This window comes from Paramormyrops kingsleyae, chromosome 8, assembly GCF_048594095.1.
Source record: "Paramormyrops kingsleyae isolate MSU_618 chromosome 8, PKINGS_0.4, whole genome shotgun sequence".
NCBI classification, from domain to species: Eukaryota; Metazoa; Chordata; class Actinopteri; order Osteoglossiformes; family Mormyridae; genus Paramormyrops; species Paramormyrops kingsleyae.
The window spans coordinates 15,270,498-15,389,474 of NC_132804.1; the positions used below are offsets into that span (position 1 = coordinate 15,270,498).

The window sequence follows — 118,977 nt, forward strand, 5'->3', positions numbered from 1 at the left end:
TTAAGGTGCAGTGGTTTTGCAGGTGATGCCCATCTCAGAACAGAAAATGCTTCTTTATGAAGTACACAGCCCTGCACAAAGCCTAGTAGTTTAGCTCTGGATGGTTCATTCCACCCCCCCCCCCCCACCCCACCAAACACCCTGAGGTGGTGTGTTCCAGGTGCTATTTTACTAGTTAATACATCACAGTTAGTCAGTCTCACCTGTTTCTCCTGTTAGCCTGACCAAGTCACGCTGATCCAGGTCACACAATGGCCGTCCCCACTACACTAAACACTTCAAACACTCATGCTTTTATTCTGCTGAATTTGACTATCTCACTTTTTTTTGTTATTCTTAGGATGCACTATGGAGAGAGAGAATGAGAAATAGAGTTATTACCTGACAGGGGACAGAATAATCAGTGTCTTTGAATGACACGCATTGGTAGAAAGAGCTTTCTCGTTACAGGAAGTGAAGTTTAGCAAGGGAGTAGGGTGCCTCAGCACATGATATGATATATTTACCGGAACGACATTGGCAACAGTGATACCAGCGAGTCAAACAGTGACAGAGATCTTGGACCCCAACATGGTGTGAGGTCTGTGCAGTGGAGGTAACAGTGCTGGGTTACTGATACATAACCATACCTGGTGACTCACCCCCAATCTTCATGCTCTGATTTCCAACAATAGACCACAGTTCCTTGTCTCCTTGTAGCCTTTTCAGCCTGTTTTGCATTAACTTAAGAGGAGGTGAAGAATGGGGAATAGGCTGAGCACCCAGCCACGTACAGGTGGGTGACTCAAGCGGGACCCCCAGACCAAGGCATTAGAAGGCAAAAGATTTTTTTAAATATAGTTCAAATATAATTAGTTTCCTCCCAGCAGCATATGTGCATTATCATGGACAAATACTCTTAAATTCCATTATTTCACATTATCAATTTGTGATGATGACAGTTGTGAAGGTACTCATGGATACTGTCGAAGAAGGGTGTTAACCATAGAAGATAGCCTTTAGGAAAACAATTCACACAATAAGAATGCCTGCCACTACAAACCTTACTGAATGTGTTGTATAAATTGGCAGAAACATTCTCAATAGAACTGTAGCGATATTAAGAGTTGAGTTTAATGGATCGTCTTTTGCTTTCCCTTGATGTTTACTGCAGTGGGCTTTGCTCTGGTCTGCACCGGTCTTCATCATCCAGTAAAACCGGTGTATCTGAGTGTTTGGGTACATCTGGACCCCATCAGGCCCCTGGCAAGCTGACAGGAGGAGGAGTGGTGGAAGGTGCCAAAGAGAATAGAAGGGGGGGGGGGTGCAACAGCAATGTGGGCCAGCCCTGCCAAACTGCCCCCCTCCCCACCCCCCAGGGTTTACCTTTGCTAGGCAGGATCTCGTCCCTTATAGTGATTGATGCAGGCAAATGTAATGCAAGAAGCAGGTGTTTGGATAGTATTGTACACATAAACTACGGCCTACATCTGAATATGTCGTTACACGGTGACCTTGAAAAAGGTTCGCAGAATATTCCTTGTGAAACTTAACAGTGAACAAATTGCCTGTTGTCCATCAGACGGGACTTTTCCATTTTGAATGGGACGCCAGAGACTGTAAAGGACTGACCTTGTCCAAGTCTCTTTCCACTAACAGACTTACACTGACCAATCCCACAGCTTCTTTAAGACTTTCTGACATCCCATCCTGGGAGAGCATCGTCTTTTCCCCACATGAAAATGAGTTTGCACACCAATGCTATGTGCCATGTCTACTCACACTGAACCACCTAACCTTGTAGCCTACTGTATGTTTACATATTCTGACACTCGTCACCTTGTATAGTACAATCTCAGGTCTTAGACTTTAGCTATTATTTGAATGCAGTTCATTATGTGTGTGTGTGTGTGTGTGTGTGTGACCAAATATTCCCCACAATGTCATAAAAACCTGTTATTTTGATATTGTGAGGATCATTTTTCTGGTCTACACAAAGATCTGTGAATGTAATCAAAAAATGCCAAAAATCTCATACAGTGGTATGAACTCGAATTTAATCCGTTCAAATCTCCGGATCGGATACTAAAATGTTCGATTTGTGATCGAATTTTCCCCATAAGAAATAATGGAAAACCAATTAATTGGTTCCCGGCCCCAAAAAATTACACCTAAATATGTTTATTTAGCATTTAAACACAAAATGAACCGGAAAAAACAAGAGCATATGCTGTACTAAACACATCAAAGCACATTTATCCAAACAATGTGTCCTGCCCCAATCGTCCGCTCCTTCCGTGTGCCACGCCCCCTCATTAACCCCGTGTGGAATCCCTGTGTGATCAGCTGTTTCTGGTTGTTGTCATTAGTCCTCTGTATTTCGTCCGCGTTTCAGTTTGTTTCCCCAGTCCGGTCATTGTATTGTCCGTCTGCGTTTTGCCTGCCTTACCTGTAATTAAGCCCCGTATTCCCCGATACCCTGACTTCTGCGCCTTTGTCTCCGTTCTGTCCCCGCTCAGCACGACAATATTATTATAATTGAATGTATTAATGGTTTATTATTATTTTGGCATTATGACTCTTTATTCTGTGTCATTGTGTTCTGTATATAGTCTGATGCCGCTTATGACTATAGCAGGAACACCGAAATTTCCCTTCAGTTGATTAATAATGTTTGTCTTATCTTACGCTCCCTTACAGATCTGACTCCATCTTTACTATTATGCTGTATTACCCCTGTTATGATCCACATACCTGTTTCTTTAGCTGACATCACTTTCATCAGCCTTGCCCGCAGTTGTACTGATCATATCTATGCCAATTCAGCCCAACATTGGATGATTCTGTTATTTTTACAAACTCTAAATCTAGTACAACTCTATTAGCTTTATATTCCAGCTTGGACTCTACAAGCTTTTAGACCATGTTTTTCTAATCAGATCTAATGAAGGATGTTTTAGCATATTTTCCTGCTGCCCAAGCTCTTCCGCTGTAAACACAGGGACTGGCCCCTTTGAAAGGGGACCGATTTTATGGTGCAGTGTAACGTGATCCTACAAGTTGAAGATATTGGCTTTAGTTGTGTGGCTTTTATGGAACATAGAGGGAGGCCCCACCAGGTAGAAGCCCTAAAGTTTGTACTGGCTTGGAGCACTGTGAGAAGGCTCTCAATTAACTCAAAAAGGCTCAGTGCCTGTTAGCAATTCCTTTACCTAATTTATGCTGTTTAAGCTGTACATTCCAGAGCCATATTAGTTAGCTGATATAAATTTTAGATGCTGTTCGTTGCCAGATTAATAATGGTTTTGAGAGAGCAGACTGGCACTTCATGCGGTACCTGTGACAGTTACTATGCTGCTGTTCTTCTCGTCTTCGCTCTCTCCTGGTCAGGACTCCCATTCCCTGAACCTTAATCAGAAACCACAAGCCAAGCATTTTATCATGAACTTCAAACCTCCACGTGTCCAACTGACATCCAGATGCATTTGCTACTAAGCGCACATCCTGCGGCTAGCATCAAAGTCACAATACTGATCTGAGATGCTGAAGAACTTAAGGAAGGTCACAGTATGAATGCTTTCTGTTTTTATGTTATTTATCTACCTCTCGTTTTTTTATGTACTAATGATTTTTATTTGTGTTGAAGCTGATACCTTTATCCTGGACAGCTAGCAGCATGATATTTTACTGGCTGCAAGTTTATGCGACATGAAGCAGTTAGAGTTCTCGTACTTCGTTTTCATTTACATTTGGTTATTGAAACACTTGCGCAGAGCAGTAGATCAGCAGTTGACATTCATGTGGCCATGTATCAGTTTAACAGCTTGGTAACTTGATACTTTATGGCCTGTCCGTGAAGTGGCTCGGTTCCCACCCTTACCTGCTCAATTAGCCTCAGAGTGAGGGAGTCCTCATTACGGCCTGGGGTGCAACGTCACCCCCCCTCCCATAAAACAGGCCCGGAGCGCCGGGGGCTCCCGCTTAGTACAACACGCATTATTTATGTGGGTCTTTCGATGACATGGACCCGTCCTGCCTTCTCCGTCAAATGCACCCCCTCCCCTGTGGGAAAGTAGTCTGAGACACCAGGTTGTGTCCTGGTTTTATGGTTTTGTCCAGTAACACAGAACTTGAGTGAGACTTTGAAGGAACCTTGACTTTAACATGCCAAAGCTTTGAGATGGAAATTCCTCCCTATGAAGTTTTGAATGCTGAAGTGATATTGTCTCAGTGGACAGAAGCCGTGTGCCTAAGATGTTCATCTGCTTGACAGATGGAACTATATTTTGCTGTTAAACATGCAGTTGTGACAGTGATTTAACAATTTTAACTTATTCCAACTTTAACTTGATTATAACTTAATATTTCTAAGCATATAATTTCAGACATTCACCAACATGGGTATATTATTATTATTATTATTATTATTGTTGTTGTTGTTGTTGTTGTTGTTGTTGTTGCTGCTGCTGCTGCAGCTTGTTGTTAATTATTGTTTTTTAATATTATTGTTGTGGCTGTTATAAATGAATGTTTCTCATTTTCTAGTTTTGTGTGGGAAAAAGTTAGTTGACTTCTTAACGTCTTCAGAATGACACTGGCGGCTGTCTTGCCGCCTGTGATTAATTGACGCTTGTGTGAAATGTTTCTGCTCGTCTGCATGGCTCTTTTGCCCACGTCTGCTGCACCATGCTGACTGTCACACGGTTGTAATGAGCATCAGACACAGGGAGGAGCAGGAGCTGGCAGGAGTGGGTGTGCTTTGAGATGGGGCCTTGAAGTTGTGGCAGAGTGCAGGTCATAGGTTAAAGGTCACAGGTCACAGTTCCTCCTCTGGCATGCCGTTCTGGGCCCTGATCAATGGGGGAATAAAATATTCTCAAAGCATACAAGCACTGCAAATACTTATGGCTTTTGAGTCCTGCGTAGTGCTGGGTGATCGTTTTAGTCCTTGCATGTGCTCCCCTCAGTGGGTATGAATTTCACGCTCTTTCATGTGTGCAGTGCTCTGTTTCAGTGATTGCCCTGCACGGGGATCAGGGAGGCTTGGCCGCCCGTGTGTGTCCAGACACCTGTCTCCACTCAGCCAGCATGCCCACACCCTCCCCCATTCCAGGCACTACTACTAGTATTACTACTACTGCTAATAATAATTAATGACAGTAATAAATGGGTAGAAATTAAAAATAGGTTTGTGGATTTACTCCCCCCTGCCCCCCCCCCCACTCTGCATGTGCCATGCGGGTCTCCTGCAGCAGTCCAAAGACTTGCTGTTAGGTCAAGTGGCATTTTTCACTTTCTAAATTGCCCACAGTGTGCATGTGTCAGTGTGTGTCTGTGAGTGCTATGGCTGGCTGTTACGACAATACTATCGATAATCAGCGATATCAGACAGTGGTTGACCAATGATCATCGCCTTTGTTGGGGAAGAAGGCTTAGGCTACAAAGCAAAATAGAGATTTATGATGTGCCGTTCAGTTCAGCCTTCTCGTACACGTTTCTGTCACAGTTTACAAAAGACTATTGGTGTCGTTTTTTAATTTCTCATATGGTACCCAAAAGTATCAGTGTATGTAAACGTCAGTTACAAAGGTGGTACACGGCTAGGGCTTGCTGTAAGTTTGAGTGCCACTGCTATAAATCCTAAATTAATCTGGGCCAATGATCTATTGTGCAGTGTGTGTATGAGCGTGTGTGTGAATTATTTTTATATTACATTGTGTTATTTTGACATTGTGGGGATCAGGTTCTCACAAAGATCTGTCAATGCAATCCAAAAATGAAAAATGCCTGAAGTCTCATATTTTGTTTGGTTATTATGTTAAGGTTAGGGCTGGGGTAGGGGTTAAGATTGTCATGTTGGGATTAGAGTTTCCCCCTTTGAATTTTGGAGGATGGATGGATGGATGGAGAAGCCCCACAGTATATATATATATAAAAAATATTTTGCATCCCAATGTTTGTGATGTTTCTGGAGTGATGTGTACTGCATATAAGCACAACAGCACTGCCACTGAAAGGTGCTTAAACACATGGGTGATAAAGTTAGAAACCACTCAGAAAGTAGCACAAACTACCACAGACTAGCAGGCCACAGTGAGAGAGGCAGAGGAGGTTGGATTTTAAAATGAAATGGATTATGTTTTGTCGGGGGGTAGGAAAGCCTTTAACAGGCAGTGTAGACATGTGACATGCAGGTAAACTGAAAACACTCCCCTCTGACTGCCCTTTAAGAGAAGTTAACAAGTCCGACTCACTTTGGCTTGAATTAAAGTAACTAATGCATATGGCAAAACCGTTTCCACAAATTACCTTTCAATCTGTCATATGTTTCAAAGGCGGAATAAATCTTCTGAGCACTATGTGTTACATGTGTAATTAGTAAATCCGTTACAGATGTGCCGTGTTTGTTTGGCATTAGTGTAACGGGGGTGGTGGCTAAATCTGGGCTTCAGCAGTGGGCAGCCTGCCGCTTTTCTCTGCTCTCATGGACATTCTGCAGTCTTTTCTCCCCCAGCGTTTTGCGCATTGTTCCCTGACTGGCCTCTGCAAAGCAGGAGCAGCCAGCTGGCTCCCTAACCGCTACTTGTTCTGTTTCATAATACCACGGTGTCACAACTTGTACCCGCAAGGGAACTTCTGCCAGTCTGCACCCAGAACTTTTCTGATGGCTGCGTCCAGGACGCCGGCGCTGCTCTGCCCAGCAAAGACAACCGCTGCCAGAAAATTTGTGACGTACCCTTTCTGGAGCTATTTGCGGACTAACTTACCTTTTTTATTACTGACTAATCTGTGCTGGCAGTTGGTCCTCCGCCCATTTAACACTGCCTGGGCATGGGCTACAGATTGGAAATCTGTACCAGAACAAGCATTAGTCCTGAAAATGAGCATTAGCATTAATTATTTCATTAATTGCACTTATGATGATGTCATATTGCTATTTTACCATAGAAAAACAACCTGGAGAACAAGTTCTGTCTTGGTTCAAACAATGAATTAAATATTGTGAATGGGTGAAAAAATCCAGCTGGTCAGAATTTACAAGGTTAAGCTTAATTTCCCCGTTAACTTGACTTTAACTACTTTTTGGGAAGCTGCGTTGAAGATGCCACCTGTTTTATATTTCAGAGAAGAACCAATTCTAATGTTAAACTGATATTAATGAACTCTGATCAATGTATTAGAAAACAAATGGTATATGAATATTCCCAATACTTATGGAATGTTCTATGGAGACTTCATGGAGATATGGAGAATGGGGAGCTACAGAGGCCTGTTTTGCTAAGTGAGGGTAGGCCTACTGACCAAAGCCAAGATGAAGTGTTGTCTGGGCCAGACAACCCAGATGAATCCTGGGAAGTGAGCTCATAATTGACCAGCAGGTACTTGGTCACAGATGTTATTTGTTCAAATGTGCTAGGTTTCAGATTTAAACAGATACGGATTCCACTTCCCATACTGATCATTTTTCAAATGATGTTTTGGCCTGATTCAGATTAATCAACAATAAAATGACACTGTGGGTGACTGAAGGGATTATAGACTAGGCTGAGTTTTGTATAATAGGCCCTAGTTTATATGTCAGAATTTTGCATATCCAACTTGAAGTTTAAGTCATTTAGAGTAACTTCACAGCGGAACAGTACAAACATAATTGCCTTGAAAGTGCAGCCATGGCCACAGGCTGCGAACACAAAGGAAAGGGCCCATTCAGAGGGCCGACAAACAAACACAGGGGGCTTGAGCTTTGTTATCGAAAGCCCTCCTCCTCCCTCCGGGTGGGTTTTGTTCATCACTGGATCTCTGAATGTTTTCCTCTTTCATTCACCTCTGAAACAAAGGAGCGGCATTTCGGCTAATGACGCCCACCGAAACGGCGTGCTGACCCCCACGGGCGGATTTGGCGGAACCAAAAGAAGCCGGCGGGAGGCTGAGCTGCATGTTTTTCTTTTTAAGTCCCATGTGACAGTTGCCCAGGAGGTCAGTCTCGCTCCACGGGTGCTTCATCCTCTACGCCCCCCCACAGGTTCCTGACCTGCTGCCTCTGCTTCAAAAGGGGCACTTGGAAATGACTTGTGCTGGATTCCTCTGGGCTCATGAATATTTACACCTGCGAAACCAGGGAAAATATGAACCAGGAAGGAATGGCACCGGCAGGAGGAGGCAGCACCATGCCTACGACCAAAGATGAACACCAGGGGGCGCTGAGCACAGCTGCAGCCATGGCACCGGGCTTGACTTGTCGTTGGAAGCACACTTGTTTGTTATGAATAATGTTCTTTCACGATGGTCAGCAACATATCCGAATTAAATGTTTATTTGTGATCACTGCATAGATTTGTTAAATGTATGTATATACTTATATGAAGAGCCAAATTATGTTTAATAAATTATTTGGAAAATTATATAATTCAATTGTGTTTTATTTAGAGAGAATTTCCTTGTCTGTCCATATTTACCTGGACAAATTAAAACTTCATCTATCAAATCAAAGGTCGACCTCTTTGGGAAACTTTACCACTCCACCATTTTAATTTAATTTAAAATGAAAATCAGTCGAGCAGTGACTCCTGTACCGCACTGTTGTCAGCGTTTGTTTCCATCAGATGGTTACAGCATGATCTCCAGCGCAGAGCCTCCGTTCTGTTCACCGCGCATGTCAGCATTGTTCCCCCATTACAGCACCATGATCCCACTCATTATGTGCTCTTTGACTGGCAGTAGATTCTGAGCCTCAGTGCGATCTATAATCAGGCCAGCAGCTGCCATCATGCTGATGGGGGTCGGGCCATTTCACACTCCCCATAACTATTTGCATTTAATGAGAAAGAGAATTTGGAGATGCGGGAAACGGAGGTGGATGCATTCTGTCCCAACTAAATGCACACATGACAAAACAATGTACATCTGTAAAGCGAGAGGTTTAGAATTTACGTAACACTTTTTAATCCCAGAGATGGAGTCAGAAGAGTGATTCTGAGTATATAAGATAATATTCTGTACCATCAAAGAGTGTGAGCATGATATTCAACCCATCAAAGTTACTGTTGCTTGCAGGATTGTGTCTGTAACAATCCTGACAACATCCAAGTGGATGATATACTTTTTCCTTCAGTCTGAACACTTATAAACAGTAATGAAGGAATATAATATCTATATAAGTTTGGTTTTAAAAATCATTTGTTTTACTTGCCTGGCAAATGATTTATAGAGGTGACCCAGTGACCTACTCTTTCTGTCTAACAGAGTATAAATATTCGACGCATCCCTTCCGGAGACGGCCACAACAAATGAAAGATGCACAGTCTCCGTCCGTTAAGGAGGTCATATTGACCTGGACAGTCATCTGTTGTTTACTAATTAAAACATACAGAGACAATTAGCTAGAATGAATTATAGGAGTTAATCAGTGAGCATTGATTGGCTCTGACAAGAGCACGCTGTAGAGCGAGGTATTTAAAGGGAAATCTCACTAAATCTCTTTTGGGTGACCTCCTTAAAGACATTTTAAAGGAGATTAGAGAGGATTTTAAGACCGATTGCTTAGCCATGCTGAAAGCTTAACCGCCAGGAAATAGGGGTGTAAGTTTGTACAAACACTGCATTTGCTGGTGTCTGTGAGCTGAATATGCTATCGTTCAAGTGTTGATGTTAGTTGGTTTATTCTGATAAAATGTAATAGTATTACAATGCTGGATAGACATTCTCGTTGGTTTCTTGGTGGTAGGTAAAGCGTTATATCGATGTTATTCTGGCACCTGTGCTGACCTGAGCAAGTGATGTTTGTTAGAATCGAAGTAAAATGAAGAAACAAGGCTCTCAGTTGGGTCCATTAGCATATGTGACTTATATGATCCCAGAAGTTGAATCTCCTTTCAGTGGCTGTTTTGTACACAAGATGGGGTCCCACCCAATATTAGGCAGTGGATGTGGACCTGTCTTATTAGCATTTGTCCCATGCTTCTCTCTGCCTTTGGGTCCAGCAGCCTAATTGCTAATTGCGTTGATTGCAGTACCCCCTTGAAGTGGTAAATCCTTGGCTTAGCATGGGTGGCCCCTCTTAGCTTGCCAGGCTACACTGGGGCTCAGCTCCAGGCGTTTTCACTGATCCAAGCTGACTTGGCTATGAGATCGTGAGTATGATGCTGCTGAGGCGACATATCGCTTCCTCTCAGGCACTTTGAGGTGATACATCGCATGGTGTGAAGGTACTGGAAGTTTCCACTTCTTTAGCTGACTCTCACAGACTCCAATCAACTGAAGACTCAGGGGGGGTGTGGCTAACACGATTTCATTTCCATTTGACTGTACTGAATAATGAGGTGGCTACTATTTTAATCCTTTATTATTCTCTTGTTTTAATTCTCATCGTTGTGTGTGGAAGCTATAGGACCTTGTCAACCAGAGCTGGTATCCCCTATTTGACAAGGGTGTAGAAATTCTGCCCCCCCCCAATATAATTTTACATATAATTTTCATATTCAAGGTGCCCCTGTCAAGGGCAGGAGCTCTTGAACCTGCCAGAGTATCTATGTCTCTGACATCTCTGAGTATAGGGCCTCCTTTCTTGACAAGCCGGTGTTGAAAGAGGGGGACAGAAATCCTGGCCAGGGTCCCAGCAGGATAGGGCAGAGACTGAAGGAAGCTCTGTGGGCCCTTTTGGTGCATGACCCTCCATCCGGTGCAAGATGAGGGGGTTCGTAGTGTTTGGTTTCATCGTCACATGCCAGAGTTTATTTAGCATCAAGCAACAAGTTGTGTGGAAACCCAATCCCATTACAGGCGGCTGACCGGGCTTCTATCGCTTCCCCACGCGATCGGAGGCTTTCCCTGTCCCCCTCCCCGTGAGAAAGGGGGGGGGGGCACTGCTGACCCCGTCCCCGCTTCAGGTTTCGCAGAGCCGCTGTAAACACCAGTGGCATAACCTAGGCGCCCGTGTGAAGCTGTGAGAGGATCAGCGGCCATCCTCACGCGACGGATTGTCCAAACCAGCCAGCTGATGTGGGCACTCTGTGCGAGGGTCACCTTGCGGGACTCCTGTGCTTTACATTCTGTCCGCTTGCGGGTTGAGCATCAAAGCCCCAGCAGAGCGACTCGTTAATTAAGATGAAAGACAGTTAGCATCGATTTCATTATCTTCTTGAAGCACTTGCTCAGTGATTAGCTTCAGATCTCTTGCAGAGATTTCATATCTCGGTAAATTGTTGCTGTGGGCAGCATTGACTCAGATCCACGTCACAGAGGGTGGTGTATTACATAAGCCAGACGTAAAACATCTCACTCTTAGCACAGAACATGTTCATTCACTTACGAGGCCTATGATTTGGGGAATTTCTTTGCATTTGTACTGCTTAAAATGTGCCGAAATTTGAAGTCAAGTAAGTTTCTGCAAGAAGTGTTCCCCTTTGCATTTGAACCATTTGGATGAATATTTTAACAAGCAACATACAAGCAAATGTGAGGAAGAAACTGTAGTTCTGTTTATTACAGGGAAATCTGAGTATGACTGATTTATCCTAGTAGCACACATAAATTGTAAGCCTTCCCTCAACTGTAAGTTGCTTTGGATAAACGCTTCTAATAAATGTAAATTGAAATTGAAATTTTAAAGTATCACGTCAGAGCATTCTGGGATATAAAATGGGATTTCTATAAAGGTCATCAATTACTCTAAGCTGGTGAAAACACATCCTCCACGTGTGCTTTGTAGATTCCTGCCTTTTCTGGGTTTACTCCATCACATCTCACTGATATTTAGCCACTTCAAGATTTGCTGTTCATCAGTGGATCTGATTATATCCACCTCAGGGCCCTTTGGGTTGCTAAGGCTTGCAGGAGAGGTGCACACAAACCCAGAAGAGGGTCACGCACAGCCTTCCTGACCCAGGACAGGCAGGTATGTATAAAGAGGACGTTTGGCCTGACTGATGGGATCATTGATGCTCAGCCTAATTCTGCATACATGCCTTTGTAAGTGCTTCTGTCACTCTGAGAAGAGACACATCATGGTCCGACCTTTGTGGAGTGGGTGGATGTTCATCACATTAGAGAAGACGCACGCTTTCATGGAGAAGTGATTGTGTACAGCAGGGTCCGAGACCTATGCAAGTTTGTCTAAATGCCTGCTTTGTTTACCTTCTCCTTTGCATTTGAGACCTTTTTTTAAATCTCTTGTTACTATTTATTAAAAAATAAACTTTTTAGGAACTTTTGTGTACTCTGTAACGAATGTTGTGTAATATATACAGACAGCAAATTGGATAAAACATGTTTCGTGCATTGCAGTTGTATCACATAAACAAAAAATGTAACATTTTTACAATGTCATGGCAGAGATTTAGACCGTATCTAACGCCATTGCTCTACATGTAAACCTCAGCCGAATGCACTTTTAGCTAATCATGTCCTCTCCCAGCCTGTAATCATTTTCATTGCATGCTTAACCATGCAGACATGCATGAGTAAATGGTAAAGGACAATTTGGAATCAGTTTCTCTTTCAGTACTGACAGTAACTTCATTATTTGCGCTATACTCACGCTATCCCTGAAACACATGTCGGGGGAGGGGGGTGGTTTTAATGAATGTATCACTTGAACTGCATCCGCCATGGGCACATTTTGTGGACCCGAACCTGGTGGTGAGGGGTCCGGTTGTGGTCAGTGCGTGCATTCGCCATACACCTTATGGTACCACTCAGCAGGGCTGCGTGTGTCTTCTCTGGGCCGTAGTTCCAGGCAGGGGGAGCGACACCAGCTACCGCTACGATATAGCTATAAGTAATCATAACAAAAGCGCGGATATTATCTCCACTGCTGCCTCTTGAATCTCCCAGTGCCCAGATAAGCCCAGGCCCTTCACCAGACAGATTAATCTGCTAAACTGTCTGCCTGTAGCGTGTGTGCGCACTGAAATCTAACAGAGCCAAAACACTCCGGACATGCATAAGAGCCAAGTCTGAGGAGAAGGAGCTGACCAGAGGGGAACACTTACCCCTTGCAGGTCAGGATCTCATGTTCACTGATAAAGTAGGAACACTGACCAGCATGATGCAGGACTAATCACACATCTGAGAATGAAGAATGGAGATCTTATAATTTATCAGTGTGGGGAGACACATACAAATGAAGACTAGCTGGTTAAATCCTCAGTGCAAGGGCCTGTTTTAATATTACAGTTAGGATTTTTCTGTTTTATTTTTTTTTACTGGATTGTTTAAAAAGGATTGTTAAGAATGTGATCATTTGACTGACAAGAGTCTAATATACAGTGTTTAAACGTCTTAGGCAGTAAAAAGAAATGTGCGTGGCTATTTATCTGGGTAGTGAGTGTATATTTATTAAAAAAAAACAAACAAACAAACAAAAACACTATTTAACATTAAAACATACAAAAATGATCAGTAACACAATAAGAAATACCAGGGCAGGGTTCTCCAAAAAAGTTACTGGTATCTAGTTGGATGGTGAGATGAACACTGTTTTGATTTCCAAACCTTTCTTCAGGGGCACCTCAGCCATTCCATGTATTCGTTAAATTTACAGCTCTATTAATTAATTAACTTAATTAGTTAAATAAATCGATAAAGTATTGAGTAGCTTAACACAGTATGCTAGTGGTCAAGTAAGAAAAAAGCATGGGTGTATTGGACGGTTGCTGCAAATCCTGAGGTGACCTTGGGAGAGGCAAGGACTGGCATAATGTCATATTTTACACCAACATGAAGGTTATTGTAACATGATTTTCTTTGACTGCCTAAGACTTTTCCACAGTGCTGTACTTTTAACAAAATGCAAAATGAACCCCAAGAAAGACATTATCTTGAGGAAGAAAATCACAGCAGGGAAAGCGAGTGAAGTTTTTCACATTTTACATCCAGGAAAGTTGCATGCTCTACGGCCAGCCGTACTCCTGGTGTCCTGAGGCAGAGAAGCAGGGAAGGGCGGTCGGTTTCTATGCTGGAGTCCATGCATAAACAACACTGTCAGCATGAAAGACCCCGGGATGAAATAGCATCAGATATGTACGCACGATCCAAAAGCAATCGGGGGATCTAACTCAAATACCCCCATTCCCTCAGATGCACAACAAAGGCTTCCCAGCAGGTAATCGGAATGCCATGCGGGGAGACGGCAGAGGAGAGCCGAGAGCCGACCCACAGCCAGAGACAGCAGCTCTCTCCCAATTGTTTCAGAGACGTCTGTCTTTTGTCTGAAGTGGAGATATTATTGTGAGATGCACAAAGGAGGAAGGCGGACGGAACGCTCGAAGAAGATGACGGGGAGAAATTAGCAGGGAGATTTAGATAAGCCTACGTCGCCGCTATCGCTTTCTAATGCGATTTAGCGCGTAGATTGAACAAGCCCCATGGGAGGATGACTAAGACATGGAGGTAATTAAGGGGCAGGTCTGGTGTAAACAGAGCAGGTCTGAGGGGAACTTGCTGTTATTTGGTTGGAGGGTGGTTTTCACAACACGGAATGCAAAGGTGGCACCAAGGACATTGGCAAGGCTTTGTCTTCGGATATCTCTCACATTCAAGCAAAAAACCAAATTGTTTCAATTATTTCATGGATGTATTAAATCCAGTTTGAAAAGGTGAATTGTACTGAAATTCTTGAAGAAATAAATATGAAGTCTGCAACTGCTTCTACTTCACAATGCGCTCTGTTTTTCAATAGATGAGCCCGCTCCAGGCTAGATGGATGCCTGGTTATTTTCATTGTCATGTGGCCCAGCAATAACCTGACCCTCATTTCCTGAAAGGTGATCAAGTTAATCCCTTGGCAAACACACGTCAAACAGCTAAGAGTGAGATATTGTGTTTATATGCAGAAGATGTAGTGCTGATAAAATCATGGAGAATCATAGAAATCTTTTACTTCAGCACCTTGGACAGATCTGTGAAAGGTGATGTTGCTCTTTTTGGAAAAAAAATGTCATGGTATTGTAAGAAAAATATACATTCATGAAGAGTGAGCTGGCCTTGCATGGTATGGTCTGGCAGTTCCGGACTCTTTGTAAGGCATGACACACCATCCAAGCTCAACGTAGATCTTTGATGACTTTGGTGGGTCACACTACATCAGACTGACAATGGCTCAACAGTGCATGTCTGGAGAGAGGCAAGATGAGACAAACCCTTCTGACCTTTTCCCTATGCACCACCGACAGCATCCTGATGGGTAGAAACACCACAAGGTAATACTGAATCTCTGTATTGGACATTCTCTACAATATTCACACTCATATGACATATTTTGCCAGAAATAGACAATAAACAATTCAAAGAGTACATTTTAGAATATAATTCTTCATCTAAAAGTCTCACATGTTCAGCTTTTGGGTGCAAAGCCTAATAACACTCAACAGAGCAGATACAGTAGCAGGAGATGTTTATGCCATTTCTTGTGGTAGCGTTACTGTCTCTTCTTGGTCCCTTCAGCCATTTCTCAACCTATTCAAAAAAGGTGATTGAATTGTACTCCTGTAAATAGTGTGCATAAATGCATGAATCACAAATATATTTGATTATGGATGATAGCTGCTGGACTTAGGAAGTACGGAATCTTGTCTGTAACTATGGTCTAGTGATCCATCTGTTGGACATGAGGTTCTGAGAGTGGGATGATGGAGTCAGTCTGTTGGGTCATCTAACATGTGGATCCATTCTCTAGAGACAATGGTTGGCCAGTTGTCTGGATCCCGTTTATGGTCTGTTAGCTCAAGACCAGATGGCTCTGTGTAGAAGGCACCTGAATTAATAGATCATCAGCTAAGCACTATGTATCATATTGATAAATAGCCTACAGAGAAGCATTAGTTAACTAAATGCAAAATGTAATATCCCTGATGAACGTAATTATGACAGCAAAATAAAAGATAAGAGACAGAGGATACATGTAACTATGAGGGAGACCTGAGACAACACCAAAATCAGCCATGGAGCACATCTCCCGCTCAGAACATTTAACTATAGTAGAAACTAAGAAGTAGGTTTTTGTCCTCACCTTCATAAGGGATCTACAGGAAGAGAGTGTGTCTAAGTTCTGCAGATGGCAGATAGATTATTCCATAAAATGTTTAAAAGTTTGTTGCTAATTGTGGTTCAAATTTTTGGTACAACAAGGTCACGAAAATCTTCTGAACAACATAACTAGCCTGGAGTAGACGCAAGTCTGTTTGCGGCTCTAAGGGCGAGAAGTAGTGTTTCATATTCTGCTCCAAATTTGGTGGGTCTCCAGCATAGTAAGCAAAGTATGGGATGTCCATCTTAATGGACGGGGATGATCAGGACGTCCAAGCCTTTTAGATCATGTGTAGCATGGGGCCATAGCAGCTTGGAAGCATAGCATGACGGTAATGTAGCGAGGATTAATGAATGCATAGACAAACTGCCGTGCGTCATTAGAGGGACACAGAAGACTGTTTGGCGGGGGGGCATATCTGCTATCAGTGATAAGTCAGCCTGGTACCTGATATTATGAGTGAGACAAATGTGTAAGCAGATCATCTGCAATAATACAACAACAGGGTTGTGTTCCAGGTCCATGACGAGGAAAGCCAATGTCAAAAACTCAAGCTGGCGTAGGATCTTCCTCTGCAGGAAGTTGAGAGGGATTCACAGGCACAGAGCATGAAGCATACCTCTCATCAGGAGAACATGAAGCACCGAGCATCTTCCAGAATGTAACTTTGGTCTTTTCAGTGGTTCGTATCTAAGTGATAGTCAGTTTGATTTTGGAGGAAATCAAAAATAAAATGTATGAGATACTGACTTCACCTAGATTAAATGAGCCATGATGAACCAGCTATAAGAAAAACAAAGCAGGAGATAGCAGTCCTCTGTACTTCTTTTTGTACCAATAAAAGCTTTTTTTTCCAGGTAGTTTTTCACGGCTACTCTATAGCTAACTTACACAGTTAATACTATATCAAATAATCAGTCCATTACCATGAAGCAAATGGTAAGGATTTTTGGACTTTACAGCAATGCGATTTCCCCCCCACCATAACAAAACACAATTCCAGGCTGCTTGGAAGCTAACAGCAGAATGTCAGAAAAGTCCTGAGACCAGAACCCTTGGAGAAAAAAAAACGTTCTTTGTGTCGTTGCTCATGAAAGGATATTGTCATTTAAGTTTTCAAGTTGTGTTTCAGCAGCATTCTTTCTAAGCCAGCGACCGCAAGCAACACATGTGCTATGTTATCGTTGGAGTGATCACATCTGAAGCTGTTCCCTGAGCTTCCCACTTATTACTTGTGTCTGTATGTTGCATGTGTAGCACTCAAAATATTCGTGCCTGCGTTGGCTGCACATGCTATTGTTTTGAGTTGCGCTCACGCCTTACAGATAAGGGGACGGAGATAACATCTGGGGCCCTCTTCTCCTGGTCCCTCCCACACTCTCCTGGTTTGATGTGGTTTCTTAGCGTCAGATCGCAGAGATTAGCGATGTGCAATTAGCTGCGTGTCCCGCTGGCTGCGGTTTTGTACCATCATTTCAGCACTAAAAGCAAACAGGATGAGTGCGACCCTCATGACGCTGCAGACGTTGCGTCGCGTGACCTGTCTCCGTCCATCCCGCATGGGCCCAATGGATGACACAAGCGTCTGTCACAGTACAAAGTAACAGCACCATGCTATTCAACTCCAGGATGCACGGTTTCCTGCCAGTCTGTAACCTGACCAAATAACTGATTCAATCTTACCCCTTCAAAGCTCAGCTGACTATTCACAAGATTTAACCTCTATTTTCCATTTTGATATCATGTCAGTTGTAATTAAATGTGCATTATTTTGCCATTTTTATTATTCATTATATGGCAGCCCAGTGGCTCAGTGGGTAGCACCATGTGCGTGTGGAGTTTTACATGCATGTGCTCCCAGTGCTTGGATTTCCTCCCAATGTCCAAAAACATTTGATTAGTTGAAATGGTGTCTTTAAATTGCTCATAGTATGTGCCTGGTAATGGACTGACGTCCTGTCCAGGCTGCTCGCATGACTTGTGCACTGCACTTCCTCTGACAAGCCCCAGACTCTACAACCCTGCAGTGGATAAGCAGTAATGGAAGATGGATTATATCATTATTTTTGCTGCCGAAACAACATACTTTTGTGATTATCTCTTACATATTTCCTAGACATGAACACGATGTCCTTTGGTGCTTGATATACCTCTACCCCCAGCAGGCATTGTGACTTTAAGAACCATGACCAACGTAGGAATGAACCTTTTGCATACATGTGGTGTTAAAGCACACTTATGGTTTTGCTTATGGCTGACAGTGCAGGCTAATGCACATGGATAAAGCTCTGTGAAAAGAGGGCCGATACTGAGCCTCAAAGGTACTGCTTGTCTGCCTTTTAATTCCATACCTGGCTGCATGGTAGGACACAGTCTCCTGCATGCATGATTAGGGTGGGGGGGGCTGTTAGCTGATGCCGTTTTCTATTGTTTTTTTTTTGTAAAGCGGGGATCGCAATGTAAATATGCAGGTACATGCAGTTCTTCATTATGGTTATGTTAATGCTTCATTCCACTTAATCCCATTGAATTATCCCATAAACCCGACAGATTACCTGTATAACATTTGCTGTGGAGCCGTGCGTTTACTTTAACACATCGTCTCCATCCAAATGTGTGGGATATCTTTGTTCTAACTGGCGAGAGGTAAAACTCAGCAAATGTCTTCAACCACAGACCACCTAAATGATAACTCAGTGTGCCTTTCAGTATATCACGTTTCTTCAAAAATTCCACAAAATGAAAGGGAAGGAAAAAACGGCTTTGGAAGAAGTGGGCTGAGATCCTGCTGCAGATCACACAGAATGAAGCTGACGGCCATTGCTGTTGCTTAATGAAGCCAGGTCCAGAATTTCCTGTCCCTGCTTGGAGGTGTTTTGTTCCTGACCCTCGTTCATCATGAACATGAACAGGATCCAGTCAGGGCCTGTCATTTTGTATCATTTTATTGTGGTAATGGAAGTATTGGTATTGGTCCGCTAATGGAGTGACTGATCTGCATTTACCAAGACAGCACCAAAGTCCATGCTCCACAGTTCCACAATTTTATTAACGTTTTCTTAATTTGCTTGGCTAAATAATTTAGTCAGTTTTGCCTCAAGAAAATAAAAATCCATTTTCAGTTCTTAAATGAAGCTTGTGATTATCCATAGCAGGTTTCTGGGGTGAAAGGCAGGTTATACTCTGGTCAGAACAGTAAAATACTGCAGAGCACAAGTAGCCAAACACACATCATGCTCTGCTGCCAAACGGCCTCCTTTTTTAAACTTTATAATGATGTACCTTCTGGATATATACTTTCACATTTCTATACTTTCACATTTCTATACTTTCACATTTCACATGTCCACATAGTACAAGATGTACATTGTATGTAATTCTTTTTTTTGTTCTTATTTTCTCAGCTTTAATGAAGTTTTAAAGGGCATAGTGAGGCATGTAGACTGTTGTTCTTGATTTTGAGATTTGGAAAATGTTGCAAAGTCTGTAAATCCTACTCACTAAAAACAAATGGAATTTAGTTTCATTAAATGGTGCATTCCATCAGTTCTCCTTTTATGCTGGATGTATTATGATATTTTTCTAGCTGTATGATTTATTATTATTTAGTATTATTTTTGTCCATGACACTAACCATATATGTGTCACACGTTTATGTGTGTATATGTGTTTTTTCACATACGGTTATGGTTGTTTTACTTTAACATGCTAATAATTATTTTATTAGCCCATTTACAGGGTAAGTTTGCCCTTTTGTTATATTTCTCAGCTAATTAAAGGAGCCCTAACAATCCTGTTTGTGTGAAGACCCATTCCTTCAATGAACTTCCAGTAATGCAGGAACAACTAGGAATCCCAGTTCGGCCAAAAAGACTGGGTGCTCTTCTTTAAAATGCATGTGGCAGGAGTTGCCTGTAATTACAGGGAGCATGGTGTGAGAGGCTGAGACAGTTGGAGATACAGAAAAAAAATGCTTGAAAATGTAAATTGTATGTAATTAAATGGTTTTATTTGGTTTTTTCCCTCAATTTTAATGAAGATTAATCCTGCTTTGTGGGTAAAGGTGAAACTATCCTGCAAAACAGGGTAGCTTATTGGGTGCCTCGAAATTTATCTTTGGATTTTTACATTTATACCATTTTTGTTTCATTAGACTTAATAGCCTCAACAATACGTTGTTAAAGAGTTATGAAGTGTTGCTTGTGCACCGCTATGGCAGATGAGCAGTGTGGAATTGATAATGATGTATAGAGAGCTTGACATCTTCTCCTGGACAGAAATGAGAAAAGACCGTAGCTATGATTCATGCGAAACAACTGTAATGCATTTCTCATTTATTCTACATTTGGCCGGTTCACTGAAACAGAAAACCAGAGAAAATCAAAATGCTACAGCAAACCATTTTGCAGTCCATGGAAGCAGAACTGCAGCATTTAGTGTGAGAGGAGCAACACCAAATAAAGGAAAACAAAGGGACGGCTTCAATGCTGAACCGGGCACATGACCTAATCTCCACTCAGTGGGTCAATTTAACTTCCTTGGATCGACATCAATACAGAGTTCTGAAAATGCAGTAACTGCGCACCCTGTCTGTGCATCACCTCCATTCTCTTCGTTTCCATCAGTTGTGACATCATGTACAATCAGTCGATGACATGGTGGAGGGTGGGTGTGGGGATTCTTGCACCCTAATCACCAAGGTTACAGTTTTACGGCCTCCCATGTGGCGCGGCTTCAGACTGGGTGCGCCTGCAGATGTCTCTGTGTCCGCGCTGCCAGCTGGGATCCTGTCTCAGGGCAGCAGTGAATGGAGCTGCACTGCGACTTTGAACAAACGAGAATTTATCGAGCCCCTGGCTCAACTGCGGATTCCAGAGAACCCGAGGCCCTGACACGCCACGCTTTCATATAAATAAAGCTGCAGGGCATAGGGGTCCCAGCCAACATCTGGAATATGTTATGGCCCATGAACACAGCCAGGTCTGCGGCATTTGTGATACCACAAACCCCCCCACACCACACCCCCCACAAACAGCTCTGCTTCCCAACTGCCTTCCTCCTATTAGACCTGCGGTTTGACAAACTGCGAGACACACACACTAAGCCTTTGTAATGAGGATAGTACTCAGATCTAGGGCTATAACCTGAAACAGGTTATAGCCCTATTGCCCTATTGTTAAATACTGTTGTACTATAATTTAAAAAAAAGCTGAACTGCAAAGTGACACTGTAGTATTTTTGTAGAGGTATGATAGTATTATGTTTGTGCTGACACTAACCAAATATGTGTCACGCATGTGAGTTTATGTGCTTTTTTCTGATATGCATTTTTGGTTGTTTTACGTTACCATGCTAATAAATATTTTACTAGCCAATTGACAGGGTAAGTTTGCCTTTTTGATATGTTTATCAGCTAATTAAAGGACCCTTAACAATCCTGTTTGTGTGAAGACCAGTAATGCGGGAACAACTAGGAATCCCAGTTTGGCCATGAAGACTGTGCGATATGGGTGCTTTTCTTTAAAATGCATGTGGTAGGAGTTGCCCGTAATTACAGAAATAAATGCCTTAAGACCACAATCCCTCATACCTCAAGAAGGTCACTTTACAGTCACCTATTGCATAAGGCCAAAATCTAGATACCGTTGTGTTTCGTTTGAAGTTCCCCATGTCATCTGTTAATTCTTGTCTCCCCGCTAAATAACCCAAACCAACTGAGTGACAGCCTCTGCCTTTCCCTCTGAATGAATGGAAACATGGTTCATATCTACATGTTGGATGTAAACATCCATGACGTTTCCGAGACACTTTAGGCCAGACTGGAGATTGTGATCTAACAGCAGGCCTCAGGTCATGTGGGATGTCTGATTTGCATATTTCTGGACAGGATAGCAGTTGGCCAGTAGGGGGCACTTTTCCTGTGGGATTAATGGCGCCTGAAACACTTTTAACAGCAAAGACCTCAGCTAGCATTGGCGGAAAGAAGACTCTGAAACCCGCGATGGCTTTTAACGCTGTGTGCTGTCAGTCATTATGAACTAATTTCCCTAATGGCAACATATGAGTTAAACATGCCTGTCTAAACCCACCATAATTATTTAAAAAATATGTATTATGATTAGTTAAAACTTTCTTCCCCAGATTGTCTTCAAACTATCAGTGATGAAACAGCCACCTTAATGTCAGTCAGTTTTGGCAGTGGGCAGAGCATCAATAGGAGCCAATCAGCAGAAGAACTACAGTAGTGCATTTTTCGACATTAAGAGAGAAGAATTCCAGCCACCTGCTTCAACAGCTGGTAAAGGCAGGTCATTAGTTATAAGGATTTGACACAAAAGCAGATGTTGAGACCAACATTCTCTCCGGTGCATGACACCATTGGCAGGGCCAGACTGGTACCGCGTTCAGATATCCAGTGTTAGTTTGGATAGCATGGAGGGCTGAGGAGGCTAGAATGCAGGAGCATGGAGAACACAGCAAGAAGGGCCCTCTTCTCTGGTAGCGAAAGTTATTCTGACATTAATGGATCTGTTGCTTAATGAAGCCAGGTCCAGAATTTCCATTCCTGCTTGGAGGTGTTCAGTTCCTGACCCTTGTTCATCATGAACAAGACTGGGAAATTAGGTTTTTGTGTCATATTTTTATTTCACTCTTGTCATTTTTCCATTTTTTACACATAATGGAAGTTTTTTTGAAGGTGCCCTTATTCATTTAACAAAATCATAATCCTTTTTTTTATTCTGCTAAGCATTGTACTTTAATTATAATACTCCAGAGTAAATAAAGCGGTAACTCCGCTTCTGCACCGCGAGTTAAACTGTAAATAAGGCTGGCTTAATTGACAGGTGGAGGTGTAATTTAATTTCCGCCGGCACCCCTGTTTAATTTACAGGCAGCTTATGGCCGCGAAGCTGGTGAGTCGCCTGCTGTCTGCCTGCTTTCCGAGTGTGACTGAACACGCAGTTCCAGCTGTCCTCGGGGCGCTGTGGCTTTGACAGGCGTTTTAATGAGCGTGCTCAGTGCGGGTCAGGGCGTGGGAAAACGTGTCTCTGAGTACAAGCAGCAGGGAGCCCCCCTGCCCCCCCCATCCCACCATGTATCCAGGACTCCCAGACAGTAACAATGTGTTATTAATAACCCTTGGGGCTGGGGTGTGACCCTTCCTGGTCCGTGTGGCCTGGTAAATGTTTCCGGTGTGACACTTTGGTGGGGGGAGGGGTGCATAAGACCAATTCTGGAACAGGTGGATGTCATTTTTTAAAAGCAATGACAGCTGATGCAGCTGCGATTTACAAATCACTTGTTTTCACTGAGACCTTCAGTGCTTTGACTATAGGTGAATAACAAGGGAATGGACAGGTCTGTGTTTGCAAGTGACTGTGATGATCAGGTGTGTGTCTGTGACTGATGGCAGATATGCGTGAGTGACAGTTCTTATCAGGTCTGTGTCTGTAACTGATGACAGATGCTCATGAGTGACAGTGATCAGGTCTGTGTCTGTGACTGACGGCAAATGCCTGTGAATGACGCTGCTGATGAGGTCTGTGACTGTGACTGACGGTGGATGCTCATGAGTAACTGTGCTGATCAGGTCTGTGCCTGTGAGTGAAGGCAGATAGCTGTGAGTGACAATGTTGATCAGGTCTGTATCTGTGACTGACAGCAGATGCCTGTGAATGACGGTGCTGATCTGGTCTGTGCCTGTGACTGATGGCAGATTCTCATGAGAGATGTTGCTGATCAAGTCTGTGTCTGTGACTGCCGGGAGATGCCTTTGAGTAACAGTGTTCATCATGTCTGTGTCTGTGATTGACAGCAGATGCCTGTGAGTGACAGTACTGATCAGGTCTGTGTCTGTGACTAACACAGCAAATCTATAGGATGCATCTGCGGCTGGTCTATTCCACGCATCTTTCTGTTGATAAACATCACCACTACTGTCCAGAGGGCAGTGACCTTGCCAAGAACAGTGACATTTCAGACAAAAAATGAAAGGAATTTGGTGCATGAGGACTCATATATACCAAACCCTGTGAGTCTGCATCCCCATATGTTTACATCCCTCACATAAGTGATACAGCTGCACAATTTATAATTTCATGCTGATTTACATATATATTAAACCATTTTCATAGCTGGATAGTTACTGATCAGATACAGATCAGGTCCTCCTGTTATAACATTACTTTAACTGCTCCCTGGTTTCCCCATTTAAGTCTTTCAACTTTCCTTCTGTGTCATTTGGATTAAACTGCTCCTGCTTTTACATCTGTCATGCTTTCTGCCTAGACAAACAAACATTTCAAGGTTACCAGTATTTTAAATGCTAACTATCAAGACCTTTACTTGGTCATATAGTTAGTTTTACATGTTTGTTTGTGTTATCTGTGACATAGCATTTCAGGTCAAGTTACCCCCTTAAAAATGGCTTTTTTCCATGATAAAGTAGGTGTATAGTATATGTGTCGTGTGCTATGAGGCGAAATCAAATGTATGAGCTATGACGCACAAGCACAAGGCATCAGTATATGTGTATTGATGCCACTCACCCTTTTCGTACTATCTGGCTTCAGTTCACCATCTCCACCCGGGTTGCGAATTTTCTGCAAAATGTTTGTACGCATGGGCCAGAGTTTCCTAATGGATACGCACATTCTACCGTCAAGTTTGTTTCTATAGATCGTGACGTTTATGTGGGAAGTAGCGTACTCCTCTTTCAGGTCCCGTTTGTGCATAAATGAGACCCCAGAACTATAGTCAAGACCACCTTTGTTGAGTCCAAGACTAGGTCTAGTCAAGACCAATTCAAGACTGAGTCCAAAGAGGTTTGAGTCCATGGGTCACGGTGCTTGGTTTGTTTCAGTGGGGTTTTCTTCAGTGACACATGAGGTCACAGTGTTCGTTTTTTTTCAGTGAGTTTGTGGTTTTGTTCAGTGCCGAGTGAGGTCACAGCCGGTCAATTTGTTTCAGTGGGTGGTTCTGTTTAGTGCCACGTGGGGTCCCGGTGCATGGTGTTTCAGTGTGTTTGTGGTTTTGTTCAGTGCCGTGTGAGGACACAGTGTTCCGTTTGTTTCAATATGTTTGTGGTTTGTTTCAGTGTCTTTCTCATTTTGTTCAGTGTCATGTGAGGTCATGATGCTTGATGTTTCGATGTGTATGTGTTTCTGTTCTGTACTATGTAAGGTCAGGGTGGTCAGTTTGTTTCAGCATGTTTGTGTTTCTGTTTTGCGACATGTCAGATCATAATGTTCACAGAACCAGTGTGTGGCTCTGTTCAGTGCCATGTGGTCATGGTGCTTGGTGTTTCAGTGTGTTTGTGGTTTTTGTTCAGTGCCGTGTGAGGTCACAGTGCTCCGTTTGTTTGTGAGTTTGTGTTTTTTTCCGGTGCCATATGAGGTCATGCTGCTCAGTTTGATTCAGTAAGTTTGTATTTCTCTTCCATATTGTGTTAGGTCACGGTGCTCAGTGTGTTTCAGTGAGTCTGTGTTTTTGTTCTGTGCCAAATGCCTAAAAAGCATCTGTTCTGGCCCAGACAGAGACTTTCAGCCAGGGAACATGTCAGAACTGTAATTGATGGCCTTTTACAGTTAAGAGAAATCACCTCTTCAGCTCAAGAGGCAGTAAATTACAAGCCCCCGAGTAGCACTTGAAGTGAGGAAGTCAGCATGAGCAATGCGGTAGCCTAGGCCATGTACTTTGGCCTTTTTCCAAGAGGGTACCTCATGAGTTTACTGTGTATTACCAGCCACCTGTGCTGTGACTAATTTAATTTGGTTTCCTGCAGGAAGAGATGGACCTCCTACAAAAAAAAACATCCCTTGAGGAATCATAAAGCTGACATTCGCTCTCAGCTAATGAGCCCGACGTCCCTAATGCCTGCTGCCCTCTTCCTGGAAGGAGATGGTGAGTTGCGCAGTGAACATTCATAAGAGGAAGTTTGAAGTCATTGCTTAATGATTCCAGGAGGGGATTGTTGGCAATATTCACAGACAGTTATCTCAGCTACCTGTTACTTGGTGGTACAGTACTGTAGCGCTTGGCAGACTGAGGCATCGCAGCAGTGGAAAGGAGACGAGGCAAGACAATTTCAAATAAAGCGGCTCTTTAACTGGAGCCCTTAAAAGGAGCGCATAACAAGTAACAACCACAACTCTGATACAAATATCAGGGAAAAGCACGGAGGTCTGACACTGGACTGTAAGGCATGGGGACTATTTGCATATTGCACAGAAACACATGAGTAACTGGCACAGATCGGGGCACACACAGGTAAACACACTCGCATAAACCAAAAACACTGCACTATTTACAACAACAGTTACACACAGGGCTATTTACGTGCCTCGTGAGCATGCCGGGAAATGCTAATAGACTCCGCTATGCGGCGCCATCTCACCAGTGCTGCGCTACATTATGTGTGCATAAAATTCTAATAATAAAAAGTAAATCAGTGCTTGCATGATATGAGGGAGCTGGTGGTGCAGTCCACTGGGTACAACATGGCTCATTGTGTTCAGGACAGTGGTAACACAGCGCTGTTTTCTAAATTTTACTCCACAGTTTCGGACAGATGGTGCGAAAGAATCGCCAGGTCCTTCCAAGTACTTTGAGCTGTTCCTGACCCTCGACTGTGAGCTTGCTCTCGTGTTTCTGGGCTCTTCCAGGGGGCCCTTAGCCTCTGTTTCGACTCCCAAATCAAGGCTCCTTCTAAATAATTCACGCGGCAGCGTGCGGCCCCCGTGCAGCCTGCTCCTGCCTCTTACACTTCCATTTCATCAGCTATTCCTTTTTGTTCAGAACTTCAAGCCTCCCCGTTGATGGGGATCAAACAAGGCCCGTCTTCTGACCTCAAGCCTTAGAAATGTCCATGAGTTTTTGGAAGAGTAACACTTTTCAAAAAAAAAGTGAGGGGGATAATATTTTTGGGGCGGCATGGTGGTGCAGTGGTTAGCACTGTTGCCTCACACCTCTGGGGCCTGGGTTCGAGTCTCTGCCTGGGTAACATGTGTGTGGAGTTTGCATATTCTCCCCGTGTTGTCATGGAGTTTCCTCCAGGTACTCCGGTTTCCCCCCACAATCCAAAGACATGCTGAGGCTTATTGGCATTGCTAAATTGCCCTTAGGTGTGAATGGTGTGTGAGTGTGCCCTGCGATGGGCTGGCCCCCCGTCCAGAGTTGTTCCCTGCCTTGTGCTCATTGCTTCCAGGATAGGCTCCAGACCCCCCACAACCTGGATGGATCCATGGATGGATGGATGGAAAACATTTTAACATACTTATGAGTCATTGAAAGCGAGACCAGGGTTCCTTCCAGGTCATCGGTCACTCTCATACATGGAAGCTCTAATATATTTCTGTTATTGCCCCAGGTGTTACATGAACATTAACAGAATATCAACATCTTGCCATCCTTAAGATCCAATGCTTCATTAGATTTACGTGAATGTGGTTAAGTCCATGTGTTTTTGGAAGAGTAACACTTTTCAAAAAAAAAGTGAGGGGGATAATATTAATATTAATATATTAATATTAATATTGTTAATTCTTCTTCAAACCTTCTTTAAACCTTCTTCAAGATTATACCTGCCATTAATTTGCCAGTATATACTACAGTACATGCTACATTGTGCCATTATCTTAATGTGTTATTTTCTAACAATGAAAACACATTATTCTTTCCTCTTATAAAATGCCGCTTTGTTCCCAAGGGTGAATCACCCACTTTATTAGTGTAAAGGTGATTGGTGAAGTACACAAAACGATTATGTCACTGGTGACTTCGACACTGTTGGTAAAATGGTCGGTCATGAAGTGGACACTTAGTGAACAGAGCGTTGGTGAAGTGCGTGGTACTAATGACGAATGGAATGTGGTTATTGGTGAGATCGTTGGTGAAGTGACACTAAGTGAAAAGGTCAGCGGTGAAATGGACACTCTGAAAGGTCAGCAGTAATTGGACAGGAATGTCATTGGTGGAGAGGATGTCCTGTATGTGGCAAGATGTGCTTCATGGCTAAGGCGCAGTGGGGGGCTGAGGACTGACTGCATTCCGGTCTGAGCAGCTACGCATACCCCTCCTCCTCCTGATTATCAGAGTTGTTGGGGGGGGGGCTGCTTCACTCAGCATGGGGCTTTCACAGAGAAAGGCTACCTGGTCTTTATGTGGATGTGCAAATGTAGGACCATCCCATACTTGTGCTGAGACAAAGCCTGGGACATTGCAGCAAACAGTTTCCTCCTCATGAACTCTTCAGTGCCCTTATCATGCAAATAAACCAGAGGGGAGCTTTGGGGCTTTAACCTGGGATTAACCCTGAACCTATAGATCTGTCTGTCATAACCGTGGCTTAGCATCACAGATTGGCAAATCACTGTGCATGAGTGCTTGCGTGTGTGTGAGGCAGGGGAGAACATGTGGCTTTGTGTTTACTGAGCCGTAGTGAACTTGATTTGGGAGCGAAACTCCTGGAACTCCTGGAATATCCTGCTTTTTATGTCAACTAGGGTCAGAGTTCATGCAGTTTCACGACAAGATTGAATGAGTGAATGACCTCACCACTACGCTCAACGAGTAACACTAAACACACAAAACATTTTTTCTCTCTTTCTCTGAAGATTATTTTCACATCTTACACAAGCACAGTCATAATTTACTATTAAGTATTAAATGAGTATTGTTAAGTAGAACATTTTATTGTTGTGTGTAACTGTGTATGTATAGGACAGGGTCAGGGGCCTGTAACTGTGTGTGTATAGGACAGGGTCAGAGCCCTGTAACTCTGTGTGTATAGGACAGGGTCAGAGCCCTGTAACTGTGTGTGTATAGGACAGGGTCAGGGGCCTGTAACTGTGTGTGTATAGGACAGGGTCAGGGGCCTGTAACTGTGTGTATAGGACATGATCAGAGCCCTGTAACTGTGTGTATATAAGACATGATCAGAGCCCTGTAACTGTGTGTATATAGGACATGATCAGAGCCCTGTAACTGTGTGTGTATAGGACATGATCAGAGCCCTGTAACTGTGTGTGTATAGGACATGATCAGAGCCCTGTAACTGTGTGTATATAGGACATGATCAGAGCCCTGTAACTGTGTGTGTATAGGACATGATCAGAGCCCTGTAACTGTGTGTATATAGGACATGATCAGAGCCCTGTAACTGTGTGTGTATAGGACATGATCAGAGCCCTGTAACTGTGTGTATATAGGACATGATCAGAGCCCTGTAACTGTGTGTGTATAGGACATGATCAGAGCCCTGTAACTGTGTGTGTATAGGACATGATCAGAGCCCTGTAACTGTGTGTATATAGGACATGATCAGAGCCCTGTAACTGTGTGTGTATAGGACAGCGTCAGAGGCCTGTAACTGTGTATATAGGACAGGCTCAGGGGCCTGTAACTGTGTGTCTATAGGACATGATCAGAGCCCTGTAACTGTGTGTCTATAGGACATGATCAGAGCCCTGTAACTGTGTGTCTATAGGACATGATCAGAGCCCTGTAACTGTGTGTGTATAGGACAGCGTCAGAGGCCTGTATCTCTGACCCAGTTAAAATTATGTGATCCAAGCATGCTGAAAACATTAAACCTCTTTCTCATCATGCATTTTCATGCACAGTATCAGGTTTTGACTAAACCAGGTTCTCTAGTGATGCAATTATCTTGATTTTTGCTCTCCACTTTAATCAGAGTTAGTCTCAAAGATCCCCCTGATTTTGATGAAAATAAAAGCTGTTCATGGGCTTTTGCTGAATAAAAGAGGACAGTAAATACATAAAACATAGATCGCTTGCACCACTCTGCACATTAATCATGGAGTCAAGTACAAATTTCTCTTTAATGTTCTATGCAACTTAATACTAAGTAAACTATTTTAGTCTTTAGTGGTTTACCTAAAAATAATGTCATTATCACAATGAGATATCACTCTTTGTGATGATTTATAGCTTAAATGAATGAGGATTTTAATGGCCTCTAGTCCTCATTGTATAATGTTCTTGACGTGTGTTTTGTTTGCATAAGAATTCCCACAATGCACAGAGAGTACCCAGCACTATATGAACAGTCGCAGAGTTTCCAGCACTGACATTTTCACAAGCAGTCACAATGTCTCAGTTTCACTCCATCGCAGGTTTAAGATGCTGTTAAGATAGGTGCTGAATTTTTCAGCTCCCCTAAGAAGTCTGGTTGTGGTAACTAAGCACCATCCTTCCCTGTCGCTTTTTTCAACCCTTTCCCCGCTCATCCAGCCCTATTTCCCTGCTTCTGAAACTGTGAGGGGCTTGTGTCCATCCCCAGCAGGCAGCTGTCTTTGCAGTGATAATTAGAAAGTCCAGCCACCGACAGCTCCGCTTACCCTTCCCTGGTTGACTGAACACAGCCATTTTGGCTTGACCTCCTGCTTTCTCAGAGGTCAAAGGTCATAAGGTTTATAACGTTTCAACCCTTTAGTTTCAACATTTTGCCTATAAGTGTAGATGCTTACCTTTGCATTCTGGTGTGAGCTTTATTGTTCTTAACTCAGGGTCATGTAAAGCCATCTTTTGACTCTAATTTGTCTACCCCGAGCATATATATCATAAAGAAACAGCAGTTTTTTTTCTTATTTTAATGCTACCTTTTGGTAGTCTGTAGAGTGTAAGAAGTGTTTTATTTGTTTTTATTAGTGATTGTGCTATTCCCCGATGTCTGCTTTCAGAAATGCCTCTGTGTCTCTTCTCACTGGTTAATCCTGTCTTTCTCATGCTCACTCTCAGTAACTTTCAGAATTTTAAGTAACATGTCTCCACGGTAACCTGCTGTCCATGCCTCTGGATGGCTGCGAGGCTCTGCCCATTACTGTCATGGCATGGCAGTCTGCTGGCTTCTCCTAACTCAGCACTGCTCCTCATTTATTCACCGATCATGATTCATTTGAAGAAATAGATTAGGAATTCCCCCCATTCCCACCGTGACCTTATTCTGTAGGGTGTCCTCGGATAGTGGCAAAGCTACGCTCTTATGGTACAGATGAAGTCCCCAACAGAATTCTGCAAATGTTCTGTGCAGAGAGATGCTCATTTACTAACTAGGCCTGACTGAAATGCCTCCTGCTCTCCTGCAGGCCATGGAGGAAACTCACTCCGTTTTTTCTATTTATGTACGACTTGTGTTTTCAGCTCATACCACCAGTTCACCTGCCCCATTAAATTCTTTTCTTCCATTATTTTCCCTTCTTCACCTCCTGTTTCTTAGCAATCTGTCATCCTTCTATCTCGTTGAGCCCAATTCTACCTTTAAAAGCGAATTTACAAGTTTGGTCAATATGAAATCCCTCCAGTACCTGAATGTAGTTCAGGGTGACTTTTCATTTGCCAAAGAACCAGAAAAGTTTGTAAGTCTTATAAATGGGCCAAGGATAGGGGAGTGTGGGCATGAGCAGAATGCTCACTCTTTGGCAGGCTTAGCCGGCGATGAGACATGCTTTCCAGAGAGTGATGGTTCTTCATCCTGACTTGAGTTCTCTCCACGTCCTCGGCCTGAAAGGAGAACACACATTGACAATTTCCTGAACTAGATCTCGAGCACCATGTATCGGAAATAAAATCGTGGTGCACTGCTTTTCTGAATGTTAAACCGAAAGGATGAATGCAAATCCATCCATTCATCTTTTAAACAAAGCATGGTGAGGATCACCTGGAGTCCATCCCAGGCAATGGAGAGGACAGGGCTGCTGCAGAGTACACCCTGGATGGCTTGTCCATCTATGGCAGTGGACATGCACGTCCACACACTATGGACAATGTAGAGACACCAAGTAGCCTAACGTCATGGCTGTGGTTTGTGGGAGACAAACAGAGGGAACCACTCATGCCGTCATCTGTGTTCTTGACCTCAGTTTGTGCCCATCCTGCATTCTGTCAGGATCCTTATACCAGCTGCTGGGCCAGAGAGCACCAACTGGGAAGCTCCCAGTCTCCGCTTTTGGTGCTCTCATGTGGGGGAGCTGATGGATACACTGCCCTCAGCAGACTGACGCGTACCCCAACCCCCCCCCGCCCATTGCACTATGACCTAAGGCTTCCTTTTAATGAGAACTACTCCTCACTTCTCACCTTCAGTCTTTTTTGGCGTCACCATCTCCTGTTTCTCCAGACGTGTGTGTCTCTTTGGGTGTGTATGAGTGCGTCTCTGTGTGTGTGAGACATGTGGGCATTCAGGTGAGCTATTATAATGTATAGAATTTGTATGTGTGTGTATGTGTGTGTGGTTATATGTCCATGTATGACCCCGGCCTGTATGTGTGTTTTTGTGTCACAGTCTTGCAGTCTCTCCATGCGCTTGTCACCATTCACCTGGCATCTTCTTCTCATTAATATCTCCCATTACCAGCCCCCATTAGAGCCCTTAACCTGTAGTCCAGGACTGGGCTATTTATGAGGTCCTCCACACCCCACCAGGGCCGATAAGGCCCCTCAGGCGAGTTTCCTGAATCTCCTTAAAGGAGCAGCAGTGACAAGCTGCTGTCTGCACTATTTTTCAGAGCATACCTGTATCGACCATTACGGCAGCGCTAACCTTCACTGATTATGGGCCGGTGTTCAGGGGCGGAGGTCTCTCTCCCGGAGTCCTGAGCTCTGTCTGTGGTTGGATCTCATTAATGGGCCATTAAGAGCACCAGCAGTCTCCCCCGGTGATATAGAGCTGCGCTCTTGATGTGTTCTGACCTGAGGTGCTCATTAGAGACGCCGTACTGTCATTGCTGCCCTGAGCCAGTCTCTCACCACACTGGATCTTTCAACTGTGCTCTGCTTTTATTTATATTTTACATCTTATGGCCTTTACTGGTACTGGCTTAGTGAGTAGCTCTGCTGCCTGACCCCTTCAGGACTGGGGATTTGAATCTAACCACTGCTCTGTGTGTGTAGTTTGTATGTTGTCCCCATATTCTACAGGTTTCCTTCTGCAGTCCAGAGACATACAATAAACATTTGTTTTATGCTGCCAGGGAAAAGCCCCCACCTTCTACCCAAGACCGTTTGAAATAGGATAGAACTTCTGGCCTTGGTGGTTCACATTATGAGACATAGTTACCCTCTCCTTTGGGATAGTGGTCACCAGTTGAAGTTGAGTCTTCTGCTGCTTTTAAGGTGGAAGCTGATCTCTGTACTTCAGCAGACAGGCATGTGGGAGCTTGACGTAGAATTTTCTGGAAGATTATTTCCAACCCTTGAACTCCTGCATCTGCCAACACAGATGGATGAATTAGAATATACTTCCATCCCCCGGCATCCTGTGCTACCCTGGACAGCAATGGGGGCAATATCACTTTTACCACACTTTTCTCAATACCTCTCTTTTCCATTGTGACATGATGATGAATCATTCCTCCCAAATTAGTGCCAATGGGAAGGAACCTTGTAATCTTAGGCTGTAATATGGCACCGGCTATGTTTCCTGCTATACAAATAAAGGGGAAAACTTCCTATTTTTCTGTTGAGTGCATATATCAGTAGTTCTAGAAGTGTGGTCACAATAGCACATGATCCCAACCCACCTCAGGACAACAGCTTCCTTGGGTTATCACACATCCTGTTGCATGCGTCAATGGGTGCGTCCTGGCACTGTCCTAGGATGGGGTGAAATGTCATCTGCAAACATTTGCATCCCACCTGAGAGACTGAGGAACACAGCATCATTTTTAAAGGTCAGCAAAGCAATTTTAGGTCAACATTTCTTGTGTCTTTCTAGCTCAGATTTCATTGGCATCTGTCTGCTATGAAGCTGTAGGCATGTAGTATCTAACTTCAAAGGGTTTTCAGAACAGGGGTGCCATCAACAACTGCAACAATTGTGTTAAGATCAGTCTAGCACTAAATTTAAATTGTTGTGGCATTTAGAGGCATGTTCAGTAGTATTGGGAGATATTTCCAAAAGTAGCAAGAGGCATGGGGAATGATGTGTAGAAATGTTTTGTCAGGCTTGTGCAAACTAAGTCTAAATGTGTGTCTAATTCTTAAAAGGCCAAAGGCACATCAAAGAACCCCAGATCTATGACTGCACCCATCCTACCTCTGAAGATAGTAGCATGGGAGCCAGGTTCTCAGTGTATCTAATTAAGAGTGCGGATGTGGTAGCTGATCTCTGAATGTACTTGAGGGGGCCTTGGGGCAGGGCTGGTTACTAATCAGACATTGTCACGATATGGAGAGGACCTACGGGGAGCTGTGGGTTCACAGTGTATCAGACGGCACAGCTTGAGAACAGTCCAGATTAACAATGAAGAAGCTGCCTATTACAGAGGTGGAACCTTCTGACGTGGGTTTGGTACCACTGGCAATCATCTGTTCATTGTTGAATCCCAGCTGTTTAAACATCCCTAAGAGGTGTCCAGCAAGTTTGACATCATGTACAATTAGCACAATGCTAAATGTTCCCAACAAGCATAATGCTAAATGTTCCACATTAGCACAATGCTAAATGTTCCAGATGTTAAATTACATTGTCAAATGGAGGGTTTCCTCTGCTTAGGTTGGTTTGGGCTTGGTCAGTAAGGAGGGTAATATGAATGCTGCAGGCTTTGGGTGGGGGGGGAAGTTATCAAGCTGCTACCATAGTTACCAAAGGAAAGGAGGTTTTGCGAACTTAGTGAGAAGGAAACCTTTAGCTCCTTTCTCAGGACCCCTGTCTGATAAATCCTCACCTCTCCTTTACGTGACCGGCACCAATGTCATACAGGAAACTAGCCTCGAGCCACCAAAACCACACCCTACTAAAGCGCACACCCTTTCCTCCCAAGGCAGTTCCCATGGCAACCAGCCTTTTGTTTTACCAGTGAAATATGGATAGAAATACAACCAAAAAAATTCTCTGATCTATATTCACTGCCTTTCTGATAAGTTGCAAAATACTAAATTTGGGGAGCTCTTAACAATGAAATAAAACATATGCTTGCATAGTCATTTTCCATTTACTCACTGTAGCTCTGAAGGCACAAACTGCATTTGTGTCTTAGATATTCTAAATGCACGTGCATGTTTTTTTTTTTTGGAATATGTGTGTGTCACACTTTCTGCAGCTCTTAAATGGCAAACAGTGGATCCATTGTTCCTCATCATACAAGCTTTGACAAATCGCTGAACTTGCGACCTGTTTTGTGCGAAATTAAAGACCTGGTGTTGCTGTAAAAACAGAAACCTGACCTTGCTTTTCAGCTCTGCTCTCTTTCTCTTCTTTCTGTCTGCCTTTTTTGCTGTTACGCAGTGAGAATGTAATTCGGTACAGTGTCCTCATCAGGATCTTTGCATCCCTTTGGCAGGCTCTGGGCTGCAGCTACCAGGCTGCTGACAGTCATACAGTATTTTCTGATGACACTATGGCAGTGTTTCCCAATCCGGTCCTCAGGTACCCACAGCCAGTCCACGTTTTTGCTCCCTCCATGCTGCTGGGAGCTGGGAGGGAGCAAAAACATGGACTGTCTTTAGGTCCCCAAGGATCAGATTGGGAAACACTACTATATGGAATACCTTCATCCCCCTTCTGGCCTGGTCGATTCCCTAAAACATATTAAAATTACTAGGAGATAGTGAGGAGTATGAAAACACCGGGGAGTCCAAAGATTACACATCATCATATGAATAACAATGGAGTCCCCAAAGCAGACATTCATGTTTTAAAATGGATTTTAAAAGCCATCTGTACTGGTGATCAGCCTCCTACCATCCATCTTCCATAAATACTTGTCCAGTACAGCGTCATTTTGAGCCAGGAATCTATTCAAGAAAATACAAGGCTTACTCTGAATAGAGACAACAGTTCACCTGGCTGCCCATTTTAGGACTGTGAGAGCTAACTGGAGCACATAGAAAGGTAACATGTAAAGCTGACTAATGCCCAGACAGGGGCAGGATTCGCGCCCCTCAGGTGTGAACACGGTGGTAGCCACTGGGCCATCTTTTTTCTCAGCCTCTTGTAATCCACCCATCCGTTTTTTCTGTAACTGCTTGTCCTAATCAGGGTCACAGGAGATTCTGAGCTTATGACAGAAGCTACGGGCACCACGCAGGGAATAACCCAGGACAGGGCGCCAACCCATCACAGAGCACACTCACACACCATTCACTCACACACCATTCACTCACACACCATTCACTCACACAGGCATGCCTCTTTTAATGTACCGTACAATTTTGATGGCAGTTCTGGGCCATGATGTGCTCATCTGTTGGTGAGTTTCACTGCTGTCACTGAGGGACTGGACCGATACCCAGTGAGTGACAGAGTGGGGGGACATTCATACTTGGCCAGCAACGTAGCCATTGGCCAGAGCTGTCTGCATTCTCTACCGCTCAGATGAGACAGGGAAGAAAATTGGGTCAGAAACATGCACTAATATTGCCCTTTCCCCCCCTCTTAGGACAATCTCACATTCAAAAAAAGTTCAAGTATAAAGATGCAATGCTCACTTTTGGGTGAGGTGCCACCTAGCTTTGCTTTAAGTTAGCATCACTTTGTGTTTGTGCTGTATTTTTTTCCCCACATGAATATCAATATTTAAAGTTTTAATATTTCATTTCCCACCGAACATACGTCGCTTTCCTTTATCCAGAGAACCCACACTCATACAGAGATATGTCTGAAAGAGGGATTCCCACAGAATGTGAATAGCTTTAGGGTAGGGTTCTCCAGGTCAGGTCCCTGAGGGCAAGAATCCAACACAGATTGCATGTTTCCCTGCTCAAACACACAGGAAAATCTGTAGTCTCAATTGGATTCTGACCGTCCAGGATCAGAACTGGGAATCCCTGCACTATTGCTAGCATTAGGGACAGCCCTGCTGACAGTGAATTTATCTGCACTAACTGACTGCTCTGGTGTTACCTCCTAAGCCAGATGCAGACTGACTGTTACCGGATAGCCACTGGATCTGAGCGCTGCCCTCACTGCCTGGCTCATCCCACAAGGCACTGCACAAAAAGATCCACAAACGTCACAGACGGCTGAGCACCGAGGACAACACACTGTGACACCACAGACATCAGCATTCTCCCCCCACCCTCCCTGCCGGACCTGAACCATGAATAAAGGCACCTCTGGGGGGGGTAGGGGGGGGGGGACTTTCTCCGTCTCCAGGTCCTTCCTGCACATGACAGAGAATATAAAGCATTAGCATAACCTTCCACTGTTTTAGGGTAAACCTTTATTTCTCAGGAACTTAAAGTTTCTGTTTGAGTATAGCTCTTGCGAGGTCATGTTTCAAAGTCTCTTTTATGTATCTACCAACAGACTGAACACTCGAAAGGTGTATACCTCCTTCGTTTTGACCTGTTTCAATTAGTTCACAGTTTCATTCCATTAATATTGTTTTTGGTTTTTGTTAACATGAAGGTAGAAAACCTTGGGTAAAATGAACTCATACATAAAGTCATTTCGGACTGTTTGTTTAAAATATAACAATCCGTCTCCAGCATTCTCCTTGGCTGCTCGCTCAGCCTGAATAAAATGGATTCTTTCTCTTTTTATTTAATGTGTGAAACATGGATGGAAATCAAAGTCGTTTCCTCAAAATGTCTACAAGGTCTGATTTGAGGTGACTGCGGTTCTGTGGTCGGGGCTCTGGAACATATGCGAGGTGCTTTGGCCCAGCTGCCAACCACAACAGGAAGAGGCACAGGCTGGTTACACGTCGGAAATCAAAGTAGACTTGCTGGGCCATTACACATACATTACATTCATTGGTAAGATGCCAGTGAAAGGTCAGAATTGCACATCCATTCACTGCATTTTGATCACTGTAATGGTTGACCCCTGTCAAAGCATTTGGAAGCTGAGATGTCAAACATCCTGTGAAAGTGAAGCTGGCATCTCTTCCTTCTCTATCCCCTACAGGTCAGTAACACTGCCTTTATTTCTCCAGCAGAACTCAATGGAGTCAGAATTTCCATCTGACATATTTTTTGTGTTGTTAATGCCTGCTTTTATTTTTAATGCAGCTGTGAATATGGGGTTCAGGGTTCAGGTAGATGGCTCCTTGGCAGTTACTCTGGGTGGTACAGAGGACAGAACCGTGCGAGACAGGGTGGGGAATGGGAAGAGTAATTTTTCTTTTTCAGGATAGGAGTGGGGAAGGGTTTAACAAAAACACAGAGTACGACTGCAACAAATTATGGCCGTTTCAGCGCAGAAAGGGATGGGTGAACAGGTACACAGAACGCAAATAGGGCATCAGGCCATGGCCAGGCAGGGCTGGGCGTCGAGATCTGGGCGCGTTAACAGGAGGCGCGGAAGCGAAGAACTCATTTACACACAGTGTGGGATGAAGAGGATTGGGTGGGGAATGGAAACAAAGGAGCAAGGAAACCCCTACAGTTGCCTGACTCATCTCCCTGGACAGATAGGCAGTACACCCCCCCCCCCCCCCCATGCTCATTTATATTTGTTTTAGATTTATTAAATACAGTTTACAGAGAGCAGAAAGCCTAAGAAAGAGTTATGCCTGAGTTCCAGCTGTTCAGGCTGTATGTTGGTCCAGGGAGTGTCATGAAAGAGCCAGTTTGTACTTATGAAGACTAGTCAAATTGGGCTAGAGGGACTGTTTACACACACTGTGTCCGAGGGTAGGCAGAGCCCTGTCTGAGGCCAGCCACTCGATGTCCCCCGGGGCCGAGGTCTGCACTCCCCTCCAAGACCAAGCTGTCACGCTACATCCCCTTTCTGTTGGATGTCGGGAATCTCATATATATTTTGGTGGAACCTCAACTTCCCACCTGACTTCTCCCCGGTGTTTTCATACTCCTCACTATCTCCTAGTAAAAACGATTGAAGGATATGGAGAAGTTTGTTTTGATTGATTCCCTGTTTCCTTGGTACTAAGCAGTGAGATCCTACACCGCTCTTCTGAACGGAGAATGTGCGTAGGAAATATGCATTTACTCACCCATCTTCTCTTCCAGTTCGGCTAAACAAAGAGCTGCAATGTTCAAGGTGAGATGGTGCCAACTGCTGCATTATCTTCCCATTTAAATGCTAATGAGGCAGCCGGAGAAGCAGTGAGTAGCCAGAAAAGACTCACAGTGTCACACCGTGGGGTTACAGCTCTGCTATTGAGGCTGCGAGATGGATGCATTTCACCCATCAGAATCATAAGAGTGAACAGTGCTAATGGCCTCCTGTATTGGACCTCTGGCTGCGGTGTAGTACCAGGTGCTCCAGTGGCATCTGGATGGGAGGAGTCGCTGGATTCCCACAGATGGCATGATGATGCAGGGTAGGGCCAAGGCAAGAGCTATTCGTCCATATATTGTTGAGATGGGAGGGGGATTAAATGCCAAATATTCAGACTCACTCCCATCATTAAAATTGCTCTCAGTTGTATCCTCTGAGCTCTTGTCTATGTTTCTTTGACTTGTTCAATTCAGGACTCATGTGGTGTGACTATTAAAGCTTTTTAAAACCCAACAATCAACAAACAGTTTTTGGGATTTGGGGTAATTTTTTATTTGCTATAAAACTGTTGACGTGCAAGGTTTTGTGTTCTTTGCAGGTTTACGATGTAACAGTCTGTGGTGAACAAGGATACTACAATGAGAGAGTCTAACGGGGATTTAATTAAGTTCAGCTTCTAGCTGAGGTATATGATTCTGTAGTTGAATCACATATGAAACATCTGTTCACTAGAACATTGTCTTAACTATAAGGGTGTAGATGGCAGAAGTATGTGATTTGAATCCTGCCAAAGGGATTCTTTCTTTTCTGTGGAGGAATGGCATGCATTATGCTAGTCAAGTGTAAACAGTCAAGAGGGGGTGTCTTCATGGGACCATCTTATGAAAAGTGTGGGTGGAGAGCAACCATGAGGAAAAACTCTACCCAACCCCCAGTATTGACAGGAAAGGAGATATGGCAAGAAGATCAGCAGATCTGCTGCACTTCTGTTTGCCCGCACATGGAGCTTTCACACTGAAAAAGCACCAACTCTAGTGCTTTTAGGAAGCTTCACCATTTATAGTCATTGTAGCTTTTTGTCTAGGAGAAACTAGGGAAAATGTGACATTATTAAATTACATATATTACATATATGACTGTCTGGTTTATCCTGAGCTTTACTGTTATATCAATAAGTCAGCTATTGCACCGGCTGACAATAGAGGGAAAACAGGAGCAATGTCGTGGTGTCTTGTAGCAGCTTGAGTGTCCTGCACTTTCATTCCCACTTCCTGAATAGATAACATGTCAGACTGTGCCTGAAGAGGGTTAAGTCAGTCGGCCTTCATTAAAAGAGAACCCTGCCCTTTGACCTTTTTCAGGTTCTTCGAGAAGTGCTGTCAGGAGGTTTGGAATGGCTGCTGGGGATTTGGATTCACCGGAGCAGCAGATGAAAAGGAGGAGATTCTTTTCAGGCATGATTCAGCAGAGATCATTGTAAGACTGGACATGTTTTTACTTATATCATTTTAATTCACCTGATTGACCCTAAATAAAGGAAGGAGCAGAGGGGAGGGGAAATTTATCTCAGAGAAGGTCAAATGGTAAAGAAGTGCATAATTATGTTGCATCTTTTGAGTGTTTAGAGGAGGAGGCCACTACATTGAGGATGTCAGTGAGATTTGTAGCTGTTTAAGGAAACTATTGTATTGTCATTGTTTCTACTGCCTGAAAACATACTGCAGGTCAACAATATTAGAAAATGCTAGTAATTTAAATTGCCAAATGAATTAATGTTTTAAAGGATTTGATGTCTAGGTCAGTTGTAATTGTGTGACTTTCTCATAGCTATGTGATCACAGATCTCCCTGTAATCACGAGTTTAAAAAGGTGAAAAGGTTTCAGTGGTGTGTGACTCGCCTTTGAGAGCAGAACTGTGGAGCTGATCCTGTTATCCATGGTCAACTGGCAAATGCTGAATGGAAACATTGATTGATCATTCCTGCATTCTTTTTTGTTTTTTTCAAAAATCATCCTTTACATATGGACTGAGCAATTTACAGCACAATGATGACAACACAATAACCCAAATGAAAGGTTAATTTACATTAAACACATGACACCACCACTGACTGGCTTTCTAAGCAGAAACAAATGGGTCGGCAGAACCGTCCAGCATAACTCGGAGTGAAAGGAAAGAAAACGATCTGTCATCATGTAAGAGACAGAGTAAATCTAACAAGGGCACAATCAGCATCTTCCAGACACCAGCATTGTGTGAGTCTGAAAACACTCCCGACTTCCTGGACTGCTCCATTGATACCGTCTGTGGGGTGGATTTTAGATAGGCTCCCTGATCCTCTGGTCCTGCAAGGCTCATTTAAAGAGGCCCAGAACACCCCCCAATTCAGGTTCACCTGCACAGTCTACATCCCCTAGGCAGTTATCGACAGAACCATGGACACCTGGACAGATGTGCGCTGTCTTTGAATGGAGAGCACCAACTGCAGCTGCCGCGGTGCCGTATTCAGATGGTTATTTTCTGTTCGCTCTCCTTGCGCGCGTGGCAGATGGCTGACTGGGTGTGCTGCGTGGAAGATGGAAACAGCACAGCCAGCTGATTAAAAGCAAACAAACAGGGATGGTAAGCGAGAGAGAGAGAGAGAGAGAGAGAGAGAGAAGGAGGCAGACAAGATGAATAAAGGAGGGACAGCAGCCCAGTGAAGGGGATGAAGGCACAGAGAGCCATGAGCTGAGGGTGTAGTGCAGTGTTTCCCAGTCTGGTCCACAGGGACCCACAGACAGTTCACATTTTTGCTGGAAGCTGGGAGGGAGCAAAAACATGGGCCGTCTCTGGGTCCCTGAGGGCCGGGTTGGGAAACGCTGGTGTAGTGGATTGTGGGTGGGTTATGGTCAGAGGTGGAGATTTCAGGTCCACAGAGCACAAATCCAGACTAACATTTTGTTTCAACCAATCAGTTGAGTACTCTGTGACTCTTTATACTCAACTGGTTAGTTGAAATAAAATATTGGTCTGGATTTGTACTCTCTAGACCTGAAATCTCCACCTCTGATTATGGTATGAGGTTGTAGTGTGCAGTGGGGGTGGTGGTGGTGGGGTGTAGGGGAGGGGGGGGGGGTCACAGTGTATATCGTTGCAGTGGTTCGCGGGGTGCAAACACAACATGAAGAACAATCAGTTGAATCACAGCCTGTGAGACCCTGAACTCCAGCTTTCCTGGACCTCTCACTCTGCATGATTGGTTCTTCAAAGACCATGTGCTGTAATCAATGTCAGGTTTGTTTATTATCATCAGGATGGATTTTTCATCGGGATGGAAGAAATAAGTGTATCTCCATACTGAGCTTTGAAGGTAGAGAGTCCAAATGACCCAGTATGCTAAGTAATGCTATAGTGCACACTGTCATAGGTGATACCCCAATACCTTGTAGATGTTCCCCACAATGCAACATAAGCCCAGCCTAGTGCCCTTATATTGCCTTCACCTCTGTCAGATCTCAGTAGCCCAGCTGGAGCTGTTTGTGTTACTGTGTCAGGAGGAATCAGATTTGACTACCGGCAGAAGATGCAATCAAACGATAGAAGCACTACAATTACCATAAAACAAACAGATTCCATTATGTGATTTTAGTCTCGTTTCAGATTTGACATCATAATTTCATTGGAATTCATTGCAGTGGAAAGGGACACTTTGGAAACCAGGAATTGGCGTACACCCGCTTCAGGTTTTTAGTGATTCTAGATTCCAGTTGATTCCTAGTCCTGTGATGCTGACTTCTGCTGAAGGGTAGCTAAGAATATGTGCATTAAAGAATGGAGATGTTACCTCTGTCAGTCACTGACACACTGCACAGCACCTGATAGTATGGCATGCCCAGTGCCACCCTCTGGTGTGACGGGCAGCAAAGCCGTGCTGCAGTCCAGTCTCCAGTGTCTACATTAGGAATGACCAGTCACTCGTCCTGCCTTTAAATATGCTCACCACCCAGAAGAAGGAACTCACGGTCAAATAAAAACTTAGCAATTGATTTGTCATTTCAATCTCCTTCATTAATGAAATGCTTCTGACACATGCACATATTTATAACCATTTGTTTTACTATAGTAATTCAGATAGGGCACTTTTGTCAATGTTAACTGCATAATGTTACTCCAGGATGCTTTGACTTCAGACCTGTGCTAGTTAAGGTTCTGTGAATTGCCGCCCATCATCCGTTCCTGGGGAGTTCTACACCTGAAGGCTGTAGAAAGCAGGCATAGATTCCATCTTTAAAGGTAAGCTTTAACGCGCAAGACAACAGCTGTCAGAAACAACGTTTTTCTATCAGTTTAAGGCAGCCCCGCTAAAAAATGTTTTTTTTTTGTTCCCTGAAAAGGTTATTAATTCTGTACACACACATATAACTGGTGTACCGTGCTGTCTTCGCAGAATTACGCAATTGTTAATTTGAAAGATTTAATCTAATAAAATTCCTGAGCGGAAACGCAGAATTATTAATACTGCAGGTAGTCTGTCAAAAAACTTTAAATGTGTAAAAGGCATATGCAGGTTGACCCGGTATGAAGCCGTGTCCTTGGTATCCTGAGTGGGCTGCGGCTGATCGCCAAAGCAGCTCGGAAAACTTTATCTACATCGATATTTTAACCAAATAATTGTTAAAATTTTGTTCAAAACTTTAGTTAATCCAAAATGGTGTACATTGACGTAGACTATGTAAATATGTATTTTGCTCCATATTAAATCAGGGGGGAACATTTACACCTATATTTTGGTGATTTCTTGGATGCTGTATATTATTATTATTATGTTAAATTGTTTATTTTAAATCCTTCTTCAGAAGGTAGATAAAGTGAATAAGGTTCGTTTGGGCTTGTGGATTACCCGCGGGGGAATGTACTATATTTCAAAGTTCTGGAACTCCCTATAAAACTCATACTAATGCCGAAAATACGACTGAATCATTTTTCCGACTTGGAAGCTCATACATAAACGTCAATGACCTAATACTGATAAACTGCATAATCTGATTCATGTACAGTACGTTTCTTTAAGGTAGGGTAAAGACCGCCGTCCCCGCACTTTATATCCAAGATCAGTGCCGAACGCTTCTGAACGCCTAAATATTCCCGGGTGGGCGGGCCGGGGGCGGTGACAGTAAAGGTAACTCTCCGCCTCTGGGCGTGTCAAATGCAAATAAGGACATTGCATCCACCTGCCAGCTCATTTCTCCTGCAGTCAGAATCGCTTTTGTGCGCAGAGCTGTGCAGACCACCCTAAATATCCACATTGCTCCAAAAACCGAGGAATACTAATATGTCATCCGCTTGAAGGACTTGTCAGCACACCGGATTGTTTTGTCATCTGGCTTTTTAGCAAATAATTAAGCTGTGTTTGCTTATCTAGAAGTAACGAAAACGACCCACTAACGAGTTAGACCAGAAAGACCACGAACTCAGGTGCTTTGCAAGACAAGTACGCAGTTCAGCTCAGGAATTTTAAAGGATTTACATAAACTGCTGGAAAGAGACCGTAAAGAAGACTTCAGTGGATTCCGTTTGCTGCTTCCTAAATGACTTTTGTGACAGGAATCAAAGTTCTCATTGGTGGCCAGTAACAAGCAGGTAAGCACTGGTGATTTAAAGAGACACTAGTGACTGCATAACCGCGTTTTAACCGTAAGCTGCCAGTGCATTGAAACAAACAGTTTGATAACGGAAACCTCCATCTCTGCCTAGTGTGGTACACAGTTAGTTTTGACTGTTATATTGCAGTCGTAACTCGTAATGCGATTTAATTAAATATCATAATGTAATGCATTTTCTAGAAGAACGGCGTCATGTTTCTCTTAAAGCGTTTACTACTGTATTTTAACGCGTATACATATCTGTTGCGTTTAACTTTTAATTATAGCCCAAGCACAAGGCTTTATGACAGCATGGTTTCAGACAATGTCTGTGTGAGGCTGCGCATGTAAAGACGGAGGATCATATTCTGAACGTATGGGCTTCTTGTTCTGTGCGTCATTCATTTAAAATGTTTCAGCTATCCTGCATCATTCTTACTGTGCAAGCTAAATCAAACCAGATTGCTCGTCTTCTTGGCCTTCGAACTCAGTGTGCCATTCGCTGCACAAAAAGCCGAACAAGATGACAAAAGGCTTTAATATGATAGAAAGTCATTTAAGCCACAAAACTGCTCAGCAAAAATTATGCCTAACCGTTCATCAAGTTTTACTCTCAGAACAATTCGTAGTAGATGTTCTCTAACATAATTAAAATCAAATCTCGGTGTTAGAAATAATATATTTTTATTTTTGTTTCATTAAATGTACCATCTTTGCAATTTTACATGACCAAACTCTTTTAAATGGAACTACAAATTATTAAAATATTAGTTTAAAATATGCGTGTCAGCATTTCAGATCTGCTGACAGGGACAGGGGTCAAAGCGCAACTTTAGTGGGTTTCTATGAGAATTTGTCATTGGTTATTTTCTGTTGTTCTGAAATATTTTTAGGGGGAAAAAATAGTATTTCAAGCTACATATGTTTTAAGCCTACGTGTTTTCGCATTGCGTTAGTGTAATGTATTGGAGAAATGTATACAGAAATTAGTGGTTTAAGTGCCCACTTTGGGACGTAATAAAATGGTGCCAGTTGATTTTACGCAGATAAAGGTCCCAGCGAGGGACTTAGACTAAAAGCAGTTATTAAAAAGTAGGCGTTAAAGTGATCTTCCGCCCATAACCCATTTACAACGGCAGTTATGATGATGCAGATTTACTAGTTACCATAATTACTCTAAAAAGTCTAGTTTGGAAGGCATCCAGCAAATGAAGACAAACTCGTTTATAGCTTAAATTCTGAAAATTCTGTTTATAGCCTAACAGCAAATCCTATGTTGTTTAATCGCAAACTTTAATTGACAAAGCAGATATCTTCAGTAAAAGTAATAACGTTAAAATAGTGTTCTGTTGAAAGACCAATGCAAGCTACTAAAAATAATAGAATGATTACTTGAGGAAATGCACTGCATGTAGGATACTTTTTATTTTCTCAAGTCAATAAAATGACCTGCGCATAATATAAAATATCACAATATACAACATTGCGCATTCATGTTTATTTGAAACGTAGCCTAATTGTTTTGCACGTAGTTAAGTTACTATTCACATAAGTTATCCAACCAGCCTGAAGTACACTGTAAATATGGGAAGGTGTTGTGTGATCTTCATGCATAGGCTAATGTGTGCAATGTCCGTTCATGGGAGAAACACTGATTTGTCTTATAAATGAAAGAGTAAAGACGTCTTGTGTGGCTTTGTGAAGACGATGGAGCTCTGACTTTAAACAAATATCTGCACAATTAACTAATTGTGAACAAGCAAGTCTGGTTTAGGTTTGAACAGCTGGTTTCGTTTGCGGGTCTCCATGTGTCTGCCCTAGTTGATGCCACCCGGTGAAGCGTACTGGTGCCCACCTTCGCATTGCATTCTGCTTGAGGATTTTACAGGAAACGGCTGCTTTATTTTAAGTTTGATTTCACTGTTTTGAGACGGAGCTGAGGGAGCAGCGATGCGGGTCCCATTCCTGAATAGGTGGGAAGGAGAAAGTATAAACGGAGGTGACAGTGAGGGTCCTGCGGCGGAGTTCAGCAGTGCGACCCTGGCCGTCGCGGGCCGCTCTACGGGCCGAGGTTGATCTCTCGGGAATCGCTTTTTCATTCTTAAACCAAGAATCCTTTGCCTGAACACGGTTAAGCCTATTTCAAGTTTGTCTTTATCTCCAAATTACCCTGTCAAATTTCACTGAAGAAGAATGACTAGGACTTGCAAGCTGTAATAAATGACATGGTAGTCTTTGGTACTGTAAACATGAATTTATCGAAATTTACGGACTGTTATTCTTAGAAATGCTCTGGAGTGAGTAGGGTACGGAGTGAAACAGTTAACGTCATTGACAATTAATAGTTGTTTTGGTAGAAAATGCTGGCTGCCTTATTTTCTGAGTTTAACTCACTGAAAATTTCCATGACCAATTCCCTAAGTGTTAGTAACTTTCACATTACCAATTGCATTTCCATAAGCTTCCCAATAAGAGAAAAAAGAAGTGTGGGAGAATCCAGGTTGGCAAACGGTCTTAGTCACTTTTTGTTTTTGTTAGTCTTATCAAACTAGCAGAACGATTCCACCATCACGCAGATAATTTACTGTACTATAATTTACTACTATCTTGCAGGATTTATGTTCAGGTAGACATGAAGTTGTTGGTTTTGCCCTTCATGAAAAAGTGGCGATGAAGGTAATGGACAAAGTGGAGAACTTTGCCATGACAGACTGCAGAACCTCACAGTGGGAGGTGTGAGGTGTTCATATTACATGGGCAGCATATTGAGCAGAGTGGTTTCTCTCTTACGGGGTTGTTTATAACGCGAGACATGGAGTTGTTTCATGCCTTTACAGCAGACTATGTGTCATTGTACCATTCCTCAAAGCTCACAGCTCTGTGTCTCGGTGTGTTTGACCTGGAATGGCTGGAATTTAGGTATTGGTTGTGATGTGCAGGCTTTGAGCTTTGAGGTCTTGAGGCGGGCATGATGGTTTTGCATACAGGCGAGCAGTGCGACTCTTTGCTGTCTTCATTCTCTCCCTTGCAATCACTGTCCCATATGGCAGGTGACAGTCATAGTGTGACTGTGTTTGTGCACAAAATGCTGCCTTTTTTATTTTTAGTATTTGACTTGCATCAGACGGCTGTGAACAGAAACCGCTGGAAAATAATCCCCTTCATTCTGTGAATGGCGCATTCCCCATATGTGTAAGAGAAAATAGGGAAATGGAATAATCAATGGAGCTGGAATTGCTATATTTAGTTGACATGCACACAGATATTGGACACTGCATTTTATTCTAGATCACACGTTCTGTCACTTGTAGACCACACTATCTATGTCTATGATACTAGAGTATATTAACTCTATAGGGTATACTGTTAATCTCTATTCATCTCTATTTAGCCATCTGTTGTAGAACATGTTACCATCAGATGTATGGCACTATCAGTCTGTAGTAGAGTACATTATCTGTCCTGTAGATCTTGATGTCCATCTCCAGTACAGTTACAGTGAAGGTGGTGAGCTCTACGTTTCTTACATTATTTTCTGCATTTGTATGCACTGCCATGTTAGTTTAATTTGTTAAATAAGTAAATGGTGAATGTGCACATTTGGTTCACAGTTGGTTGTTACATGTTGTCCGTATATCTGCTGTCGTCGGTGTTGTGGCAAGAATGTTGTCTTCCCCTCCCTGCTCCAGTCACTGAGTCCCCTTGTTTCCTTGCAGACATCATTTCAGTGGCAGGAAGCAGATGACCATGCTGGTTGACAGTCTACAGTCGTTCTGGGTCATTCTGCCCCTCCTGGCGGTCTTGGTCATGAGTTCGCAAAGTGAGCCTATCTCCGCCCCTCGGGTTTTTCTGTCCTTCAAAGGTAAGCGATGTCTGAACATCTTGCTTTTTAATGTCGGTGTAGATGTGTCTGTCTTGTGTGGGTGTGTGCCTGAAATGGGGCTCAGGAGGGAATCCGTCTGGCTGTCTTCTGACTTGTTAAATGTGGCTCCTTTCCATCTCCACTGCCTCACTGTTGCTGCTCATCACCAAAGTGATTTCTTTATGATGATGCTTTTCTGCATTTCTGAAAAGTGTTTCTACTTAATGGACAGGAAGTTAAGAGAGGAGATGAAGACTCGTATTTCACTACAGTCTTTTCCTAGTTTGTTTCTCCATAAACATACTGGCAGGGAAATTTTCAGCAGCTGTTTTCACTCCAGAATAAAGTGTGCATTGTACTCAATAGGCTGGACAATAGGTTTACTGCTCAAGAAACTCGATGAAATTTTTAAGTATTATAGTCTGTACAGGAGGGAGGTCTACATGATTGATTTCTTTTCAGAATCATTATCTGTATGGGGAGTAATCCTCACATAAGTCCTGTGGGTTCTTCCACCCCAGTGGCTTTGGGGATGTGAACCTTTGGGGATGTGAACCTTTGGGGATGTGAACCTTTGGGGAGTGAACCTTTTGGCTTGGCTGTAAATTGAAATCATTTTGCCTGTGAGTGCTTGACCTCATACTTTAGAAGGACTGCATCAAGTGCCTCCCCCTGTCCAAACTTTGCCGGCTGTGTGTCGCTGGGCCTGACAGTGTACCGAATACGCAGGGATTAAAGAGAGCAAATTGCCTGGATTGGCAGAGCGGAGCGACGTATCCCAGGCCTGTCCCACCCTGGGATCAAACCTGTGATTAGCTGCCCGGGGAAGGGCCGTGAAGCTTCTGTTTGCTCTGCCCGCCATTCCCAGGAGTCAAAGCTGACTTAATTACGTGGACTGCTGCAGTCCAGCCTTATGAGCTTTCCTGCATTTTTCTGGTTAATCAACTCGGATTTAACACTTCGCTGGGCGTAGAGCCAGAGCTTGGCACTTCTTTCATACTTTTCTCCATTATGGTTTCAGGAACTCGCCTATCTTCTTTGTTTTATCTCCAATGTTCTCTGTTGAAAGTCTAACCTGCAAGAGTTTGCTTTTCCTGCTGGACTTTTCATGCCGAGCCTTCAGGGTCTTCCTATGTTTTTGTGCCGGACTGTCAGAATCTCAGCAACTTTTCATAATAAATGTCAGTCCTCACTTGTTTTCACCTCAGGAACGGTGCACATTTTCATACTGAACTATCAAACCCGCTGTAGCTTTTCCAGTTGCCCAGTTTTTCTGCATGTTTAACTTGTAAAAGGACTGGAATCGTCTGTGACGGGACTAATTTGGGCATTGTTTTGAAAGCTGTTCTCATTTTGGATGTTTTACAGTAGATTTTAGTGGCGCTGGCTTGTCGAACGAGGCATTAAAATCTTCAAGTACTGCCCTCATACTCCTCTGCACCACACACACATTTATATTTGATTCAGTTTTAATTATTGTTTTAACGTGTTTTCAGTAGAGATCTTCAGGCTAGCCTAACCCTGGCTTTGGGGCTAATTTGTCCAATATTAGGTATCATACTGGAAATCAATTTTCACTACCTTCCTACTCCCCTGCTGGACCCCTATTAAACATATGAGAGATGTTAGGGTATTAAACATCTTTATCCAGTTTAGCACTTACAGCTTGAGCGCTGCCTGTTTATGTCTCTGACACAGCAAATAGTAACAACGAACATGGAATGAACCTGGAACGTGAAGACTGGCCTACTATGCTAAGCAAGACACATGCATGCGGTCGTACGAAATGGGCAAAACTGTCCCTTTGGTTAAATCTGTCAGCTAAGCAGCCGAATGATTAAAATAATGAAGGCCGTGGTGATTTGAGAATCCATGCACTAATGGAAGCATTGCTCATAAACACTAATGAGAAACAGGATGGTAATATCCCATAAAACGGCGGGTGACTGAGTTCAGCCATGTTGCCTAGTCAGCGTGTGCTGCTGCTTCATACTGGGGTCAGACCCTGACCCCTGAAACCAGGAGCTGCTGTTAACAGTTACACAGACATATCCCCTGTAATGGACCTTCCTGTGGCCCTTATGTAGTAGCTTCCTGTCTTTGGCAAAGCACATTAAACTAAGTAAATTACCAGACCCTTGGTCTCAATAAACGTGCATGGCGCAATGCTGTTGAAAGGAGCCCTTCATGCCAAACCTAATATAAGCTAATATAAGAAAGATCTACCTTTTTGAAATATTTCCATCACAGTGGGAATCTCTACGAGGCAAGTTCCTTGGTTAAAGTTTAAGCGTCTGGTTATATGGGTTACAATGCCATCATTTTGCAGTATTTTAAATATAAAGCCTACTAAATGGTTCCTTGGTATTTTTTCAAATGACAGTTACTTTTTCAGACCAGACCACTGATTTCAGAAACTGGCACCATTTAAGTGCAATATCATAACGAAAACATGATTCACGCGGTTATGTGTGAAAACAATCAGGGATTGCTATGTCGCCTGACATTTTTATTGGTCTGTTATAGCACACATGGTTAAATTTGACTGAAACCTGAGCAAGCTTTATTTCCATTTTTTCTAAATGACTTTGGAGACAAGACATTTCTCTTTTTTTATTTGGCACATTTTTTCCCCTTTCACTGAACCTTTGTGCATTTAACTCATAAGAGGTAAAACTGAGTAATTAAATCATGCTTATCTCACATCTTCTGTTATCCACCCCAACTGCGCAAAAAACAAGAAGACTAGGACTTTGACAGGAACACCCGGAAGCGATTCAAGAGCCAGGGCCAGCATTTTGACTAGAAGTCCCTGGGATTTGTATTTTAACCATTTAGTTTGTGTCAGGGAAGAACCCCTGGCGATGGAGAGAGACAGTACTGATCATAATCAGAAGTCTGAGAGAAAAAGGCCAGAGGTCAACAGTCAAAGAGTCGCCCCTGGCTAGGGAGATGCGGGCTGGCGGGTCTTTGAACTTCCTGAACGGACGTTGCAGTGATAAAAAGAAAAACTGTACAGCTCAATCTCTCATTATTGTTGTGTTCCTATTCTTTTAGAGATTTTGCTCTGATAAGAGAAAGGTTGGGTGAATAATTTTGTCCACAAGCTCCATTCATTTATATTTGGAGAAAAAATACTTTTTTTGGTATAGTCTGGCAAAAGGGAAGTGGTAAAAAAAAGAGCGGGAATAGACTCGTCCTGGAAGGGTGTCCGTGCGGAGTTGGGCACATTGGGCAGGAATGCTGCTGGTCCGCGTTTTCAGGGGGAAATCGCCCAAGGTGTGGGTGCGGCGTGAGGCAGAGAGGATCACACTGACTTCCCCCTCAGGTTTCTAGCCGTCACAGTTATACAGCCCAAGCACCTGTTATCTTACAAACATACAAATCTCTTGTACACCATATTCTTACATACAGTGATACCTGTACCCACGAGCGTAACTGGTTTGAAGACACAGCTCGTGGGTACAATTTTCTCGTGGGTACAAACAATTTTTCCCATAAAGAATAATGGGAAAGAGATGAATTGGTTTTCCGGCCCCAAAATACCCCCATACAAAACATTTATAGGCAAAATAATTGAGCTTTTAGTGACAATATAAGTAGTATTGATTGAGAATATCATATTTTTCGGCATATTAGACACACTTTCATCTTTAAATGCATAAAAATACTGCGTACACGAAAGAGACCAAGTCCCGTAGGCTAGGCTGCTCGGCGTAGCCTATAGCGAGCATAAAAATTGTTGCTAACAATAAAACATTGAAAAACAATCCTAATTATTACAGTAAATTGTGTTTACTAATAAAAATGTAGAAAAAAGGCTAATTATCAGTGCTATCTCAAATTTACGAAAAATTGCTTACGATACGGCAATCAGTTAGCCTCTGCGGGAAGGATACGTACCTCTTTCCCGGATTGTAACGCACATCTGTACGTACGTATCTTACATTAAGGACTTTTACCTCTAGGAAGCATTTTTTATTTATATATATATATACATTTACAAGAGTGGATGTAAACATACGTATCATGGCACCGCTCTGGTGGCATGTCACGGCAACACAAAGCCAGCTGAAGCAATCGAAAGAAATCGTATCTTTTCGTTCCATTTAACTGTGCGTTTCAGTTTCATAGATATTTTTTTAACTAAAGTTACCGCTGACCCGCGTGGGCAAGTTTCCCTTATTCCCCATAGTTTATGCATGTAGAGATAACGAGGCAGGCGGCTCGCCGTAGCGCTCATGGGTCCAAACATTGCTCGTGGTTACAGATAGATTTTATTAAATAAAAATGCTCGTGACTCAAGTTACTCGTGGCCTCAAACGCCCGTGGGTACAGGTACCACTATACTTGTATTTATGTATGTATAGTACCAGTCAAAAGTTTGGACATGCCAAGCTGCTTAAAAAGGAAGGTGATAGTGTCTCATCACATGACCTGGCCACCTGACCTAAACATAGCAGAGATGGTTTTGGAGGAGTCTGACCAGAGAGTGAAGGAAAACGGCGAGTACTCAGCATATATGTGGAACCTCTTCCGGGCTGGATGGAAAAGCATCTCAAGGGCCCAAAGGTGGGATCACTCTGCTGACCACGGGATTTGAACCAGCAACCTTCTGACTCCTAACCCACCGAGCATAATTCCATGTATGTTATAGTTTTAATGTCTTTGTCATTCTAAAATGTAGAGAATGGTACAAATGAATCTTTCTTTGGTTAGGTGCATCCAAACTTTTCATGAGTAACTGCATATATATGTGTATGTAATATACAGTGTGTGTGTGTGTGTGTGTGTAATATATATTTGTGGCTGTGAGTGAGATCCTTAGGCTTCCTACATGAACATGCCAACTTCTGAATGTCCGGGTTTACATGGGTTCTGCACTGCCAGGAGGCCTATACGAAATGCCTCTTAGAGTGGAATGTTGTCAGCTGAGATAAGCAGCCGGGTAAACATTGTTAGTGAGCAAACAGCCACTGCTGCGGCAGCCTGTAGCCTGTCGTCTTTGAATAAGATGCCACAGCGGGAAGCCTGCCTAGGATTTCTGACCAGGCTGCATGACTTGGTATCGTCAAGAGAACATCTGATATACCTGAACATCATCAATAGAACATCTCAGATATAACTGAACATTTTTCAAGATACACGGTATACACAATACAGGGGGCAACGTACAAGTGAAGCTTTCAGAGCCAGGCATGGGATTTGAACCAGCAACCTTCCGATCACAGGCTTAACTCGAAGAGCCACACATTGGCCTGGTGCTAGTTTTCAGCTTTGTGACTGCAGTGCAATCTCACCATGTAGCCTGTCTGTTCAGGTGTGAGTGCCTGGTATTTAACACTGTCCCATCCTTAACTGTGTTCAAGTGCAGCCAAGAAATCCCATATATATCTACACAAATTAGCTCCCTTTCCCTAACCTCTATACATCTATCTACAAATTGTTTCTCATGGTGTGAGTTCTGCTCTTCCTTTCCCAGTGTTTGTTTTCCCTGTCATGGAGACATTATGGAAAGGCAGAGTCATCACACTGCATTTGAGCAGCACTTACTGCTATGGATATCAAAAGAACCTCTCTTTTTTTCAATCATCCTGAGTCTTTGGCATCAGTTGGTGGATAGTACTGAATCCAAGGAGGAAACATGGAATATGAATGATTTCTGATAACGGTCTTCGGTACAGTGTGTTGTGTAATTAATGGATTCATGGATTTTTTTAAAATAAATAAGGATCCAGATTGGATTCCTGGTGGCACAAAGAGTCTCAAACTTTTGAGCGTGGTTCATTGTATGGATTGATGTACATAAATTCATGTGTGTTTGTGTGCGTATGTATGTATTATTATTGTGGAGACCTGGGGGCCGTTTCACGAAGCGGGTTTAGTGAAAACTCGGAGTTAGTTGTGTGTGAGTTAAGGGAAATTCAAAGTTTTCGGTTTCAAAATGCCAGTTGAGCCCAACTCTGAGTCATTTACCGCGGTAACATACCCCGTGAAGCTAACCTGCTCGCTAGCAGGTTTAATCCCTGTAACTCTGAGTTCCTCCTCTTTAAATGAACAGTCAGATTGAAGCAAGTACTTTCTCAGACATGGCGTGTCCTTTTCTCGAAAGACCGGTCGACATCGAGGCACAAATTATCCGCAGGAATCTACGTCAGGAGAGGGTGATCAGACCCCGTTTAGATATTTTATCGTTTACAAATGATTTTCTGTTAGAGCGTTACCGTTTTTCATCACAGACAATCATTTATCTCAACAATATTCTTAGCCCTCATTTTGCTCGTCAAACACACCGTGGACATCCTCTCAGTTCCGAGCAAATTCTTTGTACAGCACTTCGCTTTTTTGCTAATGGCAGCTTTCTGTATAATATTGGTGACGCTCAACATGTTTCTAAGGCAACCGTCTGCCGGTGTATCAGACAGGTTACTCTTGCGCTTAAACATTTGCAATATGTTCTAATCATTTCCAGTAAATAAGTTGCAAATAAAAACAAATGACAATCATTTTATGAACTCTTCTTTATTTCCTGTAATTGAATATGCAAAACAGTATTTTAATATTTTGTTTTGAAAGACAGTTAACGATCCATCAACTTGTGCCACTACCCACCTTTAACTGATGTTCCAATATTTGTATTTCTATTAGGGTTTTCTGCATTTTTTGTTTAATGTGTTCCATTTCCAGATCCGATTTTTCAATTTGTTTCTCAAGGTATATTTTGTACAACTGCTTTACAGGGAGCTATTAGAATACACAAAAATGTTACATCTTGGCAGTATTGCACTGTGAAAATTGTACCACTATGAATATAACTTAGAAAACAGACACTTGTAGCTAACAACATTTTCATTTAATGAGAAGAATGATTCTTAATCCAATTTTTCAATAACTGGCAGGCAAATACTGAAGCATCTTACAGAGGTAAGCTGCGCTGTGGCTGTGGATGCAGTCGGTTCACCCTGGAGATTCTCTGCATTGCTCTGTGAAGAAAGGATAAATGTTTTAAAATGGTGCATCACTTACATGACGTATTTGTTAGAAAGTGCATACCATAGGCTGCTCTACATCTTCCCTCCCTGTGACAGCTGACAAGGTGTCTTCATCCTGTAGTGAAGACTCTCTTACTTGCATACACCAATAATGAAAGACATAGTATGAAAAATCTCGAGAAGAGTATGTACCATTTCATGGGTGTCTGGCGGTTCCACAACAGAGATTACTCCATCAGTAACTGCAAGACAATGTGGATTACAGGCAATTCATCAACAGAGACCTGCACATTTTCAATATAACTTTTACAACAGTGGGCAGTCTTTCAAATATCACAGTCTTTCAACAGTATGTACATGAAGTAATGACATCTATCAAATTATACTCATCTATAACTTTTAAATAAATTACAATCGGTTCGATTATGATGGGTTTGATGATGAGTTTAATGGATAGCCATCACTGAGCCAACACTGGACAAATGCACATACATCATTCATATGAATTACTTACTTCTTATGTAAGAACTTCTGTCCTGGGGCATGGCTGTATCGGAGGAGCTTCCTCCTAGGATGCCATCAGCCATGGGCCGGCCAGTGTTTTGGCTGAGAGCCATCTCTTCAGCCTCTGTGAGAGGTGTTGGTGGTGGACCCCCACCAGTTTTTCGGGCCTCTGCCTTTTTCCTATTGGCTAATATGTAGGTAAAATGTGAACATATGCACCCAAGCCCACATTTAGAACCTTGTAAAAAGATTTAAACAATATTACATGCTGCCAGATTTAAGATGAAACTGTAGCTTTTGTGTCTTATAGACAAGCAAAACCTCCCAATCGTCCAGTGCCTACCTGTTTGTACTATATTTTTATACTTCATCTTTATTTGCTGCCAAGTGCGCTTTATGCCTGCTGGGTTACAACTGTAACAACGAAATTAAATTAGAGAGAATATAGAAAAACTAGTATTATTTCTTAAATATACATCAATCAACATCGTTCTTATCAATACTTACGCATTCACTCGGTCAGCTATTTTCTGCCACGCTTGTTCCCGTTCTTTCGCAGCAGCAATCGTGTTTCCTTTTTTTGATATGGCATGCTCATATTCAGCATACGCCATCATTACTAATTCAAGCTCCACTGGGGTGAAATTGGAAGCGCGAGATTTGTTTCCTTGTGTTGTCATGGTGAATCATTTTCTCTGGATGCCATTGATAGAGCCTTTTTATGTGCTCGTGCACGCGTGACAATCAGGGTTAATTGAACTCAGAGTTTTGTAAACTAATCGTTATCACCTGTTCTGAAACCAAAAACTCAGAGGTTGACATCTCAGAGTTAATCAACTCAGAGTTCAAGTTTAAACCCAGAGTTTGCAAAACCTGCTTCGTGAAATACCCCCCAGATGTCTCTACAATGTGATAAAATCCTGATGTTTTTTTTTTACCTTGAGGGAACTGGGAAATGGAAAGAATGTGACTCAAGCCCTTTAAAGGGCCATGATCACCGGGATTACCTTTGGGCTAATTGCTGGCGGAGGCTGCATTCACAGATAGAACGTTGGTCATTCTGCCACAGGGCAGGATGTTTCCTGCTATGCCACAACCTCGCGTCCGCATTTGGGCCTCATGGGACTGTGCAGTTGTCCTCTCAGGGCCAAAATCAACTACTTCTACCCAATCAAGGCCTATTTAAAGTGTGAGGGTCACGACCCTCACATGTTTAACTGCCCTAATGGGGAAACATGACCGCTGTAATCCCCGTAATTCTTAAAAGAAGTAATGATGTAAATTTAGCATTTTGTCCCAAGATTGAGCAACTACCTTAAGTTTTAAACCATGACAGGATATTGACACAAAATGTACTGTAATTATTGCACCAAAGGGGTAGTGTGGCTGCTTGGCTAGCTCAGCACGTTGCATGCAGCAGGCCTTAAAAATGGAACCATATGCTCCTGATCACTGACCAGTGGATCCCCTGGATGATCCACCTGCTTCCCTGGATCGTCCAGTAAACCAGCAGCTGTGCAGCAGCTGGCTCACAATAAGCCCCGTCTCCCTGTGTCAGTTTGGGATGCACAGTTTGGTGTCCCTCTCTTACCTGTGGTCATCAAAATCACATTAGTCTAGTTACCCATAGGTTTACTAGGGTAACTGTATTTTCCAGATGGTGGTTAAAAGCATGCCTTGACTACAGTTAAAATAACTTAAACTCCTTAAATCCATAAAAATTAACTTTTTCTAGCAAAGTTGTCTAACTTTTCTCTATCTGGGATAAGAGAGGGAGTTAATATTAAGTTTCAGGCTAGAGAAAGGAGCGATTTTTTTTGTGGCAGTGAATGACGTTCTATCCGAGCCGGGTACAGCCACACTGGGCCCCCTGCAAGCTACTTTCCCAGCCACCCAGAAGGCTTCAGACACATTTGGTTGTGACACTCTGGCAGCAGCTCAGTGCCTCAGCATGACGGCCACGTCACTGAGATACCCTGCGGTCCTTGGGTGACTGAGATGTTTCACATAGAACTCCAGTGAGGAATTGCGAGAGAGAATAACTTGCTAGAGAGGATTTAGCTTAATTCGCACAGATTGTTTAATGAACTAGTTTAGAAAGATTTATGGGCTCAGGAATGCAAAGGATAAGCAAAGCGACTCTCTGCCAGGTAACATCTTCATAAAGTCAAATACATGGGGAGAAATAAATTATGCAGGTATATTAATGTCTGAAAAAGTAGTGCAAGCAAAGCGTTTCTTAGCAAAGGCCTGTGATCAGAGCCCCTGTTGGCTTCACAACCTCATCCTGAGACACGGGACACACCAGTCAGTCTCTACCTCGCCAGGTTGGCCAAACCAACTCACACGGCATGTTATGGAATTTTATCTCCTGTATCGATTGCTCTCCAGTGAGGGATCATATATTATTGTAGGGTGTGGCGATGAGATTTTAATTTGCATATAAAATCCAAGAAATATGTCATGCTCTGTCATTCTAATGGATCATTTCACTATTTGTTGCTGGTGCCTAATTTTTGAATCCATATACAAATCATGTCAGGACGTGTATGTGGTTAAAAGAAAAAACAATAAATGATGATGATGATGATGATGATGATGATCACACAAACTCTGGCATGCTACTAATCCCCAGACCTCAGATTTTCCCTGCTATAAAACAAATCACCTCCCATGCACCAATAATTGAACCGCCATGTGGTATTGCTGTAATGAGGTGGTTAACCACAGAAATTGAACGTCTGTTTTGCTGTGGCCGGTGTGGACTGGGTAGCCCGCCTTGTCATCGCTCCCGAGGATAAAAACAAATGAGCCTGCCTCACAGTGGGCCTCAAGCTAGCTTCAGGTTCCCCTGCCTCACAGTGGGCCTCAAGCTAGCTTCAGGTTCCCCTGCCTCACAGTGGGCCTCCAGCTAACTTCAGGTTCCCCTTTGTGCAGCTGCATTCTGAAGCTGGACTTCGTCCTGTCCTAGGAGTCACGTCCCAGGGCATGTCAGCGGCTTCTCTCGCCAGGGCACTAACCCCTCGGACCAGTGGGTTCGCTGCACTGACATGTGGCTTCTCTATAGCTGCTGGAGGTACAAAGTTAAAATGAAGGGACGTTAATTATAGGCTTTGGGGATTTTTACGCCCCTGAGTCACTGTTTGTGTCAGGGAAGACACATTGTCCGTTTTTCCGTGTTTCTGCCCTTCCTCTCTTATCTCCTTTCTGCTCCAGCTGGTCACAGCTTCGTTGAACACAACTTGCATCTTCTCCAGCATCCGTTTCCCAGCAGTGTTGTTTTCGTCAACGATGACGATGACGAAATCATTTCGTTGACGCCACTTTTTTTCATGACGATAACGAGACGGTGACGAGATAAACACTGCTCTTTGATGACTAAAACATGACGAGACTTGTGTGAGTTTTCGTTGACGAGACGAGAATGGACGAAAATGTTAGTGGGTGGTCTGTCAGACGTTTAAAATGCATGACATTTCTGCTTATTGTGCGTGTCAATTAAAACCTAAAAAGTATCTGTTGCTGCATTCTATCCTTGTTTGGTCACGCCCATCACCTGGCATGCAGCACACAACGTGCTCAACACGTCACACTGTTGTCACTCATCACAGACAATGGACCACAATGGCGGCAGTTTCAACACAGGGGCTTGGTGGTCGCAAACGTAGAGACGACATATGGGTGTATTTTAAATATAACCCAGCAGATAATAAAACAGAGTGTATTGTGAAGGAAGACGGTGACAAATGTGGCCACAAAGTAGGTGGAAAAAATACGACCAACCTTAAGCGGCACCTGAAGGCTCACCACAAGGATATTTTTTCGAAGGTAAGTTACAAGTGCTGTTAACATATCGTATAGCCTACGTAACGTTACAATGTTACTCGACAATCGGCTCGTGATAAATTTCATAGTAAGCTTATAAATTAGTAAGTTTTCCACATACTCCTGCCGCAAATGGGCTGCTAACTTCAGGCTAAAGTTAGCTTTTGTTACGCTAACGTCAGTTCATTGTGTGTGTGTTACTTTAGCAGCATGTTTAGCCATGTTTACATTCAGTGACGGTGTGGTCATCTCTTTGTGTGTCTATGTTCTGTCAGCGTGTAACTTGATATGTTAAACAGGTCGAGTTATTGTTATACGAAGAGTCTGCTAGCTTCAGTCTAAAAGCCACAATTGCTGAAGTAGAATGTTTTTGTTTTTGGCTTTTTTGGAGTAATGAACATTGATTCCACTGTTACCACTTTATCTGTGTGTAATGCACAATCATTAGATCAGAAAGTATTTGCAGTTGGGTGGAAACCTTATATGTCTAAAACCATTCCTTTATTATTGTAATTATTGGTGAAAATATCTGATCTGCAAGCTCACAATGTGTTGAACTTATAGATCTGCTGCTATTTTCACAACTTATGTGTGACACTGCCCAGCAGCAATCTCCAATACTTATTGACCTAAATTAATTTGTTAAAAGACTATACTTCTTTTTTCTTTTTTTTGACTAAAACTAGACTAAAACCTTTTTTAGTTTTTGTCGACTAAAACTGGACTAAAACTATCACATATAGAACTGACTAAAATTTGACTAAAACTAATAAGCATTTTAGTCCAAAAGACTAAGACTAAGACTAAATCTAAGATGGTTGTCAAAAACAACACTGTTTCCCAGTGGGAATTATTAAACAAGTAATTAAAGGTGCAGAACCTTAAATATAGCGCCACATGATTTGGTCATATTGACGCTCCGGGAGGTGGAATTGGATTCTTTAAAGTCTTCGGATTCAAACCTGCAGCTCTGTTAAATTCTAGTCCAGAGGAACCTATGGAGAACTGCAGGGTTTAGAAGGAGAAGAGCTTTATAGCCGTAACACTGGACCTGTGGTTCAACTTGGCAGGTTCACCATGGACGTAAGCAAGTTCTCCTTTAGCGGCCTGATGTAAAGAGGAAATAGCAGGTCTTGTTTTGTTATTTATGATTTCTTCACTCAGTTTATGCAGCGGAGGTTTAAACAATGAATAGCAGGCTCATGGCTGTTCTCTAGTGTTAGATTCTAACCTATTAAAGTTTGTTAGATAGATTAGCATTTAATCACATAATAGTGTCTTTCATAGGAGAATTAAGGAGAAGTAGAACCAGTATCTTGTCCATATAAATGCGGTAGTGGCTTTGATTCAACCTGGTCTTTACATCAGGCTGTTCGCTCACTCCTGAGGTGAAGCCCAGTCAGATCAGCTAACAGATTAGCTGGATCTGGTGTGACATGGGGCGCACAGGGATTTGGATTGTATGCGTGGGATCGCTGAGGCTTGGGGTACCAAGAGTTGGGAATAACATCAGATTGTTTAAGGTATTCTCATTAATTTGTTTGTTAATTTGTATTCTTTTGTTGCATTCTGCCTTTCCTCTCATTCTATATTCCAATTCTTTTGGCTCCTTCAGCCTGGTGTTATGTGGGCTGTTTCTGGTATTACACACTCACTGGAGACTTTACGGTGTTACAATGGACTGCATTTAGCTGCTCAGAACATCCAAAATTCATTTTCATCATCTAACAAAGCTCCAGTTTGTGTGTGTGCATGTTTATGTATATATGAATATAGTTATCTAACTTGGTGCTACCTGTTCAGTGCAATATGTGATCTAAAGATGTATCGAAGGACCTTAGGAAGCACATCTGGAAAGGTTTTGCCAATTCTTCAGGTTGCCATTGTCAGATATTGGATATAGGAGGTCAAAGATTTTATGGGGTTTTACACTATTTGTTTACCACTGTCATTCTATAGTATGTGTGCTTTCTGTCATCATTTCAAAGAAGGAATGAGACGCTCTGAGCTATGAATGTGTGTGGTCACTTTTTTTTTAAAACCATTGTTCCCAGTTTGTGTTTTAAAGCCCTGGGCTGATTAAGTTTGGTCATCACCTATTAGCTAGGTGGCTCGAGCTGTTAACACACTGCCAGCTGTTGTTCTAGGGAGAAATACTTACTTGACCATTATTTCTATTTTAGCATCCAGGCCACACCAACTCTGAAATGAAAAGGGGGGTCTTGTTTGATTAAAAACAACTTTGTAAAATTACTCTGTGCAAACCAAGCCGATGCAGTCACTGGTGGAGTTTCACAGTCAAAGATACGTTGTTGCTTTTTGATGCCTGTGTGAAAGGGCATAACTGTGGGTTGAGTATTGTGGGTGGGGGTGTTGAGGACTCCACCCTTTTAAAGGAGGTCCAGGGGGTAGTATTGCCTGCTTTAATTTACGCCTGTGCGCCACGCCCTGTCACATATCCCTGCAGGACAAATCCAAGGTCGAGTAGCCTTGCAGGCTGATGGTGGGGGGTGCGAGTTTGTGGAATGTAGCCAAATGTGAGGACACCCAACCCCAGCGCTGTAGGGGCTGCTGTTAGATGTCATGCTATCTCAGTATTTGATTGGATAGGTAGGATAATGAGCACTAAGGATGAATGATACGATAAATGACACCTTTTCCCTGGAAATGGCCAACTGTACCTCTGACAGACGGAAAAAGTAAGGGGGTTTGTTGGGGTGAGGTGGTTGGCAGGGGTGTTCTAGGGCCAGTGGACCATGGGCGATCCTTCAGTGGTTGAGAGATTAAGCTCTTCAGTGAAGAAATGATTAATTAGGGTTAATGACCCGTGACAAGGTTGTGATTTTTTCCAAGGAACACATAGCTTTAGAAATGGCGAGTTGTTTGTACTTGTTGTAGTACGTGTGTGTCATAGGAGGTGTGTGATCTACAGTGTAGGTAAACACAGGACAGTGGTACTGTACCTTCGTAAAAGCACATGCTTCCAGATGCACTAGACGGTGTTACTACTTCTGGAAGTTCTTTCCCTGGATTTTGTAGTGGTGTAACCTCAGGGTGATGCTCAGAGGGCCGAACGCTAGGGAGCCTTCGCTCATTCAGCCATCGTTTACCTGTGTTTTTCAAGACTAAATAATCAATGGGCCGCAGCATAAAACTGAAGACGACTGGGCAGGTTACACAAAAAACACACATCGACGGACTGTTTAGTGAATCCACTGAGTTTCTGAAACCTAAGATCTGGTAGCTTTGGGCTATTTGGGCCGAGAGGTAGAAGGTCAAGAATTGTATAAGTGATTGATAGATTGGCTTTCTGCTGTCGTCCTGAGATAAGTATCAGCTCATCGCAGCTGAAGCCACATGCAGGCGACATGCCTGGAGGGGCAGGGATCAATTGTATATGAAAACAAGCCCCCTCCCCCAACAAACTGTGTGACAAGGTGTCAAACTGTATCTCTCCTCTGAAAACTCATCTGAGTATGTAATATATATTCATTAATAGTTGATTGTATGTTGGTTTACATAGTATTGTATTCCAGGGGTGTAAATATCTGGCCGCAAGGGCATTCAATTTGATAATTATTAATGGGCTGATTTAATGTATCAGTGATCTTTAATTTCAATTTAATTAATTGATTTATTCAGTTATTTTGATATTTTTTTTTACTTTTTAAATTTCCATGGGAACTTAATTACACACTTATTGGAATGTAGAGCTTCGGAATATTTTGTTGTTGTTAAACAGGGAGAACAAGCCAGAGTAAATTTGTCAAAAGATCAACTACTGAACTGTACTGAACAAAAAAACAAACCAATGCAAAAAGGCAGCGTGACCTGATTGGTGGGGGAGGGGTTTGCCGGGAATGAAATTGCTTTTTATTCTGTAGACAATGAAAGATCGATCTGCGGGCCAGATTTAATAATTAATTATAAATGTGTCACTGGATGGTACTTTGAGACCCCTTCTAAGTAGTGAATGAGCCGACATCATCCTTTGTCTTCCACTATGGAAAATGGCTGATCGTTTGATGCAATCATCTCCATTATTTTAGTAGCTGTGTCTTTACCTCTCATGCTGATAATTTTGAATAATGATAAAGCAATATCAGCAGAAATTAACACACCAGACCAATGCAGGTTATCTTGATTTTTATAGAATATCGGCTAATACCGTTATGCTAACCAATGTATTATGCATCACTAAGGCTAAAATTGACTTTTTATTGTATAGTTAGTGAGCGTCTTGCCATTGCTGTAGTAGCTACCAAAAATAACTTTTTGCACTACAAAACGTAGTTTCCCAAAAGCTTCAGGTAGTGCTTCAATATTAAGGAACCTTTTCAGCGTTTTGTAAATTCACATGAACGTGCTGCTACTGTACCTTTCCAGTAAACACAAAAGACTTCAAGAAGGTTTTGCCCCCAAAAATTGATTCTGACGTTACAGATCAATGCATTTGAATCGCCACCTTAATAATCGAGTCCTCGCGGAGTATCCGTGCCTCTTCACACACCTACTGTATTCGCTAAAGTTTAATGGCATTTATCTCCATCAAAGAGCTTTTGGAAAATGTATACAAGAAAAGCACATTACAATGATGAGCTCTCGGATGCCTCTGTTGAGTTTCTTTCACCACACTACATGCCTGACTGGAAATCCACCCTTTTCCTGCCAAAAAAAAAGGCAATGCCTGTTTCCTTCGCGGATCAGATATGCGTGTCAGTATGCATGCATGTATCTGATTGTATGTGGATGAGATATATGATATATGATCCCTTTTAGGTCCAGTTGGGGCCAATGAGCCAGGAACTAGCACAGAAATAGAAAAAAAAATGTCTAGTGAAGCCGCATCAGCATTTCTTTACCAAGCTGCTTTGTTGCCCATTCATTCGTCATGCTGAGGCAATCCACCTTTTCAGCAGGTCTGTCAGGAGGTCTCCTACTCACCCCAGGGTCACAAAGGGAACGACTCTGGAAAGATCCAGAGAGACAAAGTGATGCTGTGAGCTCAGCGCAGCCTCCTGCGATGGCTCCCCGCCTTTGATGCATTGTCCATTGGCGAATGCCATCTAAGCTTTGTGTCGGCGGTTGTAGGTGTTAATTGTTATGGGAGGAGATGGCCTCTCATCAGAGGGCATTAATATGATAGCCCCCCCTCCTGTTCCCCAACACACCCCTGCAGACGAGGCTTTAGGGGGGAGGGGGGGGAGGGTGTGGGCCTGTTTCACCATTCATGATGTTCATTAATGGTGCTTTCGATTATCTCTCGGAACTCTGAAATTCCGAGGTGAGTGACATCACGCCCGACAATCTCCCTTTCGAGCTACCACATATCAGAAGAAACATGGCTGCCTCCATGAACACGCTGCTGTGTGTTGTTGCTTTATATCCTAGCAGATTTTTAGTGAGACATACAAACATGAAGCACGAACTAGTCAAACCACATTAAAAGCTTTTAAAAATATTTTAGTACATTCATAGCGATTTATTCTTTTTTCAAGAGGCAAACAAACAAAATACGCTAACAAGTCCGGTATAAATCTGATATTGCATGCTAGGATAAGGGTGGTGAATCAGATTGATAGAGTGCCCCCCCCTCCTTCCCCAGCAAGGAAGCAGTGTGTGGGAGCTCCTCTCTGCCAGGTTACCATGATCCATGTGGAAAGGTTAGCTTACTGTTAGGCCCATAAGCAAAGCCCTTAACCCACAGTCGCTCCAGAGACTGGCAGCTCCTGCCTTCTCAACTGAACATCCCCCTTTGGATAAAAGCACCTAAACGTAGAAGTAAATCCTGTATAAGCCAGGTAAATCCATTAGAAATTTTCTTTGGCTCTTGGGATGTGTCATGTAAAGTTAATTGGGATAAGAAAGACGCAGTTGTAACAGGGAACCAGGTTGCATATTCACCAGATTCTGTGTGTGTGTGTGTGTGTGTGTGTGTGTGTGTGTGTGTGTGTGTGTGTGTGTGTGTGTGTGTGTGTGTGTGTGTGTGTGTGTGTGTGTGTGTGTGTGTGTGTGTGTGTGTGTGTTTGCATAGATCACATTTGAGGACCAAATTGTCCCCAAAGTGTAGTAAAACCTGAAATTTCCCTACTTTTGGGGACATCTTTTGAGGTCCTCATTTGGATAACCTCAATTTGATAAAAATCTGTTAATGCAATCAAAAAAGTAAAAATGCCAAAAGTTTTGTATTTGGGTTGGTTTACTTATGGTTAAGGTTACGGATGGGCAGGGGTTAAAGGTGTCGTGATTGGGATTAGGGTTTTTCCCATAGAAATGAATGGACGGTCCATATTTAGATAGGAAGACCAACATTGTGTGTGTGTGTATGTATTAATGATGGGGCTCATCTTTCACACCCTTTATGTTTCTGGATTCCTGAGCAATCAGCATGTTGTGCATGGGGAAGGCAGAGCAGTAGGCGGCTATTTGTGGGTGAGAATCCTGGGGTGTGGGAATGGCGGGGGGGGGGGGGGGCGGAGAGAATCCTCTTAGGCTGTGTGGTCACGGCACAGCCTTGTTCCAGTGGCAGTGACTTCAAATCATGTGCTAATGAAGACACCAGCTCCCATTCATAATATGCAAGAAGAGACTTGTGTGTGTCTGTAACAGTCACCAAAGAGATGAGCTCCTCATATTGATATGAAAGCCTCATCCCAGCGAACTCCCCAGCAAAGGTACAATGAACAGCTGCATTCGTGCTGGGCCGATTTGAAACAAAACCTTTTGTTGTATGAATTTGTAAGAAGGACGGCTTTTCCTCTGTGAAGTCCTCAGATCGGCAGCTCATTTTTAGCCCTCTGTCCTTTGATGAGCTTTCATGAATATTTTATTGCCACTGTTTATGATGCCAGTGCAGAGCGACATTCCCCCTGCTGACCAGTAGACACGCGCTGCAGTTTCACAGTCATGCTCCCCATGCTGCAGCTATGGCTCTAGTATCTGTTAGCTTCCCTTATCTTGGCAGGTTTAGGCAGAAGCTCTGGTTTATGGTTGGAGGACCGTATAACAAACAGAGAGCCAGACCCAAACAAAGTTAAGCCAATTTCCTGGGCCGGCCGCTGCTGCTACCCGAACCATGGTGGGTATGTGCCGAGTTATGCCCCCAGTGCGGTGTCACGCACTTCCGTAGCAGATTTGAGTCTCCAAAAGCTTCCAGCTGTTGTGTCCCTGATGTGAGATGCCTCAGTTAATGTACAGCTAACTGAATAAATAAAAATAACAAATTTGACTGATTTGGAAAGCATTGCTAATAAACCCCCTTGCTGGGCGCTGTACTGCACATCTGTCACCACTGTGTTATGTTTCCCCTCCAGTGGCATTAAGACGTCGGCTGATGGCAGTTTGGCTCACTGCCATGCCCCCGCAGACAGAGGTGTTCTCATCGAAAACCTCATCCCGAGCCGCAGCTCTCAAACGCCCCAGTGATTCTGCCAAAAGTGTAATTCAGTACCGTGGCAATTGCTTGGTATTTCACAATGTTTTTGTTATTTAGAACTCAAAAAAAAAAAAAAAAGTTATGACATTTGTGACAGATGCAGAGCTGAGTGGGGCGTCACCGGTGAGATCTGGAAGGTTGATCTTTGTGTTTGTGGAGACCTTTTAGGTTCTAATTGGTGCCCATATTGAATATTTTTGGTACCAATTTACAATAAGACTACCCTTATAAAGGGCTTGTGAATGGTTTATAATCAGGCTGTCAAATAAGTCATAACACATTGGAAATCATTAATAGACAATTATAAACTAGTTATAACACTTTTCTTGTCAGTTGGTACTGCCATTAGAATAAGGCTCCCTTTTGTCTCTTATAAAAGTGGTACTGGATATTTTAAGGGGTACAGGGAAGGTGAGCCCAGTGGAGTAAATCGTGCTAATCAGACGTACTGACTATGGGAGGTAACGGCCTGCTGGAGGTGTTTGACAGATGTCGTGCACGTTGTGGTTTCCTCACCTGAGATCCATGTTAACCTTGATCACTCTCTTGTTACTCTCTCCCAGCTCATTAACATTGACTCCCCCCCCCCCCCCCGCAGCCTGTGTTTAGTCATATCTAGTGAAAGGGCCACTATGAGATTCTGGCCGAGCAAAAATTGCTGTTTGATTCTTGAAGTGCTGGCAAGATGGGGAATCTGTAACCGTCATTAAGGGAGACGGAACGTCCTGGCTGAGGTACTGAGAGTCCGGCAGCAGCCGCGTTTGATGGCAGGAATTTCCTCAGCGTGGCCATAAAACATTTGACAGATGATTCCAATGGGAAGAGGAACCATATGATCTTGTTCCCCTGAGTGTCACACCCAAATAGACAAGTCTAGTCGTTCCTAAAGTTACTAACTTCTTCATTCTTTGTGTAAACAATGTAATTAAACGCCACTTAAAATGTTTAATGCTACATAATTGATCAATTTTCATGTGTTGACTTTAGTCCTCCTTGATTTTAAACTTCTTTTTTTTTATGGTATTTTAAATGGTAATGGCTTGAAATAAAACATATGAATACCCCAAGCGGTTGATGTCATTTTCTGTCCCTTAAGGGCTTGTGAAAATTTCTGGCCTTCATTAGTTCAGTGATTCCTTCTAATAGCCCGATGAGAAGGGATAAACTGTGAGGCCAAAGAGCATTTGAAATTGACTGTCAAAATGTCCCTTTGCAGTGAATGCAGTCAACTCTCTTTGGCCTGGAATGAGTTTATGTGGCTGAAGGGTCATCAGAAACCCTGCAGAAGCTGTTGCATTTCCAGGTTCCCAGCAATGGTGGTCCTGCTTGTGAAAAGGCGGGGTTGGGGAGTAAATGGAGAGTTTCTCTCTCTCTGTTTAGCATTCTCAGAGGTTCCATGAGCAGTCAATGGCAGCAGGAGTGTCACAGTGTATTTTGGGGCTGTTGGCACAGAAGTGAGTGAAAGATGACAGCTGTTCTAACTTTAGATCCAGAATTCACCTTGTCCATGGACTGGATCCAAACACGCTTTCCTGAGGTGATTGATCGTAAATGCCTTTAGCAGTTTTGACTTGTCTGGTGTGACTGGCAGCTCGGCGGTTTTCAGAAATGGTGCCGTGCACGCACGGCAGGGGCGGGGGGGCAGGGAGCGTGGTGAGTCGACACACTGTTCCCAGCGAGGATTGGGACACCCGCAGCTGCAGAACGTGACACAGGGAAGCGGCACACGGCACGCACAGATGACTCAGGCGGCCTGGAGGAAGGCGACCCTGAGACCAGACGCTTCAGCCTTGGTGGCAGGTGGGAGAGCTTGGATGCGGGTGCTGTGAGCACAACGTGGGCCACGGCCAGCAACGGAAATGCTGAGATAAGGCGCTCCTGGCACGGGGGTGGGGGGCCCACTGTCATATTTGCTGAAAGCACCCCCTATTGGGCAAAGAAAACACACTCATAACACACTCAATAGAGGGGAGATGCGGGTGCGTCTGTTTAATGCCGATCATTGCAGAACCTGCCCAAGCACGTCTCTGTTGTAGTCGGTTGAATCATGATAGTAACGTGGAATTCCGTTACTAAAGAGGAACGTACTGAGGCAGAGGAGCGACTGCGTCAGACGAGGCAGTCTGATCTCCTGCTGGGAGAGGATTCACTCTCTATGTCCTGTTTGTTTTCGGCACTCAGAGTCACTGTCATTCGTGAAAAATGCCACTCGTGATTCGAGTTCCCCGGTTTACTGTGTTGGCAAGCTGGGAATAAATGTGATATGTAAGGACTTTGTTTTTCTTGCTGAAATAGAGTGGCGAGCATGGAACGCCTTTAAACAGAACAGAATGTGGATCCTTTTGATCTTACTAGTTGAGGACAGACAGGGTGGGATTGTGCTGCAGCAGATGATGAGATTACAGCTCTCAACTGAAACCAAATCATTTACGCACATAGTTCTCTAAGGTTATGCTTTTATTGTGCTTCTAGAAGGTTGCAGGGGAGTGTTTGATTAATAATGGACACAAAATGTTCTGTAATGTACCTATGTTAAAAGCTTTATCGGCAAATGTATCTTCAAAGCACTAAAAATACAGTACTTGTATGGACATAATTAATTTTGAATGCCCATGCAAAGACCTGAGAATATTAGGAAAATGAGATTAACATCTTGGGGGATTATGGGAGGAATGAAGATCTTTCCGTTTTGCCCCATTAAAACTGGTGCTGACTTAATGGGCTCGCTCATCTGTGTAATATTTCCACACGCTTGTCTGAACTTCAAACCCGGAGAGAGTAAAGACATTAAATGTGTTTCTGTGGAGAGGTTGAGAGTGAAAAACGATGCACAAAAGAGACGAAAAAATAAACAGGAGAAAGAAGGGTGAAAATTACACAGAAGAATGTGTAGGCTATGGCTTCACCACGGCAAGGTCGAGCCTGAAACTGTCAGTTCAGTTCCATGAAAACAGTCGCGGCCTTTCCATGAGAGAGGGAAGTTACAGCAGAGCTGGCGAATGTAGAATATACTGGCGATTTTTCACACAGTCTTCACCGTCACTGTAGATGTACTGTGCACAGCGTCAGAATCTGTCACTGATTGATTGCTGTTTTGCTTTTCCTAAGTCTTCAGACAAAAAACCCTAGTTACCAAATACTGAGTTAACAAACACTAAGAAATAAAATAAAAGTGAATATCTTTTCATCTCTGGCCAGGCTCGGGATAAAATCATGAATGAGGCCGTCAGACGAGTGAGACAGCTGGTAGCAGCAGTGTTCTTTGCTGGATTAATTCTAACCCTGTGTCTGTCACACCAGCGTTTCTCACAAGCTTTTCTCAGGATATGGTAAAGCTCTCCTGCTATCCTTTGCTTTTTTCCGCATTGGATATTGCCATCTTACCCTGCTTCTGTGACAGACTCATCTCTCAGTATTCGAACACTATTGCTCTACCCTTTATCTCCTGGATCGGCATCTGAAAACGCAGCGGAATCTGAAATTTCCTGTGAAATAGCCCCTCTTCCATTGATAATCTAATCCAAGATTTCCTGTTTTAAAAAGGCATTGGACTGCAAAATCCCCTAAACAGCTCTAAGAACAGAAGTATGTCCAACGCCCTGTGTGGGTCCTACTTCAGGTATGTGGTTCTGACGCTTTAAGGCAGGCTAAGACAATGACTTTCAGCATCCAGTATTAGTGGCTCGTCGCTGTTGCTTTGAGCTGTTCCTGAATCTGGCTGATTCTCTCAGTCTGAACAGGTGTGTTAGATGTCTTATCTCCAGTGATGTAACCTCTAGGTCACAAAGGACCATTCGAGGCCGAATAAAAGCTGAATGACTTAAGAAAGCCAAATCACAATGGGGATCAAGCATTGTGATTGTGGGCGTTAGAGCAGAGCAAGACTTTTAGAGCAAAAAAAAACTCAATTATTTTGAAAGACAATGAAGTGTCCCTTTTCCCCCTCTGCCATACCGACTACACCCACGTTTCTGGCATTCTTACACAGGTGTGGTTTTTTTTTTTGTGTGTGTTTTCTGGGGCTCTTTGAATGCGCAAGAGACTATGATCAGCCACAGATAATCCACCCACCCCTGCCTGTGGGCCCAGTTCATCTGGTTGGGGAGGAAGGCCACAAGGTCACAGGGAAGGATGTCCCAGCTGTCCGTCAAACATGAAAGGGATCAGCCAAACGGGGCTTTAGCTACCGTAGGAGATAATGCTCTGTCCCAGAGAGGGCCAGGCTGGTTAGTCACAGCGAGGAAGGAATAAAGGGCCCGCCTTTCACTGGCAGACAGTAATCTGTGGGGCTGTCAGCCTGTCCGTTAGCAGCGTGCAAACCTGACCTGGGGCATGTCTCCTAATCGCAGGGGAAGAGGCGAGAGACAGGCCACCTGCCCCGCAGACACAGCCCTCATTCTCTGCCCTCTGCGCCTGAACAGGTGCTGGTGTGAGGCTGCAAAGTCTAACCGATTTTACACTAACTTTCCTTTACTGTTTTGAGTGCTGGAGTCATATAGATGTCAGTCATTTCTTCAAGTGGTTAAATGCTTTGCGAGTTCCAGTGAGGAGCTCTTCATCACGAGGAATTTTGCTCTTTGCGGAGCCCTGTTCATCTTGGGGCTGGGCTCTTTGCGGGGCCCTGTTCCTCTGGGGGCCGGGCTCTTTGCGGGGCCCTGTTCCTCTGGGGACCGGGCTCTTTGCGGGGCCCTGTTCCTCTGGGGACCGGGCTCTTTGCGGGGCCCTGTTCCTCTGGGGACCGGGCTCTTTGCGGGGCCCTGTTCCTCTCGGGGCCGGGCTCTTTGCGGGGCCCTGTTCCTCTCGGGGCCGGGCTCTTTGCGGGGCCCTGTTCCTCTCGGGGCCGGGCTCTTTGCGGGGCCGCCCTGTTCCTCTCGGGGCCTTGCATTTCATGTGGCCTGCCAGGGTTTTTGCTGCAATTTTTCACAGGTTTTTTGATAATCCTCCTTACTACTTGCTCTGTAACCAGAGGTGGAGCAGGTGGGGAGGGTGTGCAGAGAGACTGTGGCCCACAGCTGACCTTTGCTGCTCAGCAAGGATTATGTCAGGGTTACTGGACGACTGCAGCGGTGAGAGTTTTTCATTTCCAATGCCCACCCCACCCCCCCATCCCCTTTCCCCTGGCAGGTCATTTATAGATTTGGAAGAGCTGCAGTGGCTGACCACTGAAGTGGCCGCACTGGATGGGAAGGAAAGCGTAACGGGATGACTAAGCCTGCTTGCTGGCTTCCTGACCCTGAGAAACGCAGTGACAGTATTAGAACAGCTGCCAGCGAAAACAGACCAGCATATTCTTGCAGGGGCTCTCGGGGAGACAGCTTGCCCTTTCCAGAGCGTTACAGGATTAAGCTCCTCCAGCTCCATCTCTGCCACGAGGCCACCAGACGTGCTGAGCAGCATGAGCCTTAGCGACATTCCCTGTTCCTGGAGAATCCCTGAGTGGATGGGTCTGAGTTTTTTTTTGGAGGAGGCTAAACTGGAGCCTTTGAACTTAGGAGACTAAGTATGGGTTAGTGTCTAAGATAAGAGGAGCAGGGCACAGTGGAGACAAAGTCAGGGAAGGATGCACCAGGATTGGAGGGGAATCTAAGGGAGGGTCACCACCTAATCCATGTCAGGAGGTTTCACATTAACATTAGTGACACAGGCATGACAATAAGAGACTGACTAATCAGTACACAGCAAGAACTCAGTGCTAATGTCCGTTTTAATTGAAATGATTGATAGGGCAGTTTACAAACCCTTTCATAGCTCGGCTTGTCCCACTTGACATGGGTTAGGTGGTCACCCTAGTCTGAGGTGATGAAAGATGGATAGAACCTTCCAGTTGAGGCACCATTAGGGCATCTGGCAGAAGATGTTTTGAGCCTCCAACCCCCATGGATTTCACACCTGACAAGCTGTAAGCTCTTGCTGGAGACTCCTGAATTCAACTTTACTAGCAATCTGTGTACTGCACATGTCCAGACATCCTGGCTACCCAAATAAAGCTCAATGCTCACAGAGATGCTGGGTGTTGGCACTCCCAGGTAAAACCCTTCCTGTGTCAGAAATGGAAAGGTGTGGCCATCTTGGTGAGAGCTGGACCAGAGGTGAACATTTCACCTACAGAAAGTAAAAATCAGACCAAGATTGTGTTTGAACCATCCAGTTGAGTACTCTGTGACTCTGACTATTTATACTCAACTGGTTGGTTGAAACAAAATCATAGTCTGGATTTTTACTTTCTGGACCTGAAATGTCCACCTCTGTATATATACACTTGTTATTTGTGAGTGTTTTATATACACTATAGCAAAAAGTCATATACGGTCAAAGAAATTTGTTTATGTTGGTGTAAAACTATGGTTTTCTTTCTGTCTAAGCCAACTTGGCTATTGCAAGAATGAGCTCTTGGTGAAACTTAAGAACACGGAATGGTGGGGAAGCCCTTGAGGATAGGTTTGGGAACCAAAACTATGTTCTTAGAACCATCTAACAAGATATCTTTTTGGAGAACAGGAGACATTCGTGTTACTTTTCATTGTAATGCTATTTATTTGTACATATTCCAGTGTCTGTGTTTTTCTGGGGGGAAAAAAAAAATACAATTACTGCCTAGATAAATATCCTAAAATGGAAAAAGGTATTTGCACAGTACGGCATGTGTTCATGTTATTTTCTAATCCAACCTGCTGTTTTTACTCAGAGGCCTCATGTAGCCTTGGAATTAAGATTTTTTTCCGCAGCTGTAATGAAGTTTGTACCATAAAGCAAAGCCAAACAAAAGCTGCGGGCAGGGCTGTGAATCCCCCTGTAGCCCTCTGTCAGTCTGCTGCATCATCAGAGTGCTCACTGGCTCTGGGGGAATGGATTAGAGGCAGGATTGCTCTGTCTGCACACTCTGACGTGCACCCTCACGCCAAAATCACATTTTCCAAATCATGGCGTAAATGTAATTGCAACGCTGTGTCTTTCACAGGGGTGTCTGTGCAGGTGCTCTCCCGCGGTCTGAGAGTGCTGACGACAAGATGCACCACGATCCCCTGATCTTAGTTCTGACTGAGCAGTTACTGCTTCAGCGTGTTCTGCACTTTCTCAGGTTCATGGTCCTGCAGAGATCTCTGTAAAAGACGTGGTTCTGCGATTGGATGGGGCGATATAACTACACCACCTACAAGAGTGTAGACTCACGCCGTGTCATCCGCTATAACTGATCTTGAGTAGAGGAAAAGCCTGCATATTCATGGTTAAATCTGCCCTTGTTTAGGTATTTTTATGCCTGTCAGACACTATTAGCCTCGGGCCCTGAGCTGTTAGTCTCTATGTTGACACATGCCCGCTGTGGAAGGCCCTTCTTTTATCTGAGATAGACATTGAGGTCAAGTGGGCTTGAGCGCGCCTAGGTTTTGGGGTGGGAGGCCCGTTAGACCCCTGACCCTGGTCTACTCCTCCCGGGCATCTGTTGTCTCAGCCTTGTTTTCACTGGCTTATCAGTGTGATAACCTTGCAGCCTCCTTCCCGCGGTCTTTAAGTTTGAGGGTCTCCTCTGATCTCGCTCCAGCTCCCACAAAAACACAGATTCTCTCTCAACAAATGGAAGACTCTCTTTCTCCTCTGGCATGTCCTATATATCCAACCATATCACACTTAACGCACATTACATTCCTCATTGATTTTGTATTATCAGAACTGATCAATCAGTCAGCACATCATGCAGGTTTAGAGCCTTGGAGAAATCCAGTCAATGTCATGTGGACCAGGGTCATGAGTCAAAGGAAATTTGCAGAAATTGAGCTTGACCTTGCAGAAGTTGAACCTGACTTTCTCCTAGATGTAGATGGTTTGGCAGATGATAGGTGGTCATTAATGCTGTGGCTGGAGAAACAGAAGATTGTGGTTTCCTTTGAGAGCATAGCATGAAGAGGAGAAAACAAAAACGGTACGTTGAATGGAAATTAATGCAAATTTGACTTGGTTGACTGTTGGCGATGTAGGCATTCTGTGGAAAGAATTCGATAAAACAAGTGATTGGATGTGACTGAGTTTGCGGCCAATGTCCGGATGAAGGAGAAGGTCACGTTGAGTGGGCTGCCACTGATGACTTGCCGCATGACCTCGCATGTTGGGTTAACCGAGCAAGCTGAGGAGGGCGAGTGACCCAGGCTCATGATTGGGCTGGGATTGTCTGGGCTGCACAGAGGCCTTCTGTCGGAGTGGAGCCAGGCGGAGCGGCCAGATTATCCCTGCTACCCGTGTAAAATCTGTCATGAAAGGACGAGCTACAGGAGGCACTGGGCTCTCATTATCTCTCCTCTCTGCATTTCCGAGCATTCTGTTCATTCTGAGCACCAACGCACACCCCCCTGCCCCCACCTTCCATCCTTGCTTTCTCTTTCTCCTTTCCCTGTTTTCTCAGTGGGGTTCAGAAGCTCGTCACCCAAAGACAAAAGGCTGAATTGCACTGTGAATTAAACACTGGATTAAACTGGAGGTCTGTACTATGAAAGGAAGCAGCATGTAATCAGAAGTTAGGGTGAATGGATCCAGAGGAAGTGATTCAAGGCAGGAAGTGGTTCAAAACAGGAAGAGCTTCACAGTCTGCGAATTAGGCTCTCCCTCTGTGAGTCTCTTTCTCTTCACAGTTTATTCTCGTTCTCTCTGATAAAAACGTTAGCAGTCTCATTCATTCCTCAGGTTTTTTTTCCCCAGTGGAAGATGCTGTGAGTGATTTGAGACTTCACTAATGTACTATGGTTTAAGGGCTGACCTGTAATGTATTATGATGTTGCCCTAGGTTCCTCGTGTGTAGAATCAGCTCTTAACATTCTTGATGATGGCTGATTGGCTTAAAAAGGAAGCAGATGCTTCATCACCAATACTGATGGCCCTGACCTTTACTTTGGTTGCGCATTTCAGAAAGGGCACTCTGTTGCAGCCCGTTTTTGGATATGATTCAGATGTGAGAATGAAGAGAATGGATCGAAATTATATTGGTAGGAATGATGACCCATGAAGGCTAGCTGGGGGTGCCCTTCTCTGCGGAGATTGCAGATGTTTTATAATAAACTAGAGAGGAGTTGCCTGAAAGATATATTATTGATCCAAGGCCTTTTAGCCTCCCTTGGCAATGCCTCTCAACCTGCTTTCCAGTGTGTTAAATATTCATGCAAATCAGATCCAAATGGACAAACACTGCTGCCATGGCCATTATCAAGGAGTTGTGGTTGTTATCACCACTGGTGTTAGCTGTTGACTGAGTAAGTGATAAACCCTGAACAACAGCACAGGTTGTGGAGATATTTTTTGATGTGGAATACATTTGAGTCCTTTAGCAATTACCATTACCAAAAACTTGATTGATTTTAAAAACCATCATATTTTTCCGCTTGGAATTTGATTGTATTTGATTTAGACAAAAATCCACAGGTGACAAGCTTTGTTATTTTGAAACGAAGATTATGTTCAAAAGAATATAAGATTTTGTTGCCTCTCTAGTCTTTGTGGAGTGTAGAACGAATCGGCAAGTCAGTATTGACCCTTTTTTTTCCCCTATGAAGTCTCCCAAATGTCCGCTGCCATCAGAGGACTGGCAGGGTTCTGGCACATGAACACATGGTTTGGAGATGGACTCTCACTCCATTCCAGCCCCGGATGGCATGTGCAGGGACTCCTAATTAGGAAGTAGCTGTCAGTACCAGGGTTGGTGGCATGAGGAGGGGAGGAGCGGTCATATCAAAGAGAGAGCAGAGAAGTGGGAGATAAACCACGAGCAATGCCAAGAGGCCAGCCAGACCAAAACCAACCTGCTAATGGCGTATCCCTCTTCTGTGTGGTTAACGTACTGGCAGCTTCATTGGGACCCACGTTCTGACTGTAGCGTGCACAGCTGCACAGTAAGCTTTAAATCACGCTCTAATTACAGAGCCAGCTTGATTGCATATTTGCGTCGTACAGTAAATTGCACTTGTCTCGCTATTTTGCTACATTTGCCATGAATGGTATTTTGTCTCACTTCCGTTGGATTGAGCAAAGAGCTCAATGGTGACTGAAACCGTAATTAAGGAGAGCACAGAGAAATGTTATTTGCTATGTGTCACGCTCTCTATACTAATGCATTCGTTACCTTTGCTAATGAGTGATGATTTGTGTGTCAGATGAGAGCCTTTGATACTGTTTGAGATTTGCAGAGGCAGACACTTGTGTTGGGTCTGAATTGTTGGGTATGGGAGAGCTCTTGATGCTAAGTTCGATCTTGTTAATAAGTAGAATATGATCCAGTTTGGAGAGTGGAGGATGAGGGGATAAATTAGAACCACCCCGCCCCCCCCCAAGAAATTTGCACCTCACAGAATCTGTGACAGTTCCTCATGGCGTCCCTTTCCATCCCAACACCACCTTCTTTAGTTGTTTTGATGTCCTGTGAGGAGGTGCAGCTTGCTGGCACTTGGTGGATCTCCCCAGGAACTCCACGCTAAAGACATGCAGCTAACCAAAGGCAAATGAAAGTTTTGAAGAAAGTATTTGAATATCACACCTTTCTTGATTATTTTTTTTTTCCTCTGTAACTAAGTGACCTAATTATATAAGACAAATTAAAACAGTTTTGAGGACAAAGGGATTTACAACAGGTTGCCAGGTGAATCGACGGTTCTGCTTGGTCTCTCTCGCTTCACCCATGTATCCTCAAGACCTGTATTCTCTCTTTGAGTCCTCAGAGCGGTCTGAATTTTCCTCAATTAGGTGGCAGGACCAATTAGTGCGATTAGATCATGCCTGGCATCAAGAATGAATATTGGAGACGCAGTGAACAGGCAGAAGTTACTGAAGTTATGATAAGGTTTGAGTATAGAATTATGCTCATGTAAAAATGCAGAAGTGATGCAAAAAGTGATAAAGTGAGATTTTAGCTGGTGTTGTGCGCCGCCGCTCCCTGCCTGTGAAGGGTTAAACCTGCGGCTTTTTCCCATGAGAGTGTGCTGTGAGATGTGGGCCACTTTTGAACGCCGCCTAGCAAGGGGTCCAGAGGGCTGGGAGAGGACAAAAATGCTGCGCTGTTTATCCATCGCTAATCGCTAATCACTTTTATTACAGATGAATGCTCTGTAGTAAAGGGGCCGAAAATGATGAGGCAAAATGTATGACCATGTTGACATATCCGTGGGAATATTGGATTTAACTCCTAATCCTGTTTCCTGTCCTGTTGGCTTGAGAAAGTGGACACCTGGTGGGTGAAGCAAGCGTGAGGCCAGAGCAGTGACCAGGCAGGAGGCACGGCTGCTGAACATTTGTTAAAAAGGTCCGTTTCCTTTGGGTCTCGCACATGGCTCCTTTTGGGACAGGACGCAGTTAAAAGGAAGTGATGACTTCGAAGTGACGGGAAGCGAACGGGTTCAGCTGGGCCAGTGGCCTGCAAAACGCACACGCACGCACATACAGTATGCGCACTGCACCGAATATAAGCAAACGATGAACTGGCTTTTTTTTTTTTTTCTCTCTCTCTCTCATTTTACGAAAAACCCCCCAAGATGGAATGAAGATACAAACCTTAACAATATTAGCATGGGGTCACAACTGATGCATTCCCCGAAGAAGCTTTGACTTCATAATGGCTGCTGTCACATTAAGCAGATCTCTGTACATTCCTGCTTTCTCGGAGGGGTTTGTTAGCAGTTGTTCACCCCATGTGTGACCTCACAATCTGTGGAGGTCGCCTGACATACATCTGTAAACTGACAGGTGGAAGCCTCTGCACATAGATCACCCGCAGGATCCGTCCACAGCTCCCCACAGGCTGCGATGCGCCGTCACATGATCGACATGCCGGGCTTCAGCTAGTAGGTCAGGGAACACACAAGTGGTCGTGCTGCAGGCCTGTCTTTGTCAGCCTCGTCACCATGACCACTTTGTCCGTTCTGCAAAATGCATTAAGCAGCAGAACTTGCTGATGAGTTTTACGCCTGAGGAATTGAAATCAGTTGCATTAGTAAGTGTTTGGAGTTGTGAATGAAGTACATCCTTTGTGAAAAGCGCCACTGGATCCCTGGGTCGTTTCGTACTGTGCCGGCCCATTCGGCGCTGGACGAATTGCTTTTGAAACACTCACAATAAGCCGGCGGGCTGTTTTGATGACATGTCGTTTTCATTTCTGCTGGCAGAATATTTGCCTTTTGACTAGCTGAATATGGAGCGGGGAGGTGGAGCGAATTTGCCTCATTCATGTCAGTTAAATTAATTTCAGCCCCTGTGCTGAATGACATCCCCCCCCCCCCATTGGACGTGAATTTCAACAGGCCTTTCTGTCTTCGCTTTTTCTGCTGATGCAGGGGTACCTTTTTCGCTCTGAGATGAGCACATGCTCCTGGACCGTCACGCCCATCTTTTCACATACATTAACCCAGCTAACTGCTCTAATACCTGGATGGGAATCTGTTATAACTCTGAGTGGACATCTGACATAAATATGCACCGCTCTAGCTGGGTGGAGTTTCAAAGGAACCTGAGGAGATTGCTCCGATTAACGGAGAAATCATAACCTGCCGCAAATGCAGAAACATGGGGCTGATGTTAGCATGTTCTCTGACGTTCACCCGCTCTTTCGCTCACACTTTCACTCACTCACTCACTGACCTCCGTGACGCTGCTTCACCTTGAATTCTTATAGTGGAAATGTCACAATCAAAGGTAGGACTCAACTATGTGACTGATCAGTGACTGATCTCGCAGACAATGATCTCTCTGGGTCTTTTTATTGTCATATTCCCCTTTTTCTGATTCTGTTGTGGTTGGGAGCCCCTTTACACTGCCAAATCCCCTTTTCTTGATGATACCCTGACCTTGAGCTAACTGTGGGTTACACTTGTGCAGGAGAGGCCAAAAAGAGACTCCATATGCTACTTATGATCATGAACACCCCTGTGTGTGGATCAGCAGCAGAGCTCTCACAGTGATGCAGTATCGGAATGCAGACGCATCTCCTGATTCCGTTTCCCCCAAATGTCAACCACGAAGCCTGATGTTCTCTGGAGGCTTCAGAGGATTCCAACGCCAGTTGTCTGTGCATAGCGTTCGTCACTATCAATCAGGAAGTAAGGCTGCTTTTCTCTGGGAGGATTACAAGCCACAATTCACTGGCCCGGCCCAGATCAAGCTGCGGCTGAAAAGCAAACCTCAGTGTTTGCAGCAGTGGCAACACTAATGCCAGGAACGACACTTATGTAATTAAGAAAGACACAGGCGAATCTGCGATAGGATTCCACATGCTCTCTCAGTTACTAAACTCGGTGTTTGTCCAAGTGCCAGGTGGTTGCACGGTATCCTCCAAGTCTTTGGCGCTGGTTGGAGTCGGCTTGGCTGGATGTTATACGTGGGAACTCGCCGGTTCCTTTTCAGCACAAAGTCCTGATCTCCTCTGTGTCTGCTCTTGGCTTCCACCTTTTGAATTCCCGGACCCCCTCAAAGTTGAGGTGGGCCACCATTCCTGGTGTCCGCAGCACGTCGGCAGCGTCTGTCCTCTGCTAAGCCCTTGTTTCTGATTGAATGAAAATTTGGAATGTGAACCTGGAAAAAAACTACATTATCTGTCCTGTCAGATCATCTTAAGGTCAGCTGGATGCTTCCAGTTTTAATTAACGAACCCTGTCATGTGAAACTAATCGAAAGTGGGCAATGATAAGGTGTCTGGCTCTTCCTTATCCTCGCTGCAGCTGTCTGCTCAAATCGATAGCCTCGTCTCCTTCGTCTCGCTGGCGCTGTGGTAGGTTCTTCACAAGCTGGAGTGACCCAACCCCCTCACCAGAACTGCCTGGCTGTCAACGCTGAAGAGGCCAGGAACAGGAAACAGTAGGCAGACTCTCAGGCCGAGTCGTTAGCATACCTTATTGGGCCATCCGCTTTCCCTGAGAACTGAGATGAAATTAGATACAAATTGGTGCCATTAGAGAAGTGGGAATAAATGGTTCCTAATTATAGAGGGGGTCAGGGAGGGGCAGCAAGGAGGCGCTGATGTGAGTAAACAGAGGATTGTCGCTGCGGAGAGCGATAAGGCCAGCGCTGTTAAATGGCTCCTCTGATCTCCAACACCTCATTACCCTGAACGACAAAAAAAAACCAGCTGCTCTAATTTTGGACCACCATGATGCAGAAGGATGATCATGCAAGGCTGCCTCAGGTCTGCGGGAGACGGGGGCCATTGAGTTAGGGGTCTGTGGGCATGTGAGAATTGTGGAGCAGAGCAGGTGACAGGGTGTCCCCCCCCCCCCCCCCCATCTGAATGCGGTTTCTCGCATGGGTACAGTCGAGCCGGATCTTGGCTGGGCCACGTCCTCCTCTTTATTGGGATTTTGTTGCCAAGGGCTCGGGGGTGGGGCATGGGGGGGCAGCATGCCGGGGATACCTACAGAGCTTTTGTTGGGTGCTGGGGGAGATGGGCCAAGCCTGATAACACCTCCACATGCAGGTATCCGATGACAGCGAGGTAGGCACCCCCCCACCAACAGCTAAACTGGCACAATGGGGGCCTTTCTGGAGGATGCCGTCTCTGCATTGGAGATGAGTGAGCTGGCCAGAGGTCGCCCTGGGTCCCAGGCTGCTGCAGGAATCTTTCCTCTGGGCATTTTGTTTCTAGCCTCTTTCTGTGAACCATGGTCGTCATTTCTGCGTTATGTCCTTCTTTGCTGCTGTTCTTATGCTAAGTGTTTATGAAGCACTTGAGGAAATAGTCAAATCATTTGAAAGGCATTAACCTGTTTCTTGGGGTTTTCGGGATTGAAATCTAATTTATGGCTGAACGGTTACTGCCACCCTTGAAAGGGTATGGCGGAGGGCCTGCCATTGTGTTTGTGGTGCTGCTTAGTCCGCAGCACGTAACACTACAGTGTCCTCAAGGAAATCAGAGGAACATTAACTCACTTTAAGCCTGTGTGTTTAGGACCAGAGTATCCCTGTTAATACCAGAAGCGCTCTGTGTGTGTGTAGAGGGGCGGTGTTTACATCTGGACAATCCATAGTGGTAGCAGAACTCAATTCTCAGAAACAGACCTCTGGGGATGGGGCACAGTACCAGTATCAGTACCCGAAGTGCGTCTCAGATCTCCATAATCGTCTGACCTACCTCTCCATGCGTATCTTGGATATTAGTGTTGGGTTTATGTGTTTCGGCCCAGTTCCTAACGGCTTCCTAATGTCACCTGCTGCCTGCTTGTCTCTACATGGGTCATTCAGACAGAAGACGGAGCTACAGTCTTGTTGTGCTCGTTACTCACCTGCTATCGCATTATCCGATAAGAGAGGCCGTGCAGACCGCAGGATATCAGTGCGAGGCTGTTCCCAGGGCCGCATCTCATTGGAGAGATAACAACTCGAGTGTGGAGACCTGAGACAGGCAGCTGCCGGCACTCTGATTGGCTTCATCTCGCCGTTCAGGCAGAAAGAAGCGCAAATGACCTGTCAGCATGGCCAGTCGATTTGGTCCCTGTGGTTTGCAACTTCAAGCATTAGTTTCATTATCCTGATTCCCACTACTAAAGCCCTTCATCTCTGGTCACTTTGGATCATAACGTTGCCCAAATGAATATAAATTTACCCAGCACCATGTGTACGAGTTAGCAGGACAGGTGGGTCCAGATTAAGGGCTGGTACTGTTGTTGTACTGTTCAAGTTCGGAATCCTCCTTTTGTTTTCCCATATCTCCTTCTCATTATCCTCTGTGAAGATACAGTTTGACAGAAGAAAGGTGATCGACCGTGAAGCACTAGTCCACACAGTTTTGAGCCTGAGGCAGGAGTGCTGTTGATGAATGTGTATTCAGGGTTGCCAACTTTGGTCAGCCGGCTGGTGTGAGATTTTCAATTCAAGACAAGTCTGCACACTCATTTACATGTATGTAACCGTTTTATTACCTTGTAAATAGTCGTGTAGGGTTTGCAAAGTACCCTAACGCTTTTGATGTAGCTAATTTTAGTTTTATAATGGAATAATATAGATTTGCCGTAAGATTTATTGCGTGACCGTGAGACTCAAAGTGTGAGTGTCACGCCAGATGCGTCAGAGTTGGCAACGCAGGTGTAGTGCGATCTCACTGTGTAGCCTCGCCCGCAGCCTCACACGCTTCCATTATCCCATAACTCTTATCACTGTATTTGATTTGCCAGGAAAAATACATCTGGGTGCAACTGTGTACTTTGTGTTGACTTACCCAAGCTGGAATTTCTAAAACTAGATACCACGCACTTATTTAAAAAAAAATAAAACTGATGATCTTTATTTTGATACGTTTTTATCCACTTGATGGCCACCTAAAGCCAAAACACTGTCTTAAGGTGATTTTAGAATGAACATTGTGACGTTATCTAAATATCTACTTGGACCTTTTTGTATTATTAATAACATGCAAAGATGATATAATAGGTACATACAAAAGTAACTGCAACTTAAACAGCCTAAAATCTAAATATTAGGGGGTTCTGGGAGCAACTGCAGCATAAACATGGACCAGACGGGTCAGGTCCTGTCCAGTCCCAGAGCCCTTGCATGTGTGGTGCCGGCCAGTCCATGGCATAGGTTGTCTTTTTAAGAAAGAGCCGTTACTTAGTCTCTTTGGATATCTCCTGCCTGCTGCTTGACGCGTCGGAGGAGGAGAATGACGGCGCACTCAGGTTACCTTCCGATTTATACACAGAAGTAATTATTACATTAGATGCATTGATCCTAAATGAGTTCTTGGTCCATTTGTGACTTTAGAAAGATATTTTAGGGCAACTTAAAGAATGAATGAATGAATGTTTGTATGTATGTTAGTTACATTTATAGAGCATTTTTCAATGACAACCCAAAGCGCTTTGCAGAACCAATCGGGAGCCGTTTCTACCACCGCCGCTGTGAAGCACCCACCTAGTTGATGTGATTGGGGTCTTTCTTTGCCAGTATCCTCATCACACAGTAGCTAAGGTGGTGAAGGGGCAGGACAGAATTCACCAGTTAGATACAGGGGATGATTAGGAGATGGCCAGATCTGATAGTGGGCGATTTTCCCAGAAGTAACATACAAATGGGTAAAATGACAATGGCATGCTCTGCATGAATGATGCCATCTGGTTAACTAATGAATAAGTGGTGGACAGACATGTATTTAGTGTCTGCTGGTTTACCCTGAGGGGAAATGCAGATGCTGATCCTGCCACCCTGCAGCCAGAGGTGTTTCTCCAGAGCCCATTAATTGCTTTAGAGGCACAATGTCACGTGTGATGGGATTCCACCTATCGGCCACCCCGCCCTCTCGTCTCGCTGAGCACTTCACCAGCTGCACCGTCTTTTGGAAGCTCCTCAGTGTGAGAGGACATGTGGATATACCAAGTCAGGGTTAAAAAAAAATCCGGCTGGACAGGGTGTGGGTAGGGCAGGACAGTCTCGCATAGCTAAGCAGCAGAAATGTTCTAGTTCAGCCATCAGAAAATGTGACCTAGTAGAGCCACACACCCTGCCTTAAGTGTCGGGATGTTGATTCAGAGACTCCTTCTGTGGAGGTCACAGTGTCATCAGTCTGTGGTGTGGAGTTCCTCACCCCATTGCTGTCAGAAGCGGCACCTGCGCCCCTGCTTCAGTTTCCAGAGCACAGCGGGTGACCCGGAGCAGGGGATGAGTAGGATGCCGACATGTATATGTAGCAAAGGGCTGGCGAGTGTGACATTTTCCAGTGGGCAGCCTCTGGGAGAGGGTGGGCTGCCTCTTGGGGTTTCCTCTTTCGTGCTGTGGAGCAGATGATTCAGAGCCGGCTGCAAGGCCACCCCCTGGAGGCTGTGGCAGCGAGCCATAGGTCCGCCAGCTGCCCGTGCCCGTCAGTGTGGGCAGTAGGAAGGTGTTTGGCAGCCTGGCCTGAGAATGGCGCTCCCTACAGCTGGCTTTTGCCACTGCGCCATGTCAGCCACACTCTCCTGGCAGTGGGTGCCATTTCCCGAACCCGGAACTGAACCTCCTTCGTGGACATCATCCCACCTCACCCTGTCAAGAGTGACTTTCTGCCTCTTCTGCCAGATGTTCTTCATATTAGACATCTCATTCTTTAAGGAATAAAATGAAATTCTACTCCATGTGATTCTGGTTTTAACTGGAAAACCTGTCAGTAGACCGCTCAGCTCTTGATTAGGTCATCTTATAGGTGATTAAAACGAAGAAATTTATCATGGTTGTGGTGATCTTCCAGGTTGAAGATGTCGTACAGCATAAGAAAAATATGCTATATGTTATTTTATGGATTTATTCTTCGTAGTAATTGATACCGCCATTTTGTTTAGTCAGTTGGGACACTAATAAAATTGCGGCTGATAGTTTAGGGGGAATTGGCTGTCTGGGTGAGTTTCCCAGTGAGGGCTGCTCTTCTCCCAGCTGATCTTCTGCTAGGTTTGATTGACCCCAAGCTTGAAAAGGAGCAGACTTCAGCCCCGCAGGAGAGGATGCCGCTGCAAAGGCTGCTTTGGTCGATATGAGGAATCTGAAAAAAAATTGTTGCCATGGGTGAAAGTGAATTTGTGCATAAATAAGAGATGAGATCGGTTGACTAGGTGCCTGGACATGCAGGATGTGAGCAGGAAGGTTTCTTTTATGAAATGTGAAACAGGGCATAGTCTTTCAGGAAGCCTTACCATGAGCGAACGTGGGGAACATGCAGCACGCAATCTGCTTGTGGATTCTTGCATTCTTCCACATGGGCGAGAGCAGCAGTCGCTTGCCATCCAAAAGTGAATCAGCCGAGTGTCGTCGGGAACTAGATTGGTGTGGAATTAAAACTGAATCCTTGTGATAATGCCCCACACTCTCAAACTGGGCAACAGGTTACGCATAGCACATGGGGGGCGGGGGGGGGCGGCACTCAAGCCTCAACAAGATGCAGTGTGTGTGCTCCAGGGCAAGCAGGTAAAGTTCTACCCCCAGAGCCAGAAGATCTGGTTGCTCCAGTGGCACCTGAGATGGTTTCCCGGTGCCCAGTCCACCATGCTGCCAGTCCTTCCAGCAAATCCATTTCAGATTTGTCTTTCCTCCAACCAAAAGCCAGCATTTCATTTTTCCCTGCTAACTGCACCACCTCCATTCCTCAGCAGGATAAAGAGGTGGGGGTCACTCCCAAACAAAGCCCCACACTGTGAGAACAACCCCATCAGTCCCTCTCAGTAGGAGAAAGGCTAAATGCATTGAGTGATGGTCTACCTCTGTGGTGTATTAGGTCCTAATTGCTGCTGTTTATGTTTGGATCTCCAAAAAGGGCAGGAATAATGGAGTGTTGGTGGCATCTTGGTGTTCTGTGACAGCTAACAGCACTGGGACTCTCTGTCCCCCAACTGGAACATGGCGCTGGGTGGGGGGTCTCAGCAGGGCTTTCCCCTGATGGAGCAGCACAGCCCTTATCCCGCTCCTCCCCAGCTTGCCTCCTCATTTCCCGTTCATTCTCTGTTCCCTTGGTTTGGCCCTGGTTCTGGCATGTGGGTGAAGGCCAGCTTGTTTCCTCAGGTGTCCCTGACGATGCCTGGTGTTGGATTCCGCGGCTCCCATTGCAAACCGCGGATTAGCTTTTAGCATGAGCCATTTTACTCCAGCAGGAAACAGTGACTTACTCTTCACAGGATAATACACAGTAGCTGGCCAGGCTTTTGCTCCCCCTGCTTTTTATTGTCTCTGGAGCCCCAGGACTTTTATGTCGCCTGGCTGTGAGGAAACCATGAGGCAGTGGAGTCGGGCCCCTGGGTGGCACCTTAAAAAGACCAGATCTCTGCGACACGTCAGTCTTACCCCTTGGCGGCCTCTCGGTACATTAATGGGATTTTCCCAGCAGATTAGTACATTTTACTGGTGATTATGTCTACGTGCAAGTTCTGGAGGTTAATCTTTCAGGTCGGTATAGAAGCATTTAGCTCAATGGCATCTATAGCCATACTGGATACTGAGCAAATGACACCTTAATAGAAGGACAGTTTAATGGAGAAATTGGTGTCCACTTGCCCAGTTGCTTTGGGCTCTTTGCCTGTCTTGTGTGGATCCTGTAGGACACTGACGGGCGGAGATTGTGACCTTGTTCCTCATGGGAAGGGAAGGTCCAAGTCAACCTGCTGTCAGTCAGAATGAGGGTTTGGGGCTCGTCAGAGAAGCTGTTCATACACACCGTGCCGCACGTTACCACCGGTGTCACAGACTAAACCTGCATCTGCGTAGGTATGAAAAACTGGTCATGTGAGTTCACTGCAGAACAAAGACGCTCAACAAAAACCCCAAAGTTGACTTTAACCCCCGTGTTGTGATATGTGACATTTTGTCAAGTTGCTCGGAGGTACTTCCTGAAAGGCGTGACGATAAACCGGAGAGAGGAGTCACAGTGGTTTAGTCAGGAATTCATGGCTTTTTGAAAGGTACATTGCACATTTTATTATTAACTGTATTTGTGGAGGCGGTAACATTATACCCCCTTATTAGGTGAAAAGCTTAAAGATGCAGCCACAGACTAGCAGCTGATCTTGTTTTTAGTTTAAGTGAATGACGACATTTATATTTGTAGTGCTTTGACTTTGGCTCCAAAGCAGACGACTGTTTATGATTATCCTGGTGTCCTGTAAATGACCCCCACCCCTCCAATGTCCTCCAAATACTGGTTGGTTGTAGGTCCTTGCAGCATAGTAACATCGTGGGTGTGGGGGGTCACATCAATGACTTCATGATGGTTTCTTTTGGCCTTCATCTGCTTCCATGTAAACAATTTTGTGCACAGTGCCCCCTGTGTTGTACACCAGACCGAAGGAGAAAGGGATAATTTGGACACTTCCTTGTCAGAGGTGAGACGTCCCTAAGAATGGTCATAATTATAGTGTATGAGGAAAACCGGGGAAAAAAAACCCCCTAAAAATGGTCTGAGGTTACGAGTGGCTTAAAAAAGCTGTGGACGAGAAGGGACAGATTATATGATTTGCCAATGGCTAACCAGAGTGGGGGGCGGGTGGTGTTTATGTGGGGGGGCAGTGGCCTGTGAAGTGTTGATGGTCGGAGGTACTGCAGCAGAACACCGTGGTCACGCCGTAGCCCATAAGCACGTGTTGAGGTTTGGTTTGTCTGTGTATGTTTACCAAACCATGAACACTGTTTCCTGCTGCTCCCAGTTTGGCCTTCGTGCTTACAAATGCCACCTTGTTTGTTTTCTCAGCCTATTCCGCAGAAATTTAAAAAATAAAAATGTCTACGGGTCTTTTGGGGGAAAAGTGCTCACCTTAGGACCCTGACCTCCGGAACGGCTTTGCCAGTCAGCAGGATGCGTGTGTTTTGTATGCGTCTCCTAATAAGGCTCTTCCACTCCCTGCCCCCACCAGACCTGAGGGCCACAGGGTCGGCCCAGCACTTCACCTACCTGCTCAACAGCACCGACTACCGCATCCTGCGCATGGACGAGGACCACGACCGCATGTACGTGGGCAGCAAGGACTTCATCCTGTCCCTGGACCTACACGACATCAACAAGGAGCCTCTCATTGTAAGACCCCCGCCCCTGTAAAACTGCCTTCCGGTCATCCCCTCCCTCAGCCACTCACACCCCGTGTCTAGGTGCCATCTGGATGCACCCATATTCATCTTATACTGGAGCTCGTTCATTCTCTGCAAATTTTGTAGAGAAACACCGTAAGTAGGTCATTTGGGAGTACTACTCATCTGGGCAGAGTCCTCCGCGTGGGTCCGAAAAGTATAAAACAAATTGATGTGGATTGGAGGCTGTGGTGAGTTATGTTATTGCTATAAAATGCCATTTCTTTCCCTTCAGATGCACTGGCCCGTGTCCCAGCAGAGGAAGACAGAGTGTGTTCTGTCTGGGAAAGACACCAACGTGAGTACTTCCCTCAGCCTGCGCTCTCTCTGGATGTTTATTCCTTGGGATTTGTGGGTTTCGTGTTGGAAGATCCCAGGCGACAACATGGAGACCTATGTGATTCCCGTGTTTCTTCCCAGGGATGGACCTCAAACACTGAGGGCCTTTTTTTTTTTTGCCCAAAGCTGTATAATGTTTCCAATTTTTTTTTCAACTCAATATGTGATTAGGAGCATGTGGCTTGTTTGGAGAGAGACCAACAGCCCACTGCCCCCCCCTCCCCCTCAGACACACACACACACACACACACACACACACACACACACACACTGAGACCTGCACTAACACACACACACACACCCTGAGACACACACACGCGCCGACACTCTGACACACACACACACATTTTGGCACTCTGGCTTTGCGGAGCGTGCGATACTTGCCAGCGCAATATGTTTGAATGACCCCCTACAAGGGGAACCGTGAGGAGGGGCTTTTTGTGGCTGAAAAATAAACAGGAAGGACATGGGGGACCCCCTCGCAAAGATGGTGACACAGCATAGAAAGGGATTAAAATGGGCCCTTGAAGGGGGCCTGGCTTCTTGCTGTCCGGATAAAGCGGCAGACAAACTGGAGATCTGTCCTTCTACACCCATTATCGCCGCCTCCAGCACTCTCTGCAGTCTTCGTAATGGATTTACACAAATCTGTGTGGCCATTATAGCGGAGAAAGGGAAGGCTTTGCCAGAGCCCTCTCAGCTGTGTCGCTGACTTAGAGGCTATCTTGGACCGGACTCCGTGTTAGCGAGACTCTCACAGCCCCGTCACCGAGGATAATCGGCGCGGAGCAGGCCGAGGTGACGTGTCAGCCTGCCTCAGTGCCACCGCGAGGCAGGAACGCCGTGCGGTAGCCAAATACCCTGAGACGCCCATTAAAAATCTGATCCGTATAGCGGTGACAGTGTTCTGGGAAAACCCGTGTCAGTGTGGGGAGCCGGCGACATGCAGAAAAGGCACGGAAAGGTGAAGCGCGTAACCTTCGGGATAGATAATGCAACACAAAGGCTCATTGGCTGCCCTCGGTGTGGAAATGCAATGGAACTGGTGTGGGTTACGCTATAAGCCTCATTTGGGGGGGCCTTAGGCAAAGGTGCGGGGGGGGATTGGTGCAGGATGTGGCTTGGCTCATTGGAGGGGTGCAGTTCTGGGTAGTTGTTCTAAGCTTTTCACTTTTGCTTGGCAGGTGTAGCACTGACGGTTAGCCGTGCTGATTGGACAATACATCCATTGCTGGGGGGGGGGTCGGTCTTTTGCTTGGTGAGGCCAAAGCAGCTGGAAGGTTAAGCCAGTGGTTGTGGTAACCATGACAACCTCCCAGGCTCCTCAGGGAATTATGATAAACCACAAATTAGCATTTCATACAGAAAAGAATGCTTATCAATAGAGGCGATGTGTGTTAGCGCGGGGGTGGGGGGGGGGGGTAAATTAAACTGGGGTTTGTTCCTAGCCTTACAGGCCCCTGTTTTCACTGGATTCATTTACACTTCACACTTTGACAGTCACGTTGGAAGGAAGCATAGCTGAAGCGTGGATTTGCGTACATGTCGACCGAAGGTTGCAAAGCCCATTCGCTTGGTTTCTGCATGGGACGTGAGTCACATTCCTTTAGCCAGACAGCATCACCAGCTAACACTGGCGCTTTAAAGCAAACGGTCCCATATGTTCCACCCTCGGCTTTTTACTGGAAGATCTGCCGTTAATTATGATGGAAAATGGGCTGGAGTGTAATAATGTATGTATGTCTGTTTAACAGGTGTCATCAGTCTTGTGATTATGGATATTGCTGTGTTGAGAGGAGGTGCCTCGTTTTTAACATTTCAGTGTTTCAGAGTTTGCTAATTCTGATCTAACGTTACCATAAAGGACTCCTTAGGGTCTCTCATTTCTGTTCAGTCACTTCAATGCTTGTTTCTGGATGCCCATTTTCTGTGGGATAGCAAAGAAGCCCCCCCTTTTTAAAAGGGGGGATTATATTATGAAGCAAAGGCAGAAGGACCCAAGATGGCACCGTTAGGTTGGATGGGGGCCATGCTGTGTGTGTGTGACTTGTACTGCAGGCAGGTGTTTTATGTTGCATGAATATAATTCTGTATTTCTTGTGAACAGGCTCCCTTACAGGAGCGTCTGATATTCTGCTTTTTAACCTGTTCACAGGGGGAATGTGGCAACTTCATACGTCTGATTGAGCCCTGGAATCGCACCCACCTCTACGTGTGTGGTACCGGGGCCTACAATCCTGTGTGCACCTATGTCAGCCGAGGACACAAGCCTCAGGTAAGCCACGGCTACAGGTCTTCCATATCATCTGAGGACCGGCCACCTCTCTGCTCTTTTCTAAGTTTTACACAGTTTCTGGGTCAGTTCAGTGCCCCCTTTGCACTGAGGATTAATGAACATAAGGGAATTCTCCGCCTACCATTCATACACCTTCTAACATGGACAAAAACAGGAACAGCAGCAAGAACAATAATAATGCCGCTAAGTATGGATATTGTGAACTCCCCTAGGGCACAGTGTCAGAGTACCCCCTACTGGGCAGGGAGCATAATGCAACCAAACCCAGCCCTCAATGCTTATTAATTTTCAGGTCCCCTGCCACACAGAGACACACACATATTTGTATTCATATCTTTGTGGGGACCGTCCATTCATTTCTGTGGTGGAAAACTCTAATCCCATCAATGACAAACTTAACCCCTACCCAGGCCTAACCTTAACCATATGTGCTTTCACACTGAAGTTCTGGAACCTGGTCCCGGTTTACAAGACCCTGGGCTCTCAACCTGGAACTTTTGTAGCTCCTGGCCACTTTTGTGTGTTGCTTTCATACCACACAACAGGAACTGGGAGCTTCATGATAATTAAGCATGGAAGACACAAAAAGTTTGTAGGTTAAACTTCACATATTTCCAACAAAACTACACTGCCACACCAAGACAATGGAAGATAAATTAGTCATATTGTTAATTGTTTGTTAGTTATTGTGGGCGTCGGTCACGATCAATATGGGACATAGCCTTTTATTTATATTTTAGTTGTATCACCCGAGACATGTTCATGATTCTCATTAAACCTGGTCAGTAGATCAATCTTTCTTTCTCCACGCAATAAAAACAATGTAACTTTATTCCACTAATAAGCACTAGAAAGATTCACTGCCGGCACTAGCAATATTGGAAAAAAGTACATTGGTTAGCGATTGAATTTTCAGCAGAAATATGAACACGCAAGCAAAAAAATATTGATGCATCAAATATAATTGGAGTGTAAAAAAATTTCCATCTGCTATGATATTTTTCTCCACTTCCACATAACTTCCAAGTTAGCAGCGGTGCTTGTGGTCAACCAAGTCAGCAAGTTTATCGCTGTAAACGCCTCCCCAGTAGCTTGTGTTCTAACAAAAAGTACCAAGTCTGGAGTAGGTACGAAAAAAGGGTTCAGGAACTGCCGAGTTCCTGTAGTGTGAAGACAACAAAAGTCCCTGGTTCCAGGAAAAAAGTCCAGGTGGTTTGATGGCGCCTCATAAGTAACCAAACAAAATACAAGACCCTTGCCATTTTTAGTGTTTTGATTGCAGTCACGGATTTTTCTCAAATGAAGGTGGTCCCCACAATGTCAAGTTCCTATAACATTGTGGACACACACACACACGGTCACACGCGCATCCCTGCCAGTACCTTTGGACCTCCTCCAGCTGCCATCTCGGTAGTCCATTGTTGACTCCCCAGTATCCTGAAAAAAAGCATTTATCTGTTTCCAGTATATTCCAGTATGTCAGTGTGTTCCCATGCTCATTACGTCCCCGATATCAATTATTAAGTCCAGCATAAAGCCTGTGAAGGCCGCTCCATTCTGTGCAGCACCTGCCCCTGTTGTGCATCACGGTGCACCTCCAGGCTCTCATTACGGGCTGACAATCTTCCCCCGCGGTGAATGGATAGCACAGACATCCTGCAGCTGGAATGGAGCCGTGGCAATCTGAAATCATATACCTCCAATGCCGTCCTCTTCCAGACAGGAAGCGGAGTCCACCGGTGCATGAGCTGGACCGCTGCAAGCTGCCAGAGGTTTCAACACTTCTCTGCTGCGTGTGCAGACACACGTACAGACACATACCAGACTCAGTCGTCTCATGCGATACTCCGATGTCGCAGTGTAGACTCCACACTGGAACATGCTTGCCTCTTGTACATCGATCCTACACCCTGTTACAGTGATTCACAGCTTGTTGGCAGTGACAGAGCTAAATTAAGTGTCAGTAATGAACACTCGGCTACCCGGCGCTTGTAGCTGTACAGACTCATGGGTGTTTTACGCAGCATATCGCCGGAGGGCCACTCTTCCTCTGCTTTTGCACACTAGCAGAGACCTTGCATGTCCGTGTCGCCCCGCCGCTGTTCTGGCCTCCCCGATCGGCCTTCCTGCGGGGGAGAGCCTTCACACCGGTGACGGCTTGCCAGAGGAGGTCCTGACCCCCAGCATGTGTCATCCTCCTCCTCTTGCAGACCGCCATGCACCTGCAGATGCCCCAAACCAGCGGGAGGGCGAGTCGCGCCGCCGACTTCAGCGCTACCACCCAGCCAATGGGCCTGCAGGTGAGAGGGGCTTTCGGCCGGCGCTCGGCAGCTGGGAGTCAGAAGGACATACATGGGCAGCTAAACAGGCAGCTTTATTTCTGCTCCACTTATTATGAGATGAAAGTTAACTACAAAACAGTTTGTATTTTGTCTCTCTTAGTAAGCAGCGATTTAAATGAGGCATTAATTTTCATAATCAATAATATACCCAATAGTCAACAGTTTTAGCAGATTGATAAACTGTTGGCAAGTCATTTTTGAAGGATGTGGATACATGTGGATGACAATATTATCAACCGCAAAATGCACTCAATGGCCAGCAGAGGTGGAAAGTTCAGGTCCAAAAATCCAGACCAAGATTTTGTTTAAACCAACCAGTTGACTACTCTTTGACTCTTTATACTCAACTGGGTTGAAACAAAATATTGGATTTGTACTTTCTGGACCTGATTTTTCCGCTTTGCTGAGCACTTTATTAGGTACGCCTATCCCTTTCCTGATTGGATGCACTTTTGCCTTCAGAACCTCTTTAATTAAGAGTATTAAGGGCTTGTGGCTTTTCTGTTAGCTTAGAGCCTAGCCATTCTCTAACCTCTCTCATTAAACAAGGTGTTTTCAGATATAATAATGCCCCCTGACCGGATGTTTTTGTTTTTGCCATTCATTGCACCATTTTGTGTAAGCTGTAGACACTGTAGTGCATGAAAATCCCAGGGGGTAGCTGTTTCTGAGATGCTGGAACAACCACGCCTGGCACCACATGACACCACTTTCAGAATCGCTTAGGTCAGGGGTCTTAGCCACTCTGAAGCTCAGTCTAACAGTAAGTGACCCTCTTGACCCTGTCTGTGTGCTGTATGTATTCAGTTACAGCCACATGATTTGCTGTTGGAAGAGCAGGCTGTTTGCATTACAGGGCAGATGAGCTTAATAAATGGGTCGCTGAGAGTAAATATTCATGCTCAAACAAACCTTGTAAAACGTACATCCATATAATCCTTGCAGAAGTATGTGGTGTATGCCTGATTTCTGTTTCATTGAATGAAAGCAGATGAGTGACTGAAACACTGAAGGTTCTTTTCATGCATTTGATATCATTTAAATATTGCAGCAAGTTTGAACTTCTGAAAAATTGGGAGAGTGGAGAAGTTATCCAGCTGACACAGCGAGAAGGGACTTGGCGGACGTCATCATTTTCTGTCTGTTTTACATATTAAGTGGAGTATTTGATATTTTAACAAGGTGGACAGCAGGATATGATAATAAAACTGATGTATTTCAGAGCATAGAGCCCGTGACTGCCTGTCTCTGTGGGGAGAACAGAAACCAGAATAAATCTGACTGTTTACACTGTGGTGTCATTTCATGTGTTCACCCAGTGGTGGCGTCATACTGTGGGTCACAGCTCAGACACCTACTCTCTCCTGTGCTGCCTGCGTTTTCCTCCATGTGTTTTGTGTTGATACACCTTGGGGAGGGTTGAACTCTCTTTGACAAGTATCTTATTTCATCTCTTCAGCAAAACATGAGTCCTTGCTGTTCTGCGTTGTCCAAATTTCATCTTTCTCTTGGCATTCAGTTTAATTCCTTGAACCTTAATATCTTTGTCATCATCAGTTTTAATTACGGTTTTGTGGGGTGATCTATGGCATGTGAAACTTGATTTCAGAGTCTGAACGTCTGCATGGAATCTGAATTCGTCCGAGTTTGTCAGTGTTAATTAGTCGAGGTGCAAGAACGGTAACCGTGGTAACAAAAGGAAGCATGTGTTACTTGTATCTGGAATGGAGACCTTAGTGAGTCTCAGCTTTGATGCCACTGTGGCCAAGAAGCTCTGTTGCCATTTACCCAATCCACCAGTGGGTGGAACCTCAAGCAAGGTATCACAATTAAAAGTTTCAGGTCCACTTCTGGTCAACTTAGCGGTTCTGCATCCTAGGAGGACTAAAAAGACATGCTCAAGCATATAGACTAAGAAGACCACATCATACTTAAAACATCTCCATATGCTATTCATTCTGATGAAGCTCATTCCTTGTTACAAACATAAACTGCCATCTTCTACCCACATGTCTTCTGACTATCTAGATATCTTCTGACATCTAAGGTGCCGTGGAGCTTGTATATTGTTCTCAACGTTCCATCACCAGCACACATTGACTGATTTTGATTTTTGGTGATTTAGTTGAGACTGAGAATTGAACCTCTAAAAACAATAGGAATGATTGGACAAAAATGGGAACATCTCGCTCTCCCTCTATCTCCGTCTGTCATGCTACTGCGGCTTCCGGCTCTCAGGCTGCTAGACGCTCGGGGTTAGAACAGCTGTCAGTTCATGGAGTGGGCTTGCTGCTCGCCCCTCGTCGAGAGGCCTGCCCAGTGTGGGAATGTCAGGCAGCCACTGGCCTGCCCAGTGTGGGAGTGTCAGGCAGCCACTGGCCTGCCCAGTGTGGGAGTGTCAGGCAGCCACTGGCCTGCCTAGTGTGGGAGTGTCAGGCAGCCACTGGCCTGCCCAGTGTGGGAGTGTCAGGCAGCCACTGGCCTGCCCAGTGTGGGAGTGTCAGGCATCCAGCTGCACACTGCTGTTAGCAGGTCTCCCCAGCACGTGGATGGCCTGGGTGCAGCACAATCTGATCTACGTCTAACTCTCGGTATTTTAAGGGTTTGACCCAGGAGATCCAATCAAAGCCTAAACGCTACTTAATGCAACTTTGCAAAAGGGAATCAATATATATATATGGCTTAATGTGGATAATGGAATTGTTAATGAGAGCTATTTTATGCTTTCCAGGAATACATATTCCAGCTAGAGGCTGACAAACTGGATTCTGGGAAAGGGAAGTGCTCTTACGACCCCAAACTCAACAGCGTCTCTGCCTTGATCAGTGAGTATCTGTCTGCTCATCATTTGAGGCCATAACCAGCTTCAGTGAAGCTGACAGAGCCATGGAAGCTCTTGGGATTGGAATGCATAGTGCAACTCTGTCCATTTCATTGGATTCTCCCAGTTTCCCAGCCCAGTAGATTATCCTCACAGCCTTCTAGACCAGGAACTCTCAACTATTTTTCCCCGAGGTCCAAATTCCATCTGCGACACAAAGCCAAGGTCCACTGCTCCCGATAAAATTTTCCGGGGGGGGGGGGGAGGCTGATAATGTGTCCCCATGTCCCTGTGCAGCGTCCCCCAATCGAGAACCACTGCTTTTATCCCTTTTGAATGATGTTTTTTTTTTTTTTATCTGACTGGTAAAATGTTTTGGTGGAATTTGTTAATGACGCACTGTACTTCCCTTTTTCCCATGTGAGATTTATTCTGTGTTTTTGTAGATGGAGAGAATGGAGACAAAAATTGTAGAGGGTCACATTCCTTGAGTAGTGCAAAATACCAGCTGGTTAAATTATACACTAATGCAATTAACACTCATCCCAAAGTGGCATAATACCCCAAAAAGCAGCACCACAGTACCATGATCGTGGGGGTTAATGCGTTCCCAATGTAATGGGGCTTTGTTCATCTGGCGGGATCCTGCAGCTCGTCTTGCCACCTCATGCAAACTGCTTGCTCACATTATTGCCCCCCCCTGCAATAGCCTCCATGGCGAATTGGAGCTAAGGGATGTAGGGAATGGGAAAGGGAAGAGAGCTCAATCCTCCATTCACGCCCTGCTGCCTTGCCTGCTGCCACTCAACCGCACCCCCCCTCTACACACACCCCCCCCCCCCCCCCCCCCCAGAGAGCTCGACCTGCCCGTCATTTCACCTCTCACACAGCTAACCCCTGACTGCCAGCCCTTTGCTGGGCTATAGGGCCACCTGCTCGCACGTCAAACACTGGCAGCTGTGAGGAACCTACCCCCCACCCTGAACCATCCTCCCAGCTGATTAGCCCAACCCAGACCCACCCTGTGACCCATTCTTCCCGGAAATAACGTCCTTTCTCAAGAGGTCCCAGCAGCTGTTCCAAGGACGCCCCTCTGTGACCGCCCCTCTGTGACCTGCCCTCCACCTAAGTTTTCCCCTGTAATCTTTCAGTGCCAGTGCTCCCCAAACCTGCTCCATGTCACCCCTGTCCCTGAAATACGATTCCTCAGTGACTCCTCAGTCTTTTCTGCATCATCCACCTTTGACTCAGTCTCCAGTATGTGTTTGTTCACCTTTCCTCACCCTTTTTCTACCCATTTTTGAATGTCTACATCACCCAAGTGATGATATTGTGAAGCTACAGCCTTTATCAGACACCTTAATTAATTGAAACGAGTCATGTCATATATACAGTAATGGCCGAAATTATCGGCACCCCTAGAATTGTTCACCCAGAAAATTGTTGCATTTACAAATGTTTTGGTATACACATATTTATCTCCTTCATGTGCATTGGATCAACACAAAAAACAAAAATGGAGAAAAGTTGACTCAACCTTTCAGTTGTGTGTCTGTGCCACACTAAGCATGGAGAACAGAAAGAAGAGCAGAGAATTGTCTGAGGACTTGAGAACAAAAATTCTGGAAAAATATTAACAATCTCAAGGCTACAAATCCATCTCCAGAGATCTTCATGTTCCTTTGTCCACTGTGCACAACATAATCAAGAAGTTCACAACAGCAACTGGCTAAAGCCAGACTGGAGTTTGCCAAAATGTACTTGAGGAAGCCAAAATCCTTCTGGAAGAATGTCTTGTGGACAGATGAGACCAAGGTAGAGCTTTTTGGTAAAGCTCATCATTCTACTGTTTGCAGAAAACAGAATGAGGCCTACAAAGAAAAGAACACAGTACCTACAGTCAAACATGGTGGAGGTTCTAAGATATTTTGGGGATGTTTTGCTGCTTCTGGCACTGGATGCCTTGACTGTGTGCAAGGCATCATGAAATCTGAAGACTGCCAAAAGATTCTGGGGCACAATGTAGGGCCCAGTGTCAGAAAGCTGGATCTGCGTCAGAGGTCATGGGTGTTCCAGCAGGACAGTGACCCCAAACATACCTCTAAAAGCACCCAGAAATGGTTGAAGACAAAGCGCTGGAGAGTTCTGAAGTGGTCAGCAATGAGTCTGGATCTAAATCCGATTGAACACTTGTGGAGAGATCTCAAAATTGCTGTTGGGAGAAGGCACCCTTCAAATCTGAGAGACCTTGAGCAGTTTGCAAAAGAAGAGTGGTCGAAAATTCCAGTTGAGAGGCTTGAGAAGATTGTTAATGGTTATAGGAAGCGATTGATTTCAGTTATTTTTTCCGAAGGGCGTGCAACCAAATATTAAGTTGAGGGTGCCAAACATTTTGTCCAGCCCAATTTTTGAGTTTTGTGTGAAATTATGTCAAACTCGGCTTTTTTTCCCTCAGTTTTTTATCTTGTTCCAATGCACATAAAGGAAATAAACATGTGTATACCAAATCATTTGTAATTGTAACAATTTTCTGGGAGAAATGGTGCATTTTCTGGAAACCCGGAGGAAACCCCAAGATAACACACGAAGGCACCCAAACCCCAGAGCATTAAGCTGAAACATACCTGACAGTAGATGGGCACAGTACCTCCTCTGTCCATCCACTCAGTCATACCACCCAGCTCTAACCCCACCTAAGCAGGCCTGCCAGTTTGTGGGCATAGTTCCTCATCTGTCTGTCCACTCAGCTCTAACTCCACCTAAGCAGGCCTGCCAATCCTTGGGCATAGTGCCTCCTCTGTCCATCCACTCAGCGTACTCTCTGCCCTGTTGGCTGAGCAGACCAGCAGGTCCCAGGCCACTGCATGCATGTCTGTGTGACAACTTGTTTCAATTAATTTGCACAAGGTGTTGTATTTTGGGGGTGGGGGGACACACCCATTACCCAGTGTGTGTGGTGCCCAGGCTTCTGTAAGAGGATCCATTGTGCTGAGTGCCAGTGGTGCGTCGGTCTGAACATGAGAACGACTGTGGAAGGTCTGTGGTATCCAGGCTCCCGCTCTACTTTCTGCAGATGGTGAGCTGTATGCCGGTGTCTACATCGACTTCATGGGGACTGATTCTGCCATTTTTCGGACTCTGGGACAGCAGACCGCCATGCGTACAGACCAGTACAACTCAAGATGGCTAAATGGTACCAGTTCATCTGGATCCTCTTTTCACACCTGTTTCCAGTGGAATAGATGCACTGCAGTTAGATCTTAATAGCTCCTTATTCAGACCCACACATGAAATCTCATCCTTTTATTTCATTTAGTCAGTCATGTTTCCTGGAGCCATAGTGTGTAATGTTGTATAAGCACTTCATAAACAAGGCCCAGGGTAAAATTATATTAAAAGCAATATTATAAGGGCAATGCCTAATGTGTTATTAGAGACAGTGTTATATGAAATTGACATGCAGGAGCTAGGATTTGCACTGAAACCTTAGTTTATGATGTAACATGGTTAAAATTTGGTGCAATGCTGTGCTAAACAGTGTAAAACAGTCTTATTTGTTATTTTATGTTATTGTTAGAGACTGACACTGTGTTAGATGCGGGACATGAACCAGAGGCCTGTAACAGGAAAGGGGAAGCTGACTAGGAGTAGAGTGGTCCGTCTGCGCTGACTAGGAGTAGAGTGGTCCGTCTGCGCTGACTAGGAGTAGAGTGGTCCGTCTGCGCTGACTAGGAGTAGAGTGGTCCGTCTGCGCCTCGCTCCTTCCACACCTGCTGCTTGCCTCTTAGTCACTCTCTCTCTCCTCCAGACCCCTCGTTCGTCCACGTGCACCTCATCCCCGACAGTGCGGAACGAAATGACGACAAGCTTTACTTCTTCTTCCGTGAGAAGTCATCTGAGGTCGGCCAGAGTCCAGTGACTCAGTCCCGCATCGGACGGATCTGCCTGGTGAGTCGCCGTGGCCCTTGGCGCCGACACCGGGGACACGGGGGCAGCAGATAGCGTCCATGAGTTTGCACAGCCCAAAATCAACAACCGTCCACCCCCTCCTGGGTCCTGTGTGGCTGACATGCTTCGGCATGGTCTGCAGTGCTCGTGTCAAAATAATCAATTCAGGGAGAAGACTTTGAAAACCTCCCCTAAACCCTATGGTCTTCTCCCATTGGGGTAGCCCAGGAATCCCTGTGGACCTGCTTAGGGAAGCATGAAGGAAAATGGCAACCCCAGGAGAGCTGTGCAACAGGGCAGTAGGCCGGCACTAACACATCAGGGTGATGTTTAGTCATTGTGGATAAACGGAGAGGTTATGGCGCATCTCTGTGGGCTGTTTGTGTACACACACAGAGCAGTGTTTACCTAGCCGAGGGAAAAGCACCTCTCCAGCTGCCAGCCCTGCTGTGTTTATCGGAGCAGGACGGCCCCAGAGGCAGGACCCAACTTCCTACTCTCCCAGTGTGACACCAGCTATGGGACCCCCTTGCATCTGGGCCCAGGAATGCAAATGAAGCAGAAACACAAATGGAAAACTGAAGGAATTCAGGGGCTGCATTTGGGAGCCCGGGCATATTTAGTATCCCTGTATTTCAAGTTATGTCTCTAATTTAAAATGTGAAATATGGGAAATAGGGGCAGATTCACCGCAAGCGACATGTTTGTGCTAAATCTTGAGGGCATCATGCTTCTTCCCCAAAAGATGCAAGGTCTTAGACAGAGGCGAGTATATTTAGAAGCGAATGTGGTGCTTGTGGGGGGTGAAATTGTAAATCACATAAAACGGGCTGTGCTCGCCTGCAGTATGTCGGCTGGTGGCTTTCCAGAGCTGGTGGGGGGGGGTCTCTGGCGCAAGTGAGGGAGGGGGGCCTGCGCCAAGCTGTCACTTACGGCATGTTAGCCTTCCTTTATTTAAACTGCACTGAAGCCCTGGGCATGTGCATTGTCATAGCTCTGTGCCTGCCCCCCCCCCAAACCCCCGCTTTCCCCACAGAATGACGATGGGGGCCACTGCTGTCTGGTCAATAAATGGAGCACCTTTCTGAAAGCACGGCTCATCTGCTCCGTGCCGGGGAGCGACGGCATTGAGACACACTTCGATGAGCTCCGTGAGTTCCCTGCAATGTCTGCGCACACGCCCCCGCGTGTGTGTGTGTGAGTGTGTGTGTGTGTGATATATACATTACACTTTGTGAACCAAAAGTCCCCACAATGTGATAAAATCTGTTATTTTGATGTTGTGGGGACCACCTTTTCGGGGTAAAGGTTGTTATTATTGAGATTAGAGTTCTGCGCATAGACATGAATGGGCAGTCCCTACAGTGATATGAATACAAATGTGTGTGTGTGTGTGTGTGTTTCTGTGTGTGTGTGTCGCAGGAAGGCCAAACCCTGGCCCCTCCATGTTTTCCTGATCCCATTCAGAGCTTTAGTGTTTCAGAGCATGGTTTCGTATCTTTAATCTCCGCTGATTGTCTTTGAGGAGTCGCTCTGCTGCTGTCCCTGTCGGTCAGACTCATTGGACCAGACTCAGAAATATATTTCCAAACTCTAGTCAGAGGTTATACCCCTGTCTAAGCCACTTAATGTCACAGATTTTTATATCGCAAGGCTTCTCTTAACAGGGCTACAGAGCAGAAACCTTTCCAGGAAAGCCCTCCTGGGTCGGCATGGATCTTATTACGTGCATCTACTGCCTTCCTTTGGCTAGCAGAGGTCAGCTCAGTTTCAGAGGAAAATGTGAAGAGAAATGGGAAACAATCCCCTATACAGAGGTTCTCCTGGGCTGCTTCACTTCCCCAAATCTACCCCCACTGCTGCTATTTTGCCCCCTGTGTCTTTTGTCCTCTGGGTATTGGGGGGAGGTATACAGTTCAACTAATGTGGAAATGAAGGGCCGGAAATTGAGCTGTTGACATGAATGTGGCTGGAGTGTCTGGGCTGATTTCCAAATGGGGACCAGTAGACCAGTGATGACCAGGGAAGAGTGAGAGGACGGTGATGACCAGGGCAGAGTGAGAGGACGGTGATGATCAGGGCAGAGTGAGAGGACGGTGATGGCCTGGGCAGAGTGAGAGGACGGTGATGGCCTGGGCAGAGTGAGAGGACGGTGATGGCCTGGGCAGAGTGAGAGGACGGTGATGGCCTGGGCAGAGTGAGAGGACGGTGATGGCCTGGGCAGAGTGAGAGGACGGTGATGACCAGGGCAGAGTGAGAGGACGGTGATGGCCAGGGCAGAGTGAGAGGACGGTGATGGCCAGGGCAGAGTGAGAGGACGGTGATGGCCAGGGCAGAGTGAGAGGACGGTGATGACCAGGGCAGAGTGAGAGGACGGTGATGGCCTGGGCAGAGTGAGAGGACGGTGATGGCCTGGGCAGAGTGAGAGGACGGTGATGGCCTGGGCAGAGTGAGAGGACGGTGATGGCCTGGGCAGAGTGAGAGGACGGTGATGAGGGGATCTGTGTGGACTTGATACCCCCTAATGCTCCAGTGTCTGACCCAGTGAAAAGTTTTATTGTACAATGTTCCAATGCTGTAATTTGTCAGCTGGTGCACATAATATCTCCAATCCGTTTGGTGGGAGTGGGAATTACACAATTCCCAAAAACCCCTAGCTGCTGCTCTGTCACGCAGAAGGTGTTACAGCTTGGAGTTACAAGCCCTTTCAGGCATCATGGGTGGCACTTTGCATGTGTTTTCTGATGCTGGATGAAAGGAGGGTGCAGTAGGTGGATTTGAGCAGTATGACTGGTTCCTTTATTACAAAATGTGTTTGGTTTTTCAATGGAAATGTCTCTTGTGGTGGGGTCTCTTAAGCTGGTGTTTCAGCACACATGACGGGAAAGATGCTCAGTGCAGAGGGGCTTCATGTCCATCTGTCTGCCATGTCTTATGACATTATCTCTACCTAAATGAGATTCTGCTACATTCCCATCGTGTTGGACACCAAGGCTTTGGGAAGCACATGAGGTTGGAGAACAAGCGTTCAGAGCCTCCCCTCCGCAAGCTGTTACTGCTAACTCTTCCCTAAGCAAAAGACCTCTCTAAACCAGAAGATGATCGATCGAGCTCCTCGTGCATCTCCGCAAGCGACAGCCACGTTCATGGTAACTCCTAGCTGTTAGACTGAGGCTCTGAACGCTTGTTCTCCAACCTGATGTGCTTCCCAAAGCCTTGGTGTCCAACACGATGGGAATGTAGCACCTGATCCAGGATCGAGTCCAGCTTGGACAGGGGTGGGGGGGTCGTGTCTCCATAATATCCAACAGTGTCACCTTAAATCCCACTGCAGCGTTGCCTCAGCTCTGGTTTCCTTCAGTTGGCACTTTTAACAGGCGCACAGATATTTTAAAGCAGGTGCTCCGGCCTCATTGTTAAACAGCACAGGAGGGAGTTTTTATTTGCCGCCCTCTCTGTGGGTGCTCCATACTCGGGGGGCTGGCGGACGTCACGTCGCGAGCTGCCACCACACCGGGGCCGCAGCCCAGCTGGTGCAGCTGTAAATCTGAGGTCAGCACGAGCTCTGAAATGCCACTGGAGATCGGCCGGGCCCCCGCAGCTCCAACAGCCGGTCGGACCATACCCTCTGGTCCATCAAGGCTCCAGTTCCAGCTCTTACTGGATTTATTGCCAGAGATGTTTTGCAGGAAGACACTCTTTGAGAAAATACAAAGCAAAAGGCCCTCATTTCATTTTCAAGTTTTTATAGATGGAAAATGACAAACTTAATGGGGTTCTTTAATAATTTGGACTTAACAACTGTAGAGTGAAACAAAAGGGAGTTTGTATCCATGGATTATTGCATGTATCAAGGGGGGTTGCAGTTCCTAGAAAAAAAAAAAGAATAAACAAAAAAAAAAGCAATGAAGGCTTTTCGCTAAGCCCTGGGCTGGCTGGAAAAGCACATAGGCCCATGAAGCAGTCCCCACGCAGCCTCACCTGGGGGGCAGCTTGGAGGAACACTGCTCTTGCCAGGAAAGCTGGCTGGGCGAGGCTGCCTTCGGGGGCCCCATGCCTGTGCAGGCACAGCAGGAGCTGGCTGGGGGGGGGCTGGAGAAAAGGCAAACTTCCAGATGAAATACATCCATAGAAGTGAGTGTTTTTGCTGGGGAGGGATAAGGAAAGTCCTGTCATTCCTTCACTTGTCAGGTAGATGTGTTTTTAATTACTGTTAGGCTTGATTAACTTTGGGCCTCTATTATGGTGATGGGCACACTAAGGGGTGTCTCTCTCCCCCTTGAGAGCAGGCCTGTATCGTGGTGGTTTGGACACTGGGGGGCGTGTCTCTCCCCCTTATGAGCAGGCCTCTGTTATGGTGGTGTGGACACTAAGGGGTGTCTCTCTCCCCCTTGTGAGCAGGCCTGTATCGTGGTGGTGTGCACACTAAGGGGTGTCTCTCTCCCCCTTGTAAGCAGGCCTGTATCGCGGTGATGTGCACACTAAGGGGTGTCTCTCTCCGCCTTGTGAGCAGGCCTGTATCGTGGTGGTGTGCACACTAAGGGGTGTCTCTCTCCGCCTTGTGAGCAGGCCTGTATCGCGGTGATGTGCACACTAAGGGGTGTCTCTCTCCCCCTTGTGAGCAGGCCTGTATCGCGGTGGTGTGCACACTAAGGGGTGTCTCTCTCCCCCTTGTGAGCAGGCCTGTATCGCGGTGATGTGCACACTAAGGGGTGTCTCTCTCCCCCTTGTGAGCAGGCCTGTATCGCGGTGATGTGCACACTAAGGGGTGTCTCTCTCCCCCTTGTGAGTGGGCCCCTTGTCACGGGGGGCTTGGTCTGGTATTGGAAACACATGCATTACGCCTCCCCTTCTGTTATTGATTACTTGCTGTGAAAACAAGCTCACAAGCAGGAAGCCCCTTAGAGGGGCAACACTCAGATGGCAGATGTGACAGTGGCTCTTGTAGGGGGTGACTTTTTAGCCTTACTGCTAATGAAATGTGAAGTTTTTTCCCTTTCTCTATATTTTAACTTATAGCATGAATGATTGAAAATGGACTTGAGTCATGAGTAATCTATCCAAGCACATTTCCCACAGGGCCTGCTGTCAGTTTTCCGTGACGGGTGGGTGTGTGTCTGTCTGTCAAACTTCCGAAAGAAGGGCCCAAAGCAGAGAACATGATGCAACATCTTCCCTGCATCCTTTGAGTGATTTCCATCTGCCTCTCTAACTGCCTGTTCTAAGTTCTCATGCCACCTGCTGACTGCTGAAAGCAAATCCACCATCCAGCTTGTTCTCCTCACCTGTCACATCCCTGCTAGAGGAATGAAATGAGTGTTTAATCACAACAGCACATCTGGGAAGCTAAAGCACAGACGGCCTTTTTATTTTGGAAACCGTAACGTTGGCTGCTATAGATTCCGCATTCCCTCAGCTCCAGTAATTTAACATCCTCCTTGTTGATTGACTGTTCAGGCTCACTGTTTTCTAACAGCTCATCCTGCTCAGGGCTATGGGAAGCTCCCGGGCAGCATGGACCACAAAGCTGGGCTTCTCCCTGGATTTAATGCCAGGCCGTGACAGGACACATGCATGCTCATACCCACAAACACAATCAAAGACTGGAACAGTGGTTTTCAACTGGTTTAGCCTCAGGACCCAAATGATTCCCCAGGAATTAAATCACAACAGATTTTTTTTTTGTATGAACAGTACTGTGCAAAAGTCTTAGGCAGCCAAAGAAAATGTTTAAATGATCTTTATGTTGGTATAAAACTATGCTATTACGCCTGCCGAAGTGTGTTAGCTTAGCCATTTCGAACCCTCTGCTAAAATCACCCCATTATTTCCAGCAACCATCCATACACCCATGTGTTTTTTGGCTCGACCACTAGCACACCTCATATAGCTAATCAATAACTTGTTGACTTTTTTTTAACTAATTAAGTTAATTAAGTCATCTGGTGGTGGAATTTAATATTATATACATGTAATGGCTGAGTAGCCCTTAAGGACAGGTTCTTAAGACTTTTGCACTTGCGTGTTTGAATCTGGGTACTGTCTACTGTGCGGAGAGATGGGGGGAATTCAGTAGTTTACTTCCTGATTAGCTGGATATATTCGGCTGCTGTTAGTATTCGGTTGGAGCATCATTGTGTGGCCTGAAGATAGTTTTGTTTCCTGTCTCTGGTCCCTGCTATCAGCATTCCACTCTGTCCTCATTCCATCAGCCACGGTTCTCCGCTCTCTGTAGACCGATTGATCTGTGTCTCCTTTTCCTTTCCATGCTCCTATCCGACTGAGCCTGGGAATGTTGGGATTCCCATGAAGCTCCGTTCGTGCCATGCTGCTCGGCCCAGCATTCCCGCAGAGGGGCTGCGGCACCGTGCCCGTGTTACGGGGTCCTCTCTCCCTTTCAGGCCACCCAGGCCTCCGTCCCACAGCTCGGAAAGCATTTCCTGTGGAATGTGGCAGTTTGTCACCCATTTATTCTGAGCCAGATTCCCAGATGCTGGGGAATATGACGGGCCAGATGCTGCAACGTCAGCAGGATTTCAATGTACATGAGCCTGAACTGAAGCAAACGCTGTAGTATGTCCAACCTCTCTATTGTAAAATGTCACCTGTATCCGAGACAGACAGATGGACAGACAGTGTAGCTGTTGGGAATGAGTGCAAGGATCCCAGAATGAGATGTGGCAGGGATTACTGAAGCGAGTTCCACCTGCAATTCTTCTTTTTGGGCTCCATTCCTAATTTTGGCCTCCAGGGTGGTCATTTTGGGAAGACTGAGCTGAATCCCTCCTCATTTAATTCATATGGAGATGTCATCCATTCTACAGAAGGCCATGTGCCACAACAGCATCTGCAAACATTATCCCATGAAGTGCATGGAATGTACTGTTTTGGGACAGAGTCACACTAACATGTAATTTCCTGTCTTCTAGGGGACGTGTACATACAGCAGACGCAGGATACGAAGAACCCAGTCATCTATGGGGTGTTCTCTGTCTCAGGGTGCGTAGACTCAGGGCACTCCACTGAACACAAGGAGAAGCACCAACACACTCTTGTTTCCTGTCCTTCCACTCCCCAAAGAAAGCCTTAAAGTTCCTTGAGAAATTCTTAAGAACACAAGTGCAGACAAACTGAGCCAGTGTGGCCCAACACAAATGAGACACCATCCCCATAAAGTGATGATTTGGTGTCCCATTGGGAAGCTTCTCATACCACACAGCAGTTAAAAGCAGCGGTAAACCGTCGATCAGCCATTAAAGCATTCAAGGGCACCGTGCAGCTGGTGATAACAAATAAAATTAAAAAGTGGAGACGCGTGAATGAACACCTGTGCTCCTGAGCACTTGTGTATTCCTGTCATTCTCCAGGCCGAGGTTGAGGGGAACCTTGACCTGTGAACTGCCAGTAAAGTATAAACCCTGATTTGCTGGCAGGGTCCAAAAAACCTGCTTCTGTTGCCATTCAGTTCACTGTCCGGGGGGGGGGGGATTAGTTACCACTGACAATGTCAAAATATGTGCTGCTTTTGCTGTGTGTTATCACTGACTTTGGTGAAGTAGTCATGGTAACCACACACACACACTCACATACCTTAACCTAGTGTCTCCTCTTGACCTCACAGATCTGTGTTCAAGGGATCAGCAGTGTGTGTCTACTCCATGGCTGACATCCGCATGGTCTTCAACGGGCCTTTCGCTCACAAGGAAGGGCCCAACTACCAGTGGGTGGCCTACACTGGGAAGATACCTTATCCAAGACCTGGAACGGTGAGATCCCGCCTGGTGACCAGGCCAGCCGACAGGATCAGTTCACTACAGCTGCATTTCACCGTCTACCGCTTCTATCCCTGCATGCTATTAGTTACTGTAATTAGCTGCATCAACCAGGAGTCTCTATATGGATTTATTTCCATTTTTAATAAATATATATTATATTATATAAAAACTTCTATTTTCACTGCATGGTGTCCTGAAGTTATAAAGGTTAAAGTTCATGTTACACTGTATCTATGCTTACAACAGTTAAAGCTCATATTTTTATACCCACAGTGCCCTGGGGGTACTTTCACTCCCAACATGAAGTCCACCAAGGATTATCCCGACGAAGTCATCAATTTCATGCGGAACCATCCTGCCATGTACAATGCCGTCTATCCAATACACAAGCGCCCCCTGGTGGTGCGAACCAATGTGGACTACGAGTTCACTACCATCACAGTGGACCAGGTGACTGCTGCGGACGGAAGCTATGAGGTGCTCTTCCTGGGCACAGGTGAGCCACTCCTTGGCAATACGGATCCATCTTCATCACCAGCCTATTTGTCTTAATGCAGAAATGCACCTTTGCAACACACTAGACATCAGGACGAGAATCTTCTGCAAATCTTCAGTTCTCTAAATAGGGACAACAGCACAGGATACACTACTCTGCTGGCCAGCTGGACTGGACCCCCTTTTATTGGATTGATTTTGTATCATCATCATAAGTAGAAAGAGTTGAGTTTTATTCCTTGGGGCAGTGAATCACTCAGAGAATTCTCCAAGTCAATGAAATGTTGGTGATTTTTGTCACTTATTTTGCATCATAGAAAAGAAATGATGTAACTCCTGAATGCATCTCTCTGCTGACGTTCCTTGTCCTCTGTTTAACTTGCATGAGGCCATCATGCCTGAATGCGCTCAGGAATGGCGGAATGTTCCCTCCTTTCATTAGATGGCATCAAGCCTGCAGTCTGGTGCTTTGTTAGTCACCAAACACCTTGGGTCACTTGCATACTGCTGTGGTCTACGGAGGAATTCAAACAGTACATTCTTTGGGCCTTGGGAACAAAGGATCTGAGCGAGTGATAAGGAAGGTGGAGGGATGAAGGGGACCAGATTGGGAGAAGAGCAGAGAGAGGACGGATGTACAGTGAGGTGCGTGAGTGTGACACTCTGTGTCTGCCTGTGGTTCACAGACCGTGGAACCGTGCAGAAGGTGATCGTCCTGCCCAGGGACGACCTGCAGACAGAGGAGCTGTTGCTGGAGGAGGTTGAGGTGTTCAAAGTACGTTCCTCTTCTGACAAACTATGAAGCTCTTATGTTGTCCAGAAGGCAGTATGTCCGCTATTCATACCTTTTTCCCCGTCGTTTTTCTCTCACAAACTATCCTTTTCCGTCGTCTTCTCCAGGTTCCCACTCCAATAACAACAATGAAAATCTCATCTAAAAGGGTAAGTGTCTTTAAACTCTGATTATTTAAAGGAAGTCCTGTCCTTATTTTCAACACCTGAAAGCAGTAAAGTAGGAAAGAATCCTATTCAACGTCTTTCCTGGTTCTCTCTCGCCATAGCAACAGTTATATGTCACCTCAGTGGTGGGCGTGACTCACCTGGCCCTACATCGCTGTGACATGTATGGTGAGGCATGCGCTGACTGCTGCCTGGCCCGCGACCCCTACTGCGCCTGGGATGGAAAGTCCTGCTCTCGGTACTTGGCGTCGCAGAAAAGGTGAGACGACCCAGGGTTTAGTAATTATACCCACCTGAGCAAAGCAAGACCTGAAGGTTCTTCCATACTGGCATGGAATTGTAGAGGTACCGGAATTATTATTCCGAATCACAGTAGATATTAGCCCTAATCCTGCAGGGAGGAAGATTGTGTAGCTAAGTCTACCTTAGCACAGGTAGCTGTTGTAGGTGACGCCTACTTTTAAAGGGAAAAAATTGAAGTTATTTTAATCTGGTCCCTTCAGACGCAGCCGGCGGCAGGATGTGAAGTATGGTAACCCAATCCGACAGTGCCGGGGCTACAACTCCAATGGTAAGCCCTCATATTCATGACCAGGAGAGAGATGTCAGTCTGCATCATTGTTAATGCACTGCTGCTCTGATGCGTCTGTGATGATGAATGGATGTGAAGCTGATGACTGCTTTGATGCTGTGCCTGTTCTAGCCAATAAGAACACTCCGGAGGTGGTGCAGTATGGGGTGGAGGGAAGCAGCACCTTTCTAGAGTGCCAGGCCAAGTCTCCGCATGCGTCCGTCAAGTGGCACTTACAGAAGGACAACAGTGACAGGAAGAAGGAGGTGAGGACTCTCATCTGTCCGTCACACGCAGGACGGCCTAGAGTACCGCCCACTCAGGAAGAAGTCAGTCCTCAGTGGCAGGAATTAGTCAGTGATTCTTTTCACTCTTCTAATGTTAGTACCCTATTGTCCCACGTGTCCATTTGTGGAAAGACAGTCCAGGAAGTGATTCACAGTGTCCACTGTCTGAGGGTTTTCATAAAGACTTCAACACCTCTTTGGCATTACTGAAGCGGGGGAATGTATTGGTTAAGACGATGCACTTCATTCAGAGCACTAGTTACTTGTGTTGTTGTACTTCAGTCTAATGAACTGGAAATGGACAATAACATCACACTTTCCGTACCTGTCAGCCTAAAATAGACCTACTGTCAATTCACACCCATTTAGTTCTGAAAAAGTTTTCTGATTACTGTGGGATCTTAGTTCAACTGACATCGTGCATGATGGCACAAGGCACCAACACCACCCTCCTATAGGGCGGCCTATTGGCAAATCCTTCTACTCACTCAAATGTGGTCTGAGCTACGGCCGTTTGGGTCTCTGCTTGCCACTGTCCAAGGTCAAACAAAAAGGACACAGGGGACATCTGTGTTCAAACAGAGCACTTTGAAGAGGAACAATGGACAATGGCTTTGAGAAGCAGCCAAAAATCCACTACAGTAATGCCCCTGTGTTTCCATGGGTGAAAGAGAGCATCATTCACCAAGGAGACTCTGATAAAGGTGGTTATAAGAAAAGTGCCAAAAAATGCAGTAAACTAATCAGGCAATTGTAAGGTGTTCATAAGGTCCAGCAGTCCTCACAGGCCTGTCTGCAGCCTTTGTTGAACCCTGCAGTGTTCAGCAATACAATGTTAATATGCTCCAAAGGTTCTTGGAATCACTGAGCCTAAATGTGCATGTGCCCCTCTAGACAAGCAAGGTGTCTTTGCTCTTATTTCTGGAAGGGAACTTCTGTTTTACACAGTTGTACTCCTAATGTGGTTAACACTTAGATGTACGAACGTGCATTGTGACTGGTGAAAGAGGATTCACATCTGTCCGTCACACGCAGGACGCCCTAGAGTACCACCCACTCAGAAAGGAGTCAATCCTCAGTGGCAGGAAATAGTCAGTGATTCTTTTCACTCTTTTAATGTTAATACACTGTTGTCCCACGTGTCCATGTGTGGTAAGACAGTCCAGGAAGTGCTTATAAAAAAATCAGTGAGGAAAGGGATTTGTGATCACTCTACTGCAGAGTTGACTTCAGCAGTGTCCACTTGCCTCCACAGATGCGTTCAGATGGACGAGTGCTGAAGACTGAGCAGGGCCTGCTGCTTCGATCCCTTCAGCTGTCTGATTCTGGAACGTACCATTGCACGGCCACAGAAAAGAACTTCAAACATACCCTGCTGAAGCTGCAGCTGGTGGTACTGTCCGGCCGGGCAGTCAACAGCGCTTTGGCGGAGAGCGGGGTGCCCATGCCCCTCCAGCCCAGTCCCTGGACGCCTAGTGTAGGCCAGTATAAGGACCTCCTGACCATCCTCAGTCAACCTGAGATGGGCCTCATCAATCAGTACTGCCAGGACTACTGGCAGCTGGGTAACAACGGGCACAAGGACCCCATGATGGCTGCCATTAAAGGGAAAGACCTGAAGGAGCTCCAGGAGCAGAAGAAGCCTCGCAACCGCCGGAATCATGACGGGCAAACAGAAAGCCAGGAGACATGAGCCCCGGCACTCGAATGGGAAACGGGAAAGACTCTGAGGGAATCCGAGGGAGCGAGAAAATAACATAAATAAACAGAAGCTCATTTTAACAATTAAAAAAAATACACAATATTTATTGTAGGTTGTACATAGTATCATTCTGTGGATTTCTTCGTACTTAAGTAGCCAGGACAGCTCTTTGTGTATAGGTATGTTCTGGGAAAATTATTAATTTTATTGTTATTGTTATTATGAGACATCTTTATTTTACATCTTTTAAAGCATCGTCTGACAGCTGCAGCACTGTTGCATTAAAAGGGTACACTGACCTTTACACTCACTAGCAGAAGAGTGCACCGAAGTGAGTTGCTTGGAACAGGGAACATAAATGGAAGGTCACAATACATATTTGCTGGAGTGCTGTCATGGAGTGATTCATTATCCGGAAAGCCCCAGGGCTGTGGACGGTGAGAGGTACCCCGCCTGGACCAGGCAGAGACTGCGAGGTTGCGGGGGGTCAGCAGACATGGCCAGCCAAGGGACTTCTGGCAGCAGAACAAACTCCATGTCTGCGTTTCAGCGTCTTAAACAGCAACCAAAATCCTGCCGGGTTTACAGATTTTACCTTTTTTTTTTTTTTTTTCCTCCTTCCACAAAATCGCCAGCATCTCCATCTCTTCTGCCTCCGTTGTGCCTTTGCGTTTCGTCGTCCTTTGTGGAATTTGTTACTTTCATGTTTGTGGACTCCGTCTCTTCGTGAACTGCAATGAATGCATCGCAACGCGTGTATATTTCTTCTGAATATTACCTTTGAGACCAAGAGGGCTGCATTCAGTTTAATGTCCTTCTCATATTTGTTAGATGGGGATCGCATAAAAATGGTTGACAGGTAAACGGGACAAATAAAATGTGTGAAACATCAATCATTTGATTCGTAAACGTCGTAAAGTCAGTAAATAGGACTTGACCATTTATGTTGTGGCACATTCTCCAGATGTTTTTTAAACAGCAGTCTTCAGTAACGATTCCTCCAGAGGAGAACATGCAAGTTTTTTAATGTGCAATGGGAAGGGACTACATATCCCATGATGCCCCACAGGGGTATGACCACAGTAAAATGTGGATGTTCTTCAGCCACTGGGCTGTCTCAGATGAGTGGTCTGAGCTGGGATAGCTCAGACATCTTCCAGATGCCATCTTCCATTTGCGCTTTGGTTTAATTCCTGGCTCCAAATGTGTCAATGTAGATACACACACCGGACCGTCTCAGCAGACTGTGAAGTATACCAAAACTGGCAAGCTGTCTTTGTTTTGTGCATGAAAAATGGATGTGTACTGTATTTTTAGCCAAACGAAAAGCTTGAGTTGTTTTTCATTTGACAACCGAATCACAGAAATGGAACACATTGTTCCTTTAGATGACTCCAGACCTGAGGAACAAACAAGAGGAGTGAAACGCACTTCAGAGGAGAGGCATGAATTGTCTCAGAGTTACAAGCAGTTCTCTCTCTCACAGCCCAATTTCCACTTCGGTGCGGGAGGCCAGCAGTAACTGACTGCCCGCGCTGCTCCTTCCTCCTCATGGTTGAACAGGGACACTCCACATAAGGCTGTAAAATTTCTTGGCATTTTTAAATGTGTATGTTTAAGGTTGTTTTTCAGTTGAATCGGTTCATTGAGAGAAAACTATTGCTCAAAGCACAGGTGACGTTGTAAGACATGACTTCCTTTCTTTTTGATGTTGATGTTGCTGACTAATAAATTAAAGCTCTATATTTTATAAAAATGTGTCCTACTCCTTTGCTTTGTGAACTATTTGGCAGTCAGTTTCTCTGACGCTTGCCAGCTGCTGTTCCCACAATACAGCTCGAGTTTCTTAGGTCTTCAAAATGCTGAACTGGACAGTGTTTCAGTCCTGTCATTAGTCACTTATACCAAAGGGAAAAGCATACACATTAGAAAGGTGGCTGGTCACCACAATGTCGCTGAGGCTCACACCACAAAGCCTGCCTTTGCATCTGTTCCTCGTCATTAATACTACCAAACAGTTACTTAAAATGACACAGAAAGGTACACATGTATTATGCACAGTTCCACATCACTTTTGTATGTTTTTATTCACATAGCAGTTTTCCTGTATACAGTGGTACCTCAGAACTTGAACTTAATCCGTTCAGAACTCTAGATCAAATCCTAAAAAGTTTGAGTTCTGATCAAATTTTCCCCATAAGAAATAATAGAAAACCAATTAATTGGTTCCCGGCCAAAAAGAATTACACCTAAATATGTTTTTTTTAACATTTAAACACAAAATGAAGCGGATAAAAGAAGAGCATATACTGTACTAAACACATCTAAGCACATTTATCAAAACAGTAATTTGTAAAGTAAGAAAAGTAAGAAAATAAATATATCCAAACAATGTGTAAAGTCCTGCCCCGATCGTCCGCTCCTTCCGTGTGCCACGCCCCCTCGTTAACCCCGTGTGGAATCCCCATGTGATCAGCTGTTTCTGGTTGTTGTCATTAGTCCTCTGTATTTTGTCTGCGTTTCAGTTTGTTTCCCCAGTCCGGTCATTGTATTGTCCGTCTGCGTTTTGCCTGCCTTACCTGTAATTAAACCCCGTATTCCCCGATACCCTGACATCTGCGCCTTTGTCTCGGTTCTGGCCCCGCTTGGCACGACAATATTATTATTATTAAACGTATTAATGGTTTATTATTAATATTAAAATAATTAAGAAATCTTTATTTTTAAATGTATTTTATTATATAATTACTGTTACTGTCTATCATTGTCTAAATTTATTTTTACTGTCTAAATATATGTATTCAGCTAGTGTAAACATGCACGATGCTATCACAGTGAATGCGAGGCTGAGACTGAAGCGTTACCCTTTGTTTCCGCTGAGAGACGTGCCGCGTGACTCATTTAGCTCTAGGTAATTTTTTTCCAAACTGGTTGGTTCGACTTTCAAGAAATTCGAGTTCTAATGAGTTTGAGAACTGAGGTACCACTGTACTATGCAATTTGTATGGTAAGTGAGAGAAAAAAACAAGGCTTTGAGCCCCCAGTGGGTGGGACCATCATGTGGTGTCAGTATCAGGCTCAAATACACATTCCACTGTGTTCAAATAAACTGACACAGCAATCATGCACACTGGATTTCAATCATCATTTCTCACAACATATCATATCCTTTTTACACACCTAATGCTGCCCTACCCTGTTTCTCATTTTCTACACCGTGCACCAGGTCACTTTCAAAGAAAGAACACTGTCCTGCACCCCTGCTTCTGTCCCAGGCACTCGATGGAAATGAAGGCCATGCTGTTTAGGGCACTATCCCTGGCATTGGTGTATCACTGTCACACTTCTGGCCTTTTAAAAACACCCAGAAATGAGCTTGTCTGACCCCTCTGAGGACCCCCACTAGCGACCAAATGACTATTGCTGAAGAAGGAGAAAGACGAAGGAGAGAGAAAAACTGCTGGAAGAACGCTTTCAAATGACGAGTCTCACTGCTTCTCCGGATCCTCAAAAACTCCACCTCTACACCATAAAGCACACTGACAGATCTTCTTGTTCCTTGTTGGGGGGGGGGGGGGGGGGGGGGCAGGGGTCACACTTCTGCTCAGACCCTTGACGTCATGCCATAATTCTTCCAGCCTACTGAAATTCAAACAACGACAAAAGACCCCATAACAGCCCATCCTACTATCTGATCCCAAGTGGATAAAAAAAAACAAGCAGCAGTGACAACGTGGGTGTTTGGGCCCAGCAGGACGAGCTCTTGAAGACGTGAGTGATTCAGTGCCTGCCAGTCACTGTGTCCCTATTGGTCCGCAACATTCATCTGGATGCCGGCCAAGCTCGGCTGACTGCTCCAGCGTTTAGGCCATCTAAAAAAAGATCACGTGTGGGAAAAGAAACTTTACATCTTTTTTGTCTCTTCAAAAGCACCCGCAGTGGGACAGAGACTGTCCCATGGAAAACCATTTGAGTCTGGCTGACATTTTTGCTCTCTACATTTTTGGGAAAAGACTATCTGACAGATCTTCTAATGATATTATCAGCAGAGGAGGCAGCAGAAAAGCTGGGGTTACATTCTACCAGCCACAGGAAGACGACGTCAGGCTTGGAACCTCAGTGAGTGAAGCCCACGGCACGAAGGCACCCACCTTTTCAGGATGCTGGATCATTAAGACTCTACATGCCCACACCCACGCAACAAGTGCCCTGACAGATGGAGCAGCCTGCTGTGGTCACAGACATACGTCTGAACGGTTAATCTGATACACGTATGGCTATGATGTCACCACATCTGTGGGTCTGGGCCGAACCATTTCATCCATCTTGTACATGAGAGATAATTCTTATTTGCTCCTTAATAATAAACTTCAATTAATTTTTCACAGTTTATTTGCATTATATAATACATAATCTAATACCAATGTCCTTTAATATAATACATACATACATACATATACATACATACACTCACCTAAAGGATTATTAGGAACACCATACTAATACGGTGTTTGACCCCCTTTCGCCTTCAGAACTGCCTTAATTCTACGTGGCATTGATTCAACAAGGTGCTGAAAGCATTCTTTAGAAATGTTGGCCCATATTGATAGGATAGCATCTTGCAGTTGATGGAGATTTGTGGGATGCACATCCAGGGCACGAAGCTCCAGTTCCACCACATCCCAAAGATGCTCTATTGGGTTGAGATCTGGTGACTGTGGGGGCCATTGTAGTACAGTGAACTCATTGTTATGTTCAAGAAACCAATTTGAAATGATTCGAGCTTTGTGACATGGTGCATTATCCTGCTGGAAGTAGCCATCAGAGGATGGGTACATGGTGGTCATAAAGGGATGGACATGGTCAGAAACAATGCTCAGGTAGGCCGTGGCATTTAAACGATGCCCAATTGGCACTAAGGGGCCTAAAGTGTGCCAAGAAAACATCTCCCACACCATTACACCACCACCACCAGCCTGCACAGTGGTAACAAGGCATGATGGATCCATGTTCTCATTCTGTTTACGCCAAATTCTGACTCTACCATTTGAATGTCTCAACAGAAATCGAGACTCATCAGACCAGGCAACATTTTTCCAGTCTTCAACTGTCCAATTTTGGTGAGCTCGTGCAAATTGTAGCCTCTTTTTCCTATTTGTAGTGAAGATGAGTGGTACCCGGTGGGGTCTTCTGCTGTTGTAGCCCATCCGCCTCAAGGTTGTGCATGTTGTGGCTTCACAAATGCTTTGCCGCATACCTCGGTTGTAACGAGTGGTTATTTCAGTCAAAGTTGCTCTTCTATCAGCTTGAATCAGTGGGCCCATTCTCCTCTGACCTCTAGCATCAACAAGGCATTTTCGCTTTTCCCTTTGCACACCATTCTTTGTAAACCCTAGAAATGGTTGTGCGTGAAAATCCCAGTAACTGAGCAGATTGTGAAATACTCAGACCGGCCCGTCTGGCACCAACAACCATGCCACGCTCAAAATTGCTTAAATCACCTTTCTTTCCCATTCTGACATTCAGTTTGGAGTTCAGGAGATTGTCTTGACCAGGACCACACCCCTAAATGCATTGAAGCAACTGCCATGTGATTGGTTGATTAGATAATTGCATTAATGAGAAATTGAACAGGTGTTCCTAATAATTCTTTAGGTGAGTGTATATACACATACATATTATATATACATATATATATATATATACATATATATATATATATATATATATATATATATATATATATATACACACATATATACATATATATATATATACACATATATACATATATATATATATACATACATACATACATATATATATATGTATACATATATATACACATACATAGATAATATATATATATATATATATAACACAACACATATACACATACACACACACACACACAGACGCTCCTCTACTTACGAATGAGATACGTTTCGAACGGCCGTTCGTAATCTGAAATGTTCGTAAGCCATTATTCAGCATCATTTTATGAGTTTATGCAAGTACAAAGAACTACGCTGCTGCGTGGCGGGAGTAGCGGCCAGAAGTCGCACAAGGCGGAATTGCCGCGGAGAAAAAAAAATTTGATGTTGCGGACAGGAAACAGGAGCCCAAAGAACACAATTTGGACTTACAATCCTCTTTGTATGTATGTCTGAAAGTTCGGAGGTTGAAAGTTCCTAAGTAGAGGAGCGTCTATATCAGGGTTATTCAAATCACGGTCCTCGGGGTCCGAGCCCTGCTGGTTTTCCAGCCTTCCTTTACCTGTGAGCCAGGTGTGAAGCCTCTGACCAATCAGAATCAGTAATTATTAAACTAACTATATATATTCATTTATTAAAAGGAGTCATGTCTTAATAGGATGGCATGTATCAGTATTTTACAAACCAACAAACCAAATTAAGCCAAATTAGTTAAAGATAGTTTGGATGGGAAAAAATGACACTGATTCCCTCCTCCCAGCCTTGGAAATGAACACTGTTAAATTTGGGTCAGTTCTGGCGAGTGATGTACACGCAACCCAGGACTAAATCTGACCTTAACCACAAAAAAAACAGACCTCTGAAAAAAGACATCCATCATTACAGGCTCTGCCTCAGCTTTGCGTAACAATAAATATCCTAGTCTGTCTCATAGTACAAAGTGGCTGGCCTAACAGTCGTTGGATCATTGCAGACCTTCTCAAATTTATAACCACTTTCTGACAAGCGCATCATTCTGCCACATCA

The 118,977-nt window shown here is 44.7% G+C and overlaps 2 protein-coding genes across 3 annotated transcripts; one reads left to right on the forward strand and one right to left on the reverse strand.

Annotated features, from left to right (window-relative positions):
* The first annotated feature begins 44,169 nt into the window (after nucleotides 1–44,169).
* LOC111839860 (semaphorin-3F-like) lies at nucleotides 44,170–113,993 on the forward strand. Its single transcript, XM_023804143.2, has 19 exons — nucleotides 44,170–44,553; nucleotides 48,272–48,417; nucleotides 88,491–88,651; nucleotides 88,937–88,999; nucleotides 91,196–91,315; nucleotides 93,547–93,636; nucleotides 96,410–96,503; nucleotides 99,573–99,692; nucleotides 100,308–100,447; nucleotides 101,484–101,598; nucleotides 107,377–107,446; nucleotides 108,069–108,213; nucleotides 108,496–108,718; nucleotides 109,404–109,492; nucleotides 109,618–109,659; nucleotides 109,779–109,936; nucleotides 110,181–110,248; nucleotides 110,381–110,514; nucleotides 111,791–113,993. Exons 2-19 carry the CDS (start codon nucleotides 48,297–48,299, stop codon nucleotides 112,226–112,228), a joined length of 2,391 nt encoding a protein of 796 aa, XP_023659911.1. The 5' UTR covers nucleotides 44,170–44,553; nucleotides 48,272–48,296; the 3' UTR covers nucleotides 112,229–113,993.
* On the reverse strand, nucleotides 54,924–56,798 carry LOC140592196 (uncharacterized). 2 transcript variants are annotated; one of them, XM_072714907.1, is made up of 7 exons: nucleotides 56,421–56,798; nucleotides 56,257–56,327; nucleotides 55,924–56,100; nucleotides 55,602–55,651; nucleotides 55,471–55,524; nucleotides 55,338–55,400; nucleotides 54,924–55,161 (listed from the first exon to the last, which is right to left on the reverse strand). In XM_072714907.1, exons 1-7 carry the CDS (start codon nucleotides 56,591–56,593, stop codon nucleotides 55,009–55,011), a joined length of 741 nt encoding a protein of 246 aa, XP_072571008.1. In that variant the 5' UTR covers nucleotides 56,594–56,798; the 3' UTR covers nucleotides 54,924–55,008. The 2 variants fall into 2 exon arrangements, 1 of the variants encoding a protein (XP_072571008.1); XR_011992485.1 differs by lacking the exon at nucleotides 55,471–55,524 and having other exon boundaries at nucleotides 54,924–55,400.
* Nucleotides 113,994–118,977: the final 4,984 nt, after the last annotated feature.

Bases quoted from the DNA above. Each gene is read 5' to 3' on its own strand.
- LOC111839860 (XM_023804143.2), top strand. From the start codon at position 48,297: ATGACCATGCTGGTTGACAGTCTACAGTCGTTCTGGGTCATTCTGCCC. The intron at 48,418-88,490 runs GTAAGCGATGTC...TGCCCCCACCAG, and splicing joins GGTTTTTCTGTCCTTCAAAG to ACCTGAGGGCCACAGGGTCG. The intron at 110,249-110,380 runs GTAAGCCCTCAT...TGCCTGTTCTAG, and splicing joins CCGGGGCTACAACTCCAATG to CCAATAAGAACACTCCGGAG.
- LOC140592196 (XM_072714907.1), bottom strand. From the start codon at position 56,593: ATGACAACACAAGGAAACAAATCTCGCGCTTCCAATTTCACCCCAGTG. The intron at 56,101-56,256 runs GTAGGCACTGGA...CCTACATATTAG, and splicing joins TAAAAATATAGTACAAACAG to CCAATAGGAAAAAGGCAGAG. The intron at 55,162-55,337 runs GTAAGATGCTTC...GTATTCTAATAG, and splicing joins CCACAGCGCAGCTTACCTCT to CTCCCTGTAAAGCAGTTGTA.